This window comes from Microcebus murinus, chromosome 6 (assembly GCF_040939455.1).
Source record: "Microcebus murinus isolate Inina chromosome 6, M.murinus_Inina_mat1.0, whole genome shotgun sequence".
Taxonomy (NCBI): domain Eukaryota; kingdom Metazoa; phylum Chordata; class Mammalia; order Primates; family Cheirogaleidae; genus Microcebus; species Microcebus murinus.
Genome location: NC_134109.1, coordinates 45,113,884 through 45,258,062, shown reverse-complemented (window position 1 = coordinate 45,258,062; position 144,179 = coordinate 45,113,884). Strand labels below are relative to the sequence as shown.

Here is a 144,179-nt window from a genome sequence, read left to right as displayed (position 1 = left end):
TGTACTTGCCTGTGGGAGGGACATGGATCACGGGGGTGGGGAGGTGGACTGCAGCAGGTGGACTCTCCCAGTGAGTCCCACCTCTGTGCTCTCACCCTTGTATGATCTCCTCCCCCAGAGTGTGAGTAGAACCTGTGACTTGTTTCTAACCAATAGAATAAAGTATGGTAAAATTAGCTGGGTGTGGTGGTGCACACATGTACCACTACTCAGGAAGCCGAGGCAGGAGGATCACTTGAGTCCAGCAGTTTGAGGTTGCTGTGAGCTGTGATGACACCATTGCATACTGCACTCCAGCCTGGGTTACGGAGCAAGACCCTGTCTCAAAAAAAAAAAAAAGAGAGAGAGAGAGAGAATGTGGTATAGGTGATGGAATGTCGCTTCTGTGATTTGCTGAAATAATCTGCTACTGTGGAGAGGCCCCTGTGGCAAGGACCTTAGGGCACCCTCTGGGAGGCAGCCAGCAAGGAGCTGAGGCTCGCAATCTGACAACCGACAATGAACTGAGCCGTGTGCACCTGAAAGCGAATCCTCCTCCAGTCGAGTCTCTGATGAGACCCCAGCCCTGGATGACTTTTCAACTGGCACAGCTGCATGGAAGACCCTAAAGCAGGGGATCCAGCCACACTGTGCTTGAATTCCTGCCCCCATCAATGGTGTTGGCACTACTGGGTGGGCAGCTGGAGAAAGATATCAGTGGGGCCCTACTTATCTTGCTACTACAATAAATTCTGTCTGGATCACAGATTTAAATGCAGAACACAAAATAATAAATCTTCTAGTAGAAAACATTGAGGAAATTTTTCATAATTTCAAGGGAAATGCTATCTAAATGCTAAACTTTCTAGATGCCAAGAATGAAAAGATAGGCCGGGTACGGTGGCTCACGCCTGTAATCCTAGCTCTCTGGGAGGCCGAGGCGGGCGGATTGATCGAGGTCAGGAGTTCGAGACCAGCCTGAGCAAGAGCGAGACCCCGTCTCTACTATAAATAGAAAGAAATTAATTGGCCAAATAATATATATAGAAAAAACTAGCTGGGCATGGTGGCGCATGCCTGTAGTCCCAGCTACTTGGGAGGCTGAGGCAGGAGGATCCCTTGAGCCCAGGAGTTTGAGGTTGCTGTGAGCTAGGCTGACGCCACGGCACTCACTCTAGCCTGGGCAACAAAGCGAGACTCTGTCTCAAAAAAAAAAAAAAAAGAATGAAAAGATAAATTCAACAATACAAAACTAAAAAGAGTTCTGTATGAAGTAGACACTAACTATGGAGGGAAGAAAAAACAAAGTAGAAAAATTCTTACATATGCATTGTCAAAGTGCTATTTTCCTTAATATATAAAGTCCGACAAATCAAAACAAAAGTGCAATAGAAAATGGGCAGAGAGTGTAGTTCACAGAACAGAAAGTGCAAGTGGCCCATAAACATAGGTAGAGCTTTGAATAAGATGAAACCAAATTAAAATTATAAGACCATTTTTTTTTTTTTTTTTTTTTGAGACAGAGTCTCGCTTTCTTGCCTAGGCTAGAGTGAGTGCCGTGGCATCAGCCTAGCTCACAGCAACCTCAAACTCCTGGGCTCAAGCGATCCTCCTGCTTCAGCCTCCCGAGTAGCTGGGACTACAGGCACGAGCCACCATGCCCGGCTGATTTTTATATTATATATATTAGTTGGCCAATTAATTTCTTTCTATTTTTATGGTAGAGATGGGGTCTCGCTCAGGCTGGTTTTGAACTCCTGACCTTGAGCAATCCGCCCGCCTCGGCCTCCCAGAGTGCTAGGATTACAGGCGTGAGCCACCTCGCCCAGCCATAAGACCATTTTTAAATGTATCAATTAGGAAAGATAAAAAAGTTGGAATACTTTGTGCTGCGGAATAGTGAAAAAAGGCACTCTTGTGTATGTTGAGTATAATTGGTGTAATCTCTGTGGAGGGCAATTTTCCAAAATATCCATCAAAATATCAAAATTTGACATAGCAATCCCACCTCTAGAAACTTTACCTACATATATACCTACACATGATATATCTTTAAAGATATTCACTGAAGCAGTTTGTAATAAGGGAAGACTGAAATAACCAACATGTGAATAAACAGGCTACTGTTTAAATATCTAGTTAAAATGAACAAATAAACAAGGCAGTTCTATTTGTACTGACATGACAGTTTCTAGGGTTGTTTAAAAAAAGAGCAAAGGCCGGGCGCGGTGGCTCACGCCTGTAATCCTAGCACTCTGGGAGGCCGAGGCGGGCGGATTGCTCAAGGTCAGGAGTTCAAAACCAGCCTGAGCAAGAGCGAGACCCTGTCTCTACTATAAATAGGAACAAATTAATTGGCCAACTGATATATATATACAAAATTAGCCGGGCATGGTGGCTCATGCCTGTAGTCCCAGCTACTTGGGAGGCTGAGGCAGAAGGATCGCTCAAGCCCAGGAGTTTGAGATTGCTGTGAGCTAGGCTGACGCCACGGCACTCACTCTAGCCTGGACAACAAAGCGAGACTCTGTCTCAAAAAAAAAAAAAAAAAAAAAGAGCAAAGAGCGGCCAGGCATGGTAGCTCACACCTGTAATCCTAGCACTCTGGGAGGCCAAGGCAGGAGGCAGGAGGATCGTTCACGGTCAGGAGTTCAAAACCAGCCTTAGCAAGAGCGAGACCTCGTCTCTACTAAAAATAGAAAGAAATTAATTGGCCAACTTAAAATATATAGAAAAAATTAGCTGGGCATGGTGGCGCATGCCTGTAGCCCCAGCCACTTGGGAAGCTGCGGCAGAAGGATTGCTTGAACCCAGGAGTTTGAGGTTGCTGTGAACCAGGCTGATGCCACAGCACTCTAGTGTGGGCAAAAGAGTGAGACTCTGACTCAAAAAAAAAAAAAAAAGAAAAGGGCAAAGAAGGAACATTGTATAATGCATACTATTTGTAGAAAAAATTTACATATATCACACATGCTTATCCATGCAAAGAATATTTCTGGAAAAATACACAAGAAATGAGTGACAGTGCTTGCTTCTAGGAAGAATTAGGAGGCTGGGGTGGGCAGAAGTGAGATGGACACTTCTTATTTCATAGTTTTTAAAATATTTTGGGTGAACATTATCAATATTCCCTCTATTCACAATTGTTAATAAAAAATTTAAAAAGAGGTCTTGGTTGACACCCAAATATTTTTTCCAGGACCTAAAAGGGAGGCGTCCTTTCAGGCAGGGAAGGCCAGTGAATGCCCCTCTGTTGGCGCAAAAGGAGAGAACGGCCACTGCATTTTAAAGTACATCTTAAAATAGTGTGTTGCAAGCTCAGAGGGCTCAGCCCTTTATGATTGTTGGTTACAGGACAGTCAGGGATCATTTTCCAAATGCCAGCTTGTGATCCTCTATAATCCAGAAGGTTGTTTTTCCTGTGAAACTTTAGAATTTGGAGAATGTGGCCAGTAGAGCCGGCAGCCCCACACAAAGCAGGTGGTGAAGCTCCAGAGGAGTGTCCCCATTCGGCTATTTTCTCATTGTTTTCTTTCCTCATTCCAGCCAGTGCGACAGCTCCCCTTTCCTACGTCCAGGCTTTGACATAAGCCCTGCAGCTGAGGCGGCTGACCCTTCCTCCCCATTCCCTCTCTAAGGCTGGAACAACCCTTGTTGGCACCCCGGCAGCTGTGACTCATCACAAATGCTTTGCATTCCGGGATGTTCTGCAGGCTTTGGGGTCTCCCTTGTGGCTTGAATCACCAGGCAAGTTGAAAGGGAGGGGAAAAAGAGGCCTTACAGCTGCCAAAGTATTGCAGGGACGAGGGGGAAATTGTTAGGAAGACTGAAAAGGTTTTGTGCCGGAAGGATCCCAGCCAGCAGCTCCCTGGCTTGGGCCTGCTTGTCCCTGGAGCAGGACTAGAGGACAGCTCCGTGGAGGCTGAGTCAGGCTCCATTCACAGTCCCAGAAGCGCCACACCCCATCTGGGAACCATCTCCTTCTGTCCATGACGCACCGGGTTGAAGCTACTCTGGAAAACAGACGCGCGTGTGTCATCTAAAAGTGTCTCAAGTATTAGTTTACCTTTAATTCACTGAACTGATTTTGTTAGCTTATTCCTCCTCCCATCATCATTAGGTGTACGCAATTTATGTTTATATTCGGGTCAACTGACATCTACTTTTAAAATAGCAGTGCTCTGGCCTGGTGTAGTGACTCACACCTGATAATCCTAGTGTCACCAAAAGCTTGGTACTTGTCCTAAAGGCTGCATCAGAAGAACGAGAACAGTGGTTTGAGGAGAAGCAAAGAGAAGTTTATTACAAAGAAGGAGGATAGAGACTCCTGTCTATAATGTAATCGTCCTAATATTGTAATAAGCAGGCATACAGAGCTTTTTAAAGGTGGGTTCTCAGCTTCAGGCAATTGCTGTTGAACTATAATTGATGATTCTAATGTCCTATCTCCGCTGAAGACAATCCCAAGACCTCCACCCAGGACCTCCCTCTGCCAGGTCTGGGCTGAGTCTTCTCCTGGCCTGAGCCATCTCCTGTAGCACAAAGAACAAAAGCCATTACCCTGCCCCTCCCAACCACTGCCTGAGGCAGGGATGCAGGTTTTATTTCTCAAAAAGGAGTGGAGTATGTTTTAAAGAGATGGAAAATATTTTTGCAGTTTTTCCAGGCCATTCCCTCTGATACACTAGCACTTTGGGAGGCCAAGGCAGGAGGATGCCTTGAGGCCAGGAGTTCAAGACCAGCCCAAACAAGGTGGTGAGACCTCCATCTCTATAAAAAATAAGAAAAATTAGCTGGGCATGGTGGCATGCTTGTAGTCTCAGCTACATAGGAGGCTGAGGCAGGAGGATTGTTTGAGCCCAGAAGTCAGAGGTTGCAGTGAGCTGTGAGCACACCATTGTACTCTAGCCCAGACAACAGAGCGAAACCCTGTCTCAAATAACCCAAACGAACCAGAAGTTTTCTCCCCTGCCCCTTAAAGCTATGGAACCCTATGTTGAATGTCTTCCTGTAAAAGAAATTCATGTCCAACTGCCCAGGTTAATTCAATAGACATGGGAGACAGAAAGTCCTGCCCACTCACCTTTACCTACATATCTTCCCTGATCCTCTATGGAGACTCCAATGGGGCATAATTTTAAAGAAACTTTTAAATAGACTTTATCAAGATAAACTTATGTGTAATAAAATATACTCATCTTAAGTGTATAATTTGATGAATTTTGGCAAAGGTATATGTCTACATTAAGGCATAATTTGAAACTACTTTAACTGGCTCTATGAACAAACTTCAATGACCCTTATATGTTTGTTTGTTTGTTTTTATTTTTTATTTATTTATTTATTTATTTATTTATTTATTTATTTATTTATTTATTTATTTAGACAGAGTCTCGCTTTGTTGCCCAGGCTAGAGTGAGTGCCATGGCGTCAGCCTAGCTCACAGCAACCTCAAACTCTTGGGCTCAAGCGATCCTCCTGCCTCAGCCTCCCAAGTAGCTGGGACTACAGGCATGCGCCACCATGCCTGGCTAATTTTTTCTATATAAATTAGTTGGCCAATTAGTTTGTTCCTATTTATAGTAGAGACAGGGTCTCGCTCTTGCTCAGGGTAGTTTCGAACTCCTGACCTTGAGCAATCCACCCGCCTCGGCCTCCCAGAGTGCTAGGATTACAGGCGTGAGCCACCTCACCCGGCCTGTTTGTTTTTAATAATACCCTCCCTTAACTATTTGAACTTTTTGAGTTGTTTCCCAGAAATGGTGGAATTTTTACAAGACAAAGGAGTTGAGATTCTGAAGGCCCTTGAGCAAGATTCCTTGTGCCAAGAATCACCATTCCCCACAACCTGACCCAACCTGACCCAACCTGACCCGAGGTGACCTGTCCCAAGGCACGTGGCTCCTCCTTAAAAAGCCCATGATCTCTGTTGGTTGAAGAGATGATTTGAGACTATTTCTCTCGTTCTCCTGACAGAAGTCTTTCACATTAAGATTCCTTTATTCTTTGGCAATCCTCCTTGTCTCAATAATTGGATCTTTGTGCAGTAACTGGATCTAGGCTGAAACCCCTTGTGATTTTGATAATACTGTAAGGTTTTTCGGCAGTGGCAAAAAGAAAAGACAGTGCAAGAGTGGGGCCAAACCACGTGGTTTTATTTAGTGCTCCTGGATAAGGTTCTGGGGCCCCGACGGGGCCCTAGAAGTTGCCACCGTTCGAAGGGGGTGTAGCCTTTTATATCCTTTGGGGCGGGCTAGGGACTTTTGGCAGGAAAAGCTGGGGCGACCTTTGGTGGTCATTGAGAAATAGGAGTAGCTGGCGGTATTTGCGGAATCCAGGAGCCAAAACTTTCTTGGGGGGGGTGTGTGGACATCTGGGTGTGGTTCCTCTCATCCTGGCCTGGCAGTTTTGTCCTTGGAGGGTCTGGTGAGCCTTTTCTTTTCTTTTCTTGATCTAGGAAGAGGAGGGGGCCCGCCACTAGCCTTGCAAATACCACTGGCTTGGTAGCTATGAAATAAATGTACATTTTTTGTGTGTGTGTGGGTGAATTAACATATTTATGTTTGCCTATATTGCTCTTACACCATGGTGTAACATCATCACATGTTAAGGCTCCTTTCTTTTGCTATCAAATAAATAATATCAAATATAGTTTTGCTTGGATTTCATAAAAGAAAACAACTTGGATTTAATAGAAAACAAAATTGAAGTGAAATAGAGAGGATTGCTAAATTCCGGGCAAATTTCTCTTCTTTATAAGAAATATTAGCTCCTAAAGTTCTTTTCAAGATTAAGAAGAGATTTTGAAAGTCATGATGCTTTTTTGTGAACCACATATTTCAATATACATTGATTGACCCTTTCTACAAAAAAAGTAATTATGATAACTTCTCCTCTCCTCACATTCCCTCTCCCCCACTTTTACAGTATTATTTTTATATTGACAAGTTTATAATATTAACATTCTCTTCAGCAATAGTCCAACAGTTTTATATTGGTCTATCCATGTCTAAGTGGATTTGGTCTGTTCACCAAAAGCCTTTTATATGGCTTCTGTTCCTTCCTTTCTTTCACTCTTCTCTTAATTGCCAGAATATCATCAAGTAGTTTTTTTGAGAGAGGTTCATGGGTGTTGTGTTTCCTGATGTTTTTCATGTTTGGGAAAGTCCATTTTGCCTCCATACCGGAACTTCCTCAGATAAGATATCCTTGGGTTACGCCCCATTAGCTATAGCTCTGCTGTCTTCTGCCATCGAGTTCTGAGGTCAGTCTGTTACCCTCCAGATAATTTGATGTTGTTTGTCTGGATGCCCGAAGAATTCTTTGTTTATTTTTGAATTTCAATATGTAAATTATGTCTCAGTATTGAATGTTCCTTGTTGAAGTTTTCTGAAATACAATGTGTTCTTTAATTATGCAGATTCACTTTTCTTTGTTTCAGGGATATTCTCCTGAATAGTTTCTGTTTAATTTGTTGGGCTTTTTACTTCAGGAACACCATTTATCACACCGTCAGATCATCTTTACCTGGTCCCTTCTACCTACTTTCTTTCTACTGAAGGGGAGGAAAAATAATTTTTTCTCTACTCTTCATAGTTCTTAGTGAGACAGACCCTTGTAGCAAAAGATAGATTAACATGAGAAAAACAAATAGAAGTTTTTGATTAACATGTCTACCTCAGGTATACATGAGAGATACCCAGAGAAATGAATTAATCTCAAAGAAGTGGCTTTAAATTCAGTCTTAAATACCACTGTCCACTGAAACAAAGCAATAAAGGTGTGGGGAAGCCTAGTTATGAAGAAGTAGCCAGGAAAAACACAGCAAACAACGGTAAGAATACACCCTTACAAATAAAGATTTCCTTCATAGAGACAAATTTCCCTTGCCAAAAAGGTAACTTCTGCGCTGTTTTCAGAGTTACTCCTTTTTTAGCTGTTGCTCAAAATAATCCTTATGCCATAAAGGCATATTTTGGGGTGGCATATTCCACCCTCATACAGTCATATTTTGGGTGCCATTTTGTGGTCTACACTACTTTCTTTACTCTCTTAGAGTTTTTTTTTTTTTTAATCTGCTTTTACTGAGATTGCTTTAAGACTTGCTCTATGTTAGTAATTCAAGTTTTAGTGATTTCTACTCTGTTCCTTGCTGCTTTTAATTTACTTATTAGTTTTGTAATTATGTTGTTTGGCCTCATTTTCATACATCTCCTTCTCCTTTTTTTCTTATTTAAAATCATAAGGTTATTGAGGTTGTTTCATTTAACTTGTGTTCTAAAAATGTTCTGTAGTATAAAGCATTTATAGGAAATTCCCCTGTGTCTAGGGTTATCCTAAGTTGACTCCTTTATCCATCATGTTTATGCTCTTTTCCTTTCTTTGAATTTTAAGGAAAGCAAGTATATTTATACAATTGCTTTGCAATTTTTTTCATTTGGCTGACATTATACCTAGATTTTCTTCTTTCTAGTCACTTTGACTCAGGATTTTTTTTTTCCTCTATAAATATCTGAAACCAGTTTGTTCCAGTTTGTTTTCCTTTCTACGCCACGGTTTGAGGCCTGGAAATTTTGTATCTTCACGCTTTTCTGTGACTTCAGGTGATGAAAGGGGGTGGAGGAGATAGACGGCAACTGAGGCAATACGCAGCCCTGGTTAGGATATTTGGGCTCTGCTTTCCTAAAATTTTGTTAAATATCTTGTACCAGTTTTATTTCACCCAGTTGGAGATTATATCCTATTCTTATGGCTGGGTGGGGTGTTCAAGGAGAGTGAATGCTCTTGAGTTTAGGATGACTAAATGAAGACGTTAAGGACATGCCACTCCAAAATCTGCTGCTTTGGCATGTTGATTATTTTGAGCTGAAGGCACATGAGAAACAGCAGATGCGGGAAGGTCTCTCTGACCTGCGCTTTTCTACCTGAGAACCGGCCATCAAATTTCCCATGAGAAAGGAGCCCTCCCTGTACCAGGAAGAGAAGAGCATCCTTCACACCAGAGACTGGGAATCAACGCTGACTGAAATGGATCTGTACAAACTTACTAAAATAAGCCTCATCTTCCGCTGGTTTGATTGCCCCTCCCCATATATCTCCTAGTCACTTCCCCACAATTGACTTCCCCTAGCCCAAATCCCTTTGTCTTGTCCTTTCCTCACAAATTTACCATTGCTCTGACTAGCAGGCATACAAGCTTTCTGCTCTCCTCCCTTCTTTGGGCTTTTGTTCTCCCGTGAAGGCCCCCAAATGCATGTAAAAATTTAATAAAATGTGAGCTTTTCCCCTGTTAATCTGTCTCATGTCAGTTTAATTCTTAGGCCTACCTGGAGAGCCTAAGAGGGTGGAGAACTTTTCCCTCCCCAACAGTTCTGGCGATGAGGAGGGAATTTCTCTGTTTGCTTCAGGGCTGCTGCGGCAGAGAGACCCTGGGTTCTCTGACAAAAGCCAGCAGAAGGTGAAAGTTCTTACTGCTTCTGTTTCCTAGATCTCTGCCCGCAGGGTCTGGTTGAAGCAAGAGAGCAAAGAGTTGCTTCCTTCTTTTCCCTTTCTAAATTTAAACAAGCAGGAAAGAACGTTTGTGTGAAGTAGTCCTTCAAAGTTGAGACATTGGCATTTTCTCTTTCAAGTACTCTTATTTCCTATTTGAGCCCTTTCCTCACAGAGAAGATCATTGTCTTCCTTGTCTCTATCTTTTGGATTTTTTTGTTTTGTTTTTTTAAAGACAGAGTTTCACTTGGTTGCCTGGGCTAGAGTGCAGTGGCATCATCATAGCTCACTGCAACCTCAAACTCCTGGGCTCAAGCAATCCTCCGGCCCCAGCCTCCTGAGAAGTTGGAACTACAGGTGTGCACCACTGCACCCAGCTAATTTTTGTAGAGATAGGGTCTCACTATTGCCCAGACTGGTCTTGAACTCCTGGCCTCAAGTGATCCTTCTGCCAGGGCCTCCCAAAGTGCTGGGATTACAGGTGTGAGTGAGGCACCTCACCTGGCCCCTTGTGTCTATGTTTTTTGTCATGGGTCACAAGGGACAGAATCACAGGGTGGGACTCAGAAATGGATCTGTGAACTAAAATAGAATCTTAAGCCCCATACCTGACTGAATGAACCTCCTCTTGACCAAGGAGACCCCAGAAATACCCCACAGCTGAGTTGCTGGCCATGAGAAGGACGGTCAGACATACCTTGTCATGCCCCCTTCCATTCTTGGAGATATCCTTTGTAGCTCATTACCAGGCCACAGGCTATACAAGACAAAGCTTAAACCACACCTGCAGGTCATCAATTTATTTAATAGATCACCTCAGTCTGGGTTTATGTCTGGTGGCTTGTCTGTGATTAACAGATTTCCTTAACTTAAAACATTTCAAACCTTAGGCAAAGCTTTGTTTCTTTAACCAATCACAAATCAAAGAATCTTTAAACCCACCTATTACCTGTAATCCCCTGCTTCCAGATGTCCTGCCTTTTCAGGCCAAACCAAGGTACTCCTTCCGTGTATTCATTTATGTGTTTGTGTGTAATTCTTGTCTCTCTAAAATGTATAAAATCAAACTGTAACCCAACCATGGCAAGACCCCTTGCTCAAGGCTTTTGGGGCATGGCTCTCCAGGCTATGGTTATGCATATTCAACTCAGAATAAACTTCTTTAAATCATTTTATAGTTTGGTTTCTTTTCTGTTGACAGGTCCTATTGTCCTATTGTTGAAGCTGGCCTCACACCCTGGTGAGTTCATGGTTCTCCCCAGATCTGATCCATAATGTGGGTCCCTGAGACAAAAACTAGATGAGAATCTTCTTTCTTATTTTTTATATAGAGATGGGGGCTTGTGTCAGGCATCCAGTCTAGTAAAGCTGGAAACTCAAGACAAGAGGTGACAGGCGGCATTCTCTCTGGCCATGCCAACTTTCAGGGGCGTTTGTCTTCGTAAAAAGTCTCAGTCCATAAGGCACTCTTGTTGTGTCAACTTTCATTGTCTTATTAGTACTGGGAAAACACCATCCTAGCACTGCCCACACGATGCCACAGATTAGTGGGTCTGTGGCTGGAGGCTTCTCATGTTTTGTAAGTGACCAGAAACGCTGTTTTCCACAACACGATTCTTATAGCCTGTGACAACAAATGTCTGTGCTTTCCTAGGCCATCTCTGGGAGTGAACTTCTTAGAGTCATGGGGCTGCATCTTCTGCGCTCACTTTAGGGATGCCTCTTGTGTCCATGGTGAAGATTTTTCTAAGCCTGGAACATGACCTTCCAGTTTTTCCATGAAAAGGCTTGTTGGTTTGAGTTGCTGTTGGAATAAACGTACCCTTGGAGATCCTATTTGTCAATGGCCAGACAATGGATCCTTTGAATTGGAAAAAAATTTTAAAGCGCTTTCATCCAAAACAACTATCTTATTGATACCTATCGGAAGATCAAATTGTAAAGAGGACACAGAAGTGTTAACAGCTGGCTTTAGGGACTTCTTTAGCAAGATTAAAGAACAGAAATCAGACTTAGAACACAACTTAAAATCCACACCCACTACGAATCCTCCTTCTCTGCCCACCTATACTGACTGCCCTATACCCCCAGCTCCTTGTCCCTGACATTACAAAAGATCTTTTGGATCTATGGGCCCCTGGCTTAAATTCCCCTCCTATAAACCCAGCCCCATCTCCTCAGCAAAATCCTTTAACTCCTAAAATGTTTCCAGTCTTCCTAGAAAATCGGTTAAACCTTCAGCTGCCTGCTTTAACTTTCTTTTCCCTGCAAACTTTACAGAGAACATTCTAGCCCGATCTCCAGGCTGGAGGCACACAGGCTACTTGTGTAAATGCAGACAGCCAGGAAGTAAATCTGGCACAGGCTACAGGAACACACCTGGCTGTACCTTAGAACTCCTACCTCTCAGGCTCTGTCATCAAACTCGGTCAACTCCAGATCTTCCTATGCAGTGAGTGCCCCCTGCAAATGTTTCCTGGATCCCCGACCACAAAGAACTCCTGTCTCCAGGCAGCAGCAGATTTTTTAAATTACAAAACCCTTTTGTCCCCATTTTCAGAAAATTCTGAAATTGAGAGGAGTTAGAGAGATTGCTGGCCATTCACAATCCCACTCATAGGGACCTCAACTGGCTACTAAGGTGTGTTTTCCCCACCTATGATTATACTGTAGTTATTAGGCAGGCCAAATGGCCTCTAGGGGGAAATTCTGTCCCCTAGAGAAAACAGGTGGTTATAACTTCTAGAGCCTCCTGCATGTGACCAGGAAATGGCTCAGATGGAGGCCAATGGGCGTGATAATGGAGGCCTGTCCTGTAAGGTGAATTGGCCTAAGGTTGAATCATGCTCTTAGAAGGAAGGAGAACCTGCTTAGGCCTTTCTGGAATGCTTTATACAAACTTTTAAAAGGCACATTGTGTGAAACCATGAGGCCCAGAACATAGAAATCTTTTAATTTTTGCCTTGGTTGGAAATCTCCCTGATATCAAGAGGCAAATCCAAAATAGTGTGGTTGGCTGGGTGAGTCAGTCTCTAAGTGTTATTATAGAAGCAGCTACGCAATTCTTTGAAAATAGCCTGCAGAAAATAAGAGGAAAAAGGAATTCAAATCAATAGCTCTTGCCTTCCACGTTGAGAATTTACAGAAACAAATGTATGACTCTAACAGAAACTCAAAGTCCCCTTACTTTTCTCATCGACCACAGAGCCTTCCCTGTTTGCAGATATTATAAGAAGACAGGACACTGGAGAAGCAATGGGCCTGGACTTAAAAGAAAGGAAAGATTAAAAAGCATGTTCCCCAGAGCCCACTATCCTCAAAAGTTTCATTTTTACCCCCTTCTGTGGGACAATACTCCATTAATTGATGGGGTCAGTTGATGCTCAGTTACACCCCAGAACCCACCATTAAACTTAAAGGGGAGGATTGGGAACTGGATTTCTTAACTGACACTGGGTTGACTTTCAATACCGCCACTCAGAGGATTAATTTCTACCTGTCACCTCTGATTCTATTCAAGTTGCCAGTCTCTGGGCAACCTTTTGCATTGCCCATATCTTAGACCACCTCTGTATCCTGAGGCCTACTTAACACCCACCATGCCTTTCTCTCTTCTGACTCCTCATCAGCAAATCTTTTCAGTAGAGATTTTTAATGTAAATTTGATGCAAACATATAATGTAATGAGAAAGGTATTTCCCTGCCCTCAGAACAAACATGAAATTTCCCATTTTCTGTAATGGAAACCTGTCTCGAATTAAAATCCTCTGAAGAGGATGCAACCCTAATAGATGTCCCTCCTAGTCTCTGGGCCCCACATGCAAGTGAGGTTGGACTGCTACTAAGTGCAGGGTCTGTGCACATTGCCTGGCAAAGGGGCAAACTTTTCCCATCAGCAGCCCAGTATCCTCTCTCATGAGATGCAGGAGTAGTCCAACGGATAATAGCCTCTCTTTTACAGCAAGGGCTTCTTGTCTTTACTTCCTCGCTCTGTTAACACCTTGATCTTGACAGTAAAGAAAGAAAGGAAATTTGATTCAGATGGGAATACTTGTATGGATCTGTACAAGATCTGAGGGCCATAAACTCCTTTGTAATTCCTGCCACTCCATGGTCCCGGATCCAGCGACCACTCTTACCTCAATTCCTGCTGACACAGCCTGGTTTACAGTGATCGACTTTCACTGTAGTGAAAGTGATTCAGCTTTCTTTTCGATTCCATTGCACCCTGACTTGCAATTTCTCTTTGCATTTTTAGAGGAGGACAACATGGACTCACATGACTCACATATTGTGAGTCTCTCTCAGTATTTTCCCAAGTCCATAAAGTCCACTTAGACTCTGTACCTTTGTAAACCAAACTGAACAAGAGCTCTTATAAACTCCTGCATTCACCTAAAAGCTCTACTCGAATGAGGTCATAAAGCTTTCCTATCTAAACTTCAGTGGGTACAAATAACTGTTAACTACTAAGGATGCCTACTAGGCATTCAGAAACTCACCCCTAAATGCCTTGAGTCAATTTTATCCATCTCTCTCCCCAAAATGAAAAAACAGCTGCATACATTTCTAGGGGCAGCTGGTTATTGTCACCAATGGATTTCTAATTTTGTTGCCTTTGCTCAACCTCGATATGCCCTCCTCCCCAGAAAATAGCTCAGACCTTTCTTTGGCCCTCAGTGGCATTAATCCCCTTTGAAGCCTTAAACTTAGCATGGTCCACACCCCCTGCTCTTGGCTTACCTAATTTTGACAAAACGTTTCACCTATATTGCCATGAAAATAATGGGATTGCTTCAGATATTCTAGGACAAGTTTTTGCATCTCAGTTATGTCCTGTAGCATATTTCTCCTGTCAACTGTGGACCTTGTGGCAGCAGGCATGCCCCATGTCTGTGCGCAGTAGCCACAGTTGCCACCCTAATTGACAAAGGCTCCTCTATTCACTTCTGTGTTCCCTGTGCTATGTCTGCTCTCTTTTAAGACACAGAGTCTCTCTACATGATGACATCTCACCTACGAACAGGCCCTGTAAACCAACTCCTGCATCATCTGATATCATTGCAACACTTTCTATCTGGCTACTCTACTATCTCTTCCAGATGATGGACAGCCTTTCCCATTTCATCACGCCTGGACAATAGACTAACAGGGGAAAAGGCATACAAATTGTATTGATGTTAATATTTTTATGTGCATGGGAATGTCACAAAAAATAAGTGAAAACCCAAAGCAGTTAGACTTGGAAGCTTATATACCATTTTAACAAAGGGTGGTACATTGTGAAGTGATTAGACAAAGGAAAGGGGGTTTGGGCTTCCAGGGATGGTACATTGTGAAAAAGTGACTAGGAAATTTATGGGGGAGCTAACGGAAGATAAGGGTTATTTCAGTAAGGTCCATGTTTGCAGATTTATCTTGGTGCTGACTTTTCATCTCTGGTGATAAGATTGCTCTCCGAGTCTTGGTACAGGAAAGGGGGATACCTTCACAGGAGAAATTTATGTTACCTTTACAAAGGCAAAGTTATGCTCTGCTTTTAGGCAAAAAAGATTTATTATTCAATAAAAAATGCTTGACAGTTAACTGAATGACCATCTAAAAAAATCAGGTTAGGCCAGGTGTGGTGGTTCACGCCTGTAATCCTAACATTCTGGGAGGCCAAGGCAGGAGGATGGCTTGAGGTCAGAAGTTCCCGACCAACCCAAGCAAGAGTGAGACCCCGTCTCTACTAAAAATAGAAAAAAAAAAAAAAAGTTAGCTTGGTGTGGTGTTATGTGCCTGTAGTTCCAGCTACTCAGGAGGCTGAGGCAGGAGGATCACTTGAGCCCAGGAGTTTGAGGTTGCTGTGAGCTAGGTTGATGCCACGGCACTCTAGCCAGGGTAACAAAGGCAAAAAATATTTATTTATTTATTTTAAATAAAATCACATCCCCCTACCTCACTCTTTATGCTGTGAAATTAATAATAATAAAAATTCAAACTGAAGTCTGTTGCAACTTTAAATTATTTTGAGCCTTGAGAGGAATGTGGCTATGTGGCATGAGCCACATAGTATGTAGTTGCAACTTCTGCATCTTCAATAATAGATTAAATCCCTTCCTCATACTTATCCTGTAAATGATTAGGAAAGACCAAGTGGCACCCGAGATAAGACCCCTGGAGACCATTACCCCTCCTTACAGAATGTTAAAGCATTATTGAGCAAGCCATATGATAGTAAAGAAATAAAAGAAAAGTTTAAATATGAAAAAAAACCCAAAACCACACAAAACAGAATGTTAAAGCAATCTTCCCTGGAGCATAGCAAGCTGTAACCAATCAATCAAATTGCTATAACATATGTACTGATCTTGTATGGAAAATGTTGCAACCTTGTTAAACATCTCTGTCCCTGCCTATATAAGTGAAATCTTAACTTCCCCACTTTGGAATGCTGTCCCATTCTTTTGGAGTTTGTGTTTCCGGTGGTCATTACCAAGCTTTGCACTTGAATAAACTCTTTACTTAAACATATTTTCTGAATCTCCTTATGTAAGGTTGACAATACCAAAATAAATTTGAGATAAAGCAACAAAGATTTAAATATAAACAAAATAATTCATAAAAGTACTAAAGAAAAACATGGGAAGATTTTCATGAGTAAATTCTTAGCAAATGTTTTTGGGAACTTAGGAAATTCTCTGGAGGAAGCAAATGTTTTTAAAGTCTCAGGAGGCCAGCACCGTGGCTCACACCTGTAATCCTAGCACTCTGGGAGGCCAAGGCGGGCGGATTGCTCAAGATCAGGAGTTCGAAACCAGCCTGAGCAAGAGCGAGACCCCGTCTCTACTATAAATAGAAAGAAATTAATTGGCCAACTAATATATATAGAAAAAACTAGCCGGGCATGGTGGCGCATGCCTGTAGTCCCAGCTACTCGGGAGGCTGAGGCAGCAGCATTGCTTGAGGCCAGGAGTTTGAGGTTGCTGTGAGCTAGGCTGATGCCATGGCACTCACTCTAGCCTGGGCAACAAAGCGAGACTTTGTCTCAACAATAACAACAACAAAAAAGTCTCAGGAAAAATTGGAGGTCTTAAGAAGCCTGATTTCCTGACCAAGAGTTGGAGACTGGGTTAACTTCTGAAAGTTTATTCTTAGAGGAAGGAGTGGGGAATTATAGACACTCCTTGCGCCTTCTTCATGCTGTTGATATACAAAGTGTTGCCCATTTCACAATCTCATGGTACAGGTCTTTCTTATTTTTTTTTTTTAGAGTTCCCACTACTGAATGGTACAGGTCTTGAGTAGAGGAAGGTATAACCCAGATGTCTGCTGAAGCAGCTTCTTCTTTGAAATTCAAAGGAAATTAGCTTGAGCTCTTGGGGAAATCTGAGCAATTTATGCATTTTCTAGTTACCTCAGGATTTGGAGAATTAATTTTATTTTTATTTATTTTAGAGATGGAGTCATGCTATGTTGCTCAGGCCAGCCTTGATTGAATTTCTGGGCTCAAGTAATTCTCTTGCCTCAGCCTCCCAAGTAGCTGGGACTATAGGTGTGCACCACCACCTGACTTTAATTTTAATTTTTGGCTGTTGTGCCTACCTAAGTGCTGTTACTCTTCTGCATTGCTTTTTCCCAACTGAGGGCTCAGCCCTTTCCCCCTCAGCTGCCCTCAGAACAACACTCTCACAAAGCATTTGTTTATGGAGCAAACTTTACTGAAGGTTGCTTGGTTTTTCCCTTCTCTTTTCTCATCTTTTCTCTTTTCACAAATCTTCCAATCTTGAACTTACTATGCTCCAGGGTTCTCTATTCTTCAGGTCAATTCTTTCTTTAAATGCAAAACTACTTTGAGTTTTCTTCTCCAGTCCAGCCTTGTCCTATCCCAGAACTCCTTAGTGCATTTTGCAAAACAAGGGGCTCCTCTAAGAAATGTGAACTTTGAGCTGCAAGAAGCACAGTCAAAGGCTTTTCTTTTCAGCCTCCGTGTCTGAAGAAGGGAGTAGATATTTCCCCACTGGTAGGAATGAGTCTACTGTCCTTACAAGGCAGAAGTGGCTACAGTGAGTTTTGGTCTTATGTAATCTGCTTGTTCTCCATTATAGAAAGGACCAGATTTCACAGTGAGAAATAAAGTCCTAAGCCCCCCAACCAACTGAATTCCCCCCCCCCCACCCCGGGTCAAGGGGACCCCAGAAAAACCTTAAAAACGGAAATCCCAGCCATGACAGGATGGGGGCGGTCAGACTCACCTTATTACACCCCCTTCCGCATTACCCTCCGTCAGGCCTTCTTCCCTTCGAGTTAAACAAAGAGCAGCTCTTCGGAAAGGACTGCCCACCGCCCGCAGCTGGGGCGGTTTCAACACAGCTGCCCAGCGTTCCTTCCTGATAACAGATCACCGACCACAGCATGGTTCTGACCAGTCTGTCCAGGATGGACAGTGAGGGTCTTTGTGTACTCTGCTTCACCTTTTGACTTCTGACGGTTGAAAACGTCACCCTCGATCGTCACGCTAACCCATTTTTGGAGCACGTGTCCCATGAGGTGGCATGAAGCGCAATTGCGCCTGTGCATGCTTCTCCTCTCATAAATATTCATGCAGGCTCCTGTAGCTTGTTAAATATGTATATTCGGCCACCTTGCGCAGCGTAAATTCCTGGTCCCTTCAGCCTACCTTGGCCGAGCTTGCTTCCTGCCTGAGGCTGTGCGTGCCTCCAGCCTGCAGGGTGGCCAGCCTGCCGGCTGCAACTCTTTTTGAGAAATAAGAGCTCTCCTTTCCAAATTTATAAACCTCGTGATCCTTCGGTTGACAGTAACTATCTGGGTTAGATTCACCCCCTGGCCTAACTTCATTCAGTACATAAAGAAATAATTCAAAGGTAAAACAAAACAAAACGAACTCATTATGGAGTTCCAAGGTCTTTTGAGAAAGTGCTCCATCTGAACGCTACTGAGCATAAATACTATTTCCAAAATGTTTGGATTACTCAAAGGCTAGGGCTCATGGGCAAGTGTTATGATTTTAAACATTATCTAGGTTGTTAGGTTGACATAAAGCCATGTTTGGGCCAGCACTCCAGTTACTGAATTTCTTCCAGGGCACAGGGACAGATAGTTAAATCATCTTACTTTTAAAGGTCGTAATCCTTTATTCTTCTAATGTCTGAGTAAGGCATTTTTTTCCTAATTCCCACATGGCTACCACTCCCAGTGTCTGGCTCTGGGATAATGATTATATGTATATTGCTCAGTACTCTCAAAAGAATAAGGGACATTTACATTCCTTGGTATTTAGACTGTAATATGTAAACTTATCAGAGATTATTCCTCATATTATTTTATTTCTGCTATCAGTGTTGTTTTTTAAAAAAGATCAAAAAACACTTTTGGATAGGTAACTCATGCATACAGTTAAAAATTCAAAAGGTACAAAAAACTATGTCTAGCTAAAAGTGAGTATACCTTCCGCTCCTGTCCCTCAGTTACCTAGTTCTCTTTTGCAGAGGAAATCACTAGGACTAATTTCTTATTTATCTTTCAGAGGTATTTTCTACAACATTCTCCATCACCACCCCCATGGTATACATCCTAAACACGCTACACTCCACATTCTATACATACTATTGTGCATTTGGGTTTTCATTTAACCATATAGCTTGAGGATTGTTCCACACCTGTCAGGACTGCCTTATTTTTAATTTTTTAAAATCTTTTTAAGCTGCACATCATTACACCTTTATGGAGGTATCATTATTTATTTAACTAATCTCAATCACTGGACATCTACATTGTTTTTCATCTTTTTCTGTCGCCAACAATCCTACATTTAACTGTATGATATGTAGGTCATTTTGCAAGGGTGAGAATATTTGAAGGATAGATTTGTAGAAGTGGAATTGATGGGCTAAAGGATATGGGCAATTTCAATTTTGATAGACATTGCCAAATTGTCCTCCAAAGAGGTTGTATCTATTAAGGTTTCCATTAGCAAATGTGTGGGAGTAACTCTTTCCTTCTACCCTCACCAACAAATAGAGCATGTTATCAAGCTTTTTGAACTTTGTCAATCTTATGGGTAAAAGGGTATCTCATTGTACTTTTAATTTATTAATAGATTCTTAGTGAATAATTTGAAAAGTCATCTTTATCATACACTAAAATTGGCTATGTATTTGATATATTCTGGGCCTTTTGTGTATTCCATTGGTCTCTCTTGTCTCTTCATACCCTACTACTATAGTGTATTGATCATAGTGTCATTATATAATACTATGTTTACTTTCTGCAAACAGGGAGTTTATGAATTGATTATGTAAGGCAAAGATCTTGAAAGAATGTTGTTTGTGAATATTTTTGATTTTTGATATTGTAGCATATTAGCAGATTACTTAAGGAGACTATTACTTTTTAAAGTTTATCATTGAGGCGTACTGCTTTTTGTCCATCATCTGTACTTATAACAATGATGCCTTAAATGAAATGTTATTCTTTACAACAACATTGGGAAACAGGAAGGATAGATAGAATATATGGGATTACCTCAAGATTATATATGATAGAAAGTCCTAAATCCTAATCTAGTTTTCTTTTTTTTTCTTTTTTTTTTTTTTTTTTTGAGACAGGCAGGGTCTCACTCTGTTGTCAGTACTAGAGTGGAGTGGCATCATCATAGCAAATTCCCAGGCTCAAGTGATCCTCCTGCCAAGCCTCTTGAATATCTGGGACTACAGGCACATGCCACCACACCCGGTTAATTTTTAAAATTTTGTAGAGACAAGTTCTCACTATTTCCCAGGCTGGTCTCAAATTCCTGGCTTCAAGCAATCCTCCCACCTCAGCCTCCCAAAGTGCTAGGATTATAGGCATGAGCTACTGTGCCTGGCCCTAATCCAGTTTTTATTTTTTTATTTTTTTTTTTATTATTTTTTGGAATTTATTGACCAAGATTATCTAATCCAGTTTTATGTCTACTATTTGGTAATACCTTACCAGTAGATTTTTTGCAAATTAAAAAACAAACTTTTCTACTAAGGGTTAAATTTTCCTTTTGCAAAAAGCTAGCAGTATGCAAGCACAATTCTGCAGTGTATTTCTTGTATGGTGATCTGTGGCCAAGCACTGTGGAATGTATTCCAATCATGGAGTAACAATCTCAAAAAGAATTTTGAAACCAGAATTGGCTTGAATATTGTACAGTGACACCCAGGACCTTGGCCTACTTCCCAGATTTTCCTTTTTTGGTTTTCTAGCAAGTTCAGTCATGCCTGGGAATTTGCTGAATATGGTACTTGGATCAGTGACTTCCTGAATGTGACATTGGGATCAATGGCATTTGTCTGCCCAAATGTTTTTGGACTATAATTTTTAGACCTTTTGCAGTTGTAATTAAATCCTCGACTGAACTGGTGCTCAGGAATCTTTGATACAAGGGTGCAAACAGGAAGAGGAGTTTGTGAACTGATTATGAAAGGCAAAGATCTTGAAAGAATATTCTTTTGTGGATATTGAGTTGCATACCTGGGCACACTGGTATTGCAGCTGGAGGATCTTCAAGTCTTTACATAAAGATCTAATGGATTGAAAGGTAGCTTTACTGCCTCCCTTGACAAATGGCTACTCAGTAAAGGTCGGCCAAAACTTTATAAACTGAGCACCTCTGACCATCTTCCTAGTGGAGTCAACATGGAGAGCCGAGAAAGAGCCTCTGTTAGCTACTGAATTATTTAGAACACAAGTATGTGTTGACTTGAGTGTATTTTTGGATTACATTTCCAAAACAAATAATGTATTCATCATTTCATTTTAGTGAGCACTTTTCTCCTTAGTGCCATGTGTAATTAAGAGCTGACTTATTTAAAAAGATATGTAGTAGTATGATATATATACCTAGGTAATGTCTGAGTTTTCTGCCACCACATAAATGAGAAGAACATTCTTTAGCTCGTCCCTCTGCAACAAAAAGACTACTGTGTTCTAAAAGAGAATGTTATGCAAGAATCTGAACAGCATACAGTTTACTGCATGCTCAGCCTGTTTAGTGATGATCAAAAAGTAGGACAAAGGCTACAGCAAAAAGTTGGGCAAGTTCTAAGCAGTGAACTTAAAGGCATATGGATGATGAAATATTTAAGTGTCAAGGCAGAAACCAGGTTGTAAAACCTGTCTAGTAAAATTATAAAGATGCGCTGTGAATGAGATAGCTGTTCAATTCAATCATCTCATTCGTTTGTTGAGCATTAAGAATCTTGCCAAAGTTATGAAATTAGACCTCTCTGAACATAGAATAGCAATGGTGTGATAGTGTCCTATGTCACTTGCCTTTTATTCCTTCTATAATGGCAACACCTTAGGCTATAAATATTAACTATTTGTATGTGAGAAATGAAAGGTGAGGCAAAACGGGCAGCAAAAGGAAATTGTCACAATAAATTAAGCATATGACATATAATGTTAAGAGAGCATTTTCAAGTCTAGGAGAATGACCTAACACAAATTTCATGATTCTCCCTACACTAATAGAATTTGTGTCAACCACGTTATATGGGGACTAGTTTTTAGACTGTGCTCCTGAATCTTAAAATTTGCCCTAAGTATTATTAAATGCTGTGGTTACAAGACTCAGCAAATCTCAGAAAAAGGAAATCTGAGTCTGACACGTCTTTCAGAGAATGTAAAGTATGATTTAAACTAAAGGGTATTCCAGTTCTTTTGATGACAATTTTTTTTTTAATTTAAGATTTATGGACTCCTTAGGGAATCTCTGTATAGCTGAGAATCTGCATGCCTTAGTTATTTATATCTATATCTATATCTGTCTATCTCAAATGATTCTAGAAAACTGTTTCAAAGACTTCAGGGTCTGAATTCTGGAAGATTTCACAGTATTAATACTTTCAGACTTCTTAAACCTAGGAATTATGGATTGACCATTCCTAGGACCACTTTATTGCCAGGTAAGAATATTTAGCTGTTGTATGCACTGTAAAGAATGAATACAGGTAAAATTATACTCACTGGGCAACTCACTTATCAAGACACCAACCATTCTGCTCAAAGCCCAGGAGGGGGCAAAGCAGGAAGTGACCACCATTGCTCCTTCTTCCACGTCAAATATCTCTATCCCACTTGGGAGTGCTGTGGTTATTTTCACTAGTGATTGAGACCAGTAGCAGGGGAGTAGGCTAGAATTTTGACTGAGTTGTAATTCTCAGGCCTCTACATATGTTTATGTGGAGTCTGGTTTCAAGGCCCATCTAGAAGGTGTTCCCGTACTTTCTTACTGGAAAAAGCAGCAGAGCACAGGGTTAAGCATAGACATACTGCAGCTCCATCATCTCATAGCTGTGTGTCTGTGGCCTGGTTACCTAACTTTTCTGTGCCTTGGTTTCCTTGTGGAAAGATAAAGGCTAACAGCAGTATTTATCTCATAGGGGTATTGTGCACATTGAGAGAATATGTCTAAAACACCTTGCACAGTGCCAGGTAGATAGCAAAGCTTTGGTAAATGTTAACAATGATCTTAATATAATAAAAGCCACTGGATTGGGAATTTAATAATTTTGGCAAGCTAGTAAGCTCCCACTCCACTATGTGTACAGCTGTAACCTTAAATCTTTTTACAGTTGATAGAAGGAAAAATGAGAATTCTTTGAAACGGGTAGTGGTAGCAAATCTTGCTTATTTATTTATTTTTTGAGACAGAGTCTCACTCTGTTGCCCGGGCTAGAGTGCTGTGGCATCAGCCTAGCTCACAGCAACCTCAAACTTCTGGGCTCAAGAGATCCTTCTGCCTCAGCCTCCAGAGTAGCTGGGACTACAGGCATTTGCCATCAGGCCTCGCTAATTTTTTCTGTATGTTTTTAGTTGGCCAATTAATTTCTATTTATAGTAGAGACAGGGTCTTGCTCTTGCTCAGGCTGGTTTCGAACTCCAGACCTTGAGTGATCCTCCCGCCTCCGCCTCCCAGTGTGCTAGGATTACAGGCGTGAGCCACCGTGCCTGGCCAGCAAATCTTCAAAATCACAGATCTAGTTGAAAAAAATGCTCAAAGCTTTGATGTATCAGAAATGAGTGTTCTCCAATTTGATGTCACTATTAGGAACCAGACTCAGTCCCACAACAAGATGCCCCAGTTGTTCCCATTGCCTAAGTAACTTTCTGCAGTCACCACCTACAAGAGCTGTTTCTCTCCCAGACAGTCCTTCCCCTTTACTGGCTGTGGTGCTATCCTTTCTCCACAGAGGCCATCTTTAATACTTGTAATCAGTCAACCATCAGAGGCAAAAGTTTTCTGTAAGGAGTGACCTTGGGAGGCATTCATATTCTTATAGGGAGAAACTGGTGATCCTCAGCCTTTAAATAGTTGCATTCCCAAAGTTAATAGCTATTTGTTTTAAACTTGTAATACATTCCTTTACTTACAAACAAAACACAAGAACAAAATATTAGTGTCCCTCACAAAAGCAAACTAATTGACCAAACATCATTTCTCACAAACCCCATGTTTTTCTCCTTTACTTGTTTTCCTTCCTCTTATACTTCTGTTGCAGAGTGAGTGAATTGTAAATTACTGTCTCGTACAGAGAGAAAATAGTCTGCAGCTGGAAGGCACTGAGAAAACATTGGCAATGTGTCTTTTTCCTAATTGCAAATGCAGGGATTACTGACTTCAAATAAAAGCTCAATAAATGGAAAGAAAATAGAACATATTCCAGGGTGAGGACAGCAAATGCAAAGGTATAGGGGGGTGAACGTGCACCATTATGTCTAGGGACCAGCACATGGCAAGAAGGAAGCACTTGTTCTCTGTAGGAAACTGCCACTGAGTTGCCACTGGGCACAAGTTGGGGAGTGCCTGTAATTCTATCTTGTTAGGCATTATAGTTTGGCACAGGTTGGTACAACAATCAGGCTTTTTAAACAGTACACTCCAATTCTATTTTCAAGTTCATCCTGACATACACTTCCTACCCTCCTGTCCTACCCCAAGAGCTATTAATTTTGTTTCTTTGGTTGTGGAAAAAGGACCATCTCTTTTGTCTGAGCCTCTAGGTTTCAGGCAAGGTTTACCTTTTCTCAAGGCTTTGCTCAATTTAGCAATTCCTATGATGTACTGTGGAGGGTCCAGTGATAATTAAGATATGCCCCCTACCTTTAAAGAGCTTATACAAACAAATGGAAGATATGTAACCAAACCTCAAATCAAGGCAAAATGAAACTAGTGCGATTATTGAGCAACACTTATTTATGAAACAGAGTCTCACTCTGTTGCCTAGGCTAGAGTGCCTTGGCATCAGCCTAACTCACAGCAACCTCACACTCCTGGGCTCAAGCAATCCTTCTGCCTCAGCCTCCGGAGTAGCTCAGACTATAGGCATGTGCCACCATGCCAGGCTAATTTTTTCTACATATTTGTAGTTGGCCTGTTGCAGCAACACGTACAGCTAGTGTGATAGCTCTTGATGGGGGAAAGAACCGAGCGGCACACGAAGAGTCGGAGAACAGCCTTTATTCTTCTGCAGCAGGCTCCACACACCTAGTATTACAGCCCTCTTCCTGTCTTCCGAGCTTCTACCCCTTTGTTCTTGTTCTCCTCCTGCTTTTATACCCTTGATAGGGCTCAAAAAGCGTCCAATCAATTACAAGCTTTAACATCCAATCAGCAACAAACTTTAGCATCCAATCAACAACAGTGGGATTCAAAAATTACCCAATCAGGATCATGCAAGCAGCATGGCCGGAAACAGGCAGCAGCATGCAGGCCTGGGCTTCCCCCCCCCCCCAGCAGCGTGCCCTCCAACTGGCCACGCACAGCGCTGGCCCGCAGAAATGCAGAGCGACCGGGAGGTGGCAAGCGGTTGCATTCCGGTGCCCGACATTTTCCATGTCAGGCCAATTAATTTCTATTTTTAGTATAGACGGGGCTCTCACTCTTGCTCAGGCTGGTTTCAAACTCATGACCTTGAGCGATCCACCCACTTTGGCCTCCCAGAGTGCTAGGATTACAGGTGTGAGCCACCGCACCCAGCTGGAGAAACATATTATTAATGGGGGCTCACAAGCAGTAATTAACTTCAACTAAGGAATTGAGAAAGGCTTCACAAGACATTGTCCTCAAAGACAATTCCTATTAGGAATGCAGAGGTTATTTTTGGTTAAATGATTATGAGTTTCAAATCTTTTGTATCCAAGAAATGGAGACCCATCTCATAATAACCTAAACAAATAAAATTACAGCTGGGAAAGCTGGAGGTGACACTTGCCTCAGTTCTCCAGAACTCTTGGCCCATCTCGTGCGTGTAGGCTTTCTTCTTTTCCATGGCAGATATACATTATTTATGTCACAAGAACAGATGGAGTTTAGCCACAAGAGGCTCCATGCTCGTATCACATCAGGTGCCACTGGATTGTTTAACAGCCATAGAAGGCTATCTGAATTTCAGGGACAGCAAATAAAATCCCACGGAAGGCTTTGCTCTGTCTATCTGGGTCATGTGCCTATCTCCCAGCTAATCACTGCGACTCATGGGTGGGAAATAAACTCTTACCTGAGTCATGTACTCATCCCCTGGGCATGGTATAGACAGTGCCATGACTGAGCTGTTAGTGTTAACAGGGACTTATACAAAGCAAAAATAATTTTAACCAGGAGTGGCAAAGGCTTTAAGATTTATGGAATTGGCTAAGAGAAGACCCAAAAGGAGGGGAAATAAAATGCTGCGCAGACAAAACAAACAAAAAAACACGTACCCATCACAGTAACTAAAATGTAAGTACTTTTAGACAAATGGCATGTAGTTGCTGTAAAAAAAAATACAGTTTGATTGCTAAAGACAGGCAGAAGATGAGGCAGGAGAGTCAGGCTGGGCTAGGTTGTGGGGAGCCTTGAATGATAGGGCTTCAGCTGAGGGAATGTTGTCATTAGACCTATGGGACTCTATCCCCACTTTCTCAGGAACATTGCCTCTGGCTAACTTTTCTGAAATGTCTAAGCTGTCGGACTGTTGTGACCACGTACCAGTCTTTTCTCTTCCCCACACCTTTTAATTCTCCTAACAGTCCACACACTTTCTCATCTTAATTCTACATGCACTCCCTGTATCCTGGCCATTTATTTCTCAACCTAAGATCGATACTACCTCAGGGAATTACTTTTGTCCATCACTGAAATTCCCAGACTCTTAAGACAACATCTAAAACTACTTATTAGTCACTTTGGCACCAAGGGTGGGGAAGGGCGGGTGAGTGGAACCGTAGTAGTAGCTGGTCCCAATTTTCATGGGTTCGTGGGGTTAGACTGAAAACCCGAGAACTCTGGTCATCTTCTGAACCCTGGACTGAGAAGTTGTGAATAGACCATCATTTATAATATCAGAATGTGCCAATCTTTTCTTATATATGTACTTATCCTTTGATGGGCTTGAGGGAGCTGTGATCAATCTTCCTGGCAAAACAGGGGTGTGGTAGCCATAGCTGATGAATAAATTTTACTCTTTCAATTTTCATAAACTTTTTGGGAGAGTTACCACAAACTATAGGATCGGGAAGATTATGTTCCAAAGAATGCTTAGAACAATCTGGTTTTTGAGACTGTTCACTATAGGACACAACTACTTGTTCCTGGTGAGCAAGATTTTGAATAGATCAATTCAGCTAGAGAAATGGAGTGCAATCCTAGAGAAAACACATTTACCTCTCACTTCTCTGAAATTATTAAATGTGCATCCACTAGTTCCAGTTGAGAAAAATCAGGACTGGACAATGCTAGAATAAAACTTTTGAGTTTTCTGTCATCCAAACTGATCACTGCTGAGATAAAACAGGACTAAAGCATGCTTCAGAGTAATTGAAGATTCTGAGAAAATTAATCTGCCTTGGCTATTGAAAATGAGAGAGGTAATAAAGAAAAGGAAAAAGAAAAAGGCTGCCTTCTAAAGGTTGTTACTGTAGTCGTTGACAGCATTAGTAATGTTAGGGAGTGTGAACAGAAGAGGAGTTCACAGGCGCTGAAAGCAAGCAAGCAGATTAAGGACCTCAGGAGAGGCACAGTGCTAGTCGCTTCTGAGACATTTACCTGTGAGCAAGAAGCAAAAAACTCTCCAGACTCTCACTGGCTGAGTTTAGGATTATTATGACAGCCTCGCAACCAGAAAATGGGTTATACTTTTCAAGTATCACAAGGAACCAAATATTTTTAGAGATCAAGCAGATTTGGTAGTGGGTGTAGTCCAGGGAAGGAGTAAGTGATGCTCCTAGACATTAGATGTCTTCCAGGAGAAAGCATTAAAGGTGAAGTGTTAACATACTTGTTTTCCATCTTACTACAACAGAAGACCAGATATAAACTCCCTAAAGAACACTTCCCAACATATCCTGACAACTGCAGGGTGGGGAGGAAGCAAGTTGCACCCTGTTATGCATAAATGAAAAACCATAAGGTTACAGACAATGCTAAGCATGCACCCGCCCCTACTCAAACACAAAGGCATAGGAAAAGTTCGTGCTAAAAATCTGCCAAGGAACTATTTTTGGGGAAAACACACATACACACGTGTGCGTGCATACACACACACACACACAAACAGTAAGAACTCTTCTAGTCTCTAAAATATATAGTACTTAAAATTTTAAATTTCTATGGGTTCACCTATGTTGAAACAGTTTTCAAAGTGATGTATTTGTCATGAATTGATAAAAGGCAAACATATAAACACTACGAAATGGAATGTTAAACATTAACACTGTGCAACTTGTTTCCTTAGTAAGTTTGCATTTGTCATCAGAATACAAAATAAAAATCTTTCCTGGATATTTTCTTAATTTTTTCTTTGCATGATCATAGCTCACTGAAGCCTCGAACTCCTGGGATCAAGTGATCCTCCTGCCTTAGCCTTCTAGCTGGGACTATAGGCACTCACCACCGCACCTGGCTTTAATTTTCTTTTTGTTGTTTTGGATTTCTTTGTTTTTCTTTTTCCTGGGAATTTTGAATCTGAGACATGAAAGGAAGTCTGTCGAGGGCTGCTACGGCATTCTTTCATGAGGGCCTGGAGAACAAGGAACAACTGGGGAACTCAAGCCTACAGACATTTGTCAACAGCTTGCTGTGAGTAAAGCATCTGGTTACACAAAGGGTGTGTGTGCAGGGGTGATTGGGGGGGGGGCAAAAACCAAGAGAGGAGTTTCTGCCCTTTAGGAGGAGTTCCCTATTGATTAGGGGAAACTGAGCTTGGTATGACATAGTTGGAATCAGTGGACTAGGTTTTAATTCTGACTACAACATTGGTTGGCCATGTGATCGTACAGAGTGAAAGTGGTCACTTATAAAATGAAGGAATCACATGAGGGGATGAAACTCTGTATAATGAAGGTATTAAAAGTGATAGTATTTCTCTAAGTATATTCCAAATAAAAAATGGTTAAATAAATTTGGAACCCCTTTGCAGCACCAGATATATTCATAATGCATTTAGCGTAGCAAAAGCTTCCAAAGCCCTGCTGTAAAGGAACCTTTTAAATTTGGAATTTCCCAAACCTGTTTTCTGACACAACACCTGTTAACATTTGCAGAACATGCTTTGGAAAAGAAAGCTCTCTCCACACCTTCCAGCTTTAAAATTCTACTATTTGTCCTTAGAGACTTCCCCAGCTCCCCCCTTTGTCACTGTAATCAGTCTTTCGTTGAGTCTGCAGTCCCTCACTTTACTTTTCATGACCTTTACTGCTGTTTCAATGCTTACATGATACTAGTCTAGGGTGGGACTAGATGACCCCTAAAATCTACACAAACCCTGAAATTTTAGGGTTCTTTGAAAATTACCACAAACATCTAAACAGGACTAAAACAGCTGTCACCATCTCAGCACTAACATTCACTAATGAGACCTTCAAGATGAGATTTATGTGTTTCAAATTCAGAGAACAGATTTCTGGCAGAGGCCTGAAGTGCAGAGATGACAGCAGCATACAGATAAGAGAGAACACTTGAGAATAACCACAGAGCTCAACTCCCCAACACTCAGTTTAGTAAAATTCTAGTTTCTTTTTCCTGCAAATGATTGCTACATTCTCTTTTTTGCTCTGCTGTGATTTTTAATGTTTCTTCTTTAGCCCCATTTCCATAACAACGAAATATTATCTAAAACCAATTTTAATACATACACTTAGTTTTCTCAATTGTCCAAATGCCTTACTCATTAGTAACTGAGAAGACGAAATATCTATTAGTTGATGAAAATTACTTGTCTTCTCTTACTACAGACCTTATAGTAAAATCTCTTGGCTTGGTTTGACTCACCACAAGGGGTGCAGGTACTCTCATTGGAATGAATAGTGGCACTAGCTTTGATACTGGAGTAACCACTTCTCTTCCTTCTGTTTACTCTTTGGGGGATGCAATGTTGGGATATGGTGTGTTAAATGCATTACATATACAGGATGCTTCAGCTCCCAATAAGGAAAAGAAAAAGGGACTGAGGATGAATGAATGTCAGACATGTCTCTGTCTGAGAACTTCAATGTGAGTAGTCAGTATAAAGCATGTTCAGTGTGAGCATTTAACAAAGCTAACAGATGCTGTTTAATAGCAAGAAGTAAAACATAAGATTCCTAAGGCTTGCTTCACATAATAAAAGAGTAGTTCTTGAAAAACCCAGTATATTTTGTAATTATGTTTTAAAATACAGTAACATTTACTATGAGCAAAATTACTGCTGAAAATAAAGTTATGAACAGAAGGCCTTAGGCAAGGCTAATTTTAAAGTAAAAATAAAGCAAGATTTAATCCAAGAAATTCTCCTTATTCTCATTTTCAATAACTTGGGAACTTAACTGGATTAAAGTTGAATGATCTGAAAAGTACTCAGAATCATAATAGCATGTACACAAAATAGAGAATAAAATTTTAATGGTATCAAAAACAAAATTTTTGGCCAATTTAGTAATTGCTGGAATAAAGTTGCAAAATGTTACTCAGTAACTGATTTAGCTTCTAAATCAAGCCAGAATTTCACATACTCTGTATATTAATGAGTATATACAAGTACATCCCATGATAACATGCAGAGACATAGAAACAAAGATACTATAAAACCAAAATCACCATCTCTACTGATGAAATAATGAATTAAAAACAAAATACCTGTCCAGTAATCCAGAACATCTTATTTTGAAAAGGGGTTTTGAATATTGTTTTTTCCAAGAATTCAAATAAACTCAAAGTGGTTAAATTTGACTTTGTTTTCTCCATATTTGGAAATAAAAAAAGGAAGCAGACAATTTCCTATGGCAATGGGAACATATTTTTCTTTTTCCTCAATGATAACAAATTAAAGTTTGACATGAATTTCACTCTTCTCAGGTAAAAAGGGCTCTTCACAATCCAGTGGTTAAGAATGAATCCCTTAAAGTTCTTACGTTATTTGAGTGTCACACCACCTACAGCAACATATGCTCAAGTACCTTTAATGATATAGTCATATAATGTGAGTTTAAATTTCCTGAGAACTAAATTAGACCTACAAAATAAACAGGCTATGAAAATGACCTGAGTTCATAGGAATCTCTAAATTCAAGAGATTGCTTCAGCTTTGCTGAGATTGCGTCAAAAGCCTTTTATAGCAAGGGTTTTTTAATGATTAGTCACGTACTTGGTCACGGAGTCTTGGGATTTTTTTAAACACTAAAAAGAAGTGCTTTACGTTGTGCAAATTCAATGAGAGGCCAAAATAGCCAACAGTACTAATGGTGCTCAGTAAAACCTATGAGTAAGCCACTGACCCCAGTATCTTACAAAGAAAGGAGTAGGTGAGATACACAACTGGCCAACTTTGCTCCCAGTTTGACAAGAATTACTGGGAAGCTAAGAAATTCCTTGCAGGATAAGCAAAGACAGCACCATAAGTGGAGCTTAGTGGAAACCACTCAAAAGTGAGGGCTGGGTGTGGCAGAGATGGCTACTGATCACCTGTATGTAACTCCTCCTTTGTGTGTGCAAATCCAAGAATGTGGAAGTCAAGCAGGGTAACATACTGGCTTCACGGTCATTTTCCAAATTATGAATTGCAACTTCTGTTATTATTTGCAAAGTACTAGGAGGTCATATGTGAATAAATTCACTGAACAGTATATAAAAGAGTCGTTTGGATTCAATCCAAGCTTTTCTAATTTGCTATGTAATCTAATGCAAGGCACTTTAAATGCTTTGGTGCCTTGGTGTATTAACATCTAACTGGAGAATAACACTATTTTACTTACCTCAAGGAGCTACTACATAGATTATTGAATGTACCCCTCTTATACTTTGAGCCCCTCAGATGAACAGCACTGTGGAAACAATTCTAGCTGAGGAAAACCCTTCCAGTGCCTCAGAATCCTGACTTATTGTGCCTTGTATGTCAGTGGTTTTTCAAGCACTTTAAAAATAAAATTTGTTAGTGGCATTCCATCCCTTCACATATGTTGTTTGGCACACAAATGTTTATACATTTAAAACAGGTGTCATACTCCCTATTAAGACATTCAATAATTTTCTATTAAAGTTAATGAAATGTACCCATTATGGAGTACTATGTGTCAAGTTTAGAAAAACTTTAGCTTTCTCTGAGGTACTTGTGACAATAAAAACTTCATTAAAAAAATTGAACTAGCATTATTTGTGTGAAACCTCAAGTTTTTAATGAAAAAAAAATACTGCAAGTATGCCACAGTGTCTATATATTCATCTGAAGAGTACAAAGATGGAGTTCTGAGAAAAGAGGGTTGTAACAGTATAGAAAATAAATGTGGTTCTTAAATTATATTAAAAATGTAATGTTTTATACACTGAAATAAAGCAATTGGTCAGAGGCAATAAATTATACAGTAGTTCAAATATTGTTTCTTCTTTAGCATTAGTTTTCTAAACAAGTTAAACTGAAAACATTTTAAATCTGTTCTATTCTTCTTTCAAAAGGATGTGGAAATGGAAGCTTTCATAGAAATCTAAAACAATGATACCACCTTGTGATCTTTACATAGAATAAACTTGACCATTTTCAATTTATAACATATTTTGGTTAATACATTAGATTCAACTCATTAATATGCTTTTATATTTGGGAGAAGTTAGATTGTGATTCATAGCCTTTACATGTAGTTCACCTAAAACTTCCTTCCTTCCAGGCTTGCTTGATTCTCTGCAGGGGGCTGTCAGACTCATAATCAAAATGATGGAAACTGTAAATAACTTCTTTAGGACTGAAAACATGTTTTTTTTTTTTTTTAAATAAAATAAAGTGCTTTTAAATTCAAAATATTTCTTGCCCTAAACAAAACTGAAACATACTTAACCCCGAAATCTCCATAACTTGACACACACATTTTAACAGAAAAAAAAAATCAGTTTTGGGCCATTAATGTCCGTCACGAGTTCAGATTGGATCTAAATTGGGTTTTGCATCATTATCGTGCTCATGTTTGTACATGAAGGTTAAAAGAAAGAGGGCAACATCCAAGGATGACCAGTAGGCAGTGTGCGACGTGACAGCTGACCAATAGCGGCTCTCCACGAGGCCTTCTCTGAGTTCAAAATCAATCCTGTGATCCAACTCCACTAAAAAGAAAAGAAGTTAAACAAATGAATATGGATTACAATAAGACATGTTCTATATAGACTCACTAGCGTTGACAGTAAAAATTTAGATAGCAGAAGTGATTCTCTACTTGTCTTTTTTTTGTTACTTTTCACTATCTTAAGGGAAAAACACAAGAGCCTCAGTAGCTCACGATTCTATTTGGTGGAATCCTTTCCTTTGTATGCTGAAGTCAATATGTAATAATAAAGGAAGAAAACAAAAGTTCACTGGGTATCATAGAGTATTTTTGGAGTAAAACAAACTATGTTCAAAACTTAACATTATCTCTTAATCTTTATGTCTAATCTATAAAATAAGGAAAACATCCCCCTCAAAGAATGATGGGCCAGGCTTGCATGCAATAATGCCTGTGGGAGTGCGACAGTTCACTCAATGGCTCCTAGACTAGGTAGGCGCCCTGTGTCAGCTGGTCCTGTGGGGGCTATGTTAGAAGATAACCATCTTTTTACAGTCCTAGAATGCTTTTTCCCCCAATAGGTTGAATTCCTCAAAGGCAACCCCCAGAAACCTAATCTCCTTCTAGTCAGCAGGGTCTAACATGCACCTGGGACATACAAGTGTTCATTAAAATGTTTATTCAACAAGAGAAGAACCTCCTGGGTGGCTGGGAAAGTTCAACTGGGAGGAACAGTGGTGATTCTTGGGAGGAAGGACTTTGCTTACAACAGTGCTATCCTCGAACAATTTTGTGAATTCAATCAAATCTTTTTCTAAAACCCACAGAAAGTCTTGTAATACCTTTTAGAGAAAAATCACCTTAACAAATCAAGGCTCTAAGAGATTTCAATGGATTCATCTAAAAAATCCTTAGAGATAAACATGTAAAGAATGACATTTTGATCTTCAGGAACTTCTTTAAAACTGTCAATGAACTATACAGTATTTTGAAAGATCTATCTTACAAATAAAAACAAAGCCACTCAAATCACTACCACTCAAGACACTTAAAGTCTGCTTTTCATTCAGAATACCAAAGGATGTTAACAGTAAAGTTGGCAAAAATTAAGGAGGTTAGAGAAAAAATTGGCTTTTGCTTTACACTGGGAATTGGTAATCACACATGGGAAATCATAACACTCTAGGAAGAGATTTCATATAAATGCTTAGTTAATGCTTGTTTTAAATAGGTATTTTGTGACAATATCATTTGGTAATTTAAAAATGCTTATATCATTGTTATTTTTCTATTCAATCATGCTTTTCTAACAAGGAGTGTTTTTTTTTTTTTTTTCCAAATTAAATTACTATGGACTAATCCATAACAAGACAGAAACAGCTGAAATCCATGTGTGGACCTGTGAGGCAGTAATGTCCTGATGTTTTATCTTTTGTATTCCATGAAGCATTTGTGTTAGATTTATAGGTACATTACATTCCGGCACAACAGATCGGAAGACAAAAAAAGAAGAGGAAACTGGAATTTTCAAGCACAATCAAGAGAGGTCAAGGTGAAGTTAATTACAAAGAAAAAAGAAGATGAAAAACAGAAGAGATGGGAAACATACGTGTTAACATTGGTGAAGATCACAAAGTTATAATTTCTAAGAATTTACTTTCAAATGCTACAGCATAATGTCTTCCTAGTCCAACAGTCTTCAGCTGAAATTGTTTTAAAGTCAAAGAAAGGGACACTTTTTTCCTGTTATAACAGGTGTTATTTGGCTCCCCACCTTTGATTTTATGTCCCTGAAATTAATCTTAATATGCCATTACTATCTTTTTTTTTGAGACATAGTCTAACTCTGTTGCCCGGGCTAGAGTGCTGTGGTGTCAGCTTAGCTCACAGCAACCTCAAACTCCTGGGTATGGGCAATCCTTCTGCCTCAGCCTCCCGAGTATCTGGGACTACAGGCATGTGCCACCATGCCTGGCTAATTTTTTCTATACATTTTTAGTTAGCCAATTAATTTCTTTCTATTTTCAGTAGAGATGGGGTCTTGCTCTTGCTCAGGCTGGTTTCGAACTACTGACCTTGAGCAATCCGCCTGCCTCGGCCTCCCAGAGTGCTAGGATTATAGGTGTGAGCTGCTGCACCTGGCCTGCTATAACTATCTTATAATACCATCTTTCAGGTGGTAGACACTCAAATGTTTAATTATTGTCCTATCATATTATGTGCCCTTGTTCTTATCAACTGCAGGGACTTTAATCAGTGCTACTAACTAGAGTTGCTCCCACTGTCCTTTTCTATTTATCTTCAGGTTGTGTCCTTCAAAATGGGAATTAGGTGGTCAGTTTGCATTCCTATTTTAGTCTCTCATCCTCCACAAAAGGTTTATCCCAGTCTGGCTGTTGGTGCAGTTGACCTCACATGCATGTTGATTATGTAGGTGGATGGATGGAACTAGGTGTGCCTATGTCCCATCTTTTCTATCCCTTTCAAGTAGAACACAGAACTTCCAAGGGAGTGAAGTTCTACATGGCAGCACTATTCTGTATGTGCTATGAGATCTGCTCTTGGCCAAAGTGGGTTCAAATCTACATGGAGTTGCCTTGGACTTACTCTCTCATAATTACCATATCAAGAATGGGTGGTACTACAGGGGTTGGTAGTTTTTTCCTAGTTTCTCTAGCTGAGTTAGGTCAAAGAAAAAGAAGAACATAAAATCATCACTTTTTCTTCCTTCTCTCTGTTGAATGACTCAGTGCTAGAATTCCTCTATCCATGAAGAAAAGAAATCAGGTTCCTGAACAGAAGAGAAGTAAAAATGAGAAAAGAAACTGTGGTTTTAAATATTAATAATCACCAGCTCTTTGCTTACAAGGTTTAAAAACATGGATTATTTTCTTTCTGGGGAGTCACATATGGGCATATTTCCTTCCAAATTCCCCAAAGTAGAATGTCTGCTATAATACATTTCATGTGGTTAAGTGTCTGACACTCAAGGAACCTCCACAGTGTAAAGGTACAGTGTTATAAATACTGTGCTTTCATCAAAGAATTCTTTTGTGCACAAGGCTTGTCAACATGGATATACAATTTAAAAAATATATATGAATAGAAAGTAAGCATCTTTGAATTACAATGTGTACTAACTGGACAGATTTCTATTATTTAATGGAAATATCTCAACTTCTCTGGGGAGAAATTTTCAAAAATTTAATAAATCCTAAATGCTATCTTATTTGTATATAATAAATTGTGGCCATAATTGCATATTTGGCTCCAGTGGACAACAAGAAAAATAATTAAAGTACTAGCAAAGATACTCTGTGCTTCCAAATGACTGGTGAAAGATTCACTGACCATAAGAAAGATTATGTTTAAAGTTCTTATTGGCAGGTTATGTCTTGCTGCTCAGAACTGTACATTTCATGTGGGTGTTTGACATTCAAGGAATATTTACATTTTGTGAATTATTATAGTTTCAAATATATTTAAGAATATTCTCAAGCCATCCTTTATTTTTAAAAAATAACAAAAATTCTAAAATGAGTTTTATAATCAGTTGTCATGTTTCCTAAGAAACATTTTCCTAACTAATTTATCCTGAAGACATTCAAATACCTAACATTTGACAATAATCAGGCTATGTGAGTAACTCTGGCATACCATAAACTCCAAGAAATGAATGGCCAGATTTGTTGATTTGTTGGACTCTTTACAATCAGGTTTAACAAATTTTTCCAATTATATTCAGAACTTCTCCCTTCTAATCATCCTTGGTTCTTCTCAAGAAAACTAAATTACAGTTCTCTACATACCCCATGCTTCCCACCTCTGTGGTTCTGCTCATGCTGTTTCTTCTCCCTGCAATGTCCAAATCCTGCATGCCCTACTTCTTCAACAAAGTCTTTTATGATTTATCCAGCTGAAAGCAATTTCTTATTCCTTAGAACTGACAGTCCTTTACTGTACCTCTGTTAAGTGGCTCATTACGTTCTACCACATATTATTATAATTATTTATGCAGTTACCTACCTTCCCTTCTAGAATGTAAGCTCTCTAGAAATTACTTCATTTTCATACTAGCATCTTTATAGGCAGTATTGAAGTCTGTTTCATCTTGGTGTCTTTTTTAGTAACTACCATGGTCTCTTGGCTCATGATAAACATTTAACAAATAATTGCTGAGTGAATACAAGCAGGAAAAGAGAAAATAGAAGCCATATAGATATTACCATCTAAATCAGTTTGGTGTGGTTATCACTAGTGGTATAACTGTTGATGTTAGGATGGTTCTGAGATAGGGGATATACGTGCTACTTGATTGCAGGACAAATAATATGAACAAATTAATTTTCCTTCCTCCAACTAAAAATGCAAGATGTATAAATCAAAATTATTTCTTTATGAAAGTAATTGGCTATTAACATGGGCAGGGACCAGAGACAGCACTTACATAATTTCTTAAGCGGAATTTACCGAGTTAAACCAACACAAACTGTTGCTATGGACCGAAAAAAAAAAAAGAAAACCCAAAACAAAACAAAAAAACGCCCAGGCTTGTTATAATAAAACATTGTTTTGGAACTTCTATCAAGTAATGTAAGAGTTTTTTTTTTTTAATTGAAACAGTCTATGAAAATTGGTAATCAAATAAAGAAATTGTAAAATTAAAATATTAAAATATTAATGTGGCTAAATATTAAAAGAAAATCATAACATGTTTTTTGTCAAAGACAAAAATTTAGTGTGTGTGCATATATATATACATATATTAAAAAAAAGAAAACAGAGAAGCTATGGAAAAACGAACGAGAAGTTAGTTATAAAAATAATTTTAAACTGATGAAATTAATCCTTAGTGATATATTTAGAATATGCTAAAAGAGACTGAAAATATCTCTTGCATCCAATAATACTATTTTTTTAAAAAGTGGATCTACCCTCCCCAAAGTAAATTAAATGTCTGTGGTGAAATCAGATATCTGTTATGGCATATCTATTAACGTAAGCCTGAGTGGTGAAGTTACTGACACCTGAAATAACTGAGAATGATTAAACTCATTGTACTATGAAACCCTTTTATATCTAAGTGTGTTACAGGAAGAGAAAGAACAGTGAAAGTCTTTGAAGCCTTTAGGACAATAAAGAGAAAAGAAAATGGCCTAATGCTTTTCTCTCTAAAAGGTTCCTTTCTCTATAGGAATGTGCAGGAATATCATATATTTTAGCACATTAAGTAGCTAATCAATACTAAGGTTTCAGGACCACTAACATTTAAGATTAGAAAATAAGGGAAGAAAATACATATAAAATAGTAGTCTGTAATGGTAACATTGAAGCTGATCTCATAGAACTGATCCAATTTTTCAATGAGCAGAAGAACTCTAAGCAGATCATTTTCATCATATTCTGAATGCTATTCCTGACATATACCATACCGAGGGCATTATCTTTATTCTGCATTACATTTTCCGGAAAAAGAAGTTGTGGGAGATTAAAGAACGATTCCTGAAGTCTGAAATCTGTGAAAAAAAAACACAAGATGCTGTAAAAAAAAACTGGCTGATGGTTAAAAAGGGCCTTCAATGATGTAGTGGCCAAAAGTTAGAATAATATTCCCAGGTAAGCTGCTTAAAACTAGCATACAAGAAGTATACACCTTGTTTTTTGTGAGGAGCTCTTTCTCATAATGTTAACACCCAGATAGCCCCAAATTTATAGCTAATTTAGGTTCTAACCTAGAGGCAAAAAAAAAAATGCTAAAAGAAATAGCTCTTTTCATAATGTTACAAACAAGAGAGGAGGGGACAAGAAATGAAACAGTAAGACCACTGAAAAGAAGCCTAGGGTTTTCAAAAGAAATGAAGAATAGCTACATAAGATGCTTAAACTTGATGAAAATAAAGATCTCAACTGACAACACTTATTCATCCAAGAAAGAAATCCTGATTGATTGATCATGATTTCAAAGTCTGTGTCCCATTTAACCCTCAAATAGCAAGAGAATCCAAGTCGGCAGCTTTAGAGAAAAGGTTATCCAGAAGGACTGAGGCAATTAGTGTGAGTAGAAAGAAGGAAGCCAGAATCACCGAATCACAATGACCAAATTCCAGAACGAAGGTTTAATGAAGAAAAGTTTTATGATCTGCAAGATTTAGGCAAGAGAGCAATTGTGACATAAGAAATTTGTCTAAATCAGGATTACAGAGAAGAGTATATTATTGAAGCAAGTCAAATAATTAGTAAAGCAAATCTTGGGGATCTGATTTAAAAGGCAGAATCCTATTGTAGTAATAGTCCAATTTTAATAGTTACTTCTATACCTAGAGATGAATATGTGTAACTAAGACTCATATGATTATCTCAAATTTAGTTGAGTCTAGTTGATAAGAAATTTATTATTTGGACCATCAAAGAATTTATATGCAAGAATGACAGTATGTATTTTGTTAAGCTATCAAAATATAATAATTCAATATAGCCTTATAACCTCTACTAACTGCTGTTCTGGAAGAAGAAATTGAAAGTTTTTCTATTACTATTTTGAAATTACTATGTTAAGTAGTATAATAAACATTTTCTTCTCTCTGATCCTATAGAATCTATATGTGCCTTCATTATCCTTTTTCTGAAGCTTCAATCCTATCCACCTCTTCCTGCTCCCTTATTCACCCTAATGTTTACTAATATCACTGCTGTGCATTAAAAACATTACAATAAACTGTGACTTTTTACTTGCCACCTTACAAAACTCTTTTGAAATTAATTTTTCTCAGAAGTAAGTTTTCTTCTGATATCTGCATATCACAACAGAATTTTGTATTTTCACAATCTTAGTTTTGATATTAAGTAGAAAGAAAAATTTAGGTCAAAAATAGTATAGGAACTAGTAATATAAGAACTCATAGGAAAACTAAAATATGAGTTTTACACAAATATCAAAGTTCAAAAGATTTGCAATTATAAAATTTTCAGTACTCAAAGAGTCTGGCATAGATAATTAAATTAAAAATGCTGTTGGCTCAAATAGGAACATCCTTACTGATACTCCTCCTGGAGTGGCGCTGACTGTGGAGGAAATATCCAGCCTCTAGGAGTGTCATACCTGTACTTACTTCCTTTTTTACTTTTATGGATGGCAATGAATGTCAGATTTTTTAAAATTTAGAGTAGCAGACACAGTTAATAACACAATGCTACAAGTAACAAAATCTGCTTAAAACTTTTCAGAGAAAGAAAGCAAACTTTTCCTCTTGTTGTAAACTAGCTTGTTTGAAACCAGCTGCAGAAAGGAAGTAGCTAGTTTTAGAATCTTTATTTCCTTATATGTATCACTGGAAAAATAGGACTTATTAGTTTTATTTTACTGGACGCTTAAAAATAATGTTCAAGTTCAGACCCTTGAAAAGGTGTCATAATGTTTCATAACTATTCAAGATTTTAAACTTTATAAATCCACTGGAAAAAGTTAAGCAAAGGTCTCTTATAATGTTAAGTCCAACATAACTATCCATTCAGTTACTCATTTCTTGAATACCTGCTTCACACTAGGTAGCTGCGATAGGACTGGAAGCCATACAGCAAGATCCAATAAAATTTTTAAGCTTTGAAGGTCTTATAATTAGGTTGAACAAAGGAAACTAACTGTGGGATTAGAAATAGGAAGGCTTTGGCATAGCAGTTTTTAAAAAGTCTCAAGACCAGATAGAGCATAGATTTGAAGCAATTACATGAGTTTTTAAGATTGAGAAGACCATATTAGTAAAAATCTACTTTATAAAAATCAGGGGGTACTTACCCCAAAGAGATTTGTTTTATGCTTGATGTTTAAGACTACTGTGCCACAGTGCTTTGATTATTAATGTTCTAACTATTAATTCACCAATTCAGAGACTAAAACTGCATTTACTTGGAAATTATTCTTAAAAATGTAAACAGAAGGAAATTACTTTCTTTAAAAGCTAAGCATACTTTAGGATCTTAGAGTTAATTGCTAGTGTTAATATCTTAGGATCTCCCTGCTCTCCCCAAGTTTTAAAAAGGCATAATATAAAATTAAGGAAAGAACTGTAAGAACTAACATGCAGAATCGAGAAAGCCGGAACTGCTATGTGGAAGGGTCTGTGTCGCTATGGTGGTAGGAGGAGGTGAGGCAACTAGCTTCTTCTCATCTTCCATTGAATCTTTTGATGTCTCAGATGGCTGTGACGTTGATGAACGTCCAAATCTTGAGAACAACATTCCTCCAAGTCCCTTTCCAATGCTAGCAGCCCCTGTGTTTCACAAAACAGGGTAGTCATTCTGTTGAATTACACCACGCACCAAGCTAAAGAGCACCACCCATAATTATAGCCAATTGGCAGAGGGACCATACCATAGTCATGTTTTTCCAGGGTGGGAACACAAGAAAATTACAATTTATATTGTAGGTTTCTAAATAAAAATGGTGAATAGAAGACTATAACTTACAGGAATATACAAAGGAATAAAGACTCTATTTTACTCAAGTGATCATTGTTTACTAAAATATCTGGTAAGATTAAAATCTTTAATAAAAGAACCATGCCATTGACATGGGTATATATTTACTATTAATATACTTACTACTGAAGTTAAATGGATATGTTATAAAAAGCCATCAATAAACAATGTGTGAAAATGACAAAGAGAACTACAACAACAAATGAGTCCAGCAGATAAAGCCTATTTATAGTGCCATCTTGTGGCACTTTATATTAAGGCACCTTGTAACCAAAAGCAATGGACAAATTAACGTGGCTCATAATTGAGGATACACCAAACGTGCTAGTGCTGGAGATAGTTCAAAGAGAAATTAAATATTCCTTTTGCCCTCAGGAAACACACAGTTTGAGAGACTTTTAGAACAGATTGGAGAACTGGCTGTGGGAGAGGGTACCCTCAGAACACAAGTACTCTTTCATTTTACAGATGAGCAAGTAGAGCATTAAAATCTAAGTGATTTGCTCAAGATCTCTGAGTAAGCGGTAGAACCAAGATTAAAATGAGGGACTTGATTCTCAGAATAATGCTTTTTTCTGGTTCATCTAGCTATCTCATACTTTAAAACTATAGGATTTGATCTAATTAGAGAACTTTAGTGCGTTTTAGTCCTCAAATATAAACAGTGAAAGAGTAAATTCTAGACACAGGGATTAATTGCTGGAAGTTTTATAATACACAGAATATATCCAAGTCTCCCAAATTTAATGTCTACACAAAAAGTATTTATATTCATAGATAAAGAATACTTAAGAGACATTACCTAATATGCTTGCTTTGCCTATATTCGTTATGGATTCTCCATAGTGTCGGCGGGACAAGACTGGTGAGGTCAGGGGGCTTGGTATGGTTGAAATGCTTTCACTCTCTGAAACTGAGGTAGGTTCTTTTGCTGGGTTGAGAAAGCTTGGTTTCATATGTTCATAAGGTAGAGGATTTGAAGTATTGTACCAGTGGATCTGGACAGGTGAAATGTTGCTGTAGTGTTTAAGTATTAACGGTTCTAATCTATAAGCCTTGATTTAAAAAAAAATTCAAAGAAACACAACATTAAGACACAATGCATAGATTTTAGTAAATTGTTCTTATTCTGTTGTATGTTAAGTATGCCTTAGAGAAGAAATTTAATAAAAAAACAATGGATAATTCAACAACGTATTTCTATTTGTTCACTGTTAATAATATGTGGCTGATGAGATTATGAAAAAGAGTCTAGGCTAATACTATTAATTAGTTTTTCAGAGAAATAGATTAATTTTTATTATGTTCTGATATCATGTAACAATTATATTTATGTTGGTCTCACAAGCAAAGAAAGCTGAAGTATTAATAATAGATGGTAATCTAGAAAACAGCAAATAAGATGAATTTTTAATATTTTAGGAGCTCTTATTAAAAACTCTATTTTCAAATAGATTCATATGGTAACAGCATAAATTAGATGCCAACATTAAGACCATTTGTCTAATGTGACGTAGGGATGATACAGCAGAAAAAGCAATGAATATGGCATGAGACTTCTCCAAATTCATATTATGGCTTCTGTCACTTATTAACTATATGATGCTTGTCGGGTTACAAGTTCTTAAAGCCTCAGTTTCCTAAGCTGTAGAAAGGAGGTAACACTTTCTCCCATATAGACATGTGAGGAAGAACAGATAACATTTGTAAAAATTGCTTTGCAGAGTTCTGACATAAACCATTAAAAGAATTACAGAAAAACTATGAAATGAATAATTAAAATTTATGAGTTTAGAATCTTCCTTTACAATACAACAAAGTTTAACATGTACAAAGGACAGGGCTCAGAGTTCACCTATGAACTCAAATTTACTTTCAAGTTATGAGAGAATAAATACAATGAATGTATATTAATTAAATACTTATTGTCTTGCTGGGTGTTTTCACACATATTTTACTTAATCCTAACAACCCTAGGATGTAAAATTTTATCTACACCATACAGATAAGATTCAGTCTCAGAAGTGACTTGGCCAGGATTGTGCAGTACGTATTTGAATCCAATATTAGACTTCCAGTTCAGTGGTTTATTTCTTAAATACAGCAGTGTGAGTCTTTAACATGTGGGAAATTTCCTAAAATTCTAATCGTTAGTCAAGGTAATATTTTTTTGCTATTAGCTAAAAACATCCTTCAAAAGACTTTACACAATTATATAAAACTATTTTTTCAGAACTATTTAAAATAGTTTATTAGCATTTAGTTCAACCTAGCCTTGTCCCAAAAAGAATTTAAGGAAGCATTTTTCTTATCTAAAAATCTTACTTGGCATTATGCTGTTTGTATGGATGCAAAAATTCCTGAAGTGCTTACATTAAAAAAGTATTTACAGCACAAACATGATAGAGTATGGAAAAATCCAACGTTTTACAATCAATCCTACTAGGCTAAAATAAACAGTTCTACCCCTTCTAGATATTTAAAATATATTTGAATATTTTCATTTTTAAGAGGATCTACAAAACACATTTCAATATTACAGTATGCTTTAAAGAAGAGTATATTTAAAGTGGTATTTTTAAGATTTATGGTTGCTAGATTATTGGTATTACAAATTGTTACGGTTTGAAAGTCCAGTAGACTCCTGTCTCTTGTATTAATTGTCTAGAGATAAGATAAATGTATTTACATTATGTTCTTATATTACAAGTACGACATAAACAGATCATCTCTAAGGTATCTTATTTCATGAGCCCTTAAATTAACCAAAACATAAGTGTTTTTTTTTTTTTTTTTTTTTTGAGACAGAGTCTCGCTTTGTTGCCCAGGCTAGAGTGAGTGCCGTGGCGTCAGCCTAGCTCACAGCAACCTCAAACTCCTGGGCTCGAGTGATCCTTCTGCCTCAGCCTCCCGGGTAGCTGGGACTACAGGCATGCGCCACCATGCCCGGCTAATTTTTTATATATATATATCAGTTGGCCAATTAATTTCTTTCTATTTATAGTAGAGACGGGGTCTTGCTCTTGCTCAGGCTGGTTTCGAACTCCTGACCTTGAGCAATCCGCCCGCCTCGGCCTCCCAAGAGCTAGGATTACAGGCATGAGCCACAGCGCCCGGCCAACATAAGTGTTTTAATAATCAGATAAATGAATTCTTTCTCATTAATTCAATGGTACCTTGCAAGGCTTCTCACGGATTCTTTTATGAACAATTTAATATGTAGAAAACAAAGTTTATATTGCAACTCACCACTGGATCTGTAGGATGAAAAATATTTAGTAACCGGTTACAAATCTCTCTAGGCAAAATATGGTCTTGACTTCCAGTGTTTCCTGGGCGGATGCCACGCAATGCCAAAAAAACTGCTAGTGGGGATCCCATACAGAAGAAATTCTCAACCTAAAATGACAACAAAGTCATCCTAAATTTTAAAAATGGTGAAGTGTTAATTTTTCAACCAAATTTGGGCATAACATTATAGTAAAATACAAATAATAAAATTATTTTTAAATATATTTGTCTTTTTTCAATGAGCTTTGTCCAGATGGTATCTGCATTATTTGTTAATTATATGCCAACCATTAACCATTCTAGAATAATCTATTTCCAGGAACAATTTCATTATCTTTAAATCTAATAGAAGTGAAGAATAACAAGAGGAGGAGGATAAAGATCATTTCATTGTGTGTTTCCATACACTAATCAAAGATTTTGTGTGAAGTAATATGCTAAGTGCTGTGATGGATACAAAGACCAATAAGGCAGAGCTTCTGCTTGCAGTTTACAATCCTGTGGGGGAGGCAGAATGAAATAAGTGCATAACAGACGGAAAGAGTGCTAGAAGACAGTGAAGAAAAGAATAATTAATTCCAACTCTGAGGGCTTTACAGAGCCTCAGGTAGTATTGGCATTGGCCAGTAAAAAATGAAAAGGATTTTCACAGTTGAGGTTAGGACATTGAGGCTAGAAAGAATGACATTCCAGACTGACAGAACCACGTGAATTAAAGTCAAGGCAGAAAAGAAGCTGGCTTATTTTTGAGAATAGAAATAGTCTGATATGGCTGAAAAATTGGATGTGGAGAAAAGGTAGCTTAGAATGATAATATTCAGAACCTTGATTGAGTAAGAAAGTTGGACTTATTTCACAGGCAGTGAAGGAGGACAGGATCTGCCCCATATTTTAGAAGCTAGACCTGGTAATAGTGTGTGGATGAACTAGAAAATTAACAGACTGGTGACCTGGAGACAAAGTAGGAATCTACTGAAATAATTTAGGCAAGAAATAATCTGAACTAGGCAGGACAAACTGTTTCATTCAGACATGGAAATGTAAGAGGATAGGGTGGAATCAATGTAATTGAATGCAGCTGGGGATGAGGAATGTGTCAGAGACAATTCACAGGATTAGGGTCTGGCTGACTGGAAGGATAGTGGTTCCATTAATTGTAACGTTCTGTTTTTTGTTCATCGTAAGTGTGAGGTATCTGTAACATGTAGTATGTAGCTGAGAATTTAGGGGAAGAGATATACAATCGGATATGTCATCACCTAAATCTATGTGTTACCATCATAGATGTGACATGTAAAACTAAGAGAGTAAGTAAGTTTGCCTAGGAAGTGCATAGAATAAAAAGAGGGCTTTACATAGAACTATGAGGAAGGTCTACATTTTATTAGCAGGTAAAACAGATAGGGCTACAGAAAGGAGAGTGAAAGAAGAAACAGAACCCAGATAAAGCAATATCATGGAAATCAAGGGAGGAGGAGGAGGAGGAGGAGGAGGATGGCTTCAAAATGGAAAAATAGGGTGGTCAACAGCATTGGATTATATACAAAAAACACCATTTCATCCTAAATCTGCCCTACCTTTCATATGTCCCATCTTGATGAGTGAGATCCCAAATTCATTTTCCCCTCTCATGCCCAACATCTAGTAAGTCAACCTAACAAATTCTAACATTTCATCACCTATCCCCTGGACTATATTGTACGAGTGTCCCTGCCTCCAATTTTACATACCTTGAATCCCACAGTGCCTCTAGAGTGATTTCTTTTTCAAAATGAAAAAATATGTGAACATGCATTTTGAAAGGGTACCTATAAGTTAAAGAGGGCTTGAAAAAAATTTTTTCAAAGAATTGGGTGACTTATATGCTTGAAGTCTGAGGAAAATGACCTTGTATCAATAAAAATTAAAAATATAAGAAAGCATTTAAATAAAGAGGGACACATAAAAATACCAATTTCTGAAAGGAGTAAGGTCATTTCTTTTATAAGGTGAGGAAAGAAAAAAGAACAGAGGAAGATACAAAAACAATTGAGATAGGAGAAATCTATGTAAATTCTTCCTGCTTGATACACAAGCATGTGTGTATGCAGGTGTACACACACAAACCCTACCGAGGAAAATGCTTTATGCCAGGCGTCCTCAAACGACAGCCCACAGGCCACATGCAGTGTTTTTGCCCATTTGGTTTTTTACTTCAAAATAAGATATGTGCAGTGTGTACAGGAATTTGTTCATAGTTTTTTTAAAACTATAGTCCGGCCCTCAAACAGTCTGAGGGACAGTGAACTGGCCCCCTGTTTAAAAAGTTTGAGGACCCCTGGTTTATGCACTGGTCAGGCATTCTATAAACATTTGCTAAATTGTTATATCCATGGAATAAACAACTTTTCTTTCTTTATGATGAAATTGTAGTTTGACAGAAAAACACACAAAGAAATTATTCTCTCTCAGAAAAGGGTAATGGCCACTTTAGTGATATCTATATCTATCAAAGAATTTTATTTCATTTATTTACTTTTTTTTTTTATAGACAGAGTCTTGCTCTGTTGCCCAGGCCCAAATACTGCTCACTGTAATCTTGAAATCCTGGGCTCAAGTGATCCTCCTGCCACCTCAGTCTCTGAGTAGCACAAGTGGGACTACAGGAGTGCACCAGCACACCTGGCTAATCTTTTAAAAAAATTTTGTGGTGACAAGGGTCTTTCTATATTACCCATGCTTCCATTAAAGAATTTTAAAGGTTAAAAATAGTAGTTTAGATATTTAGGCTAATCTTCTTATTCAGAGATGAGTAAACAGATGAATTCAGATATGTTAAATGACTTGGCTAATGTCACATAACTAGTTGGTGGCAAAGCCTCACAATCAGAACACAAATTTCCTATACTCCAATACCAGTGTTTGCCAATATTCTTTTTTTTCTTAAGTTTAATGGCCATCTGTGATAGATCTAACCGCTATATTCTGAAAAGATACATAATTATAGTATAAGAAGTTCTAATAATGTAATATTAAATTTTGAGATCCTAATATATTTAGTTGATCATACCCAACTCTCCAATAAAAAAACCCACAACATGAAACAGAAGAGTTTATTTTTTTCTACCAGATCAATTCTATACATTTAGCATTAATTATATGATAATGATGACAGAGATGGAACTCAAATTCCAGGTTAGGATGACTCCAAAGAACATGCTCTTATGGATTTTAAATGTATGTTATAGCTTACCATAGGGTTATTAATGTATAAGTTTTTTGGAAAAAAATTTATAAGTCATCTAGATTCAATAAAAAAAAACCCTCTTCCAGTTTTAAAAAAATTTCTGCATCATTCCACATCATAACTTGTGTGTTAAGTTCTTATGATAAAAGAAACACATTTCCAGAAGAGGCTATGTAATAGACATGAACATATATATATTCAAAAGGAAATGGGTATTAGGAAACTTATGACACTCCCCATTTAACACTGCAAACAGGTTATTTGTTATTCAGCTAAAGGATGTGTCTTTTCCAACAGTCTAGTCAACATTGACATCTCTCTGCCACCTTTCATTTTCCTAAGCCACTACTTTCAACAAGTTATTCTGATACTCGAAAACACTGAAAAGCTTCCTACTGGCGGTATCAAATATATTCTGGCTATTCCTACTCTCCCATGGCCCCCTTGCCCTATCCATTTAGCCAAACTGGTTTGTTCTCTCAGCTCCAAACCAACCATGTGCACCCCTCTCTTGTGTTCTTGTCATACACTTTTCACTGAAATGCCAGCTTTCCACCCCTGGAATCATTGCTGATATACTCCTCTTATTTTTTCTCACCACTAACCAAGTAGGTGGTCATGAAGGTTTGTTAATTCCAAATAACAACTCTTTCCCAGATCTGTTTCTATTTTTCTTTTCCACTACTCCAGATTATTTGGTGTTTCTTAAGGGCCTAAGAAGTTACACCCTTTCATGCCTTTGTTCATGCTGTGCCTTTTACATAGAATGGCATTTCTCCTTTCTTCCACTCAGCAATATCTAATTCACTGAGATAAGTACAAATATCATTCCTTAGTAAACCTTTAGCAGGCAAAAGTAAAACCACCTTCTCTTGTGCATATATATGGTCTATATACTGCTAATAGCACCAATAATACCAAGTATTCCTGAGGGCTGGGGAACTGTCATATCTATTCTTTTCTTTGTAGAATCCAGACTAGCAGTGTCCAACACATGATATATGTTAAATAAATACTCATCTGAAAGAACAATAAACTTTTATTTGAATCCTAAAGGCATGTTTCAAATGATGTTTAAAAAGAATACTGGATAAATAATGAAAAACTCATTGCTCTTTCCTTACCTTAAATTTTTTTTTTTTTTTTTTGAGACAGAGTCTTGCTCTGTCGCCCTGACTAGAGTGCAGTGGTATCATTACAGCTCACTGCAACCTCAAACTCCTAGGCTTAAGCCTAGGATTCTTCTGCCTCAGCCTCTCAAGTAGCAGGGACTATAGGTGTGCGCTACCACGTCTGGATAATTTTTCTATTTTTAGTAGAGATGGGGTCTTGCTCTTGCTCAGGCTGGTCTGGAACTCCTGGCCTCAAGCAATCCTCCTGCCTTGGCCTCCCAGAGTGCTAGGATTATAGGCGTTAGCCACTGCGCCCAGCCTCTTACCTTAAATTTTAAGGCAGGTGTTTGTGTCATTGATGATGCCTTCAATCCATGTAACCGTTCTTCTATTTCCTTCAGCCTAGAAAGGGGTGTGAGATTGTAGACACGTATTTATAATGTCATAAACATTATATGCTTACTAGTTTACTGAAGTGTCAAGAAGTAACGATGAGTCATTATCCATGTCTAACATTAATCTCCATTGACACTATTTAAATAAATGCATTTGCTATAGTACAGAAAGTCTATAAAAATCTATAAAACAATTAGTAATAGTAAAAGTACCGCTATTCCTCATGATATCTACCGTTAATAGCTTTTTAAAAGTAAAATGTGAAGCATATAGAAGAATATATACACCTTTTAAAAAATTACAACAAACAGTTAATGCCATATACATTATTCTATGTCTCTTTCTATAGTTAGTAAAGAATCTTAGAGATATTTTAATTTTATTATCTCCTGACCCACTTCAATTTTTATAACAACTGTATAACTATCATACAGATGAACCACAGTTTAACTCTTCTCTGCTGATGAACATTTGGGTTATTTCATCATTTTCCACTACAATGTTCCATATCTACTTAAATTTAATGAACTATTCAGCTAAGTTTTTTTAAAAAGCTACAGTTCATTTTCTAAGACTATTTTTTAAAAAGTCTTACTAGATTTATTAATTTAAAATGCTTCTCCAAGGCTTGTCAAACATGATATTTTCTTTGAAAACTATCAATTATTTTGACACTATATTTATTTAACTCGCCTATGGTACTTAGTAAAATTCTAAATGGAATCCTTAGACAAGTTCTATTAGATTAAAACAAAACTGAGGCTTCCTGAGTAAACATTTTAATCAATTAAATTGGCCCCTTTATATAATGCTAAACTATCAAAATGACTGATTTTTCACTGTTCTATTGAAATGGATCAGATGAGTGAGTATTAAACAGGACAATGAAGATAAGACATGTAACTATAGCTGAAGACAGAAAAGTAGCAAAGTATTACAAGATGGTATCAGGAAGGCCATAAATAATCAGGTGATTATAAAATCTGTTTATAATTATATAATATGTAATTATGTTCAAATATAACATGTAAAAAATATAACATGTAAAAACAAATGTAACATGTAAAAACAAATATAACATGTAAAAACAAATGTAAAAAATACATTTGCCAAGAAAAACAGGGTTTAAAAATTATTTTCAGAATAATAATAAGAAAGGTAGAGACATACTTTTTTTTTTTTTTTTTTTTTTTTTTTTTTTTTTTTTTTTTTTTTTGAGACAGAGTCTCACTTTGTTGTCCAGGCTAGAGTGAGTGCCGTGGCGTCAGCCTAGCTCACAGCAACCTCAAACTCCTGGGCTTGAGTGATCCTTCTGCCTCAGCCTCCCGAGTAGCTGGGACTACAGGCATGCGCCACCATGCCCGGCTAATTTTTTCTATATATATCAGTTGGCCAATTAATTTCTTTCTATTTATAGTAGAGACGGGGTCTCGCTCTTGCTCAGGCTGGTTTTGAACTCCTGACCTTGAGCAATCCGCCCGCCTCGGCCTCCCAAGAGCTAGGATTACAGGCGTGAGACATACTTTTAAAGATCAGTAAAACTAGCAAGTATTATAAACCAGTAAACATTTTCAATAAGAATTCTATACAATGACTCAGCTTGGAATAAGTTTTAGATTTCAATACTGAAAAATTGTGAAGAAAAGATAGAAAAAAAAAAGGAGAATACAAAACTATTTAATACTACAGGAAAATAAATGTAATTAGCATGAAAATTAACAAATAGCCTCTAGCTTGATTAGGCATACTATCTAGTAATGTTGTATCCTGGACAATGTATTTTTTCTTTACCATGAAAACCTTAAGATATTTTCTACTAAAAGATCCAATAATTCCATATAAACATACAAAATTCTCTCAAAAGACTAGATAGTTTACCGTCGTTTTGTTATATAGAGTTCATCCAGAAGATGTCGTTCTTCATAGCTCAGCCATCGTTCATCAGGCAACTCTTCTTCCTTCTGCAGCAGCTGTTCATAGAGTCGAACTGGATTCCAGCCAGTCATTATGTCATAAGTAATTACACATCCCAAGGAATGGGACACTATTGAGACTTTACCCCCTTTTTCTTCAAAGTTTGGATTCCGAGAACAGAAAAGGGAATATAATCGATTCAGCTCTTGCTGAAGGCCTTTAACTAGCTGTTTGAAATAAGAAAATGTTATTAGAGTTATCATTGACTGCTTTATTTTTTATTTATTTATTTATTTATTTATTTATTTATTTATTTTTGTCTAACCTATTCTGTGCTAGTCTGCTTTAAACTTCATTTGTAAACTCCAATGTATTAAGGAAAAAAACATATATTATTGACCAAATATACCTGTTATTAAAATTAACCCAAGTACTTCAAAACCTTGCAAGAATGAAGTATATATATTTTAATGTATATCATTAATAAAGAATATAGGCAGATATTACCCACATAGATCCTTACCTAGTCCTTAAACCAACTGTATGAGCTAGCAGTTCTACAGATTAAAAAAAAAAAAGTTCCATGCTGATTCCAATAAGATATCCAAAGATGCCTGCGATTTCTTTATTGTAACTTACCCATGTGCAATTCTAAATTTTTGTACCTTGTGGTTTTTAGTCATGGTAAATCTTAGAAAAAGGATATCAGAGTTTATGTATGTATTTAGATAAAGTAATGTAACGAAAGGCTATTGTATGACTGAAGAAAAAGCTAACGTTGATCTACTAAATTCCCACTAAGTTAGCAACATAGATATGAGTAAAAAGTTATTTTCTATTGCTAGAAGCAGGGTCTTTTTAAGTTTAGAGGTTAATATTTGGGCAGTATCTTGGTAATTTTTCTTTATAAAGCTTTCTTTGAAATTAAGCTTTAACAAATATTACTGAAATATCCCATAATTACAGGAGCATAAGGTTTTTCTGTTACTCAAACCCATACTGGGCCCTCACCTGAGTTTTAAGGAAGTCCTGTCTTGTTCCTACCATTGCCTACTTCTATATTTGATTATAAGTTTCCTCCTTGATCAATTTCTCATTTCAATACTTCTCAATATGCCAGCTGTTACTGTGACATACAAATATTAGTTATTTGCTGCTTCAGTTTTCAATCTTGTTATATCTCAAGAGAAAAACTAGCTTCCATCAACTTTTATTAAACATTCTTTACCTGCTGACATAAACTGAAAATCATTTGAGCACTTTATGATTGGCAGCGTCAGTAGTAACAAAAATGAGGGCATGATATTCTCTTGGTTGACATCTCAGAGCTCTATAATGCAATACTGAGGTCTAGTTAAAGCTTTGAAACTGTGTATCATGTCCGATGAAATATATTCAGCCAAGGAAAGAAGAAAAGGATAAGACCAGTTTATAACATGTGGAAGGATAATAAACTGCCTTTCCTCTGGGGAGGAATGCAAAAGTTTTATTTTAATTAGACACTTTATTTTTCTTACCCTTGGAAAATAAAAAGAATTTCATATATTAGTGCAATAGTTCTCCAGTTTTCAACATGCACCAGAATCACCTGGAGGGCTTATTAAATACAGATTGCTAGGTACCATCTCAGAGTTTTTGAATCAGAAATTCTGATGGGGCTTGTGAATTTGCATTTCTAATATGGTCCCAGAAGATGCTAATGCTGCTGGCCTGGGGGCCACACAGGAACTACTGATGTCCTGGCATATGTACATAAAAACCTTCCAAGACATGAATTACAGGTAAAACTCTAGTTAATATAGTTTAAAAAGTATGCAATATATGATATGATATTCCATGGCTCTGTTCAAAGGGAACTATAATGTAATGCTTTGAATTTGGCTTTGATAAGAATATCAACTAATCCTTAAAATGTATAATTTTCCTGATTTATTTATATGAAGGAGGTACAGAAAAAGTTAATACTTAGATAAATTCCTTTAAGAATAACACTTAATAGTTTTTATTTATTTATTTTTTTTTTGAGACAGTCTCACTCTGTTGCCCAGGCTAGAGTGCCATGGTGTCAGCCTGGCTCACAGCAACCTCAAACTCCTGGGTTCAAGTGATCCTCTCGCCTCAGCCTCCCGAGTAGCTGGGACTACAGGCATGTGCCACCATGCCCGGCTAATTTTTATATAATTTTTTTTTAGTTGTCCAGCTAATTTCTTTCTATAATTTTTTGTAGAGATGGGGGTCTTGCTCTTGCTCAGGCTAGTCTGTAACTCCTGAGCTCAATCTGCCTGCCTCAGTCTCCCAGAATGCTAGGCTTATAGGCGTGAGCCACCACACCAGGCCAATAGTTTTTACTTTTGAAGGCCTTGATTTTAAGACTCATACCATATAAATCTAGAAGCACTAAAATGTATATACTTCAGTACTCTGACAAAAAGTACTCAATATTTGTTTTTAAAAAATATCAGCCAATCCCCCCAAATAAAATTTAAAAAAAGGAAAGCATACTACCAATGATTAACCTATTTATCATACTCAACATTTTTCTTTCTTTTTTGAGACAGAATCTCACTCTGCTACCCAGGCTAGAGTGCAGTAGCATCATCATAGCTCACTGCAACCTCAAACTCCTGGGCATTCTCCTTACTCAGCCTCCCAAGTAGCTGGGACTACAGGTGCATGCCATCATGCCGGGCTAATTTTTCTATTTTTAGTAGAGACGGGTCTTGCTCTTGCTCAGGCTGGTCTCAAACTTCAGAGATCAAACAATCCTCCCACCTCAGCCTCCCAGAATGCTAGGATTGCAGGCATGAGCCACTGCATCCAACCATATTAAAAAATTTAAAGCATTTCTCACTATACCACTTACTTCATTAGTCTGGCAATCATATGTGGATAACAAAACAAGGGTAAACATCCAAGGCAGAGAAAATCTATTTGATACTAAAATATTTCACCATGGAATGGTGCATAGCGTTGATAGTTTTTTTTGAGAAAGAGTCTTGCTTTGTTGTCCAGGCTAGAGTGAGTGCTGTGGTGTCAGCCTAGCTCACAGCAACCTCAAACTCCTGGGCTCAAGCAATCCTGCTGCCTCAGCCTCCCAAGTAGCTGGGACTACAGGCATGCACCACCATGCCCAGCTAATTTTTTCTATATATTAGTTGGCCAATTAATTTGCTTCTATTTATAGTAGAGACGGGGTCTCGCTCTTGCTCAGGCTGGTTTCGAACTCCTGACTTCGAGCAATCCGCCGGCCTCAGCCTCCCAGAGTGCTAGGATTACAGGCGTGAGGCGTTGATAGTCTTTGAAGATGTGATGATTTCATCTGTTTTAATAATTATACACTTAACTAGAAATGGTCTTCGTATTTCCTTATTAGAACATATCAACATATGGCAGTATTTTCTATCTTTGCCTATTTCTTATACATATACGCAGAAACATTTGTGGTAGGACATCATGACTTTTGAAAGCCAATTTTTTAAACAGCTTTGCACTATCTTTATATGCTTCTATAACTCACTCACTCAGCAGCAAAAGGAGAAATTCACCTGTATGTTATATCCAAAAAGTTTACTCTAATTAGGATTTTTTTTTCTTTTCCTTCTCCTTTCCGATCCAATTATATTCTCCCAGCTACGACCTCTTTGTAACCAAATATATTCATTTGGGACATCTGAGCCAAGATTAATAACACATGATATGATACTAACTTTATTAGTGCTGTGATATTATCTAATCAAGTCGGTAAACCTTTTACATAGTAAGCATTGGATGGCTTTCAAAAGCTTAAAACAGTTTCTAATTTTCATAACCACTGCTCAAGAGTTAAAATTTATGAAAAAAATGAACTCAAGGAGAAAAATACCAGCAGTTTCAAGAGTGAATCCAAATACACAAAATATGGCTGAGGAATATAATTACACCTCTGTCCTCCTTGCTTCAAGAAATTTTAAAGAGAAAAAGTAATTTTTAGAGAGTTTTAGCCATATGTATCAATTAAATAATTTTCAAATAGCAACAACAAGATGTGGCCATGACAATTTTCTTTATAATTCAGTTTTTAAAAGCCATTGAAAACAGAGTTCAGATGTATACAAGATACACAGGTCTCTCTGGATTTCTTGTTACTTTATTTAGGGTTGAAGTAAGGGCCAAACGCTCTCTAATGATCTCTTGGATAGTCTGGAATTAATTTTTTCTGGTTGAGTTTTTTCTAACTGGTCGCCAGGAAGTACGACCTGAGAAATACTGACTGATGCACACAACTTTTTCCTTAACCATGGTTTTCCAGTGATTATTATCAAATCACTAATTAGGGTCCTCCCATGAGCATGTCAGAATCTCAGAGTTAAAAGGGACCTCAGAGATGATCTATTTAACTGTGTGAAGCTAGCAGTCCCTTCAGTGGCATCTCCATAAGTGGTCACTCTGCATCTATCTCAGTGAGTATCTCCATTTTTAAGTGTTCACTTCTATTTTTTTTTTTTTTTTTTTGAGACAGAGTCTCACTTTGTTGTCCAGGCTAAAGTGAGTGCCGTGGCGTCAGCCTAGCTCACAGCAACCTCAAACTCCTGGGCTTGAGTGATCCTTCTGCCTCAGCCTCCCGAGTAGCTGGGACTACAGGCATGCGCCACCATGCCCGGCTAATTTTTTTTTTTTTTTTATATATATATCAGTTGGCCAATTAATTTCTTTCTATTTATAGTAGAGACGGGGTCTCACTCTTGCTCAGGCTGGTTTTGAACTCCTGACCTTGAGCAATCCGCCCGCCTCGGCCTCCCAAGAGCTAGGATTACAGGCGTGAGCCACAGCGCCCGGCCCACTTCTATTTTTTTAAGACAGCTTTTACAGAGTTCTTCATTATAGTAAACAAACATGTTCCTTCCCATATTTTCTATTCACTGATATTTTCTAGAGTTAACAAAGTCAGTCTGTTTTTTAAAAACATGGTAGCACTTGAAATACATCAAAACAAATATATACATAATCACAACTTGAATGTCTAAGCACCACAAATTATACTGGGAACTTTGTCCACATTACATCTTTAACCCTCATGACAACCTTTATTAGGTATTTTATACTCATTTTATAAGTGAAAAAGCTAAGAAAGTGAGAAATTTCATCTATGGTCACACAGCTAGTTAAGTAGCAAGTTTTGAGAATGCATTTATGTGACTACAAAGGCTCAGAGAGGAAGAGAAAAAAAGGCTCTTTCAAATACCTGTCAAATAAACCAAACAAGGTTCACTCTCTAGGCATGACTACATTCCTCCTAATCACTACTTATCCAAGGAAAGATATACTTTTAAATAATTTATTCTAGAATATTGCCTAATACCAAACTCATGTTATATGGATTTTAATTTGCAGAACTGACTTTCTTTTTTAAAAAATAAGAAGAATTTTTGCCCACCTCTCACGTAGGAAGTACCCCTTTTGTTCTTCACAATACCTTAAGCAGTGTTTCTCAAAATTCCCTGATGGCATCGCCTGGGGGAACTGTTAAAAATACACATTCACAGGCTCCATCTCAGACCCACTGAATCAGAATCTCCAGGGGGAATGACCTGGGAAACTTATTTTTTTCCTCATTTCCTTTTCTTAACTTTTTATTTAAAAAAAAAAAATTCAAATTTATAAAATGTTGCAAAATAAAAATAGTACAAAGATCATGCATATATCCTTTATTCAGTTCCACCTATTGTTAGCATTTTATCCCATTTGCTTTATTATTTGTTTTCTCTGCTCCTATAACACACACACACACACACACACACACACCCTCCCCGCGCCAATCTTTTGGGGAACCATTTAAGGACTTACTACATATACCATTGTCTTTCATCCCTAAATACCTCATTGCATATTTCTAAAATTAGGAATACTGTCTTCTATAATCATAGTTACCAAATTCATACATTTATTTTGATACAATATCTCATCTAATATACCATCCATGTTCCCACTCATGTCAGCTGATCCAATAATGTCCTTTTTACTGTAGTTTCTTCCATCCAGTACAGGATACAGTCTAGGATGAGATATTACATTTAGCTATCAGGTCTCTTTAGTTTCCTTTAATCTGGAACATTTTCCACAGCCATTCTTATTTTTAAAGAATACAGTCCCATTCCTACTTTTTTACTACAATGTCTTCATTTTGTGTCTCATGTTTCCTTATAATTAGAATACTGCTTAAGTGATGCTGTGTCCTCCTCTGGGTATCACATCTCAAAGCACCTAATGCCCATCTGTCTCTCAGGAGCACCCAGTTTAGGTATTACCTGATTTCTCCAGTGTATAATTACTGTTTCTCCTTTTAAAACTAATATGCAGTCTGTGGGGATATACTTTAAGACTATGCAAATATCCTGCTCATGAAAATATTGCCGTCAACTTGGTATCCATCAATGATTGGTGCTCAGTCTTCTCTTATCTGATCCTACCATGACAGCTGCAAAATGATGACTTTCCAACTCTAGCATTCCTTCTACCATTCAGTCTTCAACATTCTACTGAGCAAGGGACCTCCCTTCTCCCACATGTATTTGTATATTTATAATGAATGTAGGTTTATGATTTTTTAATGATTTCCTTATTATATCCTTAATATAATTCCATATTAAAAGTACTAATAATTCATTACTATAAGTGGTAATAATTACTTATTTTTTTTTTTTTTTTTTTTTTTCTTTTTTTTTTTTTAAAGCCAGTCAAATTTAGCAGTGGGGGGTTGAATACCAACTTTAGTGATTACTTATTTTGATGCCCAAATTGTTCCAGATTTGGCCAGTGGAAGCTGCTTCATTAATTTGGCTCCTGTGCTGTGACCTGCCCCAGGATTCTTTTGAACATTTTCCTACTTTCTATCATAATAACTTGTTTAACCCCAGAGTCAGCCCCAAGGAACCCTAGTTTCTCTTAGTGAGAAATAATAACACCAAGGGAAAAGATCTGGGTGCTACGTGTGCTCCCTGTGACTGGGGTGTCTTTGCTTCTTGGCCATTTCAGTGGACAAAGTTAGGAAATGTATGCATATATAGACACACTATGCTTCACAGATAATGCAAATTATTATTTTTTGCAAGGTTGTGGTAACCCTGTGTTGAACAAGTCTATTGGCATCATTTTTCCAACAGCATGTGCTTACTTTGTGTCTCTGTGCCAGCATTTTTTAGCAATAAAGTATTTTTTAAGTATATACCTTTTTAGACATAATGCTATTGCACACTTAATAGACTACAGAATAGTGTAAATACAACTTTTATATGCACTGAGAAACCAAAAAATTTGTATGACTTACTTATTGTGGTACTCTGTTGCAATGGTCTGGAACCAATTCTAAAGTACGCCTATGTATTCACCTACATATACACATAGTACCTATACACACACATTTTAGAAGTTCTGAGTTCACAATGGTACTCACAATTCCAGCCCTCCGCATTCCTTTTTGCCTGTGTTTTTAATGAGTATCCCAAGTGATTGTTCTAACCAGGGATGCTTGGGAAACACTGCTAAAGTCTACTGATCAATCTCAGTGCTTTCCAGACAAACAAATCCAAGGGGCTGTGTGTTCTCTTTGCATCTCATTTGTCCTAGCCATGGGTTCCCTCTTCTTATTGAATATCTGTTATATTCAACTGCATTTGAGGATAATTATCTTTACAGATATAAGAGCAAAACAGAAAGTGACTCCTTTCTGATTCATCAATGCCCAGAGCTTTGAGTTATGCTCTTAGGGATACACCGACCATACATGAGAAAGAGAGTGTGTGTATGTGTGCACGTGTACATGCGCATGTATGGTAACATGCTCTCCACCATCCTCCCCCCTCCACTGGTTTCATTTGCAATTTTATATTCTGTGCTATACAACTCTAGAAGAAAATCATAGACATGCCTAAAACTTAGTTAAGTGTAATTCATTATTTTTTTATGTTCTATTGTCCTTCCTCACAAAAATTCCGGTTCCACTTCCTCCATTTCTAGTTATTATCAGAACAATCTACCAGTTGCCTAAGCTAGAAATACTAAGACATCTTTGTCTTTTTCCTTACTGTATCACTCATAACAAATCATTTTAAGACCTTTTAATTTGACCTCATACTTATATTTTGAATCCATTCCTTCCCTTTATTCTTTGAGACAGAGTCTTGCTCTGTTGCCTGGGCTAGAGTGCCATGGCTTCAGCCTAGCTCACAGCAACCTCAAACTCCTGGGCTAAAGCAATCCTTCTGCCTCAACCTCCTGAGTAGCTGGGACTACAGGCATGCACCACCATGCCTGGCTAATTTTTTCTATGTATTTTAGTTGTCCAGCTAATTTCTTTCTATTTTTAGTAGAGACGGGGTCTCACTCTTGCTCAGGCTGATCTTGAACTCCTGACCTCGAACGATCCTCCTGCCTCGGCCTCCCAGAGTGCTAGCATTACAGGTGTGAGCCATTAGGCCCGGCCTCGTTATTCTATAGACACTATTTTGGGTTAGACTATTATCATCTCTTGCTGGAATCTATGAAGATAGAAGTGGGGTGCGTGATAGAACTATTTTTTCCTATTTCCCTCCTCTTAAGAAAATTGAAAATATTTGGGAGGAACACTATCTGCCTTTGCTAAATCCAAGTCAATTTATTAGTTTATAAAAATGAAAATGTGTCAAAAAGTGCTCAGAAAATATTTAGCAAATTAAACTTAAAAGTTAATTTAATACACACAAAAACAATAAACTTGCTAACTTTGAAATGCTTTACATATTTATTATAAAGATAGCTGTAGGTTACTGAACCTCAAGAAATCTATGATCTCTACTTAGAAAGCATATATATTAAACCCTATTGCTAGGCTCTATTCCATATTTAGTTTTTCAAAGCTTAGTAATATTTTTAGATTAAAAAAAATTGATGAAAGAAAGCTCCCACAGAAAACATCAAACCCTTCCTTATGAAAACAGAAGTGTCTCAGGCAGCAATGCACCTGCTTCATCATTGGAGAATTTTACTCAGGATTTGGAAACTAAAATGATTTGATATTAGGGCACCTGTAATAATAGTTAATGATTGTTGACTGCTATGTGCCACATGTTAATATGAACATTATCTCAACTCATCTTTCAAGAACCCTATGAAGTAGCTATTGTCAGAATATCCACTTTGCAGATGGAGAAACCATATAAAACTTAAGTGTTACAGTGGGATTAAAACTGGACTGTCACTAAAGCCCATATACAATTTGTAAAAAATGACTTCAGAATGATTTTTAGAAAAAAAATGGAGGCCATATATGATTAAGGAAAAAATATAAAAATATAATTTATTTAAATATTATAACAATAAGCCTAAACACTTTTTTTTCCAGGGGGAAAATAATTTCAAAAATTTCCATGGACTTCTGTTCCGTCATTTCACAAATGCATGCTTATGCACTGTAATATTTTAAACTTTCCGGAAGGCAGGGACTCATATCCTTGTACAGTACCTTATACCTAGTAAGTTCTCAATAAACAAATTTTCAATAAACATGTAGATGATCTCCTTAGTTCAAAACACCTTTAACCAGCTGATTCAGGATACACATCAAATCTTACCTGGCATTCCTGATAAAGAAATTTTACCAAAGCAACTGATTTTACTTTCAAATACCTGTACTGATTCTCCCTGTTCCCCTACTAAGAAGGGGGTAACAGCTTACAGCAAACTGACCCCATGTTAGCCAGTGTTTGGTGCTCACTAAATGTTACTGATTAAATTAAAATCCCAGGAAAGTAAAAATAATCAGCCAATAAATAAAAGACAGACTGATTATACCATGAGCACAAAAGAAAGGAGTGGTAAACAGTCTATCAGTTGGGTTCAAATCCTGGCTCTGCCACTTTGGGTGGGATACTTTGGGCAGGTCCCTTAATCTCTCTGCATCAGTTTCCTCCTGAGGAAACTGAGGAAATGAGGATACTAATGAGGATACTTCAAATGAGGACACTAATCGTATCTACTTCACAGGGTTTTTATAAAGATTAAACAAGTTAATACACGTTAGGCAATTAACAAATGTTAGTTATTCCTATGAAACAGAATTTCTTTCCCTCTTACCAATAAAGTGACAAAATGCATTTGGTGGAGATTCTCTCATTCCACGGAATAAATCTTCACCTCTCACCCCTTCAGTGTTATTTTTGTGATGCATCAGTAACACTACCATTTGAGAACTATATGAATCCATTACAGAAGTCAGGCAGTAAAAATAAGTATACTATATACAAAAAATGTAAAGGAAATTTTGTGTCTAAAACTTGTTTGTGAAGGCAACAATCACAGGTGTAATTAATCAGATTTATGAAAACTGATGTTTCTTAAAGAGCTATTTTCTAACCAATCCTCCCATCCCTGAGACCCATCCATTTTATTAAGGGTTCTACCATCTAGGTTGAAGACTATCAAATTCACTATTAAATACAGGCTATTTACAGATTAATGAATTCTCATTTGCTTTTATTTTATTGAGATAAAATAGGGTCTTGCTGTTACCCTAGGCTGGAGTACAGTGGCAAGATCATAGCTCACTGCAGCCTCAAACTTCTGGGCTCAAGATCCTCCTGCCTTAGCCTCTTGAGTAGCTAGAGCTAGAGGTGCATGCCACCATGCCCAGCTAATTTTTTTAAAAATTTATTTTGTAGAGACAGGGTCTCACTATGTTGCCCAGGATGGCCTTGAACTGGCCTCAAGTGATCCTCCTGTCTTGGCCTCCCAAAGTGCTTGGATACAGGGTGAGTTACCACGCCTGGCTCTCATTTGCTTTTTAAAAAAGAGCATAGGCCGGGCGCGGTGGCTCACGCCTGTAATCCTAGCTCTTGGGAGGCCGAGGCGGGCGGATTGCTCAAGGTCAGGAGTTCAAAACCAGCCTGAGCAAGAGCGAGACCCCGTCTCTACTATAAATAGAAAGAAATTAATTGGCCAACTGATATATATAGAAAAAATTAGCCGGGCATGGTGGCGCATGCCTGTAGTCCCAGCTACTCGGGAGGCTGAGGCAGAAGGATCACTCAAGCCCAGGAGTTTGAGGTTGCTGTGAGCTAGGCTGACGCCACGGCACTCACTCTAGCCTGGACAACAAAGCGAGACTCTGTCTCAAAAAAAAAAAAAAAAAAAAAAAGAGCATAAAATGTTAAAATTCAGGACATTTATATTGTATCACTCTAAAAAATACCCAACAGCAATAAAATAATCATGACACTTACTTCATCTCTATAAAGTGGGCTAGTATAATACATTATGTCCATTGCACTGCTGTTCAACATATCCCTTAAACCTCGTACTTTGTCAGGAGTAATGGAATCAACAGTGTCTACAAAACAAAAAAAGCAAAACAACAACAACAAAATTAAAATCATAATAAAAGATCTGTTTTAGGGAAAAAGTAAATGTGAAAAAAATTACATTGCTTGAAATAATAGCTCTTTAGGTTAACATTTAAATATTCAAGACCAGGTTTGGCTCTTATGGTACTTCCCTTCTTGCAAAATATTGCAAGAAAAAAACAGTACAAAAGGGGACATGAAAAGAAAAGGAAGAAGGCCATTATCAAATGCATAAAGCCTCATCCATCCTTTTTTATATGTACTGGCTTTTGTACGACATTCAGGGGTACCCAGAACAAAACTAGGCCATATACTGGAACAAGTTATCAAAGGACACAATCCAACTTTTTCTGTACCTCCTTTTCGGTTTCCTTTCAATTCTCTCTCTCTCTCTCTCTCTCTCTCTCTCTCTCTCTCTCTCAAATCTATGAAGCTTGGGCTTGGCAATACCCACGTGGAATGCCTAGAGCCACTGGTGGCAAATCAGCAACAATAACAAAAAAGTTCCCCACATTTCACATGTATGTATCTGCAGTGCACTAAGATTCTACAGGTAAGAACTGTCAATCACAAATATACACAAAGGTGTATAAATTAGCAACGGGCCTCATCACTAAACAAGATAAAGTTGCTGTAATTTACTACACTGACATAAAGCTTACATAAATTGTGTTACAAACCAGTACAGTCTTTGATGAGTCGCACCTAACCTATGGAATGTCTACCTTGGAAAGATTATTCTATTTATTTATTTTTGAGACAGAGTCTCACTCTATTGCCTGGGCTAGAGTACCCTGGCATCAGCCTAGCTCACAGCAACCTCAAACCCCTGGGCTCGAGCAATCCTTCTGCCTCAGCCTCCCAAGTAGCTGGGACTACAGGAGCAGGCCACCATGCCCGGCTACTTTTTCTATATATTTTTAGTTGGCCAATTAATTTCTTTCTATTTTTAGTAGAGACAGGGTCTCGCTCTTGCTCAGGTTGGTTTTGAACTCCTGATCTTGAGTGATCCTCCTGCCTCATCCTCCCAGAGAGCTAGGATTATAGGTGTGAGCCACCACGCCCTGCTGGTTATTCTAGTTAGATACTGAATAACATCATTAGAGGGGCAAAAAATTTTTCATTTCTTATAGAAGTATAAAGAAGTACTATACTTGGATGAATATTATTATTTTAAAGAACAAGGTGGCATAGAAAAAGCTTATGATTTTAGTTAAGTACAATTTCTATTACCCTCTAGTTTTTCACTGCATTGTCTCTAGGTTATTTTATTTTTACTTCTTTCTTACTTTAATACAATGTAGTAATAACTGGAAGGCAATGACAAGCAAAGGCTAAAAGTCTTTTCAAAGATATAAAGGGAAATATTTTGGCTTTTCATGGATGCACAATATATTTATACCCTGTGCCTATTTTTAAATTGTAAAAGTGAAAGGTGTGACTTACATGTCAATTTAATACATTCTGAAAAAAATTTTTTACTGTGAAATACATGCACATACAGAAGAGGGTATAAATATATATAGGCAGTTGAAAAATAACTTATAAAAAGAAAAACATGTTCCTACTAGTGTAATAATACTGCCAGTATCTTATTACCCTAAATAATCAGAGACCTATTCCTCTCCAACAATGAGTAACCAACAATGAGCATTTTATTAATCATGCTTTCCTTTTCTTTATTGATTTTACTATGTGTTCAATAATATTAATAATCGTAGTCAATTACTTCTACAGCATTTACTATGTGCCAAAGCCAAAATATTTTATTTCATTTTGCCTGATTCTGAACATTGTGTAAATTGAGGTATTGTCTATGGTTCACACCCCCCTCCAAATATGCTTCTGAGATTGTTGAAGCACATAGCTCTAATTCACTCATTTTCACTCCTATATAGTGGTTTCCTCTATACATATAATTTATCCATTCTCCTTTGAGAGACATTGGGTTGTTTTTAGTTTTTTGCTATTATAAACTATGATCCTGACATTGTTTTACATGTCTCCTTGAGGCACATGTGTAAGAATTTCTTTAGAGTATATATGTAGGAGTACAATTGCTGTCATAGGGCACATACACATTCAACTTTACAAGATTATGTCAAATCATCTTCCAAAGTGATTGTACCAATTTACATCCCACCAACAGTGAATAAAAATCCTCGCTGCTATATACTCTCAACACTTGGTATTGTTACTTTCTTAATTATTTACCTGAAGGGTGTGAATGATATTTCATTGCAGTTTTAATTTATATCTCCTTGATTACTAGGGTGATGTATATTTCATATATATGTATATATATACTTATACCTGTATTTTTCCCCTTTTCTTTTCCATTTAAAGTTCCTGCTCTTTTATCCTGGATATTAAAGCTTTGGTGGTTATACCTGATGATCTGTTATAACATCTTTTCCCAGTGTGTGGCTTATCTTTTATTCTTTATGGTTTATGCTCTATTGATAAATAGAAGTTCTTAATTTTAATCTACTCAAATTTATCCATGTTACTTTAGAATTATGTTTTTGTGTATTAAAAATTCCTTCCTTACCTTCATAAAGATAAGATACTCGTATTTTTTTCTAAAATTTTTAAAGTTCTTGGCTTTCATATACATATTATGCCTTTGATTCATTTGAAATGTGAAATAGGGATCATTTTTCACTCCCCCTGCCTCAGGATAACCAGTTTACCAAACCCCATTTAGGGAATAGGCCATCCTTTCAGCAATGATCTGTAATGCCAGCTCTGACATATACCAGATTTCCAAATTAAGCACAGGTCTGTTAAGGGAGTCTTTAATCTAGTGCACGAATCTATTTGGCGATCCTTGTGCTAACACCAGTAAACAGTCTTAATTATAAAAGTTAAATAGAGTAATAAGTCTAGCTATCTAGTAGGACAGGATACCCTCCTCCATTCTCTTGTTCTGTGTCTTGGCTATTTTTGTCCTTTTATAATCGTTTTAGAATCAGCTTGTCAAGTTTCATGAAAAATTATGAGATTTAGATTGGAACTGCAAAGAATCTATAGATCAATTTGGTTCCATGAGGTGGGAAGTGTGAAAAAAATATATAAAAATATAGATCAGTTTGGGAGAATCAACATTTCTGGGATAATGAATGATCCAATCTAAGAAAATTATCTATCTTTGTGTTTAAGTTGTATTTATTATCTTAATAGTTTTAACTTAATATTAATATAAATATACATCTTTTGTTAGATTTCTTAGAACCGTGTATTTTTGATACGATTTCTGCTTGTTGCTGGTTTACAAAAATGCAATTATTTTATATATGGACCATCTATTTTACAGCCTTGATAAACTATCTTTTTTTTTTTTTTTTTTTTTTTGAGACAGAGTCACTCTCTGTTGCCTGGGCTGGGCTAGAGTACCATGCCATCAGTCTAGCTCACAGCAACCTCAGACTCCTGGGCTCAAGCTATCTTCCTGCCTCAGCCTCCCGGGTAGCTAGAACTACAGGCATCTGCCACCATGCCCGGCTAATATTTTTTCGTATGTTTTTGTTAGTTCTTTGGCTAATTTCTTTCTATTTATAGTAGAGATAGGGACTCGTTCTTGCTCAGATGGTGTTGAACTCCTGAGCTCAAGCAATCCTCCTGCCTTGGCCTCCAAGAGAGCTAGGATTACAGGCATGAGCCACTGCACCTGGCCTGATAAACTATCTTAAAATTCTAATAATTTTTCTGTATATTCTGAGTATACAACCATATGACCTGCAAATCAAAACAGACGTTTGACTCCTCGTAACTATTACTGCTTTTTCTTATCTTATTATACTGCTCAGACTTCAAGTAGAATGTTTAAATTATAAGAGTGAAAATCCTTAGCTAATTCCTGACTTAAAGAAAATGTTTTTAGCCTTTCACTACCAATAAGCACAATAATGTTCACTGTGGGTAGATACCCTTTTATTATTATTTTTAAATTTATACACAGTAAAATTGACTGTGAGTTTTACATAACCACCACCATGATCAGGACGCAGAACTGTTCCATCACCCTAAAAAACTTCCACATACTGCTCCAATGAATTCAAACTCTCCTCCTCCCCTCAACCCTGGCAACTAATGATTTGTTCTCTGTCCTTGAAGTTTTGTCTTTTCCAGAATGTCATATAAATGAAAGCATGAAGTATGTAGTCTTGCAAGACTGTCTTTGAAAACTCATCATAATGCTTTTGAAACTACCATAGTTTAAAGCTTAACAAAAATTACAAACTCAGGGGTTTAGTAAGGCTAATTCATCCATGTTGTGTACATCCTGAATAGCCTAAGAAATTTATCTGCATGAATGGGAAAAGCCCAAAGAATAGTATTGTTATTACACTAGAACACTGTGGTCACATTTTTTTTTAACTCATCACTATTTTTGATGGCATTTTGGTTTGATAAGCTATACCTGACATTCCTAACTGTCCATGAGACAGAATTATAAACCTGGAAGAATCCTTAGAAATCATCCAGGGAGGCAGGTTAGCACTGTGATGAACATGGACTCTGACTGGCATCATATACACCTGGATTCTGCCTGACATTCTTAAATTTACTTTTTACTGAGTTTCAGTTTCTTAATCAGTAAAAATGGAGAAAATAAAGTAGATATTTCATAGATTTTTGAGAAAATTAAATGAGATACTCCATATAAAATGCACAGCACAGTGCCAGACACATAGTGAAGGCTCCATGAAGGCAACTGCTTAATTATGTCTGATATAATTCTCTCAATTTCTAGATTATATAAATAATTAACCTAAACATTCTATTGTAGTGGCTTTAATATTTAGAGGACACAACTTTATGTAAAGAAAGATACATGTTTTGGCTGATAACAGCTCTTTAAGGAAAAAAATCTAAAATGGTTTTATTTAAATAAATGTATAAATTCTCTGTGTTAGATTATAATTCACTGGCCCAGGGAATGCATGAATAATAGCAATGAAAACAAACAAAAAACAAAACAACACTGAGAATTTTATCTTCCAAGTATACGGGAGGAAAAGTATTAGGTAGAAAATGTAAGCTCATATGGAATTATAGACAACAAATGATTTAAAAGTACTGACAAATCACATTAGTGTTAAAAACTTTAGAAAACATTTTATTCCCTCTACATTGCACCTTCGCTCCCAATCCAGAGAGGACATGCATGAAAACAGTGCTATCTATGAAATTTATTATATATGGTGGTCCAAATAATATAATTATTTTACAAGTCAATGGATTTATAAACAGAACAGAGAGAGAGTAACTAAACTGAAGATACTTTGTTCCCAATGAGCAAAAAGTGTTTTCTAAAATTTTCTATTATATATTTGGTAAAAGTTTGCCATTGGATAAACTATTCAATTTTTAAACAAAACATACCTCCATCAAGAGCAAGCTTTGACCGCCATTCAACAGGGAGAAATTCAACATGTGTTGCATGGTTAGAAAAATGCCTTTCTTCTATTTTTCTTGCAGCCTCTCTCATCCTAAAATAAATAAATAAATAAGCAAATAAAACTTTATGAGAATAACTTCACGTATTTATATAAAACATCTTTTATCATAACACTTCCATTTGCTTATGACTTCATCCAATTATACAGGGTGTACCCAAAGTTGCCATACATAGGGAAAATAGGAAATTGTAGCTAAATGTACCTTTATTTACAAAATATTCATTACAAAATTTTTGCTACAATCCTGCCAGCAACATGTAAGGGTTCCAATTTTTCCACATCATTGCTAACACTGGTTAATTTCCCTTTTTTTTGATGAGAGTCATCCTCTTTGCTGTTCTGAATTGCATCTCTCTAATAACTAATGATGCTGAGCATCTTTTCATATGCATACTGATTATTTGTATATGCTATTTGATGAATGTCTACTCAACTCCTTTACCCATTTTAAAAATTGGGTTATTTCTTTTTCTCAACTTTTGAGTTATAAGAGTACTTTATATATCCTAGACTTAACAGATATATGATTTGCAAATTTTCTTCCATGCTGAATGAAGATTGTCTTCATTCTTCGTAGTGGCCTCTGAAGAACAAAAGTTTTCAAATTTTGACAAAATCTAATTTATCTATTTTTTTCTTTTATGGCTTCTACTTTTGATATCTTATCTCCAAAACCATTGTCTAATCCAAGGTCATGAAGATTTACTCCTATATTTTCTTTTAAGAGTTTTATAGTTTTAGGTCTTACATTTAGGTCTTTGAATCATTTTGAATTAATGAATTAATTCATTAATTTTTGTATACAGTATGAGATGGAGGTTCAACTTCATTCTTTTGCATGTGCATATCCAGTCGTTCCAGCTCAATTTGTTGAAAAGACCATTCTTTCCACAATGAATTGCCTTGGCATTGCTGTCAAAGATCAACTGAACTCTAATTCTATCCCATTGACCTATGTCTATTCCTATGCCAGCCAGGACCACAATGTCTTGATTACTAGAGTTTTGTAGCAAGTTACAAAATCAGGAAGTGTGAGTCCTTCACATTTTTATTCTTTTACAAGATTGTTTTGGCTATTCTGGGTCCCTTCTATTTCCATGTAAATTTTAGGATCAGCCTATCCATTTCTCCAAAAAAGACAGGTGAGATTTTTTTAGGGGGCACAGGTAATATTTTAATAGGGATTGTGCTCAATGTGTACATCAATTTGGGAAATGTTGCCACATTAACAACATTCAGTTTCCTAACCCACAAACACAGGATGTCTCTTCAATTTATTTAGGTCTTCAATTTCTTTCAGTGGTGTACTATATTTTTCAGAGTACAAATCTGGCTCTTCTTTTGTTAAACTTATTCCTAAGTCTTTTATTATTTTGATGCTAAAGTAAAATAAATAGCTTTCTTAATTTCATTTTCAGATTGTTCATTGCTAGTATATAAATACAACTGATTTTTGTATATTAACTTTGTAAACTGCAACTTTGCTGAGTTCATTTATTAGCCTGCATTTTTTTTGTGTGTGTGTGTTCCCCGGATCTTTTATATATAATGTTATCTGCAAACAGAGATAGTTTACTCTTCTTTTCTAATCTGGATGCCTATTGTTTCTTTTTCTTGCTTAATTGTTCTGGCTGATATGTATAGTATAATGCTGAATAGAAGTAGGACGGGAAACCATTAAAGTATAATTTTAGCCATGGACTTTTTGTAGCTGTCTTTTACCAAGTTGAGAAAGTTCCCTTCTGTTTCCAATTTCCTAAGTGTTTTTATTATGAAAGCGTGTTGGATTTTGTCAAATGCCATTTCTGCATCCAAAAACCCCGTGATGTGTTTTTTTCCCCTTTCATTCTACTTGTGTGGTGTATAACCTTGATTGATTTTTTTAAATGTTGAACCAACCTTGCATTCCTGGAATGTATCCCACTTAATCATCACGTATGACCACCCCTTTATAAATGTTGCTGGATTCAGTTTGGTATTTTGTTGGGAATTTTTGTGGTCTGTATTCACAAGGGATATTGGTCTATAGTTTTCTTTTCCTTAAATGCTTTTATCTGTTTTGGGGATAAGGGTATAAGAGACTCATAGAGTGAGTTGGAAAATCTTCCTCTTCTATTTTTTGGAATTTGTGAAGAATTGGTGCTAATTCTTCCACTTTTTCCGTTTTTGTAAGAGATGGTCTATGTTGCCTACACTAGGGTACAGTGGCTGTCCACAGGTGCAATAATTGCACATGACAGCCTCAAACTGCTGAGCTCAAGTAATCTTCCTGCCTTAATCTCCTGAGTGGTTGGGACTACGTGCATGCCACTGCTCCTGGCTTAATTCTTTTAATGTTTGGTAGAATTCACCAGTGAGGATTCTGGTCTGGGCTTTTGTTTTTTGTTTTGGTGGGAAGTTTTTTTTTTTTTTATTTTTTATTTTTTAATTTGAGACAGGGTTTCACTCTGTCATCCAGGTTAGAGTGTATTGGTGTCATCATTAGCTCACGGCAACTTCCAACTTCTGGGCTCAAGTGATCTTCTTGCCTCAGCCTCCTGAGTAGCTGGGACTAAAGGCATGTACCACAATGCCTGGATAATGTTAACATTTTTTTGTGTATGGGGTGGGGGTGGGGGTCTTGCTATGTTGCTCAGGTTGGTCTCAAACTCCTGGCCTCAAATGATCCTCCTGCCTTGGCCTCCCAAAGTCCTACGGTTACAGGCATGAGCCATTGGGCCTAGCCTGGTAGGAAGTTTTTTGATTATTAATTCAAATGCTTTACTTGTTACAGGTTTATTCAGATATTCTATTTCTTCTTACTCATTACCCAACCAAGTTTTGGTAGTTTGTGTCTTTCTGGGAAACTGATTACTGAAACAGTTTCTATAGTTTATGTCTTTCTAGGGCAGGTGTCCTTAAACTGTGGCCCACGGGCCACACGCGGCCTGCCGAGGACATTTGTCCAGCCCACTGGGTGTTTTTGCCGCCGCTGCCTGTCCTGCTTAGCAGCCGACTGGTCCCGGGCCCACAGTGCGCATGTGTGGAATGTGCACCACACTCTCCAACAGCCCTCCAACGGTCTGGGGGATAGTGAACTGGCCTCCTGTTTAAAAAGTTTGAGGACCCCTGTTCCAGGTATTTATCCATTTTAACTAGGTTATATAGTTTGTTGGCATAGAATAATGCACAGTATTTCCTTATAATCCTTTTTATTTCTATAAGACTGGTAATGTCCCCTCTTTTATTCTTAATTTTAGTAATTTGAGTCTTCTTTTTTTCCTTTGGTCAGTAAAAGGGTTCTTAATTTTGTGGATCTTTTCAAAGAATAAGAGGAATATGTAGAGATCTTTCTCATTTTATTTTACAATCGCATACTACTCCATCATATAATAGCTGTAGTTTATCAACCAGTCTCTTACTGGTGAACATTTAGGTATTTAATAACTTCCTATACAAGTAATGATGCAACAAATAGCCTTGTGAATGTCTCTTTTTGTAATTTTTGCTGATATTATCTTTGGGATAGAGTCCTAGAAGTAGGCTTGCTGGGTTAAAGGATAAACACATATGTAATTTTGATATATTGCCACATTGCCTTCTTCACTGCATTCCACTAGTGCTTTGAGAATATCTATTACCTATACCCTAGCCAAAAGAGTTTGTTGTCAAATTCTGGACTTTTGGTAATCTAATAGTCTAGAAATGACATTTTAGTTAAGTTTACATTTCATGAGCAAAGGTTAAGCACCTTTTTATATGCTTAAAAGCCATTTGCATTTCCGTTTTTGGGAACTGGCTGTTCATATGTTTATCCCATTTTTCTAAAAGGTGGTTGGACATATTTTTAGAACATTTTAATGTATTAGGGATCCTTTGTCTGTGATATAAGTTGCAAATGTTTTCTCAGTTTGCCTTATTTATTTTTGCCATATGGTTTTTTGGATGATATATTTATAAGTATTTTTCCTTATTGCTTCTGGATCAAGTCAGTTAGGATAGTTATCTCTATTCTTAAGTTCTAAAAGAATTCAAACTCCTTTAAAAAAATCCCTAGTACTTGTATGTTTTCATTTCTTTTCTTCTTCTTTTTTTTTTTTTTTTAGACACAGGGTCCAGCTATGTCACCCACGCTGATTCTCCTGCCTTACCATCCTGAATAGCCAGGACTATAGGCACATGCCATTGTGGTGGCCGAGGAGGGTAGATCGCTCAAGGTCAGGAGTTCAAAAACAGCCTGAGCAAGATCGAGATCCCGTCTCTACTAAAAATAGAAAGAAATTAATTGGCCAACTAAAAATATATAGAAAAAATTAGCCAGACATGGTGACACATGACTATGGTCCCAGCTACTTGGGAGGCTGAGGCAGGAGGATGGCTTGAACCCAGGAGTTTGAGGTTGCTGTGAGCTAGACTGACGCCACAGCACTCTAGCCAGGGCAGCAGAGTGAGACTCTGTCTCAAAAAAAAAAAGGGAAAGAATGGGAAAAAAGGGAAAGAAAGAGGAAAGAAGTAGGGAGGGAGAAGGCAAAAGAGAAAAAGAGAAGGAGAGAGAAGAAAGGAGAAGAGATGAGAGGAGAAGTGAAAGATGGATATGCTGTGGTTACGTCCCCAAGTCTGCCTTACTAAAAATGGTAAAATATATTTCTTAAATTTATAGGTCTTGGCTGCATGAGAAACACTGAGACCAATGGGGGCCGGGGGAAATGAGAAAAGGAATGATTTAATAATATTATAAGATAGGTCAGAGTATAACCCATTACTGTGCCACTACATTGCCATGCCCAAAAATCAAAGTTTTTTTTTTCAGTTCTATTATAAGGTTATTCAACTTTCAAGTTCTTCTGCTAGAAAATGAATATTTAATTCATATTTTGAAAAGGGAAGAAAGAGATTAATAGTATTTAATAACTACTGTCCAATTAGGGCTCATTAAACTGCTCTGAAAAAATAAATGTGTGTGTGTGCACACGCGTTAAGGAGGGAAATACAAACTCAGAAACAATGATCTCCAAAGATACATTTTTTTGGTATTATACTGGTAAGGGAAATACACAGGTTCCCCATCACATAACAGAAACACTGTGCTAGCCTTAAGTACTCAGCATAATTGTTACAAAGTAGGCAAACAGGTATCGAAATAACTGTGAGGCCTAGGAAGAGTGTCCAGCACTTTCCTGGGTGCCTCAGTACTTTCTTGCCCTGAGACAGCCAGCTCAAACTGGCCCCTTACTGCTTTAGAGCTGCTATGGTTGTCCCGTAGCGTCCTTTAGCTAACTGTAATTAATACTAAAATCCCCACCTAGAGGGAAACTGTAATATCATTAACATAACATGGGTTATATGACAGCATATGATGGTGGTACTATGCCTGTGAGATATGTTTCACTGTGAACAAGCAAAGATACAATGTAAAAACTCTGCATTATTCATTGGGAAGAGATTTAAGGCCAGGACACAGGGTGGGCTGATGTGGATTTTGTAGGCAAGAAAGCTCCTGTGCCACCCAGGAGTAAGTCCCCTAGTAAGCAACCTCTAATAAACACATCTCAGTCATCAAGCTGGTCTTGTATGAGTCATTCTTTGGTTTCTCAGTCCCCTTTCAGTTTGGGGATTGGTTTTTTCTATTTTGTCTCAGGATTTTCATTTAAAAAGTGGCTATTCAAAGGTACAATCATAGTGCTTTACACCCTTGAATTTCTTGGCTCAAGTGATCCAAGATACATTTTAATATTTTGATTTGTGAGCCACATGAATGTATTTCCCATTCAACAGCATACGTTTTGCTGGCATTCTTGTCTGCTATTGTTTCTTCTCCCCGTTTTCTTATACTTACACCTTTTTTCTTTTTCAAATTCCTTTGCTAGCATTGTTAGTGAGGCTTCAGGAGGGAATTAAGATAAGCATGTGTTCAACCTATTATGTTCAACTAAAAATCTCTTTATATTCTAAAAAATTTATAGCTTTACAATTACTAATTTAGGTATTAGATATGTAACTTCAATGAAGATTTCCCTTGTAGTAAAACTCCACAAAGAGTAAATCCAATTGTATTTAAAATATGGTACCTTCATTCCTTTTATTAATAGTAAACCAATTATGACATTCTCAAACATTATCTATAAACTTTTCCTCAACCTACGTAAATAAACATTTTGCTGAATAAAAGTGATTAAAACCAGTTTGAATTCATTAGCAAGTTCATTAAAATAAGGTAAAAGGTAAAAAACCTCTATTTCCAGGCATCTGAAACATAATTTCAAGAGATTCTTAGAGAACAAAAGGAATGGAGAGTGGTAATCCCTTAGTTTACCTTGTTCATTTCTACTACCGTCTCACAAATCAAATTCTAAGTACAAACCAGCTTCGGAATGGCACTTATACAGAGGAAGTTAATTTTACTTTCTTTCTAGGCATGGACAACTAACTTAGGAATCTGGTAGAAAGCAGGGAAAGGGTAAGAAATCCTCTGGATTTTCCCATCCATTACTAAGCAGAATTCCCTTTTGTATGAATATTTTCCATCAATTACTAAGTTATATGGAAACTTTCCCATTAAATTAACCTGTTTCTGAAAGAATGAGGGCAATCCTTACTGTAGTGGACACTTCTTTTTTTGAGCTACCTTGGATTCATTCATTTTATTTACAATAGTATCCTCTTGGTTTTTATCTGTGGCTCCACCTCTCTCTACAGTTAAGATGAAGTCAACTTCCGCCTGATTCTCGGGTGGAAATACAAGTTTCCACCAATCAGACTCTGCATGGCCACATGTATGGGTCTTGTAGTTGCATGCAACATCATTAGTTACTGAAATGCATTGAATAGCTAAGACTTCCTGGGAAAAAAAACTTACTCTTTTTTTCTTTTTTGGAGTCAGGGTCTTATTCTGTTGCCCAGGCTACAGTGCAATGGCATCATCATAACTCATTGCAACCTCAAATTCCTGGGTTCAAGTGATCCTCCTGCCTCAGACTATCTAGAATAGCTGGGACTACAGGCATTCATCACCATGCTTGGCTAATTATTCTATTCTTTTTAGAGACAAGGTCTTGCTATGTTGCTCAGGCTGGCTATTCTTTTTTCTTGAATTTGAACACAAGATGATATAAACTACATTTGGAACCACAGAAGATGTCCGAGAATAGCTCCAAAGTGAAGGAAGTAGGGTAGACAGAAACTGGATTTTGATGATTTGTTTGACAATATCATTCCTAGACTCCTCAGTTTTAAGAGTTACTAAATTCTCCTTTGGGCTTAAGCTTTTTTGGGATAGGATTTCTCTCACTCATACCAAAGAAATCAAACTAATAACCTTCTCATTTATCTATGGCTACAGAGAGAATATGCCACTAAACCTAGTTCTCAGGTTTCTAGATCTCCAAGCAAAATATTTGCACACTGACATATGAACATAAACATCATGGGAAGTAATGGACAACTCATCAGAAAATAAAATCAGGGATCAGAGGGAAGAGATTTCCATAATACACACTATGGAGATTGAAAAGGATATGGGTGGCCTGGCATTATTTGACAAGATTTTTACTTTTAGGTTGAATTGTACTTTTGCTTTAATCCATCAGCTGGCATTAAGAGATGTTATGATAAAAAGTACTGATAAAACAAAACTCAACACTGTATTATTACAGAGATGTTTTTGCTCAAGGACATAGTTTCTGGTATCACACATTATTTGCTTTATAAGGACTCAAGAAACACATTTACTTGAAGCCTCACAATCAGATAAGCTGTGCTTCTCAACAGCAAGTGATTTATTCTCATTGTAAATGTGTAACTGATCAGTTTTCTTTAGTTGTTGGTTCAGACCCAAATTTGTGGTGGAACCCCCGATCCCAACATTCTCTTTTAACACAGTCCTTAACATTTTTTAAACATACAGATTCCTCATTAGTATCTTAAAGAGTTTTTAGAATAAAGCTGAGTATAAACAAATTTATGAGGGCCAGGCAGGGTGACTCATGCCTGTAATCCTAGCACTCTGGGAGGCCAAGATGGGTGGATCATTCAAGGTCAGCAGTTCGAAACCAGCCTGAGCAAGAGTTAGACCCCATCTCTACTAAAAATAGAAAGAAATTAATTGACCAACTAAAAATATATAGAAAAAATAAGCTGGGCGTGGTGACACATGCCTGTTGTCCCAGCTACTCGGGAGGCTGAGGCAGAAGGATCACTTGAGCCCAGGAGTTTGAGGTTGCTGTGAGCTAGGCTGATGCCATGGCACTCTAGCCTGGGCAACAGAGTGAGACTCTGTCTCAAAAAAAAAAAAAAAAAAAATGTATGAGGTAAATAGCCTGCCTGGTGTATTGGTAAAGCATCCACTGTTTTCTGTGTAAAATTTACAGTTCAGTTTCCTCTGGTAGCAAAGGTTAAGAGGCTAACTGGCAAACAATTCTCAGCCTTTTCAGAGTTGTGCAACTTTGTAGTATTCTCAGTTTCTGAAGTTCAGAGACTAAGATATAAACTTAAAGCCTAGACCTTTTTCTTGCTTTTAACCTTAGATTAACATAAATTATATTAGGTTAAAAAAGGCTTTCTTATCCCTCCTCTTCTCCATACTGGGGTGGTGGTGGTGGCTGTGGTGGGAATCAAAGTAGAGTCATTCTCAAAATTTGGTCTGGACACTTGATCTATAACTTTAGAGATATTAGAATAGTTGGCACTCAAGAAATAAGCAGTGATGTGAGTAAACTGTTTATACCTTGGACAAAAGTTTGCATTACAGACTAGATATAGAATGTATTCAAAGAACTTACATGGCTGTATTTTTGATAATTCTTCCTTGGTCCATTTTCTGCCCAATGCCATGCACAACAAATACAATATGGGTAGTCTGTGATGGCTTGTCTTCTAATGTAGCTTCTTCTACATAACCTCTATGAAGTCTCGTTCCACTACTTGATGCTGTAGAAAGATTATCATCCTAAGCTTACTATTTACTCTGAGAAATAGTATTTTCACAATATGTTTAAAGAAAAAAAAAAGAAGTAAAATGAATATATTAAGAAAAAATTTCACTGGGTAGGAGGAGGAAGTAAAATTTATAAGATGATGTGTATTGATCAGCTCTGATATAAAGTAAACTGGATATGACACCAAAGCAAGAAACTATGGGAAAAAGAAAAAGAAGGAAGGATAAACTCCTTTAAAGAATTGTCTATTTTCACTGCCTCCATTTCCTTACCTTCTATTTCAGCTTCAGCCCACACCAATCTGGCTTCTGCTCCATTAATCTATCTAAGTCACCAATGACCTCATGTCACTAGATCCAATGAAAAATTTTCAGTCCTCATCTACCTTGACACTATATTTCAACTGTTGTGTGTTATTTTCACCGCCTCTGGTTTGACTGCTTTTGTGCTTTTCTAAGTATAAAATATATGTATCAATCTTATCAGATCACAATCCAACCACCTTAAAAGTTTCATTTTAACAAGGAACCCATCACTAAATTTAATACATATTTAAAATATACTAAAAATAGAATTTGAATTGTCTATTTTGGATATAAGAGAAAAAGTCAGATTCCCAAAATTTTAACAAGCTACAGTAAAACTGAACAATTACCTTTTGAAAATCCCAGTTTTTGGGTAACTGTTCTTGCAATTTTAGATGTTGTTGCATCACTATAAAGATATACTTCATCCACACTGTGCCAGTCCACATGGTTTCGACTCAACTTGAAACTATGAATAGCTGTTGCAAAAAGGAAAAACTATTTTGAAGGTCTCCAAGGCAAACTTCATTTGTGTGGAAAAATTGTAATACTCATATTTTGGAATCAATATTATCTAATAACAGATATATAACCCAGTTCAATAAAAAATATTATATTAAAAAATTTTATGTGAAGCAAGTAATAGGTAAAGACTTTATTTTATAAACGATTAACCAGGCTACAGGGAATGGCAACATGGAGTAACTATTTTAACTGCCATAATTTTAACCTCTAATATGTAGTTAATATGTGTTTTCACGATTGAAGAATTGCTTTCCCAGGTGACGTGACTAACTGTTCCTTCTACTCAAAGAGAGACCTCAACAGCTTTGACATAGAAACTTAAGTTCCATGTCTTCTGTTGATTTTATTAATACTAAAAAAAAAAAATCAAAAGATTTGTAAAAATTTCATTCAGTGCAAGACAAAATTAGACTCAGAGGGAAAAATTTACTTTTAAACTGGCAAGAGAATAATGTATTAAAATATAAGGTATTTTTGTAATGGATAGTAAAGCCAATTATCACTAGATATTACTCATCATAGCAAAAATCCAAAGTTGAAGGATATTTTATTATAATAATAAAAAATTAAGGAAACGTGTTTTTATTATGTTCAAATCAATATGGTCATTGCATTTCTGTATCTAGGGGTAAGCTTGGTGAAAATGAGGTCTTAAAAAAAAATCCAAACCTGTATCTTTAGGAATTCAAAAGCTCTATGAGCCAAGGACTGCTGTCTTGATCATTTTTAAAACCTAGCACCAAATATAGTGTCCTGGCGCAGTGCCTGGCACATATCACAAATTCAGTGATGTTTGTGGAAGCAATGAAATGAAAAAATTTACATAACATATTCACCATTTCATAATTTGATAATTCTTATATTCTGAAGGCCTTAAATTTTCCTCTATATCTCTAGTATATAAATAGAAAAAAATTCACATACCCATTCTCAGAAAACTGGGCACCTTCAAATCACTATGCCTGATTTTTTCCTTAAAACCCTTTTAAGGCAAAATATTATCCCCCATTGTATGCATAAAGACACAGAGGTACAAAGAGATTAAGTGACTTTGCCACAAAGCCTGTTTTTGGCAGAGTCTAACTCTTTTGAGGATGGGCTGAAAATAACTTCAAGCTAAATATAAAAAGATATATGCTCTGGTCAAGATCTGAGATCATAAGACATTTTTATGAAAACATATTCCCTACTAGAATACAAAGTACATTATGAGAAAATGCACTTCCTTAGTGATGCTACAAATGTAATTTCAAAAATGTATGAAAAACCAATTTAAATTTTACTTACCTGCCAGGATATATTACTAACATTATACACAAGACCAAGATTCAATTAATATAATAAACATGAACAATACCTTCAGTTCCAAAGAAAATAATGTACAAGGTTAGCTTTTTAAATAAAAGAACTATTCATACATTTAAAAAAACCTTTGCAAAGGATTAACAATTATTTATTTTTCTATTAATAATTCCATATCTGATCCAAGTCTCTACTTCAAGCTTTTTAATCTAACATTTCTAAATCACATTTTTGTTAAAATAGTTTTGAGCAATATTTGCTTAAAACATTGAAACTATAAGATTGAAATATTTAGAGAATAGCATTAAGCCAGCAAAATTTTGTTTCTCCTTAAATCATCCACATGTTGTCTTAAAGTAAAATACTGGGGAACATCCCAGTAGTACTGGAGTAAACACATACTTTACAAATGTTTATACATACTTATAATAAAGGAACACTAAGCAAAACAGCACAATGGACACAGTTTTTATAAAACTAATGATTTCTATGCTTTAAACACAACTGAATGCTATAAGCCAGAAATATAACTACACGGAGAAATAAAACTACAATTACTGTACCTTGGGAACGCTTTCGTTTAAGACCTGCCGCATCTGTACTCTCCTTATTTCCTCTCCATTTGAACAGAGAAGGGAGGGAGAAGGGAGGGAGGTGGTAGACAACTAAGAAAGCAAAAACACTGAGCTTCAAAGTAAATTTTAAATGAGGTTTGCCATTTTGCCTTTCCATTGTAGTATTAACTTTAAAAAATGAATTGTATTTGACAAACATTATTCTAAATGCTTTATTTATATTATTTCTAATTAAAAGTCAGTAAAGCAAAACATTAGTTTAATGTTTATCAAATACATGTTCTACTTTTACTGAATGAAAAAAGGCAAATGATATCTAAATTTATTAAAGACAACTATGTGATTATCACATTTAACGCCTTTGCATAGATAGGATAAAAAAAAAAGAACATAGCATATTTGAATGCTTAAGAGATTTATAAATTCCAGCTTTACAATACTAAGGTTATTTACTCTCACCAAATTTGTGACTCTGACATAGCCAACAGCTGATAAATACAAATTGAGAAAGCAATAAATAACATTTTAAATATCTAAGGCAGCTTTCCTGGAGAAGATACCAGGGTATACATTCCACTAGATACTTTTCATTACTGAACCATAATGGAGCCTTCCCTCTGAAACAAAATAATCTTTTCACAACTCTGTTCAAGTTGTTAAAAGACTTTAAAGAATAAAACTTTTAAGAACAAAAAATTATAAAATTTTAAAAAGAATAAAACTCATACTGAAAAAAATCAAATTCAAAGTTCTACTTTTAATTGTCCTTTGGGAAAGATTTATTAGTGATGAAATAACAAAAAAATCATTAGTAAGAATGTATGCTATGATATCTTGTAAGCATGAAACAGACTACAGAGCAAAGCCAGGCACAAACTTGATATTTGGCAAATCAGTAGATAACCTTAAAGTCAACATTTTCCCTGTCAAATCTTGCTAGTTATATATCAATAAATTTCTTTTCATTTTAAGTAAGCAATTATTTAAAAGTCCACTTGAAGCTTACAAATCAGTTTCTTATCAGTTCCATTAATAAATTATAGAACCTTTATGATTTAGTTCAAATTTATGTTCTAAAACATTTGATTTTCATCCTCACTCCCTTCTATATTATAATGTGACATTCAAAGGTTAAATACTGCACAAATATAAAAATATTTAATTCCTGTTGTATAGTACTAAAATATAACAAATCAGTTGTATATACAGATGAAGTATATGCAAAGATTTGTACAATAAAAATAGCTGATAAGTGCTTAAGACACTTAATACCTACACCTATATGTAACTAGATGACTATAAAAACTATAGACTAGGACTAAAAGCTGGGTTGTTACATCCAGATTATAAAAACATTTCATTGTCACAGAGAGATGGAAAATGACAATTGAAGCAATTTTCTTCACTGAAAATGTTTCTTCTTTCAAGTGCCTCTGGTCAGTTACTAAGGAATAGATATACCACTTAAACAAGGGAACAGTTTTAAACAAAAAATTCATTAGGAAAAAACTGCTAACATATTAAAGTGGATCAAACTGACACAAACTAGAGACTTTACTATCAAAGAATGAAAACTAGATTTTGTAAATTTAGTTTGTAAATTTCGTAAATATGGTAGTAAAATTAACATGAACCAATTCCATATTTGCTAAATGGGAAATGTATGGACCATATGACCACATTTAAAATTATACAAACACTTTCAGAAGCTAGTCGAGATATACAAATGAAGGCTTTTTTTCCTGAAAAAATGGTATAATTTAAGGATTAAAAAAATAAACACCCCAATATACAGATAAACAAAAAACATTTTCTCACCCCCAAAAAAGAGAAACATATTCACAAAAATTAAAGAGATATAAATGGTTCTTTACTTTCTTCTCAAACTTAATTTTCACTTGAGAGTCATTTTATTTGTTACACATCCTATAGCACAGCTATCTTTATTTTTTTCAACCCAAAGCATGGAATTAGGGTTACTACTATAAGTACACTAGAGGAAAAAAGAATTTACTATCAATTCAAACAGAGATCACTGTTAAAGGAAATTCATGTGCCAGAAAGCACTATTTAACTTTTTCTGTTTTTAAAGTTTTAGTTGGAAATTCTTATGTAGTATTAGCAAAAGTATACATAAACTCAACATACAACTGTGAATGCTAATTTATTAAATGTTAACATTAATAAAAATGTTCTTTATATATTAAAGTCTTATACAGCAATGAAAAAGATTTAAAACACTAACAATATTTTTCAATAAATTTCCTTACTACTTCACCTCTTAGGGAAATTTTCTTCATTATATAATTATGAAAGCAAGAAAATATCACAAAAGAGGGTTGCTGATGATAATGATATACTATTCCCAAGAACAGAAAAACTTAATAACCTTTCCTTTTATAAAAGCTGCCAACTTGAAAAATTCCAACCACAGGGAAGCAGCCTTGTATGTCTCAAGCCTGCCAACTATAATGAGAAAATTCCAGGCAACCTTTCTTGGACCTCAGAGAAATAAAGTTGGATAAATTTATAAAAATTAAGTAGTAACTAAAAGCTAGAAGGTGGGAATCTTCCTAGTTACCAAGAGAGAAGAAAAGGAGAGCTGGTTAGAAAGGTTAGCAAAACCCCTCCCCCTGTAACTGCTCCATCTTTTTAATTGACTTTTGAAATACTATATTCACATTACGGGATTTTTCTTATTCAGCAACAGTGATAGGATTACATACTTTACCCACCAAATTGTTCAGTGTCATAAATCCTTACGGTGCCACCAACACCTGTGTTGCCACCCCAAATTAGCTTGAACAGTAAAAATTCCATGCTTTTACTTACAATCTATCTATGACTTTATACTGATAGTGTGACTCTTACAGACAGTACATAGTTAGGTCTTGCATTCTTATCAAATCTGTCAATTTCTGCCTTTTAATCAGAGTATTAGTTGACTTATACTTACAAATATATTTGTAATTATTGATATAGGTGAATTTAAGTCTACCATTTTTCTATTTGTTTTTCTCTTTGTCTCATCTATTTTTTGTTTCTCCATTTCTTCTTTCCGGGTTTCTTTTAGTTAGGTTAATTGAGTATTTTTTAGTATTTCATTTTAATCCCTCTATTGGCCTTTTTTTTAAAAAAATCTTTTTATTTTAGAATAATTTTAGACTTAACAGAAATAGCAAAAATAGTACACAGAGTATACTGTTGGTACAAGTGTCAAACAGCAGCAAGGGTAGTGTTGATATTAGGAATGCAAGGCTGCCCAGGCCCTCAAAGTCCCTGTATTTTGTTCAGAATTCCAAAGAAGGGGGCCCTGTGGGCAGCAACGAGATAGATGGGGCTGGGAAAGAAGACGGATTGGCCTGAGCTTCCCCTATTGTTAGCATCTTGTGTAACTACAATTATCAAAACTAACAAATTAATGTTGATATAATACTATCAACTAATATATAGACTTTATTCAGATTTCTCTAGTTTTTCCACTAATATCTTTTTCTGTTCTGGAGTCCAATTCAGGATACCATATTGCGTTTTATTGTCATGTCTTCTTAGTTCCCACTAATTTTTGGCAAATTCCTCGATCTTTCCTTATCTTTCATGACCTTGACGTTTTGAACATTGGTAATTATTTTATAGAAGGCCCTCAATGTGAGTTTGAGTTTGTTTTTTCACAATTGAATTGAGGTTACACAATTTTTGACCACAGTGATGCGCAGCACTAACCCATTCAGTTCAACCTTTTTTACTGATTATTGCATGTGCCTGGATAAATTGTAAAATGAGTGAAATAGCAATCTAGTACTAGATTTAAGTATTTATCAAATTACTTATTTGAAGGCCTGATTTTATTTGTATCATTCATCCCAAGTTAAACAATAGGCTTCCATTTGTTAAACTGCTAGATAAACATTTCCTGGCCTAGTGGGTGAGGTGAATAGAGAATCAATTTTAACTCTAGAGATAACTAAATTCAGATTAAAGCATATAAATCACAAGAAATAATTATCTTTTGGGGAGTTATCTTTATTTGAATGCTAAAAAAGGGTTGTACAGTATACTAAACTTCCATCAGTCTCTTTAACTCAATGCTCATTTTGAGATTACTAGGAAAATTAATAAGGAGAAAAATACTGAATACAGTCGGCACTCCCTATCTGTGGATTCAACCAACCATGAATCAAAAATACTTAGGAAAGAAACAAAAAACAACAATAAAAAATAATACAAATAAAAAATACAGCATATAAGTATTTACATAGTATTTGTATCATATTAGGTATTATAAGTAATCTAGAGATGATTTAAAGTATATGGGAGGATGTGCACAAGTTATATGCAAATATTACACCATATATATAAGGAACTTGAGCATCCTCAGCTTTTGGGATCCATGGGGCATTCTGGAACCAATTCCACATGGATACCAAGGGATAACTATACACCCAATCTATATGTGTCAACAGCTATCTTAACAAAACAAGGTCAGAAGAAAAAAGGAATTATTCATTTTAATGTCCCTGAAGGCAAAAAAACTCTTTAATTTCTTTGAAATCCCCTAGAGAACTTAATAAGTCTCTGAATATAGTATTTTAAAAAAATGTTTTTAATCACTAAATGGGACTTTTCTGGAAAGCCATATTTGAATAGCTCCACTGTACTGTGATCACCTACTCTCTTCAAATATCCAAAAGATATTCCAAATATCTTTTAAGAATATGTGATATTCACTGTCTACTATGTTATCCCATACTTATTCTTTTTGTACTATACTAATTTTAACTGTTCTCATCTGTTGGCTTTGTCTGCTCTCATAGGTTGAAAACTCTTTGAGGGTAGAAACTTTGTCTATTTCTTTCATAAAAGTGACTAGCACAATATTACATCCACATATGGAAGCATTCGAAATCTCCTGACAACATAGAGTCAAGGCTTTATCATCTATACATGAGAAAATTTAGGTGAAAAATGTATTTTTCCTCCTTCGAACTAAAGAAATATAAAATTTCACAAACTTAGAGGTAAGAGCAAAATAATCAAAATATTATGTTTAAATCTTTGTAGATATGACAAGTTTGAGGTTATTTTCCCAACAATGGTAGCTTTTTGGACATAAATGTTCTTTCCTTAAAATTAGCTATAATTTTTAAATGTACTACAAAATTTCCCATAATCTTCAAAATCAAATGTCACATCTTAACATATAAATATATTTTGATATAATACTAAATAACAAAATGATTGAAAATTGTAACAGTATATATACTCAATTGAGCTTATCTTTGTCAATAACAAAACATGCTGAATATTTACCTATGCCACACTACATTATAAAAAATAGTTTTTTTCTTCTAATGAACCTCAAAGAATCATTTTTGACAGATTACAGTGCAAAGGTATTTTAACAGTTGAACAATTTTCCATTTACAAATTAAAATTTTACCAGTGTATATCCTTAAAGATAACAAAATATATCACCATAATATCCTAGTTTCATACTCTAGAACTGACACACACACACACTCAAAGACATTCTAAAAAAAATCTACCACACAAACCATGTTCTTGTATCAGTCTTAGTTCAATCTGGAGACTGGGGTTGGGACAAGGAAGCGGAACAAATGCTTTGTCGAGGGGGTTTCCACTGAGAAATAGATGACATTAAGAGATGCTCTGCCTGCAATAAGGGGAACAAATTGACCAGAAGGGGGGCTTCCAAGAAAGAACAGATGACATGTCAAGGGGGCTTCTAGGGACTGAACAGATGTTTGGTCTATGATAGGTGGTCTCCAAGGAATGACCAACCAAAAAGAGGTAGAAAGGCCACAGACTGGAGATACGACCAAGGCCACAAAAGAGGCTCTTTGGGACATGTGTACAAAGAGGGTGACAGTATCCTCAAGTGACCTACCCTCATTAACACAGTAAAAATCACATCCACCCATGCCAGGACAGTTTACAAATACCATGGTAACCCCCAGAAATTGCCTTACAAGGTTAAAAATGGGAAGGGTTCCCAGTTCCAGGAATTCTCCATCCGTTTCCAAGAAAATTCATGAATATTCCACCCCCCACTTAACATTAAATTAGGGAATCAGCATAAAAGGGGAAATCTTGTTAAACTCAGGGTCTCTTCCACTCACAGGGGTTGACCCATTCCTTTTCCTGAATGTACTATGCTTTAATAAACTTTGGCACTTCACTTGCTTCCATCTGCTTGGTCTGCTCATTTGCTCCGTTGACTTGGTACCAATAAAACTGAAAACTGAAATATCCTGATTCTATGGCAATCTGTAGAAATGTAGATACAGCTCTCATACTGAACTGCTCTTCATACATTGCTATATAAGAACCTTTAGCTTGAACTTTTCAGTGAAATAAGGACATACTTGACTCTACATGAGATAATATTTTTAAAACTCATAGAGTATGGTATTTGGCATGTAACAGACAACTATTATTATATAAATTTCTTAGGGCCAGGTGTGGTGGCTCACGCCTGTAATCCTAGCACTCTGGGAGGCTGAGGCGGGTAGATTGCTTGAGGTCAGGAGTTCGAAATCAGCCTGAGCAACAGCGAGACCCCATCTCTACTATAAATAGAAAGAAATTAATTGGCCAACTAATATATATAGAAAAAATTAGCCAGGCATGGGCATGGTGGCGCATGCCTGTAGTCCCAGCTACTAGGGAGGCTGAGGCAGAAGGATTGCTTGAGTCCAGGAGTTTGAGGTTGCTGTGAGCTAGGCTGATGCCATGGCACTCATTCTAGCACAGGCAACAAAGCAAGACTGTGTCTCAAAAAAAAAAATTTTTTCTTCTTAGATTTAACTGTCAATTTATTCAGACGTCCCAAGTCTCCTCAGTTATGTAGACTTTTAACCAACTAGACACAAAAGATATTTTAATTTGATATAAGCTAACCTATAGTTTCCTTGCTTGTGATAAATGGGTATATAATACGTATGTTCAGAGAAAGATGAGAGAGCAAAAAGAAGAGAGAAAAAAATGTGGGATGCTATTGAGAAAACAAAAGTTGCAATTTAAAGCTTACTGTTTTGCCATCAATTGTTATAATAATTACTTCCAAACACATAATTCATTTTTTTTCAAGCTGCATTCTGTGAATTACCTGCTCAATACTTAGTTTTTCTGCTTTAAAGCTGTTTTATGAGGGGAAGGGGAAAAAAAAATCACTTAATTCTTATTTTAATTCCCTGGATTCAGAAGGGCTTGCCAAGAAACCTCCCAAATAAAGGCAGGCACAGATGAAGAAACACTTTTATTAATAGAAAAAAATTGTAGAGAAATCTACAAATTCTAATCTCCCTGTACAGTTATACTCACCAGAATAGTTGATCCCACTGCCTGCAGTAAATGGAACAATAGAAGTATTTTTAACTTCACCACATTATTTTGAAGTTTACTCAAGATTCAGAAACATGATGAAAACATTGCAGTCTTTGCTATTATATAATATTTTCAACTATTGCAAACATATCCAAAAGCTGAATAAGGAATTCTAAGGAGATTACTTCATACTAAAAATTGATATGCTTATCAATAGGGAGACAGCTAAGAGATATACATAGGTAATTAAGGTGTTTTTTTTTTTTTTTTTTTACTTCAGGAAAAGAACCAACATTAAAATATTACAAAATTGTCCTTTTGATATAATGACAAGGAACTTTTTGGTAAGTTCAACTTTCTTTGATAACTAAATACTACCAAAAAGGACTAACTCAGGGAACACATTACAACAATGTGTACATTTATAGTAAATTGTGTTAGTGTCATGCCACTGAACATATATATTAAGTAAAATAAAAATTGAGATAGTTCAGAACAGTTTTTAATTCTAGAATGTTTTTTAGAAAGCAAATTTTATAAATTCTAGCCCTCCTGAATTACTATGTCAAACTTATGAACTACTCTAAATTTTATCAATTACTTATTTGGTTTATAGAATATGTTAAATATATTGATTGGTCTTACCATCTTTTCCATCTATGGATTTTGACACTTCAATATCAAAATTTTCCTGCATCTGCTGACCCCTAAAACAACTGAGATGTTCTTGCTCAATTAAATTACTTTCTTCTTCTTCTAGAGGCTGCCAAGTACCATCAATAAACCACTGTCCGCGCATTACTGGTATTTTATCAGCCTCTGAAAAGAGAAATCACAGAGTCACACATTTTAGGATTCAATCTCCTAAAAAGAGACATAGTACCTACAATCTTGTATTAGGTTAATAAGTATGAAATGTCCAATTTCCTTAAGTACTAAATTTGACATTTCACTTTGACACTTCTTGTTTTATTTTTATTGTGAAGGTACAATCCTCAGTCTTTCAAACACACATTTTGGCTTGTGATTATCTTTTAAAGATTTTTAGCGCAATTTTTGTGAAACCATGGATAAGTCAAAAATTCGTGTTATTTTCAAATATGAGTTCATGGAACCAGTACAGCACAGACAGTTCAAACTATCAATGAAGTATTTGGGAAGGATGTGGCTAATGAACGCAGGGTACATTGATGGTTTGAGAAATTCTATTCTAGTGATTTTTATTTTGAAAACGAGCCACGTGGGCAACCTGAAACCAAGGTGGATAACGATGAGCTGAAAGCGTAGTGGAAGCAAATCCACTTTGACCTATGTGTGAATTAGCAGTAGGTCTGACGTTACTATTCCAACAATATTGGACCTTTTGAAACAAATTGGTGAGGTAAAGAAGCTGGATAGATGAGTTTCACATGAATTAAATGACTGTCAGAAAAGAAATCGTATCAAAGCTTGCCTTTCTTTCTGTCGTGACATAAAGGCAGACCATTTCTACACCATATTGGTATGTGATGAAAAATGGATTATTTTTGACAATCACAAGCATTCGGCACAATGGTTGGATAAAGGTGAAGTGCAATCATCTTCATAAATACAGTCCAAAACTGAATATTTATCCAAAAAAGCTAATGGTGTCTCTTTGGTGGTCCAGTGCTGGTATTATCCACTATAGCTTCATGAAACCTGTTCTGTCAATTACAGTGGATGTCTACTGCAATCAACTGAATTAAATGAGGATGCTTACAATTAAGCAGCTGAGAATGGTCAATAGAGAGAAACCAATCCTCTTGTAAGACAACACTTGACAACATGGTGCACAATCAACCTTGCTCAAATTACAGAAGCCAGACTTGGAAACTCTCTGTCCTTCACCACATTCACCAGAAGAAGTGACTACCACTTCTTCCAGGCTTTGGACCACTTCTTTCAAGGAAAAATATTCGATTCTCAACAAGTTGTGGAAAATGCCTTTCCCGATTTCATCACTACTGGCTCTCCAGGCTTCTTTGCTGCCAGTATAAACAAGCTACCATTATGATGGTAAAACTGTGTGGATAGCTTAGGTACATACTTTGATTAATGTACTGCTTCTTCAAGATATAATAAACTATACTTTTGATTTGAAATTGGGCATTTCATATTTAATGACCTAATATTTAGTTATTGCAAAAACAGATTTTCATGACCTAATACAATCATTTAAAGTTTTAAAATCCAAATTTCAAGCCAGAGTGTATCACTTCCTACAGCATATAATTTAATTATATTAAATATTATACCTAAGTTTACTTTAGCATTAGAGAGATAGCTGTCTATAAAATTGAGATCCTGAGTAACCAAAATTAGTAGGGTAAGGGGTTAAGACAAGTTTCATGCAAGGTTCCAGTGATTTCCAATGTCTTAGAAAATATCCATATAATATCCCAAAAATAGTGTTTAAAAACACTGAATGTGGTAGTAGTATGGTGTACTTTTTATGGCTGCCTTGGCGGTTATGGGCCACTAGTTAGTATATAAGAATAAACAAAACTGTTAATTATGGTAATATAATATTAATATTTTCACATATTTTAGAAAAAAATCAAGAAAAAATTTTCTTGAATAACTTAACATTTCTCTGATTAATACTATTCCTAGAAACAGACTTTTAGTTGTTATTTATTTAAAATAAACCACAATAGTTAATTATCTTAAATCCTTTAAACAATTTTTTTTAAGGCCGGTCACGGTGGTGCACACCTGTAATCCTAGCACTCTGGGAGGCAGACGTGGGAGGATTGCTTAAGGTCAGGAGTTTGAAACCAGCCTGAGAAAGACTGAGACCCCATCTCTACTAAAAATAGAAAGAAATTAATTGACCAACTAAAAATATAGAGAAAAACTTAGCCGGGCATGGTGCTGGATGCCTGTAGTCCCAGCTACTCTGGAGGCTGAGGCAGGAGGATTGCTTGAGCCCAGGAGTTTGAGGTTGTTGTGAGCTAGGCTGATGCCATAGCACTCTAGCCTGGGCAACACAGTGAGACTCTGTCTCAAAAAAAGAAAAAAAATTTTAAGTAAAACAAAAATAAATAAAAATAATCAAATGCTAAAAGTAAAAAGCAAAATGAAATAAATGAATCTAATTATGTAGTGTGCTGATTTTTTAACCACATAAAGAGAAATTATTTCCAATGAATTTATAACAGTCATTTGTACATACATATTAGGACAAGAAGAGCTGCAAACATCTTAAACCTTTTGTAATAACCACAGTGTTAATAATATTACTATTAATTTGAAATTGTGGGTTTAGATGAATGTATTAATTTTATTAATATCATCAGGAACCCAGATTTTTAGCAAAAGACAGAGGAGATACAAATATAAAAATCAAATAAATAAAATTCTTATAACTGTAAATTTTAATTAGAAATGTCACCATGAATTAATGATGTATTTCCTTTTTAAAAAACATCCTAGCTAGAAAAGGCCTAAAAACAGAGACCAACCCAAGTATAAGTGAGGACTCCTAATATAAAGATTGTGATCTTTAAATATCATTTCCCACTAAAAGACACCAAGAGTCTTTGAAAAAATGGCTAACTCCCGGTTTGGGACAGGAAATGTACTAGATGATCTTGAAACATCTTGTTATATCAGTTTTGTACTGTGATGTATTAAAAATTTCCTATTCTGTGTTTCTATTGCTTTTTGCATTCTCATATATTCTGCTATAGCAATTCTGATATATTTAGATGAATAGCTATCTAAATAATTGAGATTCTAAGTAACCAAAACTAGTAGGCTAAAGGGTTAAGATATTTGATGCAAGGCTCTGGTTATTCCAATGTCATAGAAAATACTGATATAAAAGCCCAGAAAGAGTATATTTCTGGTATATTTAGGTGCTGTGTTATTTGGTACATAAACACAAAAAAATATTATAACATCATTGTGAATTACAGCTTTTAACATTGTAAGTGTACTCTATAATGTTTAATGGTATTTTGCCTGGATTCTACTTTGTCTAGCAAAATTGCAACCTTCATTTTGTATTGTTTCTATTTGCCTATGGTGTCTTTGCACAACCCTTTATTTTTAACCTTTTAAACCACTGTATTTTAGATATTTCTGTTGAATTAATGCAGGTAATAACTGCCATAAAGTGTTATTTCAATAAATATGTGTTGAATGATGCTGAACAAGGCATATCTTATTCAGCATTACCCCCCTAGGTTGGTAAGTTTGGTTTCCTGAATACTTTCATTAGTGCTCCAAACAGGGTCTTCCTCAGTTTGAGTGGTGCTTGCCAATCTGTTCGGTTGGTTTATGCTACAGCAGTCTTTCAGCCACTAACAGTCTGTTTTCTGATAATTATCCCTTGATTCAGAAGAAAGAGCTTGACTATTTTCTAAAGATGAAACAACAGGGTATCTTTCTGGGGGTGAACTTTTTCACTGAATGATAACACGGGTACAGAAAAACACACAAATCATAAGCATCCAGCCAAATGGCTTTTTACAAGCGTAACTACACCCAGACCAAGAAAGCACTGCAGAATTCTCCCTTGCCTCTCCCTTCCAGACACAACCCTTCCCTCCTGACTAAGGGTAAATACAATCCTAACATCTTACAGATAAGTTTTACTTTTTAAAAATTTATGTAATGGAATCACAACATAGTATGTACTCTTTTATTTGGTTTCTTTAGCTCAACATTATATTGGTTAGAGCCACTTACAAACAAAGGATTATTTTAATGGTTAAAGTACTTGCCAGGTATTAGTAGGTAAACATCAGATACCTATGAACTATGTTCTTGGTCTAACTACTTCTACCAATTACTAAAACGATTCTAAATAATGTAGAGACATCAGCCAATGAATTCCTAATTATATGCTGTAATATATATTAAATCATCATGTTGGGACTGGACCTCCATCTCTAATACTGGGAATAAATGGTACTTTAGTCATATAAATGTAGAACCCTCTTTTTTGGACTGGATCATCCTCACCTCTCCAACACAGATATCTTCTTTTACCTAGCTCAAGCTTAGAACAAACACCCCAAGCCAGGCTGTGCCCATACCTGGATACTCTCCTACACCAGCCTGGGCTCTGATATCCCACACTAAGCCATCATCCCACTTGGCCTCCAATATCCCATGCTAGGCTCTCCTCATGAGAACACATGTTGTCCTCACCCAGCTTGGGCTCTGACACGCCAGGACAGGCTGTTCCTGACTGTTAGGCAGGGTAGGAAAAGAGTGAAGGCTTAGTGCTGTGGTTCTCAACTAGACAATTTTGGTCCTTAAGGAACATCTAGCACAGTTTGAATACATTTTTGATCATCACAACTGGTATCTAGTGGGTAGAGGCCAGGAATGCTGCTAAACATCCTACAATACACAAGATAGCTCCTCCCTCCCCCATTCCCCCCAACAAAGACCTCTAAAGCCCCAAATGTCAACAATGTTGATGTTGAGAAACCCTGAGCTAGCTTTAAAACTTAAAACACTGATACCTTTTTACAGAGCAATTGCACTTCCAGAATATATTTTATAGAAACTGTTACTAAAATGTCTAGAGACAGTATAAAGATGTTTACTCCAGCACTGTTATAAAAGAAACAAAAGAACGGTAAAATGTGGGATAAATTTTTATCAACAGAGGAATGGATAAATACACGTTGCTTGGCACATAGTAGGTGGTAACAAAATATTCATTACATAAATAAAAATACGAATAAATAGATAAAACATTCATAGTGGAGTAACATTAAGAAGCCTATTTTTATTGATATAGAATATCATCCAGAATAAAAATGAAAAAATAAATTATAGTACTACATGTATATATGGTGTATATGTACATATAAATAGTGTAATTCTGTTTTTGTGTAAAACATACATTGGCATATGTACTAAAAAGTGAAGGAATGTATGCTAAGCTGTTATCTATGAGAGATGGGAATACAAGGAACTTTCAGTTTCTACATTATAAACTTCTATAGTACTTGACATTTTTATAATATATATGTATTAGTTTTATATTCAGGAAAAAGAAATATCACATATTTTGGAAGAACTGCTAGATGACCATCCTTTATCATTCTCCCCTATTCCTTCTAACAGAATACTAATTAAAATAGCTAAAAGACTATTTCTAATCTCCTAATCTCCTTTACAGCTAGGTTTGGCCATGTGATTGGGTTTGGGTAATAGAATACAGCAGAAATTACTGGGTCATACAGCTTTTTGACATTTTCCTCTTTCTTTCTTTCCTGCCACCTATATGTCTTGAGCTCTCGAAGCTCTTTTGGACCAAGTCCCTTACAAAGGATAGTTATTTCTGCTGTGAATAACATACATTATCACAGTGGAGCTGCCACATACCTCTGGACCCTAGACATGCATACTTTCTTAAATGTGGAAAGAAATATACCCATTTGTGTTTAAGCCACTATTGTTTTGGCTCTTTTATTATACATAAAAGAATCAAATACTATCTGATATACACCTATATGTTTATAGTTTTTAAATATCATCTCACTTTGTAGTTATAGAATGGCAAGATCTGGATGTATCTGCTATACGAAGAACTATGTAGAAAGGGACCAGAGGAAAGCTTTTCACAGGGTTAATGGATGCAAAGAATATGTTGGAACAAAAAAAAATATTGTTTTTCATTTATAACAATATTCATTAAAGTCAATTTAAACTTAATGTAAAGACTAGCACTTATCATTGCTAACTGCCTATCAGAAAATAACTAAGTCATTGCCCTAATTATAACTATTAGGGAAACCATGATTAAAGAATGGCCTTTATTAGACTCAAAAGGAGAACAGGGGTTCTTCTTGACTGGAAAATAATTCAAAGGTCCAATTTCCACTATGAACATTTCACTTCTGCAAATGCTTGAATAGATCCCTTAGGTATGGGTAGGGAAAAATTTGCAACAAAGATATTTATGTATAAAAAGTTATACTTACAGGAAGCAAAGGGAGCAACTACATATAAGATTTCTAAAGGTCTGTTTTTGAGAACTATTTATATCCATATTATACTCTGCAACATATATGTATATGTTGTATGTGTAGGAAGCCTTAAGGGCCTTTTCCCTCCAGCTTAGCCATGCCCCTATAGCCTTACCTACTTAGGGTCTAACGCATGCCTATACTTCACTGCTGTGGAAACTTACAGGGCAAATCGGATCACATTTGACTTAAAGACAAAGTCAGTCACAGAGCAAGGGAAAATAGGAATAGTGGAGTATTGGTATTCAAGCAAAGAAATCAGCAAGAATTAGAAATAAGGAACTTAGCACAAGAAAAGGGGAAGGAGATATGGGAGATAAGGATAGAAAAGAAAGAGGTGGAAAATTAAGGAAATGCTGTCATTCATTCTTAAGGTTTGTTGTAAACTTACTATCTGGGAACCCTGAATATATTTCTCATGGAATTAATGCTATAAATGGTGGCTAAGATCTGAGCTCCATATAAACTATTAGATACTTAACATATTAATGCACTATTTCCACCAAACCATACTTCATAATGTTTTCTTACAGAAAAACACATTCTAAGTTACAATTCAGGCCACCAGGCATATATTTCTCCAATAGGGCAAAAACTATATCCCATAAATATTTGTATCTTTTTAACAGTAGCTAGGCCTGGGTAGGTAATGGTGATAATGACTCTCCTTTCTTCCTTGTAGTCAGGTGTTACAGCAAAAGGATCAGGGCTCTTTCTGAATTAGAAAGCCAAAAGGCAGCTGATTCCCTTGGGACTTGTGCACTGCAGACTTCTGACTTTCCCATATAGGTCATGCAAAAGCTGTTTAAGCATTACTAAGAAAAGAGTAGGTATCTTGATATTTTGGTAATTATCTTTAGATTTGATTACCAAAAAAAGCACATTAGACAGCCAATCTAAGAATTTTTCACTTAAATGCTTAAATAGACTGAATTAAAATCCATTTTATAGAAATACAAAGTTTCAGTTATTCAGATATAATTTCTTGACAACCTAATTAAAATTAATCTAATACAATAATACCTTAGTTACTGAAATGTAGAATTGCATAATTAAGCTAACTCTACAACTCTTAAAGCACAAAAAACTTTCTAAAGTATTAAACATTTTCCTTAGTAAGTTGAATGGGCTAAATATAATTTTACATTTTCTAGTTGACACCTTAATTTATTACAAAAGGGAGCTTTGTTGGGGAAGCTACAGATGCCACAGTGGAAGCATGGGACTGAATGGGTTTTGACCATATAAGGATATATTAAACATTGTCTATATCTCTACTGTTAACTTGGTTTACTGGTAATCTGTATCACTCTCAGATGAGAAGTTATATAGGTTAGTACAACACAGAGCTATGTAAAATTCACTACTATATCAAAACTTTTGAAAACAGCTGTTTTCTCAAGTGATTTCTTTACCATAAATAAAACCATCATCTATGGTGATTATGCTTTTCAATATCTACGATATTCAATACATTTATCTCTTATTTTACATTACTAATAATTTACCTATCAATCTGCTTATCAAAAACATCTACCTCATCTACTATTAGTATTTTCTATTCTCATTTGTATAAGTAATATATGGAACAGTCTTTACAGTATCTGTCACCTATACTAGTATAATTTATGGAAGCTTCAAATTCTTTATTATTTTAAGATGATGGCAGATCTTCTTCACACCTATCACTAAGCCCTGCTTGACTTTAACAGAATTGTTTGTATACTATTCATGATACTGAAAATCCTGAAAAGTGCCTGAATCTAAAAAAAGGTAGGCTAGGTCTGACACAGTGGCTCACTCCTGTAATCCTAGCACTCTGGAAGGCCGAGGCAGGCAGATGGCTCAAGGTCAGGAGTTTGAAACCAGCCTGAGCAAGAGCCAGAGCCTGTCTCTACTAAAAATAGAAAGAAATTAATTGGCCAACTAATATATATATATATATATTTTATATAAAATTAGCCGACCATGGTGGCACATGCCTGTAGTCCCGGCTACTCAGGAGACTGAGGCAGAAGGATTGCCTGAGCCCAAGAGTTTGTGGTTGCTGTGAGCTAGGTTGATGCCACAGCACTCTAGCCTGGCAACAGAGTGAGACTCTGTCTTCAATAAATAAATAAGATAGGCCAGGTGAGGTGACTCAGGCTTGTAGTCCCAGCTACTCAGGAGGCTGAGGCAGGAGGATTGCTTGAGGCCAGGAATTTGAGATCAGCCTGGCCAATATAGTGAGATGTGTCTCCAAAAAATTAAAAAGGAAAATAGCTGGGTGTGGTGACACGCGCCTGTAGTCCCAACTACTCGGGAGGCTGAGGCAGGACTGCTTAAGCCTAGGAGTTCAAGGCTGCAGTGAGCTAGTGAGCTATGATCATGCCACTGCACGCAAATTTTAAATGGTGGGCCAGGCACAGTAGCTCATGCCTGTAATCCTAGCACTTTGGGAGGTTGATGTGGGAGGATCACTTGAGGCCAGGAGTTGGAGACTAGTCTGAGCAACAGCAAGACCCCATCTCTACAAAAACCAGAAAAATTAGCCAAGCATGGTGGTACATGACTGTGGTCCAAACTATTCGAGAGGTTGGGGCTGAAGGATCACTTGAGCCCAGGAGTTTGAGGCTGCAGTGAGTTATGATGACACCACTGCACTCCAGCCTGGGTAACAAGTGAGACCCTATCTCAAAAAAGAAAAAAAATGTAGAATGGGGGTTACTTCTGAATGGGGAATGGGAGGAGTCACAGAGGAGATTTTGATTATATTCATAATTACTTGAGCTAGGTGAAAGGGGAATGGGAGGAATCACAGAGGAGATTTTGATTATACTCATAATTACCTGAGCTAGGTGAAAGGGGTACTAATTATTGGTTATGTTATTTATAGTTTTTTATATGTTTTACATATTTCATAATAAATCATATTTCATAATAAAATCAATAATTAAAAATAAGCTGACAGTACTCAGGTGGGTGATAAATAAAAATATATTCAGTAAAAAATGAATAAATGTTTAATTGACAAATGGAATGAAAGATAGTAAATTAAGAACTAGTATCAAAATGTTACCTTGCATTAGAATACCTGAATATTTGTTCATTCACTAGATAAGAAGTGTAATCTGAAGGAATAATATGGGACAAAAGTAATTAATCATTATCCTAATCATCATTTAGCTTGGCGACAATGTTATAACTGTAAAGCTGGACTAGTCATTAGCAATTATACAGAATTCTACCTTATGAAAAAAATACCTATATCTCAAAATATACCTGGGATTATATATGAAAGTAACAGTCACATGAGGAATACTAAATTATGCTTAGACAATAGATAATGTCAGTAGTATCTACCACTGACCAAGTTTAAAACTAGTTTCATAGAAGTAAGCAATTTTGGACAATATAATTATATCCTAAATATGTCTGCTTTTATTGATTCAGGAAACAAGGATGTAGGTTTTTTAAAACCAGCATACATGTCTTAGTGCTTCAGCAGTGTAACTGTAAAATTAATTAAATGGTTTATGTTCTTGTATTAGTTTGCTAGGGCTGCCATAACAAAATCGTGCAGACTGGGTGGCTTAAACAATAGAAATTTATTATCTCACAGTTCTGGAGGCTAGAAGTCCCAAGATCAAGGTGTCAGCAGGTTTGGTGTCTTCTGAGGCCTCTCTCCTTGGCTTGCAGATGTCCACCTTCTTGCTGTGTTCTCATGGCCTTTCCTCTGTGTGTACATGCCCTTGGTGTCTCTGTGTGTGTCCAAATTTCCTCCTCTTGTAAAGACACCAGTCAGATTGGATTAGAGCACATTAGAGCCTACCCTAACAGTCCCATTTTAATGTCATCACCTCTTTAAAGGTCCTAGGCTTTAAATACAGTCACATTCTGAGGTACTGGGGGCAAGGATGAATCTTAGGGGAGACACAATCCAGCCCACAACAGTACTCGAAAGTTTTTACTACATGATTCTTTCAGGCATTCACATTATATATTCATAATTTTTGCAAATTTCAGTTCACAGAAGGCAGATTTTAGATGTTCTTAGCAATCCCTTCTATTCCAATTTGAAGAACAGAACTTTAAATTGTAGGCCATTTTATACTAAGCCTTTCAAGTTTAATATTTTGGTAGATCTAGGCAATGCAGAATTTTACATGCTTAGGGGAAAAATTCTCTCTCGGTACTTGGCTAAGCCAAAAAAATATTTAATCTAATCTACATAGATATGGGAGAGAAATCTATGCCAAAAAAATGGAATATATGCATTAAAACAGACATCTGAATTTTTAATGTGAATTTTAGCTTAGTGGAGATCATCAATTCCATATTGATTACAGTCATTCTATCCGATTATTAAAATAAGAATGTGTATTAACATAGTTGGAACTTCTATTATCAGCAGAGTGTCATTCAAATCTGTTGTCTGTCTTCTCTTTCTCCTCCACATTTTCCCCATGCTTTTAACCTGTGGTTTCCAAACCTGGCCAATTATCAGAATCACTTGAAGAATTAAAAGATGGATTTTTCATATTCCTTCCTAAACAACTTAATAAATCAGTTTGTGGAGATAGGGTCCAGGGTACATATTTAAAAATACGTGTTTTTTAAAAAAGTTCTCCAAGCTATATGTTATAAAGCAAAATGCTCATAAGTGATCACTGGGTCCCAACGAGTTTAAATCAGCTTAATCTCCAAATCTGATCGTTTGCCAAGGGAAAAAATATTTTCAACACATTCTCATGTATACATATTTATAAATTATGCATGTGTATTTCTGTTCTAAAATGTATTATTCATTATAAGACATGCAAAAATAGAAACACTGAAAGGATGAAATAGAAAGTAAATATAAATTCAAACATTTTCATTGTAACACCCCCAAATGCAGTGTTTGCACACCATATTTTGGAGACCATTGGTTTAAATTACTGAGGATCTTTGCATCTTTGATTCCAGCACTGTCTTCTTCTCAACTCCAGACCTATACATCCAACTGCCCACTGGATGTTTCTACCTGAGTATGCAGCAGGCACCTTAAATGCAATATGTCAAAATAAACTATTATTTAGCTTCCCTCTGCCACCCCAAGGTGGAGTTGGGTAAAAAATCTGTTTTTTTCCCATAATCCAAACAAGTCAAAACATTAAAGATAACGTGGACTATACTTTCTCTTACTCATAATGCATTGATGTCACATTAATACATCCTACTTCTTTAACATTCTCCTTTCCCCTCTAATAACCATTCAGAGTGCTGGCCTAGGTCATCACTGTCTCTCACTTGGAATACTGCAATAACTCTCTAAAGTGTCTCCTGATTATGATCTCATTTTTCTAGCTTTCTATTTCTCTTTCACACTGCTGCCAGAGTGATAATCTAAAAATGCAACTCTGATCCAAGTTATTTCTCCATTTCATATCTTCCAGTGTTTCATTCTCACAGGACTTCAGTATGAAAAGGCCCACCTCAATCTAGTCATTTCCTATCTATCCAGTTTTCTCCTTCTACCCTCTTCTACCTTATTCCCAATACTCTAGTCAAATAGAACCTCTTTAGTAATTTCAATGCATTATCTTCCTTCATGATTCCATGCTTTTACACCCACCATTCCTTCAGCCTATAACACCCTTCTTTAAAAACTCAAGTCAAGCATAAATTTCTCAGGAAAGCTTTTTACTTGATGTAGAGGTGATCACTTCCTTCTTTTACCCAGTAGATACTAGATGAATATTTGTTGAAATAAAGTAATTAACGTTTTTAAAAAAATGTATTGAAAGAAAATAATCCGCATTATAAAAGAGAAGCACAACATTTAGAAAAATAACAAACAGATGTGAGACTCAAGATGGTTACGCCTCAAGAAGATTGAAACATAATCATATCACAATTTAAGTTCTAAATTGGGTTGAAATCAAAAGAAAAACTAAAATCTTTTTAAAAAACAAGAACAGGGAGAAAAAAAGGAGAAAAGATAGATTTGTGTAGTCAAAATTCATAATACTAACAAGCACATATGCAAAAGCTTGAACATATGCAAAAAGCAGCAGAGAAAAACATTTACGAAACTTCCAAGACTAACTAAAGTTATGAGAAACTTATTTGAGGAATAAGTGGCAGTAAAGTTGGGCAAAGAAATCTTATAAAGGTTATAAAATAATCCAGGATATTAGGCACCAATGACAATCTAACCTTTACATCTGCTCAGATGGTGTAAGCTGGGTGGTCATAGATGGTACACAGCAGAAGAAGAACTGGTTAAGGACTTATAAGGCCTAGGCTAAAATTGCAGTTCCATCTCTTAACCTTAGCTTATCATCTGATAACGTGAGGATATTGTTTCAATGCAGGGTTACAATGGGGATTAATAAAATAATATGTGTGAAAGTACTTTGTAAACTATAAAATCCCATCCCAAATTAAGGTATTATTCTAAATCATGGAATATCTTTTGAAGTTTCTAAAAACCACATGCAGCAATTAACCTGGCTACATCAAGGCTAGCCTCTGGAATCTTCAGCCCCCATTTTCCCCTTCATCTCTTCCAAAATGAAAACCTTATGCCATGACAACCAGAGAAGCAGGTCCACAGAACCAAACAAATGTATGCTAAGACCTGAAGATGAGACCAATGCAGGCACATTGTGACTTGGTAAGTTAATCCAATGCTCTGATATACTTCCTGGTGATGTTAGTAAAATATGGGTCCTTTGATGTGAAAATAGATTCTTAAGAGTCTGTTTTTACATTGAGTTGTAAGAAACACGATAGAAGAAGAAAGGTGGAGACTAGGCATCTGTCTTACTGTACTGAAGTTGCCATACCAAAATACCATAAATTGGGTGGCTTATGAACAATGGAAATTTATTTCTTACAGTTCTGGAGACTGAGAAGTCCAAGATCAAGGTGCCAGCAGATTCAGTGTCTGGTCAGGGTCTGCTTTCTGGTTTATAGACGGTGCCTTCTCCCTGCACCCTCACATGGCAGAAGGGGCAAATAAGCTCCCTGAAGCCTCTTTTATAAGGGCACTAATGTCATTCATAGGACTCTGGCTCTCAAGGGCTAGAGCCTTTGATGGCCAGTATCATCAACCTAGAGGTTAGGATTTCAATATATGAATTTTGGGGAGATATAAACATGCAGTCTATTATAGGAGCAAAGGAATTAAATGCAGCAATTGGTTCAGTTAGGCCACAGGTATTACGACAGCAAAAGAGAGCCAGGAGCAAACAGTTTGGTATACAAATCTAACAGGCACTTCTCCCCCACAGCCCATAAAAACAGCTGCAGAAGAAATCTTATTTCTACTCTGTGTGGCAAACAGCCACTTGATCTATGCTAGCTCACTAAAGATACTATTGTTGTCCATTCCAATAATGCTGGGCAGGAAGGCATGTAGGATATGAGAGAACTGGGTTGTGCCTAATAAAGAGAGAAATAAAGAAAGGAGATAAAGAATGAAGAAAATAAATCAGTTAGCTCAATTAGAAGAACAGATGTCTATAATACTTCCAGCAATGATGGAAGAACACATACTGGATTTACTGTCCCACCTTAAACAACTATAAAATCAGACAAAATATATGGAACAATGATTTTTAGGTATTGCACAACAGGCAGAAGAGGACAGTGATCACTGAGAGAATTCCTACTTCCATCCAAGCTTAGTGCAGGAGTTTCCAGGCTACAGTGCAGGAAGAGGAACAAAGCCTAGCAATCTTGCTGAGTTCAGAGAGGCTAAGGTAGGTAGAATCTGTGGGGAAAAATACTGGAAAGTAGAGGGCTACACAGAAAGACAGTGCCAAAGAGTTTCCTGGAGTCTTTGGTTGAGTACTGACTTATGCACACACAGGAGAAAACTACGTGAAGCCAGAGAAAAGAACCACTGGAAAAGAGTAGGTGGGACAATCTCTGGAGCTCATGTAGGGCTGGCAACAGTTCATGTTCTAATCAGCCAGAATATAAAGACTTAACTCCAGAGGAACTGAGTAATGGCCTCAGAAAAGTATTGCCTTAATAATGAGGATAAATTATCCCTATATTACAAGTTGTCTGACTACCCTCACAAAGCTCAAAAAAAGCCTTAGGATCAAACTGATTTGAAGTAACTTAACTGTGCACTAGAATAAAGCCCAACAACACTAAAGGAATCCTACAAAATCCCAGGAATACACCTAACAGGTAATTCAAAGAAGCATGAAAATACATCATATACCCAAGAGAAAAGTCAATGAATAGAAACAGACCCAGAAACAATACAAATGGCAAAACAAGCATAAAAAGATGTTAATCACTGTACATTACTCAGACTCAAAACGGTAGAAGAAAATACAAACATGATGAGGAAGAAAATGGAATATAAAAAAAAAAATACCTAAACTGAATTTCTAAAGATGGAAAATATGAGAAATTAAAAAATATAAAAAATGAGATCTGGCCCAGCGCAGTGGCTCACGCTTTTAATCCTAGCACTCTGGGAGGCCGAGGCAGGAGGATCGCTTGAGCCCAGGAGTTTGAGGTTGCTATGAGCTAGGCTGACGCCACAGCACTCTAGCCTGGGTAACAGAGTGAGACTCTGTCTCAAAAAAAAAAAAAAAAAAAAAAATGAGATCAATAGTAAATTAGACATTGCAGAAGAAAAGATCAGCGAAATTCTTCAAGGTCATAATATACTATAGCAATAGAAAATATTTACTCTGGAATATAGCAGTAGCAACATAACAATAGAAACTACCTAAAATAAAACACAAAGAAAAAATGAAAAGAAAATCACACAGCTGTGGGACAATATCAAATACACTGAAGTGTGGGTCACTATCAAGCAGACTAACTTAAATGTAGTAGGAACCCAAGAAAAGGGATAGTATACACAGAAAAATAAATTTGGAGAAATAATAGCCAAACATTTAAAAAATCTGATAACTATAAACCCATAGTTCCCAGAATCTCAAAAAAAACCCAAACAAACACAAACAAACAAACAAACAAAAAAACCCATGCAGGTGAAATATGAAGAAAACAACAAGATTGCATCATAATCAAATTGCTAAAAGTCATCAACAAACAGGGGAAAAGGGAACTCCCAGGAAAAAAAAAAGATGACATCTAGAAGAATAAAAATAAAATTAACAGCAAACTTCTCATCAGAAATTATACAAGTGAAAGACAATAGAGTGACATGTTCAAAGTTCTGAAGGAAACAAAAATGTCAATTTAGGATTCGATATCCAGCAAAAGTATCTTTCAAAAATGAGGGAGAGGCTGGCAAGGTGGCTCACATCTGTGATCTCCCCAGCACTGCAGGAAGCTGAGGAGGGAGGACTGCCTGAGGCTAGGAGTTCAAAACCAGGGTAGTTAACACAGCAAGATCCTATCTCTACAAAAAATTTAAAAATTAGCTGGGCATTACAGCATGCACCTGTAGTCCCACCTACTTGGGAGGCTGAGGTGGGAGAACCTCTTCAGCCCAGGAATTTGAGGTTATGGTGAGTTATGATCACGCCCCTGCACTCGGGCCTGGGTAAGAGTGAGACCCTGTCTGTAAAAAAAAAAAAAAAAAATGAGGGAGAAATAGAGTTTAAAGAAATCACTTTTTAAAAATTGCTTAAAGCAAAAATAATGCATTCTGGGGCTTATAACATAAATAGAAGTAAAATATATGACAATAATGGCAAAAAGGCTATGAAGGGGTAAATGAAAGTACACTAGTAAGGTTTTTCTACTCTATACAAAGTGACACAATTGTTTTTGAAGTTAACTATAATAAGCTAAAGATGTATACTAAAAACCCTAAAGCAACCACTACAAAAATAATTTTAAAAAGGTATAACAATACCAGCTTTTGCTTAGGCTCATGATGTAGAAAGGTGAAAGAGCATTTCTCTTATCCTTTTTTTTTTTTGAGACAGAGTCTCACTCTGTTGCCCAGACTAGAGTGCCGTGGCATCAGCCTAGCTCATAGCAACCTCAAACTCCTGGGCTCAAGTGATCCTCCTGCCTCAGCCTCCTGAATAGCTGATACTACAGGCATGCGCCACCATGCCTGGCTAATTTTTTTTTTATATATATATATATATATATATATTTTTAGTTGTCCAGCTAATTTCTTTCTTTCTTTGTTTTTTTTAGTAGAGATGGGGTCTCGCTCTTGCTCAGGCTGGTCTTGAACTCCTGAGCTCAAACGATCCACCTGCCTTGGCCTCCCAGAGTGCTAGGATTACAGGTGTAAGCCACCTCGCCTGGTCTGCTCTTATCCTTAAACAAACAAAAACCCCTACATTTTATTTGTAAAATTACAATTTTTCTTGAATCCTTCAGAAAGCTGAGGTCACAGGGCAACTAACACAGTATCTGAGGCAGACAGGGAGAAACAAGATGAAAGCATTTGCACTTTTACCTACTGGGGGGGAAGACACTGGATGCCATTTAAGCCAGTAAAAGACTTCAGCTAAAATATTGAACAAATTGCTAAAAGTCAAGTGTGGGCTACAGTGAAAGTACAGAAATTCTGGGGCTTTAGACACAAGGGGAAATTATACCCTCTTGCAGGTTCTTCTCCACAAATCTTACCAGGAGCTCAGAAGAAAGGCTGGGGGAAGGGTGAGAAACCTGAAAAAGTATCTCCTTCATGGTGCATGGTTGGGGAAGGGGAATAGTGGCAGGGGTGGGAAAGGTCTGAAGCCTGCTTGGATCCTTCTCTCCTTTCTCACTTAAGGAACAAAAGCCTTAAGCTGCTTCAAGCAGGAAAGCAACAAAGATCCATAGCAGCTGGAAAAAGGCAATAGGAAAAAAAAAAAAAAATTACCCTTAGTGTGGAAGCAGGAAACTGTCCTGGGTCTAGGCCATGAGGTCTTTCATAGCTGGGGTAGGGGCAGAATCACTAAGAGACACTGTGCCTAAGAATGAAGCTGAACCAGAACAACAGAGAATGTCCCTTCTCTACCTGCACCCACACCACCATCACTAAGATAGTGTTTAATCTATTGCTGGGGGAGGGTGAAAACATGAAGACCTTCTCTGAGGTAGAGGTTCTAATGGAAGACCTAAAGCTAAGGGTAAAGCAGACAAGGAGAAAAATCCTTGGCAAATTGGTCTTCACTCTAAACACAAAGTAATGCTATGGAAATTTGAAGCCTATGATGCATTGATTGTAACTATTACAACAATGAAACCCAAACTCAGCTCAACTCCCAACTAGATTTTCAAAAAAAATCCCCATATTAAAGGCCTAGCAAAAAACTATGAAACATACAAAGAAGGAAAAAACCATACCATCAAGAGACAAAAACAATAACAAAACAGACCCAGACCAGAGATGCCCAGATACTAGAACTATTAGAAAAAGAACTTAAAATAATGATGATTAATAGGCTCTAGTGGAAAAGACGGGCAACATGTATAATCAGATGAGTAATTTCAGCATGAAACTTCACTGTGATTCCCAGAACCCTCAGGGTAATTAAAACAGGTTTAAGATGAGCACATGGAAATACATATAGTACGTGTGTGTGTGTGTGTGTGTGTGTGTGTATAGTCATCATGTTTAGGTTGAAGTAATTTTGGTAGAGCCATAGCTTTCCACCCTTTTTTTCCTCCCAAATAAAACATGTCTACCTCACACATTTTAATTTCCAAAAGATAAGCTTCTAGTTCAAGAACAAATATAATGGCCTGGCTTAGATATGATACCTAATATTAATACATACTGAACCAGGTACTCAGTTAAGCATTCTGCATATATGTATGTCAACTGAATCTTAACAATAATTAGATTGTTAACAATTCTGTGAAGCAGGAATGCTAGGAGAAACTGGACCACAGAGAGATTATAACTTACCCCAAGTCATACAGCTATGGTAAATCAAGAATTCAAACTAAGGGAATTTGATGACAAATACCTGTTCTCTGAGCCCATGTGGCTTTTACTGCCAATGTTGGATAAGAGATGGCTACCTCAAATCCCTTAACTAAGGGTAGATTCAAGATTATTTCAAATTAGAGCTTACACTAGGTACCAGAACCTAGCTGCCATCCCTACCACTGCTGGCTCAACTGCAGATCAATTAAGAGGAATCTCTCACAGTTTTTATGCTGAGGTCTCCTTCACCATAAGAAGAATTGTGGGCCTTTTATTCTTGCCAACATGGCAGAAAACCAAGAACACTACTGGCTCTGCACCAACTGAAAACTAAGCCTCTTTTAGAAAACTGTAAAATTCTCCATTGTATCAAAAACCCTGGTAGTTGGTAGAAATGTTCTAAATGAGCTTGGGGGGGGGGGGAGTCAGTATCTCCCACATTTAGTGACAGGAGAGGCACATTAAAAAAACAGCAGATGCTCAAGAATTTAGTATGCTTTTTTTTTTTTTTTTGAGACAAGGTCTCACTCTGCTAGGCTAAAGTGCAGTGGCACCATCATCATAACTCACTGCAACTTCGTACTCCTGGGCTCCAGCGATCCTCCTACCTCCTCGGTCTCTCGAGTAGCTGGGACTACAGCCATGCACCACCACTCCTGGTTAGTTGGTTAGTTTTTCTATCTTTTGTAACGATGGGGTTTCACTCATGCTCAGGCTGGTCTTGAACTCCTGACCTCAAACGATTCTCCTGCCACAACCAACTTCCCAAAGTGCTAGGATTACAGGCCTAAGCCACCACACTCTGCCTAGAATGCTTTTATGGGAAAGAATTCCTCCTTTCCCACTGAAGTAAGATTTGTAAGAGAATGACTTCTCTGAGGTCCAAGCCAGGAAGACTCAAGACAGCACAGATCTTTCTGAGGCTGAGAGACCAGGCAAACATCATGGCTTCTCATAAGGGCAGGCAACAGTTAAGGGGCTCTTGAGTTGTGCCTATTTTAGATTTTGTGCCTTAGATATGATACCTAATATTAATACATACTGAGCCAGGTACTCAGTTAAGCATTCTGCATATATGTATGTCAACTGAATCTTAACAATAATTATCTTGATAACAATCCTATGAAGCAGGAATGATAAGAGAAACTGGACTGTAGGGAGATTATAACTTTATTTATAATCAAGTTTATTACCAAGATAACAGGCCAAGAAAATGCCATGTCAGGAAAGAGATTACAAATTGAAACAGGAGAGCCAAGAATGTCAAGTGGACTATAAATCTGGAAGGATAGAAGAGGCAGGAAAATGGAGAAATAATAGCAGCTAACAGTTTTATAGAACTTACTATTCATCCTAAGATATTTCAAGATCTTTAAATATTTTAACTCATTTATTAAAATAATCCTAAGAGGGCTGGGCACGGTGGCCTGTAATCCTAGAACTCTGGGAGGCTGAGGCAGGTGGTCGTTTGAGCTCAGGAGTTCAAGACCAGCCTGAGCAAGAGTGAGACCCTGTCTCTACTAAAAATAGAAAGAAATTAGCTGGACAACTAAAAATATATTTAAAAAATTAGCCGGGCATGGTGGCGCATGCCTATAGTCCCAGCTACTTGGGAGGCTGAGGCAGAAGGATTGCTTGAGCCCAGGAGTTTGAGGCTGCTGTGAGCTAGGCTGATGCCATGGCATTCTAGCCTGGGCAACAGAGTGAGACTCTGTCTCAAAATAATAATAATAATAATAATAATCCTAAAAGGTAAATACTATTATCCACATTTTACAGAAGAAACAACTAAGGCACAGAGAATTTAAGTTGCCACGCACTAAGGCACAGAGAATTTAAGTTGCCACGTAGCTAGTATATGGCAGAGCTAGGATTTGGGCCCAGTCTGGCTCCTGTGGTCCTTCGCATTCTTAAACACTACACAATGTTGCCTCCCTAGAAAAACCAGTAAGCACTGTAAGGGAGGTGGCAGAGATGAAACTTATGAGCTGTTGGTAGGGTGAGAGGTGATCTGCAAACAAATATTATAAACCAGGTACACTCTTTATGTGTGGCCCATCATATTCCTTGACAGGATGTAGATCTTTCCACAAGAGACAAAATCCTGCCAGGCAATCAGAATTCTGAACAAGTCAATCTAGTATTCCAGGATTAGGGGCATTCACTAGATGTGAGGAATAGTTACAGCTTTCTCTTCCACCAAAAAAAAAAAAAAAAAGTGTAATAGATAACATAGTTTACACAAAATAGTATAACAGGCTAAGCAGTAAACAGGTTAAACAATAAACAGCAACTATATCCAAAAAGACATTCTAAAACATAAGGTCCCAATTTTTTCCAGTGAAAGGCAAAGAGCAGAATAATGGGTAACTTGTGCCAATCTTAAATAAGCGTAATGGTGGTTGGCTGTACAATGACAATGTTGAGCAAAAGCAAGTATCTGTTCATAAACCTACAGACATGTACACCTGTCTCATTTAGTGCTAGCCATGGGTAGTAAGGGTTCATTTCAGCAGCTGGAGAGCCACCTTGGAAGAGTGAGTGCCCTTGTAAGTGCTTGAGCAGTCACACTGTGCTCTGCTCAGTTTGAGTGGTGGTGTTCAACAATTTCTGGTTTACTCTGAAGTAGACTTTTTCTTATAAGTGTCTTTTGTTTCATAGCAAAGTCTGTTTTACAAATCACAAACAAACTTGAGGGTACTTAATGTTAAAATACATATCAGATATTAAAATTCAAATTTTACTACAGGTCTAAGCAGGTGAATCGGGTAGACATAGTATGCTGTGGGTCTAGCTAGAAGTAGTTCTATAGAATGAGAAGACAATAGTGGATTCAGTCAATAAAATTTAAGCCAAAAACTGATAATTAGTAAAAGGTTAAGATGGGATTGCATTTGTCTATATTAAGGCTCAGAAGTAATTCCAACTCTGTTCCCTGTGCATCAACTAAAGTTATTGAGCAGAACAGTCCATGGCATATGATTTAGAAATCTTTTAGTTTTAGCACAGTTCATCTAGTTCTTTGTCCCACATCATGTTTCTCAAGGGCTATCAAGCATCAATGTTCAGAGTGATAGTCCACGGAGAAGCAGCCAAAGGGAAAATCAGGATCAGAGAGATTTCTATTCATTAAAATTATATTCTAGCATATAAAAGCTTAACTCTAAACTATTTGGAAAAGCCATCCACTCACATGGAATTTATACTTCTCTAAGATTTCCAGATATCTGAGGTTTTGGGATACAGAAGTACCAATAACAACATCATTTCCAAAGCCTGCCCTGACCCTCAACAGTCATTCAACACAGTTTATTTAAACATAAAAGAGCAATGATTATAAAGATTATCTAGATGTAGTTTAATGTAATAAGACATTAGAATAAACATTAATGAATATATAAGTCATTCTCATTGACAATCTGGTGAAACTGGAAACCAGTACATAAAATAGAACTACTTTTATGTACTCATATCAATTTCGCCACTGTTTTTCTTTAGTTCTCTGACAAGCAATTCCTATTTTTTACTATCTTGAATTTCACTTGTTTCCTAACCCAGAGTATCAGAAAATATCTGTATTCCTGTGAACACAGGGGCAGAAAAAAAAAGAAAGTATCTGTATTATGCTTTTCATTCCATTAATCCACTTTTTTGACAGTGATTCAACATTTTTTTGTGCGCACAATTTCTCTTTACCAATGTAGCCTCAAAAGAGTAGAACTGTAGGTTATATATAGTAGCTATAAAATTTTTTCCTTGTTCTACTTTTTAACTGAGCTTTTAGGCATCTATTGTGGCAAAAAAGAAGGGACTGTACATTTACACCCTTTATTAATGTTGACAGTTTTTCTTGATGACATGCACAGTTTAAATTCTACCACATTCATGAAAAGATAAAGGTCCTAATCAGATTCCCCAGTTATCAGGAATTCCATATAAGTACTTACTTCCCAATCTCTTCTGCCAATAATCTTCATCTTAGGTTCCTATAAACATATTCCCCATTTTCCTCTTTCTTCCCTAACCTACACCTTCCCCAGTGTCCATAATTCTCAGAGGATTCCTCCACCAGTGCATCCAGCTTTTTCTTACTTTCTACAAAAAAAGATCAACTATAGGTTCCAGACATCAAAGATCTCAGCAAAATGCAAACTATAAAGAGTGATGTGGAGATAAAAGACCCAGGAAATAAAATTTGAAAGACAGAAGGGCACAAAAGGCCTCTTTTATAACAAAATAATAAAGAAAAGGGGGTTGACAGACGGATGGAAAGAAAAATCCCACTGATTATCCTAAACATTTATATAAAGCACAACATGCATTATTACATTTGAGCCATGCACAAACAAGGAGAATCAATAATTGATAGTAGTTTTTACACTAATGGCACATTGCAAAGGGAAAGAAAAGCCCCAAATGCCTTGGTCAGGTAGCGCTAAGTCCTGCCCTCCTTAAGTGTCACTAGCCATTCCCATCTTTGTGCTGTTCAGTAGGTCACTGAAAAATGCACCGTGAAGCAGACTTGATCTGAACTGAGGTGGGTTTCCAGTAGACTCTGCCATGGTTCTGTAAACCTGAGCAGTCAGGTTCCAGTGCAGCCCGAGGCTGCTTTTCAGAGTCTGGGCCAGCAGGGGATAGTGCAGTTAAAGAGTAAAAGATAAAAGTATCCAATACTTTTTCAGGGTCAGGCATCTCTACTCCCTGTCCTCCTGCTTTACTGAAGGCAGAAACTGATCAAGAAAGAGTGCCTTCTACCTTTGGATGCCATTACTTTCCCATGATGTCCTACTCCACATAAAGTATTGTTATTATGAATAACTTGGTTTACATCTATGGCAAGTTAATAAACATTATATAATTAAGGGAAAAGTTCTAATTTTTCAATATCATTTTATCAGGAATATAATTTTCCCTTCATTTCAATATACCATGAAGACAACTGGTTAATTTCTGAAGTATTTGAAACTGAAAATGGTTTAAAATTATAATAATGTGAATAGGCATTATAAGTACACCAGAAGATAAGGTGAGAGTAAGGGAAATCTGTGATTTATAGTTAACAACTGCTTCCAGAAGCTACATAGTCATATAAAATTTGGTCAGTTTAATAATTTTATTAATTTAGTCAATGAAGGGAAACTGCATATTTCCTAGTGCATATTGCACACATCACTGCCATTAGAATTGTTATAACACTATTCTAAGCTCATGAAATATCTCTGGGAGGTTCCATATGCCTTCCTATCAGCTATTACTAAATGCTTTGGCCACTTTTTTGTCAATATTCTCTACAAACTTTCTTTCATCTCTGATGAGGTACAAGCCAGTAACAACAAATTGTTGGCACTGAATTTTGCACTCCTTAACCTTATTCACCTTTATGTGAGCTTGTAAAAATAAGGTGTATAGTTTTTTGAGATCCACATAGACATAGTTAACAGGTACCTTACCTAGTACAATGTGTCAACCACTGGTATAAGCAAGTTACATGTAATAATCCTCAAAACAAGCCTATGAAGTAAATACAAACAGCTTAGGAAGAACACTGTGAACAAGTTCACTTAGTAATGATCAATTTTTATCTAAAATGTCCACATTTAGCCAGAATAATATCTAAACATATATTAAAAAAAATACCCTACAACTAATAATTTTTTCATATGTAATGATATTTACTTTCTAGCTGTAGAAGATAAATTCTGTTCCCTCTCTGATTCATGTACCCCAAACTGGTTCAAATTTTATCTGCTAGTAAAGTTTAAAAAGAAGAGTAAAATACTATCTTTCCTTTAAACTAGGCATAGCTAACTTTTTGGTCTTAACACCCAGATGCAATGGATAGATTAGGCAACAAAAATCCAAAAGGCCAATGGGATCCTACTAACATGGTATGCACGAACTTATTAGACTTTTTTTTTTAAACCTTTCATTACCACCATTTAGAAAGTTTCCAAAAAGTTTTAAAAGTTAATGTTAAAATGAGGGGGGAAGGCCAAAAGCTACACAGACTTGTATGAGTTTTTACCATTTGGAAAAATGCTGAAGAAACCATATTAGAAATCTCCTAAGGTGTGAAAACTTATATAATACACGGAGACTTAAAGAACCAATTAGAGTAAGGTCCCATGGGATTTTGTGAGAAATGGTAAATGACAGGATGCCACAAGAAACACCACTATGTTTTCACTGTAGTTCAAATGATGACCTTGGACACCCAAAGGATTGGATCTTCTAGAAAACTATTTAGAAAATGTTAAAATAGAGATAAAAATAGGCATTACTCTTACGCTAGTTAATAAAAATTAATTTACAAACTATAAATGGCCTAATGGCTATCTGCTTTAGGAACAATTTAAGAAGAATATGTTCACATTACCTTCATGTTAACTTTTGTAGGCCCTCACCATTTCTCATTTAGTTTATGACACCAGCATTCTAATGATATTCTGTTTCTAACCCTCCAATTCAACCTTTGCATTGTCACTAACCACACCTAAGTAACAGAGAACCTTCAATTGTTTGGTTCCCTGTTACAGGATAAAATCCAAATTCCTTAGCAGTACACATTCACTCTGTTTCTTTTCCAGCTGTCCTCCCAAATGTACCATTCATGTGCAGGTGCTCCTTTCACAGTCTCCATCCTGTTCCTGACTAAACACCAACCTTCATGTACCTCCATCTCTGTGGCGGTCAAAGCCCAAACCCACCCTGTGTGTCTCAGTGCCTGTAGGTGCAGGCCTCATGTCCCCAAAATGCCATGCCATTTCATGCCCCCGTATATATGTTACTCCTTCTGGCTGGAATGCCTTTTCCTCTGTCTCTGTTTCCTCTGTCTGATCAATTTCATCCTTTAGGACTCAGTCTTGTATCTTGTGGGAAGCTTTCCCGACACCGTCACTCTTGGATGGGTTAGAAGCTCTTTGGATATGGCACTGGACTCCCCACTAGACTAATAAACTGCCTGATCACTTTCTGATTGGACAAGTCCATTTCTTCATACATATGTTAGCATTAATTTGCTATCACATTGAAATAATGTATATCAAAATCACTTTGTAAACAGTGAAGCACCATGCAAGCATTAGTAATTTTATCATAAACCAAAAGAGTGCGCAGTATTCTAGAGCAAATATCCTTCAATTTAATCTAAGGGTAAGAGTCATCTCTTGGTTTCCAGTCTCCTCTCCAAGAATGTTCTGCATTTTAATCAACTTTCTGGCTCCACTAAGTCCTTGTGTTTCTATCCTCAGTAAAAAAAAAAAAAATTCTATAGTGATGTTCAAGTCATTTGAAGAATACAGTAAATGGGAAGCTCCTGAAAAGTAAGGATTTTCCTTTTTCCCACCATTCCTCATGACTTCACAAGAGCACTGTGTCATGAACATACAACTACTGAGTAAATATGAAAGAACTAAATGAATACAAGCATTACCCTGTCCTTAGTGAGTTTATGATCAAAAGGAGTGATTTCACAGATCCCACCTGAATCTGACCTTATAAACATGGTAACAAATGCCTTTAGTGTCATCTTAAAGTGCAATAATAAATTAAATTACCTGCTATGCTTATTTTATTTGGTGATTTGACACATACTGGAATTGCTACCTTAATAATTCATCCTTAAGATATGAATGTTTTAACATTATCAGAATCACTGATGCAATTCAATACCTAGTTATTGGATGTCTACTGCACTAGGCCCTGAAAGTACAAAGGTGATGGACTCTGCCTATAATAAGCCTCTAAACATATAGAAAGGAAGCTAAGTCATCCATACATATAATTAATACAAGACAGAGTGCTATAAGATGTATAGAGAACCTAGGGGGAGTGACAATCAATGAAGACATTTGAGTTAGGGGCATTGGGCCCATGAAAATTAAATTGATATTACAAACTACCGGTGGCCAAAAGCTTCTGTTTCTAATGAATGTCTACTATACATTACATATGTAATATATATGCTGTATGCAATGGGAGATATTTCTGATTGCCCTCCTCCTTACTCTAATTTAATTATAAACCTAATTGTGTGTTGCTGTCCAATAAATATTAACACGCATATCACCATTAAGTGTCCAACCACACACAGTTCCAAGCCCTTTAGGTATATTTTCTCATTTACTTTCCACAACAACCCTACCAGGTAAGTATAATTATCCCCATTTAAAGATGAGGAAGACGAAGAATAGGACCGGTATTTTTCAAGGTTAAGAGGCAAAAACAAAAATATGTAAATGAGGACCTACGAGACAGAAAATCGAGTATTCCATACAGTGAGGGCAGACCCACTTGCCAGAACTGCTTCATGCAGTGCTTTCACCTCTCTCGAACACACCCAGTGGGAGTAACCTATCTCCTTTCTCTTCCCGCCAGGGATTAATTTTCTTTTCCCGAGTCCATAACTGAACTGTTGATTCTCGAGCAGATCCTCTCAAACCTTACCACTCCAGGGGACGTGCTGCTATTTAAGTCATAGGCAGCTCAGGGTAAATGAGACCAAATCAGATCCCCAGGTGGACCAGGCTTGGTAGGATCAGGAAATTAAACCTTTCAGGCTGGGGATCCGTTCCTGGATCAGCTCCAGGGGATAGCAGCAGCGGCGGCTCACCCAGGAGGCGCTACCCCCAGCGGTATTCTCTCCTCCTGACCCCGAGCAGCTCGGGTTTTGCCATCTGCTCATTTACCCTTCAGCGGCCGGCGCTCCCTACACAGTCTCCACCCTGCCCCACCAGTGCCAGGCCTCGCGGGCCTCCCTCTCCGCGGAGGCCAGGTCCCAAACCACCCCGGGGCGTGTCAGCCCCGGCAGCGGCAGCCCGTCCCGCCCAAACCCGGGCCTGCTACTCACGGTTCCAGTACACTGGGTAGCACTCTCCTTGGGTCACATCCACCTCGTAGAGGCCGCCCCGCACGCACACTGGCTCGATATTCACCAGCTCCACCAGCTCGGGCTCGAGCCCCGCCGTGCGCGGGCAGAAGCCGCAGGCGCTGTCCACGTCTTCGTACTCCCCGGAACTGGAGGCCGGGTCGGCGGGAGAGGCCGTGCCGCACACATGGTCGCCGTCCCGGTGCTTGGCCTGGGGCCGGCCACCCGTGGCCTGCAGCAGGGTCCGGAAGGCGAGTTCGATGCGGAGCGAATCGTAGCCGATGAAGGGTTTCCAGGTCTTCTTGTCCTCCTTGTAGAACCAGCGCACTTCCTCCGGGCCCAGCTCCGTCACTACCTCGTAGCGGTGCCGGGCAGCCGAGCCGCCCGGCCGGGTGCGCTTCCTCTCCCCTGTCCCCCCTCCCGCCGCCCCGCCACCCCCAGAGTTCGTCGCGACCAGCGGCGGCTGCTGCGGCGGGTGCAGCGACAAGGAGCTGCCGCCGCCTCCGCTCTCGCCCTCGCTGTAGTAGCGCAGCGAGGAGCCCGACTCCGCCGAGCTGAAGTCATAGTTCTCGTCACTGAGGCAAGAGTCCAGCGCCAGGTGGTGGTTGTGGTCCTCGGCGCCCGGCGCCGAGTGCAGCCCCGGCTCCCCGCGCAGCAGGGCCAGGGGCACGTCGCCGTCGCCCGGATCCCCGCCGGGCAGGTGCTCGAAGCAGCAGACGCTGCCGCCGAACGCCGGCTCTGCATCCGAGCCCAGCTCCCAGGCGCCGCCGCCTCGGCCGTTATGTTCCGGGCTCCGCGGCGACCCGCGGCCCGGATAATTCATGGTGTAGAGACGCCGCCGGCTGCCCGGCCGCGCGCCGAGCCGTGACCCCCAGCGCTTCTGCCACACATTCAACGCCGCCGCTTTCTCCACCCGGAGTTTCTAATCTTTCAAATCCCGACAGGTGATGCGGCGGCGGCGGCAGTGGCTGCAGCTCCACCACCCACAGAGGCCAGCAGCCGCGGCCCGCGGCCCGCCCCATTGTCACGCAGCCCGACGTAGGCGGCGCCTGGGCCCGGCCCCGCCCCTCCGGCCTGCGCACCGCCCCGGAAGTCAGAGCTGGGTCGGCTCAGGTCGCCCTCCACTCCTGGGCCCCTCGACCCCTTCCCGCCGTCCCTCCGGTGTTCCTGCCCGGCTGCCTCAGCCCCTGGCCCTCCTGGGTTTCAGAGCCGGTCTGTGGAGAGGCTTTGCTCCATTCATCCTTACAATTTTGAGTCATAAGCCCAGAAGCTTAAACTGGAAGTCAGGAGGGCCCCTGGAAGTTGGATTCTCCTGATAATTGCTTTCTTGAGCCTTAGGCCCTCCTCCGTTCTGCCACCTATTTCTGGACCCTCCAGAGTTGTCGCCCACATGAGGACACTCCGCCCAAAATACACTCACCTTGGCGTCACTACTCCCACTCAGAAACTCGAGTACAAACCTCCCTTCATAAGCCATCTTTTATTGTTGCCTATCTTTCCATATTTGGACTTCCTGTTTTCTCAACTTCATTTTATGGCCCTTGATGGAAACCAAGTCAGCCTCTCCTGCACAATCAGTGTTTGTCGATTATAATGATGGCAAATCCAGCCATCCAGCTGTGGTAGAAAGATGATTATTATATTGAAAGCTAGAAAACAAACTAGGTTCTGGATTTAGCTTTAATAACCATGGGCAAATCTCCCTGATCTTTTTGGTTTGCACTTTTGTAAAATTAATATTATTGGACCAGATGATCTCTAAAGTTCCTTCTAGCAATAGAATTCTGTGACCTTTAAGGTTTCCTCCAGTTTTTATGCATCGCTGATTCTATAACTTAACTTTCTGTGATCGAGTTGAATACAGAGGCTCCCTTATGTGGTTTAAAAAAAAAAGTTTTTATAAGTTCATCCTCCAATGTTGAGAATCCAGAGAAAAACAACCTACAACTTCGGTGTTCTGAATTTAAGAATAATCTTTGTTCTTTTACTCCCTTTGTGGTGGAATCCGAAGGAATCAGTCCCTGTTTCTTCTCCAATATTTCTATTGACAATATCCAAAATATGAAATTGGGTATGAGCTTTGATCTATTTACTACCTATGCAAGCATTCATTCTACAGTGTTTTCAGAACCACCTAGGTGCTAACTTCTAATACAAAAAGAGAATGCGAGGTTCTTCAAGGAACTTACATCCTAGTGGGGGTATACAGACAAGTGTTGCGGCTGCTTTTGCTCCTGAGCTTGGTAGCAAAGGAATGAATAATTACTCGAAAGACATAGTGTTTCCAGAAAAGGGGGGAAACCAAAGTCTGAAGGAGAAAATAGTCTCCTCAGTTAACTTCCTCTCAGTATTTATTTCCAAGGACATGTGCAAAAGATTGGGGTCATTTGCTAATTTCTTTAACAACTTCCATACAGGTCAGGAATCAGCTGACCATTGCACACAGCAAACAAGCAGCTTCGCGCAGGCGTTTTCGCCTGACCCTTCATTCACCCGACCCTTCATTCACCCTGCTCATGTTCTTTCCATCCATCCATCCATCCTTTCTTCTAGGCCCAGCCCCCACAGACAAGTAAACAGATACATTATAGTACAGTGTGAAACATATTGTAAAGGGAATTAAAAATAAGCAATATCATAACATCTAATATATCTCTATTCCTTTGTTTTTTTATATGAAACATATCCTAACTACATAGCTATCCAGTTAGATTATTTTGACCAAATTTTAACTTTTAAAGACTATACAAAACCCATGAATGAATATTATTAAAAAATAATCCCTGCCTTATATTAAATGAATGTTTCTATTGTTTAAGTGTTGTGGTTATTTGGTTGAGAGGATTTCCCTCTTGTGGTTCATTGGGTAAGGCCACATTCTTTTAGATAGCATGATTTTTATTGAAGGAAATGTTGATTCTCAGCATAATCCAGTTATCAGGAGAAGGGAGTCCTAGATTCTCTTCTGACCTCATTATCTTGGTCTAGACCTTCGTAAGTGGTAATATCAATCAGCATTTCTGGGAGTTGACATTGCTTTTACCCTTTAGAAGCGAGCTAGGGCTAGAAGGGCAGACTCATGTACTGGGTCCTAGGCTGAGCCCATAAAAGATATTTGAAAGCATAATATCTAATTTCACATGACTGCATTTTTTAAAAATTCCCTAGCCATATCTTTTCAACTTTCTTTTCTGCTTTAGAAAGTCTTGCTTTATCTGATGTTTTCTGCTACTACTCTCCTTTTGTTTTCTAGAGCATCTTTTCTGGTCATATGATCCTGACAAGAGGGGGAAGGGTTGGGGCCTCTATTCCAATCCCCACCTGCTGGAACAGGTATCAGGTGGCTCCCCACCACTCTACATCATTAGTGTGTACAATGGACACAGCAGTATCTGAACTGCTGTGGCTGTATGTAAAACATTCTATTTTATTTTAATAATCACCCAAGACCAAATCTCTCTCACACAAGGCAAATAAGTATGGTTGATTCAGATTTCCGGCATTATTGGGCCGTGCTGCTGCAACAACCAGGTGCATGTAGATCCAAGCCTGAGAGTTCTTGGTGTGAGAGAAAAAAAAAAAAAAGAGGTAAAGCCAGCTGGTTTGTACTACAAAAGACTGAAACAACTTATCTGCCTGTCCTACCATCCTCCCTTCCCCATTAGACATATGGCGAGGGCGATCTGGTGACAGTGGACATCTTCCCCTCCATGCCTCTCAAAAGTTACATGGGTGAATTTTGTGCCATCTTTCCCTTTGCTTCTTCCTTTAAGCTTGTCCCTGTTGTTCATTTTAACCTGTTTTCAACTGTGAAAAATTATTAGGGATAGCTTTATGCCATGTAATTCATTCTGAGCCAACATCCCACACCTGCACTTGAAACAGCTTCATCCGCGTGTGTAATGGAATACATATATTTAAAATGAAAAAAGAGGGCAGGATAACCATACCCCCATCTACTTCATCTCCCATTTGATAAGCCATCCATTACATTTTATATTTTATTTTACTTATTTTGGTGATATTTATCCAGTTTCTTAAAATGAGAGTGTGTTCTTTGGTGCACTGACTAAATGGAATAACAACCTAGAGTGAAGCAGGGACAGTCAATGGACATATATATCTAAGGTGTCTGCTAAGTTTCAGGCACTGTGCTAGGCTCTACAGCAAAGCATTCGCAGCCTACTGGTATCTTTATATAAAACCATAATACCAACTATATTCCTATGAGGAATATAATTGTAGTAATACCAGTATAGCTGTGTCACCACCACAGGCGTCATTCTCTCCCTAAAGACAGATCAATAGAGACATCAAATTACAATCCAAAGGAAGCTAGGTGAACAGAAATAATACAGGAATACATGATGAATAAAGTCATTCATCCTTCCATTTATTCATTCAACAAATATTTATTGTCCAGTGCTATTTTAAAGGTGGTTTAGTTTTATCTGAAAACACACTTAATTTAGAATTATCAAATGCATTGACTTAAAGATTTATAAGAGGCCTGTCTACAAAACCATACTTATCAAAACCCCATAAATATGTTTTATATTTCTTTTGGAAGTAAAGGTCAATGGTGTTGAAGGTACATATTCAAATAAAAGAAAATGCAAATCAATACAATATTGATGCTATACTCTATGGACGCGGCCACAAAATCCTTGTCAGCTTGTTTATATCAGAAAGAGAAGATTTGGCTATATTCCTGCCCTTTCATTATAGAAATGTGAGTTAGGCCATAGCTATAGGCTGTTGTGAGGTTCACATTACACATCCATTGTAGATGTATTTGATGACTTCTGTGCTCTAGGATTTTTTCCTACCTCACCCCAGAGGTAAATTGAAAGCACATATTTGTTCACAAAGTGTATGATATATAACTCTTATGAGCCTTCAATAAAAAGTAATTGATAATCATAATATTGTGCTGAGAGATTTAGAGTAGCATCTTGTATATGTGTATCTTATTCTGATTTTCATTTGACAAGTTAAAAAGGAAAGAAGAGAGAAGCTATATTCCAATAAGGATTTCCACTTGTGCAACTCTGGGTAATTTGCTGAGTGTTTAAAGGATTGAACAGCAGAATCGATTTGTGTTTTTGCAACTGCTGCTTAAGAAAGTATGTTTATCCTTACATCATAAGTCAGCATTTCAAATTTAAGGTTTCAGCTTGAACAAAATGTGCCTCTAGGCTCACAAGCCCACAAATCTCTTCCATAGTTTTCCCATTGGGTTTTTGAACCACACTTGACAGCCATTAGGATAATATCATTAATAAATTAAAATGTGATGGTGAAAAAGCAAAGTTCTTCAGAAATTTAATCTTCAAGATTAAGCAACCTGTGTTTTAAATATAAGAAGTGAGTAACAATGGCCCTGCATTTGGAACTTATTTTTTCTGTACTTAAGTTTAGAACTTCAGATTTAAACTACTTCTTAATCATCAATGACAGTTCACAGTCCTTCATTTGATTATTTATATGACTCTACTCAAGTTAAAAATTATAAACTTTGATCACTCATGGTACTATACTTCTCAGGTTAGAAATTATAAACCTCAAGTGCTCTTGAAATAATTTTAAGGAAGATACAGAGCAACAGTGTATTAGTTTCCTGGGGCTGCCATAACAAATTTGTCATCAACAGCATGGCTTAAAACAATAGAAACTTACTCTCTCACAGGTCTGGAGGCTAGAAGTCTGAAATCAAGGTTTCAGCAGGGTTGGTTCTTTCTTTTTTTTTTTTTTTTTTCCGAGACAGAGTCTCACTTTGTTGCCCAGGCTAGAGTGAGTGCCATGGCATCAGCCTAGCTCACAGCAACCTCAAACTCCTGGACTCAAGCAATTCTACTGCCCCAGCCTTCCGAGTAGCTGGGACTACAGGCATGCGCCACCATTCCCGGCTAATTTTTTCTATATATATTAGTTGGCCAATTAATTTCTTTCTATTTATAGTAGAGACAGGGTCTTGCTCTTCCTCAGGCTGGTTTTGAACTCCTGACCTTAAGCAATCCGCCCGCCTCGGCCTCCCAAAGTGCTAGGATTACAGGCGTGAGCCACCGTGCCTGGCCAGGATTGGTTCTTTCTGAAAGTAATGAGAAAAAAGCTATTCCATGCTTCTCAACTAGCTTTTGGTGGCTTCCAGCACTTACAAGTGTTTGTGTTCCTTGGCTTATAGCTGCATTAGTCCAATCTCTGCCTCTGTCATCACATGGCCTTTTCTCCTGTGTCTGTGTCCTCTTCTCTTCTTAGAAGAATACCAATCATTAGATTTAGGAGCCAATCTAGGTAGCACCACATCTTAAGTAATTATATCTGCAAAGACTCTATTTCCAAATAAGGTAACATTCTGAAGTTCTAGGTGGACACGAATTTTGGGGAGATGCTGTTCAACCCATTATAGACAGAGAATGTGAATATGCAGCATAAGTGTTTAAACTACTTTGTTGAACATATAAAAAGTCACTAATTGACTTTTTACTTGGAAAACTTTTGTATATTTAAATGAAAAGAGTGAATGTAAAGATCATAAATACATATGTAGTAGTTCAATATTCCAAATACAGAAAAGGATATGGTATAAACAAGTTTTTGTTACTGACTGGTTAAAACTATGGTTTTCAAATGGTGGCAATGCTCACCAGGGATTCGGGAGGGGAGGGACCCAATCTTAGGGAGGTGGCTAGTATTTTCGAAGTGAAGGGCATAACTCTAACCCTTCTTAGGGAGAGGCAAAGATATACAATGTAACCAAAATGTCAAAAAAAAAAATCAAAACAAAACTTTTTATCGGTGGGCAGGAGGTAGGGGGGAGGAGGAAAGGGGTGTATGCTTCCATAACCTGTGTGATGCACACCACCAGGCGTTTGGACACATTCAGGGGAGGGGGGGGCAGGGGCAATATTTGTAACCCTAATAATATTTGTACCTCCATAATATGATGAAATTAATAAAATACAAAAATAATTAATCAAAAAAAACCCCACAAGTTTTTGTAATAGGTTTACTACAGTTAAGGCAGTGGTTTATTACCAAACAAAAAATAATATTTGATGGCCAGGCACAGTGGCTCATGTCTGTATAATCCTAGCACTCTGGGAGGCCAAGGCGGTCGGATTGCTCAAGGTCAAGAGTTCAAAACCAGACTGAGCAAGAGCGAGACCCCGTCTCTACTAAAAATAGAAAGAAATTAATTGGCCAACTAAAAATATATAGAAAAAATCAGCCAGATATGGTGGTACGTTCCTGTAGTCCCAGCTACCTGGGAGGCTGAGGCAGGAGGATCGCTTGAGCCCAGGAGTTTGAGGTTGCTGTGAGCTAGGCTGATGCCATGGCACTCTAGCCTGGGCAACAGAGTGAGACTCTGTCTCAAAAAAAAAAAGAAAGATAAAATATGTTATTGTGATACTTTGCTATAGATATTCTTTTCTGAAATTTCTCAAATAAGTCCCAGGTTTTCCTATAAAACATTTTGGGGGGGGGCAATGGGAGACAGATTATCATTCCTAAATCCTTACTGACAAAGATATAGATAATAGACAATATGATCCAAAGTAATATTATCTCTGTTTTGAAAACAAAAAACAAACAAAAAAAGAAAACTACCCTATCATAGAAAATATCTTGACATAAGAAAGAAAATAGAATGGTTAAATAACCTATAGTACATCTATGACTATGGAACACCGTGCAAAGAGCTGTTAAAAAGGATGTACTGGCACAGAAAGCTCTGTTGGACATATTTATTATTAAGTGAAAACGGCAAGCTACAGAATAATAATCTATGGTTTGATCTTATTTTTACATTAAAAACACAAACCCACCCTATACATGTGTATATATAAACATATTTGTATATATTTATGTATGTTTACCTACATGTAAATTGTTGGTAAAAGTCCGAAAGGGTAAGTTCCAAACTCCCTACATAGTTACTTCTGGTTAGTGGGGAGGTAGACCTAAAGTTCTGTATCTGAAATTTATGTGATGAGCATACATTTGTATGTTACTTGTATACTTAAAAATAGCTGTAAAAATAGTAAAATAAAATAGAAAATATTATTTAATATTGACCACACCTACCTGCTCTAGGGGTTTCTCCAAGTAGTCTTCTCCTTGTGTGACCACATCTATTTAGCTAATTAGCATATTTGAATAAAATCATTCTGTACAGGTGACATTGAAATCACATGTAGATTGCTGACAGAGCTAGGTTCAGTTCTCAGTCCTGTCAAAGACTGGCTGTGTGAGCTTTGAGCCTCAGATTCACCAGCAGTTACATGGGAATAATAACCATACCTGCCTCACTTTGTTGTAGTGAAGATTATTTAACTCGAAATGAGATAATATGTATGAAAGCCCTTGTGGTACCACCCACGATTGTCACTTGCCACAGCTGGCAGCAAACACATTATGCAAGAAAAGATCTTTCTATATTTTAAAAGGTCTTTCTCTTTTTCTTTCTTTCTTTCTTTTTTTCCTTTCTTTTTATCTATAAGTCTTACAAACTAGAATCAATGAGACTCAGCATCTAAAGTACCTTATTTATTTGCATTTCTTTCTTGCCCTGTGATTCCTTAGTTACTTAACCTTGTTCTTCTCAGAACTCTTGGCTAATACACACAGAGGTCAGGGAAAGGGACTCAAACTCCCAGTCCTCAAGGGCCTGTAATTACCAATATTCTCTTCTCCAGAGATGTTCATAAACACTTTTTGGCTCTATCTTCACGCTACTTCTTGGAGAGGCCACAGACCTGCATTTTAGGTCACATGCAGTCCTTGTTGCAACTCTGCTCTCCCTTACTTAGTACTGCAGGCCTTCTTAGTACCCATGGCACCATCCATAGGGTTTTAAAAACTAAAATCTAACACCCTCTTCAATGTACTTTGAAGTCTTGTTTAGAGAAATCTGGGAACCCATGAGATTCTTTGGTGCCTAAAAATTTCTGATCTCCTTCAAAGATTATGAAAACTCTGAGAATCCCATTAGAGCTAAATGAGTTATAAGGAAAGCGAAACTTTCTTGGAGTGTTCTGATTTGATGACTTGGTACTCTAAGTCAGAAGTGAAAGCATAGAATTCATTACATAATTCTTAGGGAGGAAAAAGACACAAATACAATTTTATTCCCAGTAGAATCTTTCAGCTTTTATAAATAATGGTCAGGCAATATTTTCCTACTTGTCAAATTAGGGACAACTGAAATGACCTTTCTCTCAAGAGTCATGAATTATTAGGGGTAACTGGTGAAAGATCAACTCAAATGAACAAATATGTATTGAATACCTACTATGTATGAGCCAAGTACAGTAGTCTCTCAATACCCATGAAGCATTGGTTCCAGGATCCTTTGCAGATACCAAAATCCATGAATGGGGATATACAAGTCCCTTACATAATATGGCACAGTGTTTGCATATAACCTATGTATATCCTCCTGTATACTTTAAATCATCTCTAGATTACTTGTAATGCCTAATATAATATAAAAATCTATATAAACAGTTGTTATATTTTTATCGAACAATGACAAGAAAAAAAGTATACATGTTCAGTACAGACCATCATAGGCCTAACTATATTTTTGATCTGCAGTTGGTTAACTCTGCAGATGCAGAACCCATGGATACAGAGGGCTGACTGTACTCTATTAGGGACGGTAATAGACTGACCCTTACAGAACTTATAGTCCAGCAGTAAAGGCAGACAATTAAATGTGCAGTTGTAAAGTGTGAAAGGAGCCAAGGGAAGGGCCTTGAAGGGTGCCGTTATAGCAGTTAGGTGGATGTCCAGCTCATCCAGCAAGGGTGTGTGTGTGTGGGGGGGGTGAGGATGGGGACTTTCAGTTAGGTAAGCCTTTCCAGAAAAAGATATTCTGTCTTCATCTGTTTTCTTTACTATAACTGAATACCACAGACTGGGTAATTTATAAAGAAAAGAATTTATTTAGTTCATGGTTCTGAGGGCCATGAAGTCCAAGAACATGGTTCTGGCATCTGGCCAGGGTCTTCTTGTTGCATCATAACATAGTGGAAGGCATCACATGGCAAGAGGGCAGGAGCATGTGTGTCAGCTCAGGTCTCTGTAACCCTTCTTATAGAGCTACCAGTCCCATCATGGGGCCCCACCCTGATGACCTTCCCTAATCTTAATTATCTCCCAAAGGCCCTGCCTCCAATCAACATATGAATTTGGGAATTGTTTCCAACACATGAAATCTGGAGGACATATTCAAACAATAGCAGATTCCTAAGCCAGGATCTGAAAGATGAATAGAAGGTAACTGAAAAGGGGTTTGTGTAGAGTACAGAAGAATATTTCAGGCAGAAAGAATTGTGTAGCTACTAACCCTCAGGTATGGAGTTTGAAAAACTGGAAAATAGAGAATGAGGAGGGAGGGAGCAAATGTAGATTACTAAAAAAGGGAAACAACATAAAGCAATAATCATTTAGAGCCTGGCTTGGTGGTGTGCCTTAGTCCCAGCTACTTGAGACGCTGAGGTGAGAGAAGTGCTTGAGCCCAGGAGTTCCAGGCTAGCCTTGGCAACATAGCAAAACCCCATCTAAAAAAATTTTAAAAATTAGGGACGCACCCAAGGGTGTGGCATCCACCCAACAAGGAGTGTCCTTGGGCAGTCAGTGCTGGGTTCTGGGCTGGGGCAGGGGATCAGCCGTGCACTGGGGCTCAGGCTCAGGCAGGCCTGGCCACCAACTGCCTCTGGTTTGCAGCAGTGACTACAAGCTCAGGGAGAGGCAAGCGGGAAGAGGAGGTGCAGCCCCCTGGGTGACACGCTCAGCCAGGTCAGCCTGTGCTCAACAGGGGTGATGCTCTTCTCACCCAGGAGAGTTGGTGCAGTGGCTGGGCTTGGTCACCTTAGAGATCTTTGTGCATCTGATGGCCCTGTTGGTGTTGTCTGTGCTGCTGGCCCTGCATGTGGACAGCCTGGCCCAGGGCCTCTCCTGGTGGAACATGTTCATGCCCTTTCTCATCACTTGCGGGCTCAGCACCTACTTCATCAACCATCATGTCTGCATGACGCTTATAGAATACACAGAAGCAGCTGGCGGTGCTGTGCCTCTTCTGGGTCCTGGGGGTCCTTAGCCTCAAATTCATCTTTGAGATACTGTCATTCTGGAAGCTGGTGGAGCAGACTTGGGGGCTTTGACCTCAGAGGGAGCGCTGGATAGCTAGAGTGCTGGCCTTCAAGCCCAGGCCCTGCTAGTGCTGCATAAGAGGAGAGGTCTTGGTCTGAAGGCAACACCTGCTTTTGCTCAGTGGAGTCCCCAGTTTTCTCTATACTGAAGTATCTGAAAGTACCTGTTTCCTCAGCAGGGCTAAAAGGAACAGCCTTAATTCTTAAAATATATTTCTTGTTATTTCATGCTTTGTGGAGCTCATCCTGAATTGAGATCCTAAAGAGGGTCCCAGCCCAAATAGTCCTGAACTCTCTGACAGTTGGAAACTGAATGTAAGAAAAATATCTTGATGGGTTCTGAGTATTTTCCATGGATCCTTGGAAAATGCTCCTGTACAAAGGCTGCAAAGGACTTTCTGCAAGACTCAATGATTTCCTCCAGCCAGCAGGGCTGATCTAAGAGCTCGCTGCTCCTCGATCCAGACCAGACTTCATTTAGATGTCTTTGTTAGAGATACAAAGTGTAAATGAGCTTGTACCTCCTCCCCTGGCCATGGGAGAGAATGGCCCTTTCTTCATTCCAGCCTAGGCAGAGACAGAAGAATGTTGAATAAGGGCACAATTAGGGCCGTATCATCTGCCACCTGAGAAAAGAACCCTGCTTTTCTGGTGCCGCTTGGCTTCCTATCCCAGCAAAGACTGCAGTTTCACCACATTATGGCTGACACTATTAGCACACCTGAGACCGATTTAGGCCTTCCTAAGGGACAGAGGGAGGAACAGGTGCTCTGAAATGCACAGGCTTTGAGAACTACAAATGGGAAGCTTGTGAGTGGCCCAGCTTTGTTGGCCTGAGGCTTTGGTTTAATGCCAGTCAGGTGCTAAATGAGAACATTTGCTGAGGTGAAAATAAAGTAAGAAAATGTTTTCCTTAAAAAAAAAGTCACCTAGATACTGCAGATGCCTAATGTATTTTGAAAAAAAAATTGAAAGTTATTTTACATGAGCTTTTTTTTTTTTTTTTTTTTTTTTTTGAGACAGAGTCTCGCTTTGCTGCCCAGGCTAGAGTGAGTGCCGTGGCGTCAGCCTAGCTCACAGCAACCTCAATCTCCTGGGCTCGAGCAATCCTCCTGCCTCAGCCTCCCTGGTAGCTGGGACTACAGGCATGTGCCACCATGCCCGGCTAATTTTATATATATATATCAGTTGGCCAATTGATTTCTTTCTATTTATAGTAGAGACGGGGTCTCGCTCTTGCTCAGGCTGGTTTTGAACTCCTGACCTCGAGCAATCCGCCCGCCTCGGCCTCCCAAGAGCTAGGATTACAGGCGTGAGCCACAGCGCCCGGCCTACATGAGCTTTTTTGAGAGGATCATATCATAACATATTTGAAGAATGGGTTTAAGTCCCTATTAATAATCAGACATGTGACCTTCCTTAAATCAGTTTCACTGGAAACGCTTCGATAGTTTCTGCAGCATCTAGCACAGGGCCTTGCAAACAATTGTCACTCATATTGCTGAACCAGGGCACAGTCAGGTGTTTGTTTCACTCCATGACCTGTACTGATATTGTCATCATTCTCATATGGTCCCACCAAGGGCTTATCCTCTGTCATTGTTCTCATTTTGATGGAAAGGATATCACAAAGCTCAACCTGTTTTAAAATATTTCCTCAATAGGGTACTTCCTACCTGGTTTGACAAACACCCATAACAAAGGTAGGAATTGTCTTCGTATGTGTAGTCTTAAAATGTGTGCAACTGGTATCAGGCTTTTCACTAAATATAAATGAGGTCATATTAACTTTATACTGCTCCAATTATAACTTGAGCCCCCACTGGTTTGGTTGCTAGTCAAATATGTCTTGAATATGCCCTGTTATCCCCAAAAGGATGGCTTACATCTGCTCACAATCTGGTCTGTCTACTACAATAATCATCCAAGCCCACAATGCTCCTTTTCTTCTGGTCTAGCAACACTGAGTCTACCCATGTGACCTTCCTGGCCTCCAAGTATTGAAGGAAACTCATTGTTGCCTTGCTAATTGTGTGGCTCCCTCCAGATATTGGAGGTGGCCTCACCTTGGGTGCTGTCTTCTGATTTCTGCTAAGTTTCCACCGTCCAGGTACCAAAGCAGTGCTAAGCTGAGCATCAAGCAGGGAAGACCATTTCTCTTCCCAACCCTGAGCCACATCTATCACCTGAAACTTAGAGCGTCACTGCTCTGCTTACAGTCACAAAGATTCCTCTTTGGCCTCTCAGTTCAATTTCCAATCTCCAGGATCAGCTGTCTGCTGTCCTTCCTTTTCTCCTTGTCTTTTTTCCCTTCCAAAAATAAAACCACAGAACACCTCAGAGGTAAAAATCGAGGTTGACAAGCACAGAGCAGTACCATGTTTCCCCAAAAATAAGACAGGGTCTTATATTTATTTTTCCTCAAGAAGCCACCCTAGGACTTATTTTCAGGGGATGTATTATTTTTTTTTAAGTACGGTACAACAATCTACATTTATTCAAATATAATTAAGTCATCTGCTTCTGGAACATCATCATAACTCTCCAAACCCAAATTCCATCCTGAATTTCTTGCAACTCTAATTTCTTTAGAATCATTGGCCCCAATCTCTCATGTAGAGCAATAGAGTTCTCATGGGGCAGATAAAAAAGGCTGCTCACTCCATGAGGAAATGCATGCATGGGTTGTGCAGATAGGCTGCGTAGCCACACCCATCACTAGGTCTTATTTTCGGGGCAGGGCTTATATTGCACAAATGCCTAGAAATCCTACTAGGGCTTATTTTATAGGTAGGTCTTATTTTCCGGGAAACATAGTACATGATCTATTGGAGTATCTAACATCTATGGTCAAGTTAATGCCCTAACAAGGTCAGGCACCTTAATAGTTTCCCCCCAGAACAAAGGAATAGTCTCCTCCAAAGGTGAACAAAGAAGTCCCTATTTCTGGGTACAAAACAACCTGCAACTCATAAATGATACCTTTCTCACTTCTACTCACCCAAATTTCAGAAATCATGAGGCCCAGACCCAGCTAAGTCACCCTGAGCACAAGGGAAACTGCTACCCAGAAGGAAATCGGTAGCTCTTTTTCCATTAATCCAATAAACTTCCAATAACGTATCAAACTGGTAAAGGCATGAAGGGTCTAAACTCTTAAGGCCAATCAATGTCAATGCATGAAATACCTGGAATTGGAAAACTCTGGGTAGTTTCATATGAATCTGGTAGAAAATAGGAAGTCAGAGGATGAGAGAGAAAGCCTTCAAAAAGAGATTCTAGAGAGAAATTGTGTAAAAGACAAACTCTGGCCTATCAGTGAAACTGTAAACTTTTTTGGACTTTCTAAAATCACCCATAAGTTAATAAATATCATCAATAAACTCTGAAAACATTTTCATAAATATAACTGACACAAGATTACAAACCTTAATAAATAAAGAGTTCCTATTCTGGCTGGGCGTGGTGGCTATGCCTGTAATCCTAGTACCCCGGGGGGGGGGCTGAGGTGGGAGGATCGCTCAAGGTCAGCAGTTCGAAACCAGCCTGAGCAAGAGCGAGACCCCATCTCTACTAAAAATAGAAGGAAATTAATTGGCCAACTAAAAATATATAGAAAAACTTAGCCGGGCATGGTGGTGCATGCCTGTAGTCCCAGCTACTTGGGAGGCTGAGGCAGGAGGATCGCCTGAGCCCAGATGTTTGAGGTTGCTGTGAGCTAGGCTGACACAATGGCACTCTAGCCAGGGCAACAGAGTGAGATTCTGTCTCAAAATAAATAAATAAATAAATAAAAATAAAGAGTTCCTATTCACAGGCTAGAAAAAGTAATAAACTCCCATCAGAAGTTATAATTTAGCAAAAGAGGAAATGAAAACTTGAAAAAATATTAAAAGAATAGGCTAAAAACTTCATCTGGCACATTAGCAAAAAAATGTAAAGTAAAACAATAATTGCATGCCACTTTGTGCAAGGAAAGTTTGTTTGTGATCACAGAGGCCCCCAAATGGCATGCTCATTAGACTAGAATATATTCTCTGCGTAACATGAAGACATTGAAAGATATTTCAGCAGAAGAGTAACATCATCTTGATCACCCTCACCCCCTCTTTTTTTTTTTTTTTAAAGAAAAGGAAGATTAATTAGTCAGTGTGGTATAGGATGAATTAAAGAAGACGAGATTGCCTACCATAATTGTAAAGTTGAAGGAACATATCCAGAAATGGTCTGTGTAGGCAACCTGTAGGAGATCTAGCTTTGGAAAAACACATGGGAAAGGACTGAATTATGCGCTGACTTCTTCCATCCATGACACTGTCTCTCATTAGAACTTGCTGCCTCATAAGGGATGCTATTGTGCCATGAGACTCTATGTAAAATGGTATCACACAAGAATAGCCAACAATTCATTTTCAAATTGAATAGAGGTGTCCTTTTAGAGAAATTTTCTCTTTTTGCAAATATGAGGAAGCATCAGGCTCAAGAATTAGAGGACTTCCATTTTCAAAAAAGTGCTGTTTTTTTTTTCTCATTGCCTGTGAAACATGAGGAACAATTTTATCAGCCTCTGTAAAATGACTATGCTACCCATTTTTAATGGTCCTGCTTTATTGCAAAGATAGCCTACCAAAATGAGACTTCCTTAAGTTTGGCCTTACTGCAAGGACAAAGGGTTTTCTGATACATATTTTTAAGAATATGGCAACCTTCTTAGAAGATGCCTTTCCCTAAGTGAACATAAATATTGTTTCCTTCTTTCGCAGAAATAACTAAATAGCAATTCTGTTTAGTTGGCAATAACACTGAGCAAAAAAACATTTTTCCTGCCCAGATTTCCTTCTGTTTACTTCCTATGTTTTAACTATGTTCTCCAGAGCTCACTAAGAACATGATGATGCAATGGTGGTTTACCCTTTTCCCAACTAAGGCATGCTGTCATCCTGGTACTCAAGTGACTATAGAATTAATTGTTTTTTATTACTTATTACTATTGCATGGAAGTATTTTTCAGAGCCCTTCCAGGCAGAGCTCTAGGTACCAGGAAACAGAATATTTGGGTTAGAGTAACTTTCTCTTTCTCATTGTGGGTAGGTGCTTTGGGTCTTGATGATTCCAGCTCTCCTTAGCAGCATCCTTCACAGAAATGGAAGGGAAAAAAGTTCAGAAATCGGGGACGCTTGTGTATTTCAAGATGTGTAGACAATAGTAGCATGTGGAAATGAAGGAATGGACTAAGTATGGCACAGGAAATTAGGAAAACTACATTCTAAACTCAGCTCTACCACTAATTAGACATGTGACCTCTGGCAACACTTTCACTCTCACGGGATCTGACTTTTCTTATTTGTGATATGAGCAAATCGAGCTAAGGTCATTTCTAGCTATGACCTTTTATGATTGTTTTTCCTACCCCAATGTAGGATGACACCACTGCACTCCAGCCTTGGGTGACAGAGCAAGACCCTGTCTCAAAAACAAAAAATTAAAAAAGAAAAGAACGCAAGTATGTCCTAAAATAACGCCTTTCAGATGTAACTTCTTATTACCTGTATTCTCAGTGCAAAAGTTGTAAACAGTGTTAACTCTAAGATCTTCCAACATGGTTGTATCCTTTCATTTCACCTTTGACCCAGCCAAGTGGGCCGGGCTAAGAGCACAAGGAATTACCTGGAATATTTTCAGGCTTCCATTGTCCTGCCTGACTTTCCCACCTGGTTCAATGTCTCCTTACCCAGCTGTCTTCTTGCATCTGTATCTGCTTAGCCAGCTTCCAGCTGATTGGCAGGTTATGATTCTGGACTTTGACACCATTCTCCTGCCTTCCTGATTGTAGGTCTTCATACTTGGCCAGATACTGGATGCATGTACCAAGCCTTTGGACTTCCTCTTGATATATTACCCAGACATGAGGTACCTGGTTTAGGGCTAATTAGGGTAATGGTGGTCAGGAGTGGGCATAGCACCCAAACAAAGACATTTAAACTATGTTCTAATTTCCCCTACTTGTCTTCATTTGTTGAAAAAGATACTATGTTTTGGACACAAATGTAAATCTACAAAAATTTATTTTCAATTCGCTTGTTAGTAGTCCTACCACCACTGATGGCTAGTTAATTGAAATATAATAAATAGCGATTTCCTATGCTTCTATTTTTCTAGGTGACAAGCCAGCAGAAAATATCATCAGAATTGGGTACTTAAGTATTAATAGCCAAAAGGGATTATTGACTGATGGTTAACAAAGCTTGCTTGGGAAACTTTTCTGAGGTGAAGCAAGGGTTAACACGAGTCACTTTCAGACCTGGGAAAAATAGATTCATTGAAACAAATGTACACAAATTATACCTAGATTTGGATTTTGAAAAAAAAAAATGATAGGAACAAGCAAACTAGCCAAACACTCAAGAATCCCTGATGGAGTGGTCCTTTCTGAGAAACACATCAGAACAAAGGTTAATTGGAAAGACAGTTTCACAAACACAGCCCAGGCTTGCAGAGAGCAGTCTTACCTTGTGCACAGCAAGGCGCCGATTGGCACAGTGGCTGGAGCCTGGACTTTGGAGCCAGACAGTCCTGAGTTGGAATCCTGGCTCCTGCGCTTACCCTCTGTGTGTACAAATGACAAAATCTTTCTCAGTTTCAATTTTCTTCAAATGTACAATAGATTATCTTAGAGGTTATTCTAATGATTAAAGGCAATGCATATAAATCTCTTGCTCAATAAATGATTGCTCTTTCTTCAGAGATAGAAGGTCAAATTCTAGTGACTCTCTCACAGTTGGCAGGCTCGTTATCTGGTTGTGATGGGTAATATACATATATGCCCGGATTTGAAAGCACAGCTGGGCATGGCTTGTGATTGCGAACATGTCCCACAGAGGCCTCTTTCTAGACTTCCCTTCTTTTTGCCAAGTAGAGATAAATGCTGATGGAAACTGTCACTTGTCACATTTCCAGCGCCCAGGCATCTCCCTAATCTCTCTGTTCCTCTCCTAGCAGAGCTGCCAGGGAAGGCGAATGGAGAGTTCCGACAACAAAGGATCATAGCTTTGGCGTCACTCCTCTGCGCATTCAAAGAGATGCTCCAGACGCTCAGAGCTGGCTTGGAAGAACAGGCTAGAGGAGCCCAGATAGAGTAATAGTAAAAGATCGCTCTACACATTAGTTTGAAGTAAAGGCTGTATGTTTGTATGATAAAATATTACCACTTCAGTGCGGTCACAGTCATAATTAATCACAGTTTTTGTCTGTAATGCTGCAATGTTAGCGAGAAGGGAGTCCTGGGAAAATGCTCTGGGTTTCTCAAATTCATCTCGATGGAAAGTGCAGAACTTCTGGATGTCACTGCTGACATGTCACGGCTCACTTCCTTACCATATGGGCTCTCGTTTCCTTATTTAATTCGCAACTTTTTTCAAAATATGAGTTTGCCTCCCATGAGTGACCATCAGAGTGACAGCAATTTTGTAAGGTCAGGGTGGAAATAGGAAACAGTTCCATTTTCACTCTGATTCTTCTTTCAGTCAGTGTCGTACGAATAGTCTGTTCATTCAGTGCCTCAGCTGCCTCAAGTCAAGGGACAAAGAAAATTAGAATCACTGTCTACAGATATTATCATCGCTTAGTAGTATTGATCATCAGTTCACTGCTACATGATGCCAAATCAAGGAAGATAGGTAGAATAATTGCCTGTAAGCAAAGTCTGTTTGACCCATGGACAATTGCACAGATCCCTTCAGACTCCTGTGCAAATCCCTGAACAGAAGCTTGGTAGGTTATTAATTTGCAACAAAGGCAAATTACATGGATTTATAAGAAAGTTGATAACATTCTAAAAGTTATTTAATTACAGCATATATATATGTCTATCTCCTTACCTTTAAGGTCTTCAGAAAAGGAAAGTGGGAGGCATTCTACCATATAGTTCAGTGATATGAGATAATGTGAAATATTAATAGATACAGTACATTTGACCTTTGCCCCTAGTTCTTGTCACACTTGGAATTTCTGGAGTGACAGGAATGTCTTTTGTTATTCATAATGAGTCCCTTTGATCAAACCCAAGATTTTGCTAATGAGGTGACCTAGGGTGGGGCTCCTGAATTGCCTCAAGGTGGGGCCAGTCACAGAAAGATGAGCTGACTAGGATGGGGTGAGGTGGCTCATGCCTGTAATCCTAGCACTCTGGGAGGCCGAGGTGGGAGGATTCCTCAAGGTCAGGAGTTCGAAACCAACCTGAGCAAGAGTGAGACCCCCGTCTCTACTAAAAATAGAAATAAATTACTTGGTCAACTAAAAAAACATAGAAAAAATTAGCCGGGCATGGTGGCACATGCCTGTAGTCCCAGCTACTCAGAGGCTGAGGCAGAAGGATTGCTTGAGCCCAGGAGTTTGAGGTTGCTGTGAGCTAGGCTGACGCCACGGCATTGTAGCTTGGGCAACAGAGTGACACTCTGCCTCAAAAAAAAAAAAAAAAAGACCAAATGACTAGAAGATTGGAGGGTTGGTAATTTCAGCCCGGACCTCCAGGAAAGGGGATGGGGGCTGGATGTTAAGCTCTGTAAAAAGTCTTGCACAAGAGTTGGGCTTCCAGATAGCTGAACAAGTAAGGGGTTCCTGGAGGGTAATTCCCCAGAAAGGGCATGGAAGCTCCACACCCACCCCCAAAACCTTGCCTGATGCATTTCTTCAATTGGTGTTTATCTGTATCCTTTGTAATATCCTTTATTAATAAAATGGCAAACATAAGTAAAGTGTTTCCCTGAATTCTGTGAGTTACTCTAACAAATTAATCAAACCTGAAGACGGGATAGTGGGAGCCCAATTTGTAGCCAGTCAGTCAGACATATAGTTGGCAACGTACTACTTGCGATTGGCATCTGAAATGGAGGGCATTTTTGTGGGATTGAGCACCTATGGGATCTGGTGCTATCTCCAGGTAGACAGTTTCAGATTAAATTAAAGGTCACCTAGCTGGAGAATTCACTTAAAAATTGCTCGTTATGTGTGGAAGAACCACCACACATCTGGTCACAGAAGTGTTCTACATGTGAATAGAAAAACTGTTTTTTTCCTTTTACAAGTGGTTTCTAGATATTTTGTTTTTCATGAATCAGTTAAATTTAAGACCAAAAATTGGAGAGATTTGTATAAGGTTGCCAGCATTTAATTTTGCCAAATAAGAAAATCAATACGGGGATTTACTAGAAATTATTGAAATCATTTCATGATGAAAGACAGTTGAACACAAAAGTGATAGAGTGAATATAATTCCAGAATAAAGAATGATCTTTCAGGCAGGATGAGGTGGCTCACTCCTGTAATCCTGGGAAGCCAAGGTGGGGGGATCACTTAATGCCAGGAATTGGGGACCAGCCTGAGCAAGAGCAAGACCCTGTCTGTCTATATTAAAAAAAAGGTCTTTCCATTTAATAATAGTAGCTAACATTTACTGAACACTTAATATACACAGGGTGCTGTTCTAAGTTACTTGAATGTGCTATTTTACTCACACAACCTTGTGAGATGGATACTGTTATTCTTCCCATTTAACAAATGAAGACATTGCGGTACAAAGAGGTAAAGTCCACAGTAATACAGTAATGGAAGAGTTTAGATTTATTTATCCACAGTCCATGGTTTTAGAAACTATGTGATAAGCCGTAATAAAACCTTACATGTAATACATTTAGCTTCCTAAATAAAATGGTTACTGTTTTAGCATGTTCAGACTGTTATTAACAAACTACCACAGACTGGATGGCGTATAAACAATAGAAATTTATTTCTCACAGGTCTGGAGGCTGGGAAGGCCAAGGTCAAGTTGCCAGAAGATTCTGGGTCTGGTGAGGGCCTATTTCTTGGCTCACGGAGTATTGTCTTGCCGAATCCTCACATGGTGAAAGGGGTCAGAGGTCTCTCAGGCTTCTTTTATAAATCACTAATCCCATTCTTGAGGGCTCTGACCCCATGACTTAATCACCCCCTAATACTATCACCTTGGGAGTTAGAAGTTTAACTTATGAATTTGGTGGGGGGAACAAATATTCAGATCACAGCAGTTACATAACTTATTTTTCTCATTTTGACCCATCAACTGGTGAAAAAGTGGTCACAGAGCTGCACCAGTCCAAAAAATCAGGGTTCCTCCTGAAGAAGAGGCAAGAGGTAGGCAGTGACTGGGGAAGGCCAGAGTAGGCAGGCCTGGACCTCAAATTTAGACTCCTGATGTTATCTTTAAATGTTGCTATACAGACATTATGCAGACACTGAGAGAAACCACCTGGTTTAAGAGACAAAAGAAGTCTTTCCTCAGGCTGCTTCTGGCACCCTATTATCACACACACCACCCATAGTGCACTGGGGATTGATTTTTTCAAAGTTTGTAATTATCTTCCAGAAAACACCATTCTACTGGCACTGAAACCACACTGTGAGGAAGAGAGTACTTCTTTCCCGTTCTTTACATTTCCATAGATGGGCATGCCAGGACTCACTTAATCTTCTGCCCCCTCACTCTCCTCTCTTCCTGGGAGATGGGATAACTCATCTCACTGGGGAAGTGGCTTGGCTCCATGCCTTTTGGGTTTGTCTTTCAGAGTCAGTCTGTCCCCAGGATGCCTACATCTTCTGCTCTTCCCTGTGTTTTGCTTTCTGAGGCAGCTGTGCCCATAAGAGTGGCAAATGCAATTTGGGGAGAGGTGTGAGTAAGCCACTTTCGCTTCATATCTAAAGTCACATTATCCAGTTAGTTTTATCTGTTATAAAGTTAACATGTTGGTATTTATTTTTCTGTCTCCTGTGTTTTATTTCTGATTTGGTTGCAAATTTTGGAAACGAAGAAAGGAGCTGTTATTTATTAAATCCCTAAACTCCAAAACTGTGGCACTATAGAATTGTGAGATGGACCTTGGAAGGGACCTTAAGAGGTCGTCTGAAACCATGTCTAAGCTATGTCTAAGCTTCATAATAATTATCCTTTACATTTTTCTTAGCAATTACTATGTGATAGGCACCAGACCGCAAGCCTTCTGCATGAATGAACTCATGTAATTCCCATAGCAATCCTATGAGATAGGTACTATTGTGTCACCATTTTACTAATTGGAAACTTGAAGTTTGGAGAGGTTAAATAATATGCCCAACATTACAGAATGATTCAGTAGCAGAGCCTTGCTGAGGGGTGAACAAGATAAACCCGATCCCAGCCCTGTATGGATAAGACAGACGTTAAACAATTAACCAAATCAATAATTGATGACAGCTGTAATGAGTGGCAGACACATGCAGAGCCAATACATAACCTCAATTCTGATTGGGATGTTCAATATGACAGATGTAACCTGAAAAATAAAAGTCAAAAGATACTGGCATATTACTAGAATCCCATTCAGTCATTAGTAATTAGTCCAGTTCATCATCATATCATATATGACCAAAATGTCTCCCAGGGTGTGGCCACTTGGGTTTGTGGGATTCTATTCAATTTCATCAGATTTCAAAAGCAGGAATGGTTTCAGCAACATATGGCTTCACTTTCAGGCATCTGGCATAACTGAGCTAAGAGAATATCATTTCTTGTTCTGAACCTCTTTCAAAGTGTGAACTAAAATAAAATTTTAAGACTCACCCCCTCACCGGCTGAGTGACTGGACCCCCTTGTGGCCAAAGGAATATCCTAAAACTAAATTGTCTGCCAGGAGGAGGAAGGTCAGAGTAGGGCATGCCTCATCATGCCCTACTCTCTTCTTGGAGACATCCTTTGTAACCCATTAACAGGCCTAAGGGTATGCAAGACAAACCTGCAGGTCCTCAATTTACACAACAAATCTATGTCCAGTGGCTGGTCTATGATTAACAGACCTCATTATCTTAAAACATTCCAAGCCTTTAGACAAAGCTTCATGTCTTTAACCAATTACAAGCCAAAGAATCTTCAAACCCACCTACAATCTGTAAGGCTTGCCCCCACCTTTCTAGATGTCCCACTTTTTCGGGCCAACTAATGTATGCCTCCCACGTATTGATTTTTGACTTTATCTGTAACCCCTGTCTCCCTGAAATGTATAAAACCAAACTGTAACCCAGCCATAGCCAGTCCACTTGCTCAAGGCTTCTTGGGCGTGGCTCCTGGTCATGGTCCTCAAATTTGGCTCAGAGTAAATCTCAAATTGTTTTACAGAGTTTGGCTTTTTTTCCCCGTTGACAGAAGCATTAAGTAGTATTGGATTTTCTTCACTGCATAACTCATTTCTTCATTCCTTTACCCTCAGTTGTGATTCTTCCTCTTCTCTATTAAACCCAAACTTTTCCACCTTTGGAAGAGACGGTTAGGTTAGGCTCCGCTGGTCTGGATACAGGCAGCAATATTAGTTTAGTAAGTTCTTTCCTGTCGGTCGACTCCCACTCATTAGAATATGGTTACATAGGTATAGAACTAGTGGGCTATTTCTACCACTAGGCAATACAGCTGCATTCAAAGGCCAAATTCTTCATTGTACACCACCTATGGTAGCAAACCCAAATACTATTTCATCTTTGGTACCTCTGGGATTGTATGTCTTATAGTTGTAAATCTATCTGTGTTCTGCTGTCTTAGTGTTCCTTTGGTTCAAAATAGTCAATACTTGTTTGCTTTCTCCTGGGAAAATCAATACCATACCTGATTTCTTAGGTGCCAGGGGTTTATTGAGATATCCTCCTAGTTTCACAAGTCCTCCTCCAGGACTTGTGATTCTATTCTTATGCAATACATTCATGAATTTTCTTTTGTCATTTTCCAAAGCTGAAGTAAACTTTAAAACTAATCTTTCTATCAACTCAGCTCAGAAAGGCATATGATTTCCAAAGAGAAGTTACAATTGTATTATTAGCTAGGATGCAGTTTATCCAAAGGAGACAAATAAATCCCTTATTCTTGACAGACTAAAAACTATTTGAAAATTTCCCAAACTAATATTAATAATGGGAAACAATTAAGAAGATTCCTGGGTCTCACTGGCTACGATAGGTAATGGGCTCCCAATTTTTCAGAAATTGCAATGGCATCGCATGACTTAACCAAGTCATGGGTAATAAAACCACTTTCCTGGGAGCCTAAACATTAATAAACCTGGGCTGTGCCCAATTATCATATATCTTTCTACCTTTTTCACTTGAGAGATCTGGACAAGCCTTTGGTGTTCTGAATTCAACTTCTTGGAATTCATTAAAGACTAATTACTTGCTGCATTCTCTTAACCCAGTGGCAAAACTTGCTAGCCTTGTCTAAAGGCAACAGTTGCAGCAGTTAAACTACTAGAGGTTTCTGTTGACTTGGTTTTAGGGTCTCTTTTAAACTTAATGGTCCATCATGCTGTATACTCTTTGTTGCTTGCTAAAAATATACAACAGCCTCAGAAAGTAGGGTTACTGCTTATGAAATACTATTATGTTTTCTCATTTTTTATTATGGGACTTTAAATTCTGCTATTCTTCCATTATCTGAAGAAGGAGAAACTCATGACTGTTCAACCTTTATTCATGAACTATCTGTGCCCGACTTGATTGAAACTCCTTAGAAAATCCAGACTGAATTTTGTTTGTTGACAGGTCATACTTTAAACAGAAGCAGGAAAATACCAGCTGGGAGACACTTTAACAGATCTCATTTCACCTCCAGGATATGACCCTTTGCCAGATCAAAATTTGTGCAGATGGCAGAACTCGTTGCACTCATTAGAGCTTGTCGATTTGCTAGGGATGAGAGAGAGAATATATACATTGACAGTCGATATGATTTTGAGTAAGTCTATAGTTTTGGAATGCTTTGGATACAACAAAGGTTTTTAACCTTAGTAGGCCACCCTATTAACAATGGTCAGCAGTTTAAGGAACTTTTTTATTTTTTTTTATTTATTTTTTTATTTTATTTTATTTTATTTTATTTTATTTTATTTTTTTATTTTTTATTTTTTTTTTTTGAGACAGAGTCTCACTTTGTTGCCCAGGCTAGAGTGAGTGCCGTGGCGTCAGCCTAGCTCACAGCAACCTCAAACTCCTGGGCTCGAGCGATCCTTCTGCCTCAGCCTCCCGAGTAGCTGGGACTACAGGCATGCGCCACCATGCCCGGCTAATTTTATATATATATATCAGTTGGCTAATTAATTTCTTTCTATTTATAGTAGAGACGGGGTCTTGCTCTTGCTCAGGCTGGTTTTGAACTCCTGACCTTGAGCAATCCGCCCGCCTCGGCCTCCCAAGAGCTAGGATTACAGGCATGAGCCACCGCGCCCGGCCAGTTTAAGGAACTTTTAAGTGCTCCAATGCTTCCTAAGGAGGGAGTTATTATACAGGCAGGAGCTCATGCAGAGGATAACATGGAAGCTAAAAGAAATGCTCTGGCTGATCATCATGCCTGATAGGCAGCCCTTGCTAAGGTCCTGACACCCCTGAAACTCCAAGAGACCAAATCTTTGGACAGATTCAAAGAGGCTATTATAGAATGATTGTGCTTTGAATTGAGTTTGTTGTTGCTTTGTGGTTACATCTAAAGCACCACAAACTTCAGCTTCCTTTCGTGTTACCATGTGCTTAGGGAGAGAGCTTGGTAGTGATGGATTTTTCTTAATGTTATAGCTCCACCCTCAACTTTCATTCTTCCCTGTGCTTCTGTGCCTCAGAAGAGATCTCTCTCCATGCTCTTGCCCCTCCCTCCGTGGCAGACTGCTGTTGCTTGCTGCTTGGTGCGTGAGAGCCTGGGATGGAGGGCAGAGACGGGGAGCATTTGTTTTCCGGTCTAGCTCCAGTGTCTTAGACAGGTCCTGTGTACCTAGATCCTTGAGGTTAGAGTAAAGGGTTCCCAATGATCCTGCCTATTCTCCCTTGGCATTAAATTCTGCCTTGTATCTTGGTGCTTCTAGAGGTTTTATGCTCTCTCAGTAGTCCACACTCCAACTATAGCAATTGGTTATAAATGTTAGCTGGATTTTTGGATTCTTCCTACTGGCCTTGATGGTGCCTGATGCCTTTTTGCTCCAGGGCTCTGCCACATGTAAGTCAGTGCTCACACCCCATCTCTCCTTGGACCGGCATGTCTTTCCTTGGATTTCAGGCTTCTCTGCTGCATTGTGACCTCAGGTCTTGGATAGGTTTAAGAAACCCTATTATTAGTAATTTGTACATTATCTAGCATGTCCTTGTTGTTAGGGTGGGAGTGCCACTCTTTCCTGCTTTATGCATTCTAGACAGTAGTGAACTCCTGCTTCCTGATCATTGTTGGAGTGAAGCTTTTCGTTGCCAGAGAAATAGGGATTCAATAGAACAAAAACGTATTTAATTTTGTGTTCTTAACTTGGGGAATTCCGACCTATGTCTCTAATCCTAATCCCCTTCCTGTGACTGTTATTACAGAGCTTTGCAAAGCCCTGCAACTTAAATAGCAACTTCACTGTCCATATTACATACAATTCAAATTCAAATGACACTCAAGTTAGCAAAGTTAGTGAAGTTACTAGAGACTCTTGAACTTCTGTGTCCTAAAATATTGTTAATGACTTTAATGACAATAAGATCAGTTTCTTCTGGATTTCATTGACTGTCCCTCATGGGTTAGTAACAGGCCAGCCCGTAGAACTAAAGTTAATAATTTGAAATATTATCTCTAATTCTGGAGTCTATCTGATCATAAGTAGACATAACCAAATGTTGCAGGGGAATCATATAGCATACCCAGTTTTATCATCAACAACTATACACAGTCTTTCCTAAACATTTAATATCCTTTGTTTGACCTAAAACCTGGAGACCTGATCTTTTGGAAAAAACACAAATGAAAGACAGCCCTGAGCCCTAATGGAAAGGACCCCATCAGGTAATATTAATAACTAGTCCACTAGTGATACCCCAAAGGGTTGTTCCTTGGATTCATACCTCTCAATTAAAGGGGCATAAACCATCCTTGAATTGCTTGAATACAGTCCCTGCAAGAGATCTCAAGCTGATGATCCTTATAGGAACCCTCCAAAAGCCATACAAAATATGAGACTCAAAGAAGGGCTAGATGACTAAAATTTTTATACCTTATAGAAAAGGATAGAAGCTTAGAGCTCCTGAGGGGTTGTGGTGACAGGTTATAGAAGAGTGAGAGGAGGAAACACAAGGTGAGCAAAGGCTGTCTTGTTAAGCCTCTTAGGTACAGCCATCATAAGAGTAGGGTGAGTGCCTGCGGAAATCTCAGTTTTGGGGAGGTGCCAGACCTTTCTCTGTCCTTAGGCAGATAAAGAGGTCTCAGACAAAAACTTCTGCTTGCATCTGCTGTTTACCTTACTAAGGTAGATAGATGTAAATTTTCTTTGCAGAGGACAGCTTTTCAGATCTAATCTTGTCTGCAGTTCTCTGAATAACTGATTCAAAAAATGCCAAAGAAGTACATTTTGGGGTGGCATATTCTGGCCTCCCACACTATAAAATATTACCTATCCAAGAATATTGTTATAAAAAACTGCAATCATGTTCTATTACTTTCATGATCCCTGTTTCATGTTTGAATCTTTGCTATATTTGAAAGCCATTTTGATGTAATATGTGTGGTAGGGTTCAATTTTATTTTTCATAAGGTTCTCACTTTCTTTTTTTTTTTTTTTTTGAGACAGAGTCTCACTTTGTTGCCCAGGCTAGAGTGAGTGCCGTGGCACCAGCCTAGCTCACAGCAACCTCAAACTCCTGAGCTCAAGTGATCCTACTGCTTCAGCCTCCCGAGTAGCTGGGACTACAGGCGTGCGCCACCATGCCCGGCTAATTTTATATATATATATATATATATATATATATATATATATATATATATCTTTTAGTTGGTCAATTAATTTCTTTTCTATTTTTAGTAGAGACAGGGGTCTCGCTCTCGCTCAGGCTGATTTCGAACTCCTGATCTCAAGCAATACCATCCGCCTCAGCCTCCCAGAGTGCTAGGAGATTACAGGCGTGAGCCACCGCGCCCCGCCGGTTCTCACTTTCTTACTTGTTCGATACTGAGTGTGCTGGCCTTGGTTACTTATTTGTTTGGAATCTTGAATGACATTTTCCCAAGTTCATGTTAATAAGAGTACTCAAATTCCACGTTAGGGGTAGTTTTTAGCAATTCATTCTACATATTGTTTTCCCACAAATGCTGGCTGAGTGCAATGAGGGAAAAAAATTCTATTGAAACTAGAACAGACTGCAGCTGTTTTCACTGAGCAGGGGAGTGGCATGATTCACAACAGGCAAGATGGCTCTTTGTTTTAAAAAAAAATATCTTGCAGACTTTTGGGGTGGGAAAGGTGAAACACCCTCTCTCCATCCATCTCACTCCAGTGCACAGTCGGAAAGCTGTGAAGGAATTACTTTGCATGAGAAAAGTAAAAGGAATTGAAGGTCAGAGGCTGGCAGCTAGGAAAACCAGAGGTTGGGAAAAGGATCTGGGGAGAGAAGTAGGGAAGATGGCAAGGAGCCAGAGCCCAGACCCCAGGAGAATAGAAACCACCCACCAAGGAGAATGGGTAGTGGCTTTTCATATCAGCAATTTTTAATATTCCATCTTAATTTGTTGCTTGCACTTCATTATGCTATGATCTTCTGTTACCCTTCCTCTCCTACAAAGGCCTGCCATACACACCAGCTCATACCACTGCTGCTCTATGGGGAGTGGAGAAAGTGGAGGTGGTGTTTCCCACCAGGGCAGAGAGAGGTGGCAACAGCTGGCAGGATGCAGGGGACTATGAGGAAGCAGACTGCACAGTGGACCCACCAGTACAGCCCACCCCATCCTTAATTCTCCTATCCCAAACATGCACAGAAAATGTAAGCTCTAAGACAGCAGGACTTCTTTTTCTTTCTTTTTTTACCTGCTTTTCATGCTCTTTAGTGCCTAGAATAGAGCTTGATACACAGTAGTTATTCAATAAAAAGTTGTTGGAATAAATGAATGAAAATCCCACCAGAGGTCTTGGATTTCCTACAGTGCTTGGGATGGGGGGGGGGTTCAGCCAGAGTATTTGAATGTTAAAGCAAAAGGCGAACCCAGAAGGCTGGAAACTTGGGAATCTGTCTTTCATTTATCAGTCTGGAATCTTGGCTGCTTTAGCTCTGGTCT

The 144,179-nt window shown here is 37.9% G+C and overlaps 1 protein-coding gene and 1 long non-coding RNA gene across 9 annotated transcripts in view; both read right to left on the bottom strand.

Moving 5' to 3' along the window:
• The window catches only part of LOC105867720 (uncharacterized), a 20,531-nt gene extending 2,529 nt beyond the window's left edge, over positions 1-18,002 (bottom strand). The window contains exon 1 of the long non-coding RNA XR_001152395.3: positions 17,706-18,002. This is a non-coding gene — a long non-coding RNA (uncharacterized LOC105867720). The remainder of the gene's footprint in view (positions 1-17,705) is intronic.
• A 12,342-nt stretch (positions 18,003-30,344) lies between these two features.
• DDHD1 (DDHD domain containing 1) lies at positions 30,345-115,920 on the bottom strand. Of its 8 annotated transcripts, none has more exons than XM_076004022.1 (15): positions 114,891-115,920; positions 87,827-88,000; positions 87,179-87,199; positions 79,823-79,924; positions 77,783-77,911; positions 76,972-77,119; positions 68,139-68,245; positions 62,631-62,737; positions 51,364-51,626; positions 49,416-49,491; positions 44,710-44,859; positions 42,263-42,458; positions 41,061-41,252; positions 38,418-38,501; positions 30,345-33,046 (listed from the first exon to the last, which is right to left on the bottom strand). In XM_076004022.1, exons 1-15 carry the CDS (start codon positions 115,729-115,731, stop codon positions 32,865-32,867), a joined length of 2,772 nt encoding a protein of 923 aa, XP_075860137.1. In that variant the 5' UTR covers positions 115,732-115,920; the 3' UTR covers positions 30,345-32,864. The 8 variants fall into 8 exon arrangements, with proteins under 8 accessions (XP_075860137.1, XP_012613436.1, XP_012613438.1 ...); XM_012757982.2 differs by having other exon boundaries at positions 42,263-42,515; positions 114,891-115,919; XM_012757984.2 differs by lacking the exon at positions 38,418-38,501 and having other exon boundaries at positions 42,263-42,515; positions 114,891-115,919.
• Positions 115,921-144,179: the final 28,259 nt, after the last annotated feature.

Excerpts from the sequence above, each read along its gene's own strand:
- DDHD1 (XM_012757982.2), bottom strand. The coding sequence starts at position 115,731 with ATGAATTATCCGGGCCGCGGGTCGCCGCGGAGCCCGGAACATAACGGC. Across the intron at positions 77,120-77,782 it reads AAAACTGGGATTTTCAAAAG|CATCAAGTAGTGGAACGAGA; the intron begins GTAATTGTTCAG and ends ATCTTTCTACAG. Across the intron at positions 51,627-62,630 it reads GCCCACTTTATAGAGATGAA|CTAGTTAAAGGCCTTCAGCA; the intron begins GTAAGTGTCATG and ends TATTTCAAACAG.